Source organism: Cervus elaphus, chromosome 29 (assembly GCF_910594005.1).
Source record: "Cervus elaphus chromosome 29, mCerEla1.1, whole genome shotgun sequence".
Taxonomy (NCBI): domain Eukaryota; kingdom Metazoa; phylum Chordata; class Mammalia; order Artiodactyla; family Cervidae; genus Cervus; species Cervus elaphus.
In genome coordinates, this window is record NC_057843.1 from 58,028,657 (window position 1) to 58,172,835 (window position 144,179).

The window sequence follows — 144,179 nt, forward strand, 5'->3', positions numbered from 1 at the left end:
TATCTAATGGCTCCTGGGGATTTCATTCCTCGCGGCAACACAGTTGATAGTAAGATGTGGAGAGGGCAGAGGTACACTTGTCTTTCGCTGGATGAGCGAAGGGCCGTGAGGCTAGAGGAGGACGAAAATGAGAACCTTCACCACTAGTGACTTCTCTGCAGATTAATTTTAGGAAAGAGAACTTAAGAAAGCTTAAATATGTGGAAACTCTGTACGTCCACCCCACCAGGTAAGTCTTCCCGCGCCCTCAGTCACACTCCAGGCTGACCACAGAGACTTGAAGGCCCCTCTCCGCCGGCGAGCGACCCCGCCCCCTCCTCTCAGGGGCCGCCCCGCCCCCGATGAGCCCCGCCCCCGCCGCGCCCCCGCCCCTTCCGGCGCGCGAGGTTTGATTCCCTTGGCGGGCGGAAGCGGCCAGAACCTGACCATCCCAGAGGTTTTCCGGGATTGCGGCCCGGTGCGTCTGTCTTTCTGCCTGGTTCAGCCCCTCCCAGCCCTCCGCCCTCAGGTCAGTGCGTCCCGCGTGGGTGAGGGCCGAGGTCCCGGCAGTGCGCAGCGCGGGGGACAGCGGCTTGAGCCCACGGTGCTGCTGGCTCACCGGAGTTTTGGGGAACTTCCTGGAGCCCCCGCCTTACGAGTTCGGTTCCTTGGATGAGATAATTAGCCTTTCCGACCCCCGTTTTTCTCCGCTGTAAGTGGGGATAGTGATCGTACCCGCCTCCGGTTATCGATGAGGTATGCAGTGGAAGCGCTTGCCACCTAGGAGGCTGGGATAGATGTGAATTCCCATTCCACGTTTGCACGACCTTGACGGTCTCCGAGAACGACGTTCAAAGAAGGATTTCAAGTTGTTTCTGTTCCTACAACTCAGTTTACTGGGGCAGTTCAGTGAAAAAGGAAATGTGTTATGTCTTATCACCCCTCTTTCAGAGTCCAAAGGCTTCCTCTTCCTTCACCTTCTCAAAGTAGTGGCTTAAGAGACTTACACTAAAGGGGAGTATACACCGAATGTTATAGGAGTAAAAGAAGTGGCCCTCACCGAAAGACCAGGGAAAGGGAGACTGCCAAAGGAGGGCGTCCCAGGGGCGTGGTCCGGCCCCTCTCATTCCTAGGATGAGTAACTATTGAGCGTCACCATTGGTATTTCTCTTTGGTAATGCCAAGGTAAAGGGGGAAGGTGGGGCAGCATCACAGGTGCCTGGAGTTTTGCTCAGAGACTAGTGTTCCTCACTTTTTTGTTCATATTTTGGTTTCTATTTCTGTGCTGTGTGGGATAAATCAGAAACGCCCTCACTGCATCTTCATGGGCTTGTCTCACCAGTGGATCCATCCTTTCAGTATATCCACTGTGGACCAAGGAGATGATCAGATCAATCTCTTACTGCCTTTGGGAATGAATGCCTCTCTGTTGGTGCTCCCAGAAGCCTCTGCAAGGGAGCAGAACTGGATGTTAATTAAATGTATTACAAGGTCACATTGTAAGACATTCTATATTCTGCTTCTCATGTGAAATATCCTCAGCATCAATGTCTTACCAAGCTCACTAGATAACGTAAATGTACTACACAGCAGGTAATAGCATAGCCCAAATAAGACTATGTTGGTAAGAAAATACCCCCAATTTGTTGCTATCCTATAAAATTTACTCATAAACTTCCTCCCACTATCTAGGCAGTTCCTTGTTTCCTCAGAAAAGTTCAGGTCCACAGTTTTATATAGCTCCAGTTCTATTTAGTCACATTCAGAAGGACAATCAGGTGTCTGATTGGGGTCTAGTCCCCTTCTTTAACCACAGTTCGGAGGTTCCCTTCCACATTTAACTAATCATATACCTCCTTTAGCAGCAGCTGGATAACTCCAGTCACATGTCCTTATTCTGTATTTCCAGACTCTAGAGGATAAACAGCGAGGAGACTTAAGAATATTTAGAACCAATTCTACTTCCACAAGCCAAGTAAAATCTGCTATCCTTATAGCAGTTTGCGATATAAACACTAGTTTTCTTTTTTTTTTTTAACATTAGTTTTCTTATACAGTAGCAAAAATAATGTTAGCTGGATTAAATAGATATAATTTAGGCCCACATTAGTTTTACTTCTCTGAAGAAATGGTATGATTTGAGGGAAGGGAGTAGATAAGCAAATGGAAGGTAGAAAAAAAGAGGAGGTATGTGATTCAGTCTTAAACTGATGCAGTTCGATCTCTGCTAGTTGACTGAAGGCTATAACCTGAAAGTTCAAAACTCATTTGGGAAAAATCTGTCAATACATTGATTAAGATGCTCTTATGTCCTTTATCTGGGAAAATCAATTCCAACATCATACCAATTGCTTTCTTTTTCTGAGTGGCAATTTAAAATAGTCCAGTCTTTGGTATGGAATTTAGGCTTGTGCATGGTGGCAATTAGAATCTTATATTTCCTAAGACCTGTTTCTTTTCCTTTGTCTATTTTCATCTCATGATCTTTTGTTAGTTTGTTTTTTGGCTGTGCCATGCGGCTTGCAGGATCTCAGTTGCGCATCAGAGCTTGAACCTGGACCACAGCAGTGAAAGGCTGGAATCCTTATCACTAGGCCACTGGGGAACTTTTTCCATTTCATGGTTTTTAAGCTCCATAATGTCTGTTTGTGTTTCCTCTTTAACCCCTATGTTCTGAATACACCAATATTGCATTAGTTGGGGCTCTGCTCTCTAAGGAACATGATAGCCTACTTTTATATCAGACAATTTTCTAAACAGATTTATAGCCTAACATCCCTCCGTTTCCAATATCCTGGTCACTCTCTTCTCCCTCATTAGGATCCCAAAGATTTCTTAGCCTTGTATTGACCTCTGTATTTTACTGCTATTTTTACCTGTTTTAAAAGTTCTTAGTCCTGTAATTCCTGTCTTTGGGGGTGTGGTTCCACTTTATTCCCAATTTGCTCCAGTGACAAATGCGCTTTTAAAGGTTTCTGAATTAGTACTGCTGTTAAGGATATTTCTCATCCTGTATCTCAGGTGCCCAGGAAGAATAAATATGTCCTCTGTACTGTCTCCTTGCCTAGAACAACTTTTGCCACTCGAATGGAAGCAGAAATATTTCATTTTATGTCACCAGCTTTCTATTAGCATCAGGATCTGACTCTCCTTCTTTTGTTTGCCTACGCCATTCGTGCAGATTCAGCTAGATTAAAAGTTCAACCTGCTTATTAAGTTGGTCCAATGCCAGTTCTTCCTAGAAAATGACTAATATTGTTTACTGGATCTCGGTCTTTTTTCCATTATCTTTATCTTTCTTGCTATTTCAACTTTGACATTGCTACTAAAACCATTTTTTAAGCTGATTGTTTTCTTGAGTTTTGATATTTTTCCCTCCAAAACTTTCGCTCTAGGGTTTATTTCACTGACCAAATTTTTGAAGGTTTTTTACTTGCTAAATAACCTACCTTTTATCTCCAAGTAAAATGACTCATGGAATCAGAGTGCTTTAAGCATTTTAAGAGGATATTTAAAGAGATATTAAAAAAAGATCAGTGGCTCTTGGGCTTTTGATAATTTCATTCAGTGTTTTCTCCACCTCAGTTTAAGAAGATGGCCAATCTTCACCATAGTAAAAACCTTCCCTGTTACTCTGTCTTTTCCTTTATAAACTCACCATAGTCCTGAGGTCAAGACTAGACCATGCTCTAGGTCTTCCAAAGTCACCACCATTATTAAGATTTAATAACATGCTGGTCACTCAGCTCTGGAAGAACCAGGATGAAGGACAGAGAACTTAAAAGTTAGTGAGCATGATGCTGGCCACATAACTGATCCCAGAGCCTTCAGCAGATTTGCTAAAACTCTCCGTGTTGGTAAGGGAGGCTATCTGGCTCTAGAAAGGAGCACCAGCCCCAGGTTTCCACTACGGAGTGGTAGCAGTTACGATAGGCATGAGTTCTGTCCTCTCCAGGTGGAACTTTACCCGAGCCCCAGTTGGCTGTGCATATACTTACCTAAGTGGTGCAGAGAGGGGGGTCCTGGGGTCTTGAACCCTGTACTGCCATACCCAGTCCGCTGCTAGGTCGCAGGAAGCTCTGGGCTCAGGAGTCATACCAGCAAAGGAGGCGTTCATCACTAGCTAGGTCTTGGCTCAAAGCCCTTTGTGATCTCTAGATCCCTTGGTGTGCTGTGCTGGTTTACCTATGAGAAAGCTCCACTTCGCAGCACCTAAACTCAGGTCCCAGGACTTGACCTGTATAGGAGCGCTTCCAAATTTATTTAGAAATCGGCTTCCTAGAAGTTTTCTTTTACTAGTTTTGCTTTTTTCCCTTCCTTCTTGGCTTCCATGAAGCTATATTCTTCTTACTTTTCTAATTGTCATCTTCATGCTCTTCCTCTTGCCACTCCTAGCTATAGGTCTGGTATGAATAAAGCCTTATCTGTATATATTTTAAACGTTTGTCTTTAAAGTCTTTACTGTAATTGATTTTGTGTGTGGTGTGTGGTACAGTGTTCTTTTTCCCCACATGCCTAACCAATTGTCCCAGTACCACATCTGCATTTCTTTATGCTGGTACTTCTGAAAGCAGCTTCAGTTCGGTACACGTCAGCCTTTTCTTCCTCTGGGATCTTTGCATCTACATTCTTTTTTTCTGGAATTCTCTTCCTCTCATTCTTTTCAAGTTAGCAATTTTTCTTAAGGCCTATGAACTACAAACCATTAGGAACACATCTGTAATTTAAAAACATTAGGTGTCCTTAGCTTGCTGCAGCAAGAGGATCCCTGCTCCCTAGGATCTTGGACATCTCAATAAGAGTGAGTTGAAAGGGGCTTATATATAGGTTTGGGCTTGTGCTGGGGAAACGAGGACCAGTTTTGGAATAGATTCTATCAAAGAGCAGGAGCATTTCAGCTTTTGTCTATCTGAGGAAGAAGAAAGTGGGAGCAATGAGATAGTGCTAGGGGTGTCATTGGTGAGAAAGCAGCAGTCTGTCAAATAAAAGGACATTATCATTTTAACTGCTTCAGGGACTTCCCTGGTGGTCCAGTGGTTAAGACTGTGCTACCGATGCAGGGGGCCTGGGTTTGATCCCTGGTCAGGAAACTAGATCCCACATGCTACAACTAAGAATTGACATGCTGCAACAGCTAAAGATCCTGCAAGCAACTAAGACCCAGAGCAGGCAAATAAGTAAATAAAAATTAATGTTAAAAGAAAATAGTTTTAACTGCTTCACATAGGAACATTCTTTACATGGTCATGGATAAGTCCTGTGGGAAACATTGTTCAAATTTTGATGAGAACATCCCAGTCTGATTATTTTTATGATTAACCATTTCTCTGCCTACTTAAAGGACCCTTTTCTATCCTGAAATGATAACAATATTCTATTAAAAGTTTTTAAAGATTTACCTATCATATTTGTCTTTATTTGATCTGGAATTGATTTTTATGTATGGAGTGAGAGGAATCTAGTTTTATCTTGTTTTGTTTTTTCCTATGGCTAATCAGTTTTCTCAATATGGTTTATATGCCTGAGACTTATTTATATTTGTAGTTACAAGAGTAAGGAGATAATCTCTTAGTATTTCTCTTTTTGATTGTGTACTGTTTTGTCTTACAGGTTCTTTTTATAATTTTGAGTAAACTTCCAGGAGGACCATGAAAGATTATGATGAACTTCTCAAATACTATGAATTATATGAAACTATTGGGACAGGTAATTAATTTTTTCTTGAAGAGAATAGGTCATCCATTTGAGAGTAGAGTGAAATGGGACAGCCATGAGCTGTTTTTCTTTTTTTTTTAATTTACTTATTTTTAAGGAATCTCCATACCATCTTCCATAGTGGCTGTATCAATTTACATTCCCATCAACAGTGCAAGAGCATTCCTTTTTCTCCACACCCTCTCCGGCAAACAACAAAATTAGGTAAAGCAATTATCCTTCAATAAAAAATAAAAAAAACAAAACAGAAGCAATATTATAAAAAATTCAATAAAGACTCTAAAAATGAAAAAAAAAATTTTACTTATTTTTAGTTGAAGGATAATTGCTTTACAATATTATGTTGGTTTCTGCCAAACCATGAGCTTTTTAGCCTAACTTACATAGTTTAAAAATTTTTGAACTTATTTTAGTAAGAAAAAGTTGAGCAAGAGAGGTGAGTTGTAGGAAAGGTCTTGCAGTTCATTTTATTAAGAATAAAAGTCACTGGAGAGTTTTGAGCCAAGGAGTGATCTGACCTTTTGTTTTTAAGGATCACTCTGGCTACTTGATTGTGGAAAAAATGGATGGGAGGGGGCAAAGGCAGAAGCAGATAGATGTTAGGAAGTTACTGCAGTAATTTAGGTGAGTGATACTGGAGATGCTGGTGACATGGATGGTGATAGAACTGAAGGTCGTGGGATTCTGTGTATAGAAAGGGGTGGGCTTCTGCATACAGACACACATGTGTGTATATATAAATATAATTTATTGAGACATAACACACAGTAAAATAAGCAAAGTGTAATACATTTGGTGGTGTTTTGGCTCACATATGCCCATATGTTCAGATCAGGACATAGAATGTTTCCATTCAGTGCCTGCCCCCTCTCCCCCAAGATAAACATTAGTAAGTTTTTGAAGACAGAGCCAATGGGCTATGTTTTTGTTTTTTTTTTTTTTTGTTATAGTGCCTAGGTCAATGGGCTATGTTAATGGGTTGGGTATGGGGTGTGAGACAAAAGAGAAGGGCTAAAGATGACTTCCAGGCTTTTGGCCTGATCTGGGAAGATGAGTTTGCCATTTACTGAGATGGGGAACACCATGGGAGGGACTTTTGGGAACTTCTTTTTAGAGGTACTAAGTTTGTTTCTTTCAGATACCTGAATGTAGATATTTACCCAGCTTTTGAGCCAATTTTGAAACATAATTGCTTAGTTTTTCAGTTTTAAAACTGAATAGAAGTTTCATATTATTTGTCTTTTGTCTCTGCAACTTTATATGGTGTTTTGACAATGTTAATTAAAAAGCAGCATTAATTGCAATGTTAATTATAAAACAAATTTCTAAAGAATTATAAAACAAATCTCTACTTCTTCCTAATTGCAAAATTAAAGATGTCCTATAATGGCAAAAAGGAATCTTTAGCCAGTCATTGGATAAAGAGAGGTTAGGATCATGGCTAACGCTTTGGAAGCAATATGTAAAAAAGGGCCACAAACTTCAGGAAAATATAGCTCAAGAGAGCTTTATAAAGTCCATGGAAAGGTATTTGTGCTTGAGTTTTCAGTTTGCTCTGCTGATGATATTTAAGTTAGTTCGCTTATCTCTTCATAATACATTTTCCTTTACTTAGGTGGCTTTGCAAAGGTCAAACTTGCCTGCCATATCCTCACTGGAGAAATGGTAGCTATAAAAATCATGGATAAAAATGCACTAGGGGTAAGTTTAACATTATTTTAAAAATATTTATGGATCAGTTTTGTGCATTACAACCTGAATTTTCTCTAATGTTCTAGTTATTGCCCTTTTATTAAAATAACATTTCCACAGCCAGTTATGTATAAATCTGTGGTTTTAAAAGGGTTTCCCTGGTGGCTCCACTGAGATAAAGAATATCTCAGGTAAAGAATATTGGCAGGCAGATAAAGAATCTGCCTACCAATGCAGGAGACCCAGGAGATGCAAGTTCGATCCCTGGGTTGGGAAGATCCCCTGGAGAAGGAAATGGAAACCCACTCCAGTACTCTTGCCTGAAAAATTCCATGGACAGAGGAGCCTGGCAGAGTTTAATATGAATTGTTACTTTATTTTTAAGGATGTAAGTGCTGATTAACATATATAAATAAGTTGAAGAGAATGTCCTGTTATAGTAGTATCACTCAATTCTCTGAACTCCTTCTGAAATACATGCCAAAAATCACGAAGTGATCTATATCAGAATTATTTTAAATAACCTGTCAATTGACAATTCAGACTCTCCTTCAGTATTTTTGTTTTCAGTGCTCAATACTATGTTTATTAAACTAATAAAAAGATATTAAAAATCATTTGTCTTGATCATTTAAACGTTGGTTATAAAACTGATTAATTCCCTTAAGCAATTTAAACTTCGGTTATAACTTTGGTGTACCTTATTTACTTGACCCAGCAAACACCTTAATAGCAGATAAAATGTGAATTGTTATTATCAAATGTAACATACTAGTACTCAAAACTTATTCTAAAGCATCAATATGATGATATTAATTCATTAATTTTAAACTGGCTTTTATATTTCCTTTTGTTATTATGCTTATTTACTTCCTAGGACTTTAAAAATATTTTGATTACTTTCAGGGTTTTAGTCATCAGATTACCACATCCCCCCCAAAAAGAAGAAAAGATCATCATATCAGAATAGTTAAAGTTACAACTTCTTGGTTAAGAGCTAATATCAGGTTGCATGGCCCTACGTTAATTGGATCTTAAACCACTGATCATTAGACTGAGTCCCTTTTTTTAATAAAATATTACTTGTTTACTCCATGGATATCTGGATTCTTACCTTTACTATGGACTTTAAAATTTTTTCAACTTGGCTGTCCTCCTCCCAGCCAACTTATTTTGAAAGATTTCAAGCTCTTTGAAAAGTTGAAAGACTGAGATAGTGAATACCTTTTATCTACACTCACCAATTTTTAACTCAGCAGGCTTCTTTTTTTAAAAATTTATTTTTGATTGAAGGATAATTGCTTTACAGTATTGCACTGGTTTCTATCAAACATTAACATGGATCAGCCATAGGTTTCATCATGCTTCTTAACGGACATTGCGGAGACCGAAGGGGTAGCCTAGACACGCACACTGGATAGTGTTCCTGTCATTTTCCTTGTTTGGAATGCTAACCTTCTAAAGGGAGTGAGGTTATTTTATTTTTTCTGAATGTTGTATTCTTGCCTCAGATTGAACTTTTCTTTTGTAAAACCCTCAGGTCCTCTTGAAAATGTACACAGAAATAAGCCTTTGTTTTCTTTTTTTTTTTAGCCTTTGTTTTCTATTTCTGTATTGTTGAGCAAATTGTTTTGAGGCCATTGACTGCTTTTGCTACTTAGTATCAGTATTGTTGAGATTGAGGCTTGGAATATTTTCCAAATAAGTTTATTGCTCGTTTAATAAAATGTTTTGTCACAGAGTGATTTGCCTCGGGTCAAAACAGAAATTGATGCCTTGAAGAACCTGAGACATGAGCATATATGTCAACTCTACCATGTGATAGAGACAGCCAACAAAATATTCATGGTTCTCGAGGTCAGTAATAAGTTCCAGAGACCTGAAGTTATTTGTCTCTGTCTTAGTCTGTTTGGGCTGCTGTAACAAGTATCACAGACTGAGTAGCTTATGAGCAACAGCAACTTATTTCTCACAGTTCTGGAGGCTGGGAATCCCAAGATCAAGGCACCAGCGTGGTCGGGTGAGGGTCCTCTTTCTGGTTCGTAGCTGGTACCTTATTGCTGTGTGCTTACGTGATAGAAAAGGCTAGGGATCTCTCTGGAGCCTCTTTTATGAGAGCGCTGATTTCATTCACGAGGACTCTGCCCTCATGTCTTAATCATATCCCAAAGGTTCCACCTTCTAAAATCACCATCTTCAGGGATTAGAGTTTCCACACAGGAATTTTTTTGGGGACACAAATGTTTGTTCAGGTCATTCTCTTTCACTTTATGATAGTTATGAGAGAGGTATTAAATTCATTTCACTTGCAAGATTAAATGCTAAGTGGCTTACCTGTTTAAGTTCTATCTGTAACCATTTAGACCAAGTAGACATGTATGATAAATTGGAGATACATAGTAAATATATCCTTTGTGATATCCTCCTCATGTGATGGTGTACTTTAGTGGACAGAATAGGTTAGAATTTGTTCCTGGAGAAAACCTGCGTGAAGCATCAGAGACCCAGTGCAACTAAAAAATAATAAATAAGTTAATTTAAAAAAATAGCTCAAGACCAAACGTATTCCAAACGCTGAAATACTGAGAGTGTATTTTTGAATATACCTAAATTAGTTCATTCCTTTGCTTGTAAATTGAATTAACAACATCTCTGAGTTAAGTATGATTTTTTAATTTTAAATTCCTCTGATTTTTGCAAGTAATAATGATATTTATGTGACTCTGCTGCTCTTGCAGTATTGCCCTGGAGGAGAGCTGTTTGACTACATAATTTCCCACGATCGCCTGTCAGAGGAGGAGACCCGTATTGTCTTCCGTCAGATAGTATCTGCAGTCGCTTACGTGCACAGCCAAGGCTATGCTCACAGGGACCTCAAACCAGTAAGTGACTGCATCACAGATGCTCACCTGAGAATTTGACATCATTTACCTGTCATCACTGTTTCCAAATGTTCTTTCTGCTTAGAATTTATCTGGGCTTTGCTTATTTTTTTGTTCCATTCCTAATGTATCTTTCTTTTTCCTTTTTGACTTTTGACTCCTGCTAGGCTCTTCTGGATGGACTTACTGGCATTCTATTTCTTTGTCAATTTTGTGTGACATTATAAATGTCTTTGTGATCAGCTGCAGAATATAAACCTCAGGTTTTATTCCTAAGAAAGAAGAGTTTTGAGTATTTTCTTTGAGAATATTGTATTTGAGTATCTTCCTCTTGATACTCTTTTCCTGACATCATCTTCCTTTAATTTTAATTCCATTGTGCTTCAGAAATGAACAGTTCAGTGAAATGGGCAGACTCTGCTTTTCAAGGGCAGAATAAGAATTTGCTACCCTTAAGTGTGTAGGCTCTGACTAATATGCATGCTGGTGAACATGAATTTCAATGTAATTTGGTACTAGGGTTTGAGATCTAGAATTGCCCTAACAAGATATGGCAGTTTCTGTCCTTTTCCCTTTGTTTTTATCCAACTCTTTGATTTGAGTTCACCCTTTCTGTTCAAACTTGCTTTTGGCACATATTATGTTTTCTTGTAGTTGAACCTCAGAGTGCCAAGGAGAAAGTGGTTTATGCTAATGTGTCTTGAGGGGAAGCAGGATAGTTATCAACATTCCTGTCTTCTTCTCTTTCCTTCTATTCTTGTCACTTCATTGTTTTTTTTTTTTTTTTTTAATTAATTTTTTTACTCCGTACCCAACTTTAAAGTGCTTTTAGGAGCTAGAGGTAGGATGTTGGAGAAGGCAGTGGCACCCCACTCCAGTACTGTTGCCTGGAAAATCCCATGGACGGGGGAGCCTGGTGGGCTGCAGTCCATGGGGTCGCTAAGAGTCGGACACGACTGACCGACTTCACTTTCACTTTTCACTTCCATGCATTGGAGAAGGAAATGGCAACCCACTCCAGTGTTCTTGCCTGGAGAATCTCAGGGACAGGGGAGCCTGGTGGGCTGCCGTCTATGGGGTCACCCAGAGTCAGACACGACTGAAGCGGCTTAGCAGCAGCAGCAGAGGTAGGATGTGATATGAGGAAGACTGTATATAGTTATGAAAATGTCTTTTTTTTTTTTTTCAGGAAAATTTGTTGTTTGATGAATATCATAAATTAAAGCTGATTGACTTTGGTCTCTGTGCAAAACCTAAGGTAAGTGCAGAGATAAAAATGAGTTTATTTCCTTTGCCAGTGTACCTCTTACCTGTTATCTTATACTAACTTCCATTTAGTATTTAGTGAACCTGGTTGCATCCATTGAGAAGAATGCTAAATTTCACACTTTTTATAAGTTCTCTTGATGATTTTAACATGTAGCCAAGGTTGAAAACCACTGCTCTGGGTCCAGGGTTGGTCCTGCTGACAACCCCATGGGTATGCTGAGAGAGAATTTGCAGGACTGAGGTGTCAGGAAGCCATCACAGTATGAATGCTGAATTGACCACGTGTTTGCAGTTGGAGTATGTTCCTGTTAGGTGATGCCTTTCTTTGTTTAGATATGCATTTCAGGAAATCTAGTGAAAATCTGTTCTTTATTATCCAAATGGTTATATAACTAACCATTAGTTACATTTTGAGAGACAATCCCCTTTCCTTATAAAAGAAGAAGGAAAAAGTCCATATGTACTTTAAAATTTATACCGTAAAAAAAATAAAAAATGAATAAAATTTATACCGTGAATGGTTTCCTTAATTTGCACTCCACAGTTAAGCACTGGTGTTCTGCAGCATACCTTCTCTTTGAGGTGACTTTGAACCTTCTCCTTTGTGGCTGCTATTGCAGGCTTCCTCTTGAGTCCTCTAATGATGGTACTCACAGTCTCTAAAATGAACTGTCTACCCTCATTAAGAATGTTGAAATTTCAGACTTGACTCAGCCCCTTGGTTATTTCCTGCCCCAATCAGAATTAGCTGGGTGCAGAGGGAGGCAGATTTGCCCCTTTGGCTGAATGTCTGATTCTTTCTGATTTTCCTCTCCTTCCCTTGGCTCTTCAGAGATTGTCAGTCGAGTCTTGTGTCTGGGAACCAAATGCAAGAAGGCATTTTTCTGATCGACAAGCAATAAAGATAAAGCTTACTTTGAGCCGATAAGCTGGTTTAAGTCATGTTCATCACAGGAGGCGGTGGAGAATGTTTGTGACAGACTCCGGCAGCCTTTATTTATGGCTCCACAGATTCAACCCACACAGACTCCATCTCACAAAGCAAGACTTGACTGGGAGAAGGTGGCCTCAGCGTTCTGCTGAGGAGCTATCTTCTGGGTGTGCTGTTGCAGTTGTAAATGAAATCTTACAATTTCATAAGTCATTTGCCATTTGTGGAACTCTGTGGAAGTGTTGGGCAGTGGTATCATTTGCATTATGGCTCCACATTTGTGTGGGAGACCAGAGGGTCCTTATTTGAACAGATCTGGAGGCTGAGGTCATGATCTGTGTTATAACCAGGTCTAGAAAACCGGCTCCCAAGGCTTTCTTTTGTGTAGTGTTTGCTCTCTTCCCTCTTGGGGAAAAGAAACTTAACGTATTTGTAAAAATTTGCTATTAGAGATAGGCTCCTTTAGAGAAATAATCTTTTTCTTGAGTACTTGGGAGTGGGAGGACTTGGGTGCTTGGATGTATGCTAAACTGATTATTATGCAAATGGATGCCTAGGGAAGTAGAACTTGACTGAGCTAAGGGGAGAAGGATTTTTTTCCTGCCAGGTCTTGGTGGTATTGGAAATCCAGAGAAGAGGAAGCCACACATGCATGCATGCACATGGGCAGAGTATTGAGTTGGCGGCAGAAAGTCTCTTATCATTTGGGGTAACTCTTATCTAGCATCTCTTTGCTTATATTGGAAGAATGTTTATCAGGGTTTTAATTCTCTTAAGGGCTGTAGTTAATGAGTGTTTCATTTTTATCTTATTGGCAGGGTAACAAGGATCATCACCTGCAGACCTGCTGTGGGAGTCTTGCTTATGCAGCACCTGAATTAATACAAGGCAACTCCTATCTGGGATCAGAGGTAATTATTCAGTGATTAATTCAATATATAATCAGTATGTGTTTACTGGTGATCTGCAGTGAGTCAGGCACTGTGTGTTGAGGATGTAACGAGGTAAGAAATAAACTTGTTAAAGAGTTGTCTAGTCAGAGAGTGAGATATGTACGGTAATAAGGGAAATGAACAGCTTGCAATAAATATAATAATACATAGTATTCTTGTGAAACAGGGATATATTTCTGGTATTTTGTGTTTAACAGTGCCATAATTTAGACTGATTAGTCCAGCCAGGTAGTGTATGAGGCCAGGATTATAGGCTTAGTTTGCAGAGATGGTGTTTAGCACAGAGAAAACCTGTACTTCATCCGAGGCCTGCAGTCCCGTGTAAGAGGCCCAGGCTCAGAAAGCCCTGGGCATTGCTGCTTAACTGCTGGCTACCATGTGTGCTGGTCAGCCCCTTACACTCTTTGGAGTCCTGATTTTGCTGATACTGTCATAAAATGGAAAAGGTTTAGTTGTCAGAAGCTCTGAAAATACGGGGTTGCGCAGTTTTCTTCAGTTCAGGATGTTTCTGAATCTTAACGTGCTCCTGTGCAGTGTCCTCCGGGAGGAGACCGGGGCAGAGGGCAGCTGGTCTGCTTCAGGCGCCTGCAGAGTCCACTTCTTATGTGGAGCATCTTTTGGAACTGGTGTTAGTTATGTGGGAGAAACTTTGAGATATGCCAGTTTACTTAGTTTGTAACATGAGACGATGAAGACTAACTTGTTTTTGGTGACCTTTTATTTGGATATATTCTCAAACTTACAGAATAGTTACAAATATGGAATGAGAAGCTTCTGTATATATTTTGCCAAATGTACAGCTGTTTACATTTTTCCCTATTTGTTTTGGTGTTTTCTATACACATGTAAATTATGTTTTGAACCAATGGAGAGTAAGTTGGAGACATCATACCCCTTTATCATTAGATGCTATGTATATATTTCCTAAAAGCAAGGGCTCTCTTACTTATTTATTATTTTTTTGGCCATGCTGGTGGCTTGTGGGATGATCTCAGTTCACTCACCAGGGATTGATTGAACCTGGGCCTCAGTAGTGAAAGCGCTGAATCCTAACCATGGGACTGCTGGGAAATTCCCAAGGTGTCCTTCTTTTAGTTATCAAAATAAATTCACTTAGTTATCAAAATCAGAGAGTTTAACATTGATACAATTTATTTAACCCACAATTCATGTTCAGATGGTGTTAATTGTACCAATCGTGTCTTTTACAGCTCTATTTTCCCTCCAGTCCAGGATTCCATCCAGGATCATGTGTTGCACTGTTGCATTTCTTTGTTCTTTAATTTGGAAGACTTCCTTAGGCCTTCTTCATCTTCATGACCTTGAAATTTGGGGGGAAGCTGGTTATTTTATAAAATGGCCCTCAATTTGAATTTGTTTGATTAATTTTGGGTTATGCATTTTTGTCAGAAATACCACAGAGGTGATATTGTGGCCTTCTCAGGGCATCATAAGAAATGGACAGACTTTTACTGAATATGTATTATAGTCCTGGAATCATGCTAGATCTTTTTTTTTTTTCTTCCAATTGTGGTAAAATACACATGACATAATATTTGCCATCTTAACCATTTATAAGGATACAGTTCCTATTTGAACTATTTTTAAATGTGCAATTCAGTAGTGTACATTCATATTATTGTACATTGTACATTCATATTATTGTGCAGTCAATCTCTGGAGCTCTTTTAACCTTGCACAACTGAGACTATACCTATTAAATAGTAACTCCATTCCCCACTCCCTGCTCCCCTGGTAGCTATCCTTCTACTGTCTATCCGTGTGAGTTTGACTAAGCTAGGTACCTTGTATTGTGGACTCATACAATATTTGTTTTTTGTGTTTTTTGTGTGACTGCTTTATTTTATTAGTGTAATATCATCAAGGTTCATCCATATTGTGGAGCATGTGTCAGAATTTCCCTCCTTTTTAAGTCTGAGTAATATACCATTGCATGTATATACCATATTTTATTTATGCATTTATCATGGGCGCTAGGATTACTATTATCTTTTGGTTATTGTGAATAATGCTGGTAGACACACATATCTCTTTGAGACCTTGCTTTCAGTTCTCTCGGATATATACCCAAATGTGGAATTGCTAGATCATATGGTAGTTCTATTTTTAATTTTCTGAGAAACTGCCATACTGTTTTCCATAGTGGCAGCAGCATTTTACATTCCTGTAATAATGCACAAGGATTCCACATGGTAGATCCTTTTTATAATTTTCATTTAATCTGCACAAAAATCCCGTGGAGTGGATACTGTTACTCTGTTTCATAAGCTAAAGATGATGAAGATACTGGGGCTCAGAAATTAAGTGCCTTTGCAGGATCACAACTAGCAACTGTGTGTCAAGATTTGAACTGAGTGAAGCTTTACCGCCCACCTGTACGCTTTCTAGTCTCCTAGAAGGAGTGGTAATCACATGCCTGATGCTCACAAGATTCCTAGAGGTCTGGTGATGAGGCTCTGCTGGTTTGAATGCATCAAGGTTTTCCCATAGGATCTTGTTTTCTTATCCATTTTAGTTCAGTTTTCCATCCTTCTAGGATAATTTCTTAAGGACAGTGTACCAAGGCATTGTCTGGGGGCACTTGTTAAAATATGCAGAACTCAGGGCAGTATATTTAGAGATTTTGGTTTTGTTTTCTAAGGTGGGGCTTTAGGAATCTTCTTTTTTAAATAAGTAATTTAGATTATTCTGTTGCTCATGGTTCAGATCATGCTTTATGGAATGTTCCATAGTAAACATCTCTAATTCCTTTTGTAATTTCTCAGAGGAAGTCTCTCTGTTGACCTCTTATGGCATTTGACGAGGCCATATTAGCCCACTCTTTCCTGTGTAGCCTCTTTCTTTGTGTTTAGTCTTTGTTAGTTTCATTAGTATGTGTCTTGGTGTGTTTCTCCTTGGATTTATCCTGTATGGGACTCTTTGCACCTCTTGGACTTGATTGACTATTTCCTTTTCCATGCTGGGGAAATTTTCAACTATAATCTAGTCAAAAATTTTCTCATACCCTTTCTTTTTCTCTTCTTCTTCTGGGACCCCTACAATTCAAATGTTGGTGTGTTTGATATTGTCACAGAGGTCTCTGAGGCCATCCTCAGTTCTTTTCATTCTTTTTACTTTTTTCTGCTCTTCAGAAGTTATTTTCACCATTTTGTCCTCTAGTTCATGGATTCGTTCTTAGGCTTCAGATATTCTGCTATTGATTCCTTCTAGAGTGTTTTTAATTTCAGTAATTGTGTTGTTTGTCTCTGTATGTTTATTCTTTAATTCTTCTAGGTCTTTGTTAATTGAGTCTTGCATTTTCTCCATTTTGTTTTCAAGGTTTTTGATCATCTTTACTATCATTCTGAATTGTTTCTTAGGGAATTTATATAGTTCCTCTTCATTTATTTGGACTTAATGTGTTTCTGGTATGTTCCTTCATTTGTATAGTATTTCTCTGCCTTTTCATTATTTATTTAAACTTACTGTGTTTGAGGTCTCTTTTCCCCAGGCTTCAAGATTGAATTCTTTGTTCCTTTTGGTTTCTGCCCTCCTAAGGTTGGTCCACTGGTTTGTGCAAGCTTCGTTTAGGGTGAGATTTGTGCTGAGTTTGTTTGTTTTTTCTCTGATGGGCAAGGCTGAGTGAGGTGGTAATCCTGTCTGCTGATGACTGGGTTTGTATTTTTGTTTTGTTTGTTGTTTAGATGTGCTGCTGGTGGTTGGGTGATGCCGGGTCTTGTATTCTTGTATGCCAGTGGTTTCCTCTGTGTGAGTTCTCACTGTCTGATACTCCCTAGGGTCAGTTCTCTGGTAGTCTAGGGTCTTGGGGTCAGTGCTCCCACTCCAGAGGCTCAGGGCGTGATCTCTTCTTCTTCCTGGTCACTCTGCTCCAGCCCCCCTGGCCTCTGCTGTTCCACCTCTATGCCTGTTGCCCCCTCTGCCACGAATCTCCTTTCCTGTCCTCTTAGCCTGCTTGATTTCTCTCCTTAGCTGTGTTACCACCTGGCAGAACAGCTCTCTGTCTCCCCCTCCCCCACCCGGTAGAGCATCAGCACTTTCTCCACTTCCGCTCAGAGTGTGGTACCCAATACAGTTTTCCCACCCGTGCCTCTGCTGTGTGGCCTCTTTACCGTAACTGTAACACCCCGGTCAGGAGTGCCATGCCACCACGACTCAATTTACAGATGAAGCATTTGACATCTTTCAGGCATAAGTGGTTAATTTCTGACCTCCTGCAACTTGGAAGAAAAATCAGTTGTTCACTTGAAAGTACACTGTTCATCCAGGGGTTCCTTGTAGAGTCCTAATAATAGGGTGTGATTTGGTAGGCAGGACTAGGTGTGAGGTTGGTGTTATTTAGTATAGAAATTAAATTAAATTCTATTTAGTATAGAAAATCCCAAGGCTCAAATGAGGGGGGGACTGTGACTTCTCAGCCAGTGGTCAAATGGCTATCTTACGGAAAGGTTAACTCCTTCCTGGGATTTTGAGATTTGTAGGTCTATTTGTACTGGCAGGCTACTTTCTAGCCTTGATCCTTGAAAAGTCATTTGTTGAACTTTATTAAGGTTTCTCTACATAGAGAGGACTTTACAGTGCAGCTTAGTCACGTTTGCAGATTATCAGCAGTAAATTTTAAAACTTGTTTTGATTTTCTCATGCATGTTTGCATAAGCCTCATATGTAGTAAACCCTCAGTAGCACTATAGTTTTCTCTTTCAGAATCAGAGACTTAGCCTCATCTTCTTCTGTATCATGCCCAATCCAGCCAACTGGAAAAGATTTTCTATTAAGCATTGGAGGGGGGTGCACTGAACTGGAAGTCAATAGACCTGCCTGGGTGGCCTGCTGTTGGCTGGGTGACTTTGGATGAGCCTTCCTTTTCTGGGCTTCACATTGTAGAATGAGCTGGTTTGAATTGGATGATCTCTGAGTTCTTTTCCAGCCCGGTAAAGATTCTGTGTGCTGCTATTTTGAAATGTGTTCTAATTTTTTGTCTTTTGATTTTTTTCCCTCAGGCAGATGTTTGGAGCATGGGCATACTCTTATATGTACTCATGTGTGGCTTTCTACCATTTGATGACGATAATGTCATGGCTTTGTACAAAAAGATTATGGTGAGTATTACAAGGCATAGAATTTCATTGTGAGAGTTCATTATACTGCAAACTATAAGCTTCTATTTATAAACATACAGAAACAGGCGGAAGTAATCTATGCTGTTAGAAGTAAGGATGGTGGTTACTCTTTGGAGGTGGGTAGTGACTGAGAGATGTGGTGGACGCTTCTGTTTGGCTTTTGATCTGAATGCTGATTATACTTATGGATTCAGTTTTTGAAAACTTATCAAGATATACCCTATGATAGGTGTCCTTTTCTATATGTATATTATACTTCTTCAATAAGAAGCTTAACAAAACAAAAACAAATGAGAAAGTAAACATGTAGGCTGATTTTTCTGGTAAGAATTTTTATTTTGTATCCTGAAGTGATGCCTTAGTAAGTTGCTGTATTAAATCACATTTTTCTTTTGAGTTATGTTAAAACGAGAGAAGCTTTTTTTTGAAGGTAAAATTGACCTTAAGGTATAATAAAACCACAATGAAGAGTGTTGTAAGTTTTGTTAAAATCATATATATTAGAGATAGTAGATTGAGATTATGGGGCAGTGGCAGGGTGACTACTTAAGGGTAAAGGGTTTCTTTACCCTTTGATGAAATGTTGATGAACGTTGGTAATGTTGATGAAAACATTATAGAATTAGACAGTGGTGATGATTACACAACTTGGTGAATATATTAAGGAGCACTAAAGTGTATACTTTAAAAGTGAATTTTATGTTATATGAACTATATTCAATTAAAAAAATAAGAAATCATATGGGCAGGAAAGTAGTAAAATTCTTTTTAACGAGTTATATTCAAAGCACGCTAACAAAAGAAGACTTGTAAAGAGGAAGAGCTCCACGTTGTGTCCATAGCAAACCAAGGTCAGACCAGCAGAGCAGCTTCTCAATGCAGCTGGAATTCCGTTCTGTTAAACAAATACTTCCTGAAGGTCTTCTTTGAGATACTGAAAAGCATGAACAAAGATCTATGAAACTTGGTCATTTTCCCCCAGGGCCAGATTTCTTGCTGGAGACAGATATATGGCTATCTAAAAAGGGGAAAAGCTACATATACGTGTATCCACTTTTATTCAAACCCCTTCCATCCAAGCTGCCACATCATTGAGCACAATTCCCTGTGCTGTACGGTAGGCCCTTGTTGGTTATCCATCTTAAATATAGCAGGGTGTGCATGGCCTCCCAGACTCCTTAACATGTGTATATGTGGCTGAGTCCCTTCGCTGCTCACCTGAAACTGTCACGACATTGTTAATCGGCTATACCGCAGTGCAAGATAAAAAATTCAAAAGGAAAAAGTGAAAATAAAAAGGGGAAAGGGTGAGGGATGCCATTTTTATAACAGAGGTATAAGTGAAGTTAATGCAGGAGTGAATGTGGGATTTGGGAGAACATCTTACAGGAAGTGAGGTTTGAGCTGGGCTTTGAAAAGTTAGAAGCACTTGAGAAAGGGATGTGGGAGAGAGCGTGTCTGGTGGACAGTATCAGCAAAGGCACAATGGGAGTAGCATGGGGAGAAATGACCAGAAGTTTTCTGTGTCTGGACCATTAGGTCTCTAACTCCCTTTTGTAGGGAGGCTGCCTACACCAGCTCCTATTTCTGGGAAGTAGCACACAGGGTTGAAAGTGGCAGAGGCGGTTGGCTCATTGCCTGCTCTATAGAACAACCAAGGCTAAGGGCCCAGAGTTCAGTCTGCAGTTATTTATTTGACTTAATAGTTTTTCCTGTATCCCACCCTGGAAAACGCTTTAAAAATCAGTGCCAAAACTACAAGAGTAGTTTGGGGAAGTGATGGAGTTGTAGTAGTTCCATTTTCTTGAAGGCTGAGGAGCTCTGATTCTGCAGGATCAGGGAGAAGTGGTGTTAGCAGCAGCTGCTGCTCATGGTCTGGGGAGCTGCGAGCGTGTGTGCTTCTCCTCGGAGAGGGGCCTGGATGGGGCAGCGGGCTGGAGCCTGCCAGGGTAGCCGAGACAGCACGTTCTTCTCCCCAGCCCTTCTCACAAAGCCTCCTCTAGACTTTGCGGGGTAGCAGTTGGTGCCTTGGCTCTACTAGCGGCCTGGGACAGCAGTTCTGGCCTCACAGCAGGATACGGGGAGAACAGTGTTGAGATCCCTTTGTAGCTTCGGCTTTAGTTAACATGTGGGGGAAGGAGGCTTGGTCTTTGGGCAGCTCAGGGACAATTTTCCAGTTATACTTTTGAAAAATATTTGGCTTACCTTTTGAGTTATTCCTGCTTTTTGCTACTCTTTCTTTAAAGTAGCACTCTGTTTTTTGTTCTGAAAATAACTTTAGTATTATAAGCTGCTAGTATGTTTTACCAAACTCTTTTGGGGGTCGGGGGTACTCTGCGCTAAAGAAATAAACTGACAGACAAATTTCTCCAAAGATGGAGAAGAATGGATCTGTTAGGTGTTAATAGCATGAAATCTTAAACCTTCTAGAATTCTAGAAAGACAATGTGGGGACACACGGTCATAGAGTTACCCTGTTTTCTCCTCTCTGTTTCTTGTTTCATATTTAAATTTTCACTAAAATATCTCTCGCCCTGGCTGTGTCCATGTATCACTCTCAGGGTGGGGGAAGCCTTAGCTATGGACTTTGTGCCCTGGTTTACAACCCTGGCAGCATAACAGCATCACTTGGGGTGCTTTAAAAACATCAGGTCCAACCCCCAGAGAAGTTAAGTCAGAATCTCATTGATATTTTAAAAATCCAGGATCTCTACTTTGTGCCTATGGACTTCGGCAGATTACTTAGCCTCTGTGTGTGTGTCGGCTTCTTCATCTGTAAAATAGGTGATAGATTCACAACACAGGGTTGTCAGGATTAAATGCGTTAGTCCATTTAGTGTAATGCTCAGTAAATGTTAGCTATTATGACTGACATACATTTCTAAATTTGGTTTGCCAACATTTTGTCCAGGACTTAACATTTGTTCAGAGATTTATATGTAGTTTTCCTTTCTAGAACTCTTTTGGATTTTTTTGGCTTCAAGATTTTACTAGCCACATAAAGTTAATTGGGGACTATTCTTCCTTTTACTGTTTATTTTGTGTGTGTGTGTGTGGAGAGGTGGTTTAAGCTTGGAATTTTGGGGTGTTATGGAATATGCTTGAAAATCCATCTCCGACAGTGACTTCTTTATGGGAAGATTTTAAAATAGGAAGATCCCGTTACTTTACTGAAAGCTCTCCACTTTACTCAAGACAGAGTGTAAGCGGTAGGCATCATCCTAGGTGAACTGGCTTCCCAGTGTCTCAGCGTCCTCATTGCGTACTCATCTTAGGATGAAGTTCTTAAATCTTAAACAGTTTCTGAACACCTATCTGTGCCAGGCACTTTTCTAGATGCTTGGAATATGTCATGATCTGTGAGTAAAACAGATGGAAGGTCCCTGCCTCCATGGAGTTTATATTACAGTGGCAGGGAAAAAAATACTGATAGTGGTAGAAAGAGATAATAGGTATAATAAATAAACTATATTAAAAGATGATCGACTTCCCTGGTGGTTCAGACAGTAAAAGTGTCTGCCTACAATGTGAGAGACCCGGGTTCAATCCCTGGGTCGAGAAGATCCCCTGGAGAAGGAAATAGCAACCCACTCCAGTATTCTTGCCTGGAAAATCCCATGGACGGAGAAACCTGGTAGGCTACAGTCCATGGGGTCGCAAAGAGTCGAACACGACTGAATGACTTCACTTTCACTTTCATGTGCTTTAGAAAAAAGAGAAAAATTGAGCAGGGTAAAGAGGAATCAGAATAGATGAAGGGGTGTAAAGGGGAAAAGAAGGGCATTCAGTTCAGTTCAGTCGCTCAGTTGTGCCTGACTCTTTGCGACCCCATGAACCACAGCACGCCTGGCTTCCCTGTCCATCACCAACTGCTGGAGTCCACCCAAACTCATGTCCATCGAGTTGGTGATGCCATCCAACCATCTCATCCTCTGTCGTCCCCTTCTCCTCCTGCCCTCAATCTTTCCAAGCATCAGGGTCTTTTCAAATGACCTTTTCAAATGAGTCAGCTCTTCGCATCAGGTGGCCAAAGTATTGGCGTTTCAGCTTCAGCATCAGTCCTTCCAATGAACACCCAGGACTGATCTCCTTTAGGATGGACTGGTTGGAGCTCCTTGCAGTCCAAGGGACTCTCAAGAGTCTTCTCCAACACCACAGTTCAAAAGCATCAATTCTTTGGTGCTCAGCTTTCTTTATAGTCCAACTCTCACATCTATACATGACCACTAGAAAAACCATAGCCTTGACTAGACGGACCTTTGTTGGCAAAGTAATATCTCTGCTTTTTAATATGCTGTCTAGGTTGGTCATAACTTTCCTTCCAAGGAGTAAGCGTCTTTTAATTTCATGGCTGCAATCACCATCTGTAGTGATTTTGGAGCCCAGAAAAATAAAGTCAGCCACTGTTTCCACTGTTTGCCCATCTATTTGCCATGAAGTGATGGAACCGGATGCCATGATCCTGGTTGCATTTTTAGATATTAAATAAGGTAGTCGGAGGTGAGATTTGAGCAAGATTTGGTGAGAAGGAGGTGAGAATGTTAGTCAAGTGGTCATTGAGGCAGAGATATTTCAGGCAAGAAAGCAGAGCAAAGGCTAGTAGGTAGAAGCATGCCTGGTGTGGTCAAGGGAGAGCAGACGGCCCGTGCCCCTGGAGTGGAGTGAAGTAGCAGAGCCGTAGAAACCAAGTCTCAGGGGCTCGGAGCTCCAGCTGCCTTGGGCTCTGTAGCTGTCAAAGATTCTGGCTTTTTCTCTAAGTGACATAGGGTACCACCAGAGGGTTCTGAGCAGAAAACAGACTTGGTCTTGTTCAGATTTTATCAAGACCACAGTGGCTACTGTGTGGAGATAGGCTATAAGAAGCAAAGAGGAGAACCAGGGCGATGGGTGAGGGGATGTGGTGGTCGTTCTCAGACAAGAGTTGGTAGCCATTGAAGTAGTGAGAAGTGGTTGGATTCTAGGTGTCTTTTTTTTTTTAATTATTTAAAAATGAACACAGAGTAAAATAAAAATTTTGTGTGTAACAGTTCTACAGATTTTAAGAGTCTCATGCTCTACCGACTGAGCTAGCCAGGCTACAGATAGTTCTACAGATTTTAACACACAGAGATTCGTGTAGCCACCTCCATAGTCAGGATATATGTTTAGGCTAATCTGTTGTCTTTTGAAGGTATTGCTAGTGTAATTTGCTGATGGAGGGGATGAGGGGAGTGACCTGAGCAACTAGAAAGTTGGAACTGCCGTCAACTGAGATGGAGAAGATTCTTGGTGGAGCACGGATGATAAGGAGTTCAGTTTTGAGCATAATGAATGTGTCTGTTTTGTCTAAATTTTTGTGGCATAATGTTGTTTACTTAACCCCTTACAAAGTGCATATCAGATTTTTATGTATTTTTTTTCCAGATTAATCTGTACTATGTAAGGAATCTTTTATTTTATCTCTTTATGCTACCCCTTTCCCAGTTTCGTCATACAGATGGTAGCATGCCACAAACACTGTTCTGTATCTTGTCTTCTAACGGTAGGTGTTGGAAATCGTACCATTTCATACCCAGCTCAGAACTTTTCATAGATTTCTTTTTCTTTTTTTAAATTTTAATTGGAGGCTAATTACTTTACAATATTGTGGTGATTTTTACATACAGTCACATGAAGCAGCCATGGGTGTACATGTGTTCCCCATCCTGAACCCCCTCCCACCTCCCTCTCCATCCCATCCCTCTGGGTCATCCCAATGCACCAGCCCTGAGCACCCTGCCTCATGCATCGAACCTGGACTGGCGATCTGTTTCATATATGATAATATACATGTTTCAGTGTCATTCTCCCAAATCATCCCACCCTCGCCTTCTCCCACAGAGTCCAAAAGGCTGTTCTTTACATCTGTGTCTCTTTTGCTGTCTTGCATATAGGGTCATCGTTACCATCTTTCTAAATTCCATATATTCATAGAATTCACTTTATAGAATTGCAGTGTATTGTAATTTAATTTATCTAAACCAGCCTTAATTTATGTACCTTAATTTATCTAAAATATAAATTTAAAAATTTTAAATGATAAATTATGTACCTTAATTTATCTAAACAGTCCTAGGTTAATGGGTATTTAAGTAGTTTCTAAGTAGTCATTTTGTACATTGTGCATATATCTATAGGAAAATTCCTGGAAGACTTATGGGTCAGTTGTTGTTCAGTCATACCTCACTCTTTGCGACCGCATGAACTGCAGCACACCAGGCTTCTCTGTCCTTTACCAACTCCTAAAGTTTGCTCAAACTCACGTCCATTGAAGTCGGTGATGTCATCCAACCATCTCATCCTCTGTCATCCCCTTCTCCTCCTGCCCTCAATCTTTCCCAGCATCAGGGTCTTTTCCAGTGAGTCAGCTCTTTGCATCAGGTGGTCAAAGTATTGCAATTTCAACTTCAACATCAGTCCTTCCAGTGACTATTCAGGGTTGATTTCCTTTAGGATGGACTGGTTTAATCTCCTTGCTGTCCAAGGGACTCTCCAGAGTCTTCTCCAGCACTACAGTTTGAAGGTATCAATTCTTTGGTGCTAAACCTTTTTATTGTCCAGCTCTCACATCCGTACATGAGTACTGGAAAAACCATAGCTTTGACTATACAGATCTTTGTTGGCATAGTAATGTCTCTGTTTTTTAATACTCTGTCTAGGTTTGTCATAGCTTTTCTTCCAAGGAGCAGGCATCTTTTAATTTCATACCTGCAGTCACCATCCACAGTGATTTTGGAGCCCAAGAAAATAAAAGTCCATCACTGTTTCCATTGTTTCCCCATCTATTTGCCATGAAGTGATGGGACCAGATGTCATGATCTTAGTTTTTTGAAGATTGAGTTTTATTTTAAGCCAGCATTTTTGCTCTCCTCTTTCACCTTCATCAAGAAGCTCTTTAGTTCCTTTGCTTTCTACCATAAGTGTGGTGTCATCTGCATATCTGAGGTTATTGAAATTTCTCTCTTGATTCCAGCTTGTGCTTCATCCAGCCTGGCATTTCACATGATGCAATCTGCATATAAGTTAAATAAATAAGGTGACAATATACACCCTTCACGTACTCCTTTCCCAGTTTTGAACCAGTCTGTTGTTCCATGTCCAATTCTAACTGTTGCTTCTTGACCTGCAAACAGGTTTCACAGGAGGCAGGTCAGGTGGTCTGATATTCCCATCTCTTTAAGAATTTTCCACAGTTTTTTGTGATCCACACAGTCAAAGGCTTTAGCGCAGTCAATGAAGCAGAAGTAGGTGTTTTTCTGGAATTCTCTAGCTTTTCCTATGATCCAATGGATGATGGCAATTTGGTCTCTGGTTCCTCTGCCTTTTCTAAATCCAGCTTGTATATCTGGAAGTTCTTGGTTCACATACTGTTGAAGCCTGGCTTGGAGATTTTGAGCATTACTTTGCTAACATTTGAAATAAGTGCAATTGTGCAGTAGTTTGAACATTCTTTGGCATTGCCCTTCTTTGGGATTGGAATGAAAACTGACCTTTTCCAGTCCTGTGGCCACTGCTGAGTTTTCCAAATTTGCTGGCATATTGAGTGCAGCACTTTAACAGCATCATCCTTTAGGATTTGAAATAGCTCAACTGGAATTCCATCACCTCCACTAGCTTTGTTTGTAGTGATGCTTCCCAAGGCCCACTTGACATCATAAGATATCTGGCTCTAGGTGAGTGATATACTGTCGTGGTTATCTGGGTCGTTGGGATCTTTTTTGTTTAGTTCTTCTGTGTATTCTTGCCACCTCTTCTTAATATCTCTGCTTCTCTTAGGTCCATACTGTTTCTGTCCTTTGTTGTGCCTGTCTTTGCATGAAATATCCTCTTATATATGGGACAGAGGTATGTGAATTAGTAAGTTTATTTGATATTGCCAAAGTATTTCCCAGCAAAGTTCTATCAATTTATACAGTCACAAGCAATAGCATGAAGATGTGTATTTCTTCATAATCCCATCAGTATATTATATCACCTTTTTCTGTGTTTAAGATTTTTTTTGGCTATGCAGGAATTGTTTTTTTTTTTTTTGTTCAGTCAGTTTTTTTCTTTTTTGCTGCTCCATGCTGCTGGAGGAAACTTAGTCTCTTGACCAGGGATCAATCCCATGCTCCCTGCAGTGGAATCGAGGACTCCTAATCACTAGACTGCCAGGGAATTTCCAATGTTCCTGATTATTAATGTATTGTTTTACCAATACACATACTAACATACAAATTTAGTACTAACATACAAATTTCAGTGTTCTGTACTTTTTTTCATTTATTGATGCATTAGTGGATTTTGGATGAATCCTTTGGGAGAGAGGACTTACCCTCAGAGAACATAAAAGTGTTATACCCTAATAGTAGGTGTTAGATCCAAGTTTTGATATTTGGGGTAAATCAAATATTTCTGCCATGCAATGAGTAGAAAATGTCTAATTCTTGTTCAATAGAGATTTAGCCTTCCTAATTAATATTATTTACTAAAACTGTATACTCTTTGTTTCTGTTACTCTGAATTTCATTTTTTAGTTTTTCATGTATTTGCAAGTTGAAAATTGATTCAAATTAGGGCTCTTATGCATTATTGTGGAATTTAATTTCACACATTATAGATTTTGAAATTTATTGTAATCTTGGCTCAGAACTATTGTTCCGATTCCCAGTGTAACGCAGTCTGCTGGGTGAATCTAATTAAGGTGTCGTCTCACTTGCATGCAGTATGTATCTTTGCCTAGAATGTTCTAAACTTCCTCAGTTGGGAATAACGCTTCCCTCAGTTCTTGGTTTGATTGAAAAACCCAGCAGTATTTGACATACTGTATGTAACTCTTGTTTAAAAGGCAGACTTTGTTTAGCTTTTGTGTTCTTTGACTATTTTAACCAAAATGCTAAACTGCAGTTTCCAGCAGGGTTGCTAATAGACTGAGTATTCATCTTATTAATGTCACCTATATTCATTCACTATCACCGCATTCAAAGACAAGCATGACTGTACTCCAGTTCTGGGTACACAAACATTAAGGAAATATAACTAATTTAGTAAATGAAAGTTGAGTAGCTTGAAAGTAAAATTGCTTTCTAACAAGTATGGTTTATAATTTTAAAGAAGATGAGCAAGTTGTTTCTTTATGAGATAATACTTTACAGTTATGGAGCTGACTCCAGTACTGTTATGTGTTGGAGAGATCACCTGCCTTTCTTAGTACTGTGTGAAAAATGAACAATTCCAAGCTCACCAGTATTCCCAGGATTATCTTGCTTATTAGCACACAGATCTTTTTTCCTTCCTCCCAATTGGTTTCACCCTCTAATACCTATTTCTTGCTCTCATTTGCAAGGTAGTCAGCTCTTAAATAAACAAGAGTTCTCCAAAGACTGGACATAAACCAGGGTTGAGGGGCGCAGGCGTGGTTGACACAGGGCCTTTTGTTGGAGGTGCTCTTCCCCAGCGAAACTGTTCCTTTAAGGCCTTTTCTGTTTGACCATTTATAGATACATACTTTGAATATTTAAAGATGGAACCTTTCTCCCTACTTCTGGGTACCCTTAGACTTTCTAGCCCAGTACAGTACAGTAAGTATTATATCTTTCTTTACTGTCTCTGCCCCTTTATCACTCTCTAACAGCGTTTCTCAACTTTGGCGCCACTGACATTTTGAACTGGATGATTCTTTGTGGTGGGGGACGGTCGGGTGCATCTCAGGGTGTTCAGCACTATCCCTGGCCTTCACCCACTAGATGCCACTAGCAGCCTCCAAATCACAGCAATCAGAAATGTCTCCTGACACTGCCAGATGTCCCCCCAGGGACAAAGTCACCCTCGGTGGAGAACCGGTGCCTTATAACATTGAATGGGTATTTGATTTCCTGGCTGAGACATAGTTTCCTCACCTGTGTGATGGGTTAGTAATCCCTGCCCACCGCACAAGGTAAAATATGTGTACAAGTGCTTTGTGTGTTTTTGAGTACTGTGTACACATAAGTGGGTGGGGTGAGCCTGGCTGCAGAGCTCAGCTCTGGACTCTGTTTCAGTGTAGAGATGGAGCTGAGGATGTTAGGTCATGGTGCTGGGGCACAGGCTTCATGCTTCCTGTGTCGCTGGTGCTCTACAGAGCTGTTCTGTCCAAACTGGGCAAGTGGGTGGGTGGTGTGAGCAGGACTTGACTAGTTGGTTTGTTCTCACCAGGTAATCCTGAGATCCTGAGGCAGCTGCGATGGGGTAGAGCACTCCTGAGGGGGCAGGTGCATCCTCAGAGTGACTCGCCGTTTTTACTGTACTGAACGTTGAGCGCCCTGGCGTGTGTGGCTTTGGCCGCCGTGCCATCTTTGGTCTGTCTTATCTCTCTGCCCTTTGAGCAGCTCCCACTTCTTTTTATTTCCGTTGAACAAACATTTATTGCCTCTTGTGCAAGCCACTTTACCAAGCGCTTTCCCATACCTTCTGTTTTACTCCTTTTAGTGGACTAATCCCACATACAGTAATGCCCTGTGAGGAGCGTCACTGTATTTGGTTCACAGACAGTAATAGCAGTAGCAGGAATAGTAGTGAAGGCAGCCTTAATAGTACAAACTAGCAGATACTGAGTTCTTAATTCTGCACCGAGCCCCGTGCTAAGTGCTTTATGTGTATTAAGTCATTGAATGCTACCAGCCGTTTGCGGAGTTGATACTATTATTGTGTTTCTTTTTCAGATGAGGAAACTGAGGCACAGCGAGGTTCCATAGCCCATCCACACAGCTAGTAAGTGGTAGGTCCTCCATCTGGATACAGACAGTTTGTCTCCAGAGCCTACTCTTAGGAAACAGGGTCAGAAAGATGACCTAAGTTGTACAGGTTCAAGGAGCAGATGAGAGGCAGACGGGCTCAGATACAGAGCATGGCTCCAGGCCCTGCCTGTTTGCGGTGCGCCGAGCACCGTACGTCTCGTCACTTGTCCTCCCTGCCTCCCTGCGGGCGGTGTTGCTTCTCTAAGCACTAACTTATAGCTCAGCACAGGGGATCTGTGAAGAGAGACTTCATGAATTCAGGTTAGGGTGATCAAAGGGGTGAGAAATAAGAGGCGAAGGGAAACTTGGAATCAGCCCGGTGGCTCTTGTCATTCAGTTCTTTGGTCTGAAAACCCATTTTTATATCTGATTTCTGTAGAATTCTGCTATTTTTAGTTGAGAGTACTTGTGTTTTGGATGATAGTTTTGGGATTTAATGGCATAACATTCATTATCGTAGTTCTGGTTAGGAACTGTTACTTGTGTGTTGGAACAGACCAGAAAGGGCTGGAATCTGGAACCAGAATTCTCCTTGGGTGGGTAGGTGATGGCAGGAGAGAGGTAGTGCAAGTAGATTAGACCCTTAGAGATGGCCTGTTCGTTTTCTGCGGTGGCTTTCAGAGTACTACAGGGTGGTGGCTTAACATGGCAGATATTTATTCTTTCAGTTCTGGAGACTAGAAGTCTAAAGCCAAGGTGTCAGCAGGCCATGGTCCCTCTGACGGGTCTGGAGAGACTCCTCTTTTTCCTCTCGCTAGCGTCTTGTGTTTGCCTGAAGTCCTCGGCGGTCCTTGGTCTATAGGTGTCTCACTCCGGCCTCTGCCTCTGTGTTCGTGTGGCCTTCTCACCTGTGTGTTTGTGTGTCTGCGTCTAAGTGCCCCCCTTCTTATAAGAATACCCCCCAGTTATTTTGGATTTAGGGCCCAGCCTAACCCAGGACATCTTAACTTGATTACTTCTGCAAAAGCCCCTATTTCCAAATAAGGGTGTGTTCACAGGTTTCAGGTGGACTTAAGTCTTGGGGGGACACTATTCAACCCTGTGCAGTTGGTGTCCAGAGAGCAAGCAGTAGATGGCTCTGCCTCCAGTCAGCATGAGCAGAGACCCACTGGAGTCCATGGAGGTTCTGACCCGTGAGCAAGACAGAGGACACTTCAGGCCGTGCAGGCTGTGATTGCAGACTCAGATCATGACCCTCTGATCAGTGTAAGTAGGTAGTAGAGACAACCCCAGGCTGTCTCTGTTTTCTACAGGACCCTGGTAAGAGCAGGCTACGGTATTTGAGGTACCAGGCAAACGATTGGTTTGCCAGGAAAAAGAACATGTCAGGTACCGAGGGTTTGAATCATGAGAGACATCTGGATGCAGGAATAAGGAAAAGCTGAGATAAGAGAGTGGGGCCAGCCAAGTCACGGCCTGTCCTGCATGTGACTTGGTGCTGAGTCCCAGCAAGGTGGCTGAAGCATCTGAAAGTCCCCCTTCTCAGGGGTAAGCCTGAGCCTAGGCAGCACTGAGGCTCAGTGCTTGGTGGATGAGGGGTAGTAAGGAAGAGTGAATTAGAGGCTTCTCATTACGGTCAGAAACAGACGTCAGCACCTGACGTTGGCGTGTGTGTAGGTGCCCTGGCAAGGCATAAATAGGCGTGGGATCTCCGGGTAGCAGTGAGTGCTTTAGCTAAAGGAGAATGAAAAACTTAATAACATTAAATGTCATTTGTAAAATGAAAGCTCTTGCCCTTCCTAGGAAACACTTTGTAGGTCAACCTGTCTGCTCTCATGAGAGAGTCTGAGTAAGAGGTTGAGTTGCTTTAACATTAGCACCTTTTCTTTTTAAATAAATTGCTTGATAGCGTTTCTTTGGAACTTTGACTGTTTCTTTAACACAATCAAAGTCCAGCCTGTCATGTAGGTCTCAGATTCTGAGTGATCTGTACTGTCCATTCCTCGCCTCACCTTTAAGCTGGACTGGTTCCTGTGAGAACTGTGTCCTAGACAGTTCATGAGGACAGAGAAGGAAATGCAGCTGCTAGCCGATGGCTTCTCCACCTGCCCGCCTCTGCCGTCCCAGCCTAGTTCAGTCATTGCTGGGTGTGGGTGTGTGTGTGTGTGTGCACGCGCATGTACCTGCGTGCATGCGCATGTGTGCGCTTGCCGTGGTCAGGGGAGTCTGTAATTTCCTTGGTTCTGTCTCACCACAGCAAACATTTGAAGCAACGGAGGGACCAGTGTTACAGCCTTTTTATTTGGCAAGCAAAGGAAAATACATCCTCGAGGCATGAGGGCGGGCTGACCCAGAAGATGCTAAGAGAAGAGAGGCCAGGGGCTCGATTTTGGCGCCTCTTTTTCTATGTTTTTTCTCCTCCCCCTGAGCCTGCCCTGTGTAAATTGGGCTGGCCAGGAGGGCTGTTTGTTCCACCTGCAGTCCTCACACCCGTCCTTGGACCTTCCTCTGTTCTATTTTCCAGGGCTTTTCCCGTCTTTGTCCTTTAGCCACCGCCATTCTGGACTACTCTTTCCTATTCTAACTACCTAACACCCTTGTCTCCCTGGACCTGTAATAGATTTCTAACTCAGGATCCTTATTCAGGTAATTTTGTCTTTGATTAGTTTTGGGGACCCTCTGGATTCTCCCAGACCATGTTCCTTAGTCCCCATAGTTGTATCACAAACAATTGTGTGATGAATATTACTATTCATAACAGTAATAACTTTTTTATGCCAATTTATTTGCTTAGGATAAATTGCTAGAAGTGTAATTGCTGGATCAAGGATATTTGATCTTGAATGCTTTTTAAACATATTTCCACAGTACTCTTCAGAAACGTTTATACCCTCTCGTTGTATATATAAGTGCTCTTGCCCCTGAACTCGAACACTGGATAATTTTTTTGAAGTTTATCAATTTAGATCATATTTTTGTTTAAATTAATTACTTTTTTATTACTAGATTAGTTGAACATGTTATCATGTTTATTGACCATTTAAAAGCTCTTGTTTTTGGAATTGTGAATATTCTTTGTCCATTTTCTTTTGGAGTATATGCTTTTATCCTATTTCTTCATTTATTCAACAAATATTAATTGAGCACCTTTTATGTTAGGGCCAGATAGTGTTCTAGGTGAACAGTACAGACAAAATCCCTGTGATTTTTTTAAAGAGTTTATATTCTAATGTAAATAGAATACGTTAGAATATTTTCTAATGTATAAACAAATATGTGGCATGACATATTTATAAACAAATTTGTGTTTATAAATAAACATGTAGTATGACATATTTAAACAAAATAAATATGCTGGGTGTGTGTGTGTGCACAAAATAAACAAATAAATATGTACTATGACATATAAACAAATAAATATAGAGAAAATAAACAAATAAATATGTAGTATGACAAGTGGAGATAAGGACTGTACAGAAGGTGCCTTGGAAGGGTGGTAAGGATGATGGTGCATGAGGATGCCATTTATAATGGTGGTTTGGGGAGACCTCATTGATACCACTGGTCTTTAAGGGGAGACCTGAAGCAGGTAAAGGTACAAGCTCTGCTGATATTGAGGAAAGCACGATGGTGGCGGGAACAAAGTGTGCACAGGACCTAAGGCAGGCCTTGTGTTTGACTTGTGATCATAGTTTGGTGAGTGAGGGAGAGAGTGAGCAGGTGAGTTTGGGAGGTAGCAAGGAGTTGGTGGATGTGGGGCACAGACCACGCTGGGCCTGAAGCCAGATCTTCACTGTGGCATTGAAGTTCTTTACTTGAGAGCCAGCAGGATCTTTAGTAGTGGCGTGCAAACTCTTAATTGCAGCATGTGGGATCTAGTTCCCTGATGGGGATTGAACCCAGGCCTCTTGCGTTGGGAGTGTGAAGTCTTAGCCACTGGACCCCCAAGGAAGCCCATGATCCAAGGTTTCTGACCTGAGGAGTGGGTAAGGCAATCGCCATTTGCTGTGAAGGGAAATGTTGGGAGAGCAGGATCGGTGGTGACCTGTGAGAGCTCTGTACATGATAAAGTAGGTTAGTCTTTTGTCATCTAGGTGGAAAGGCTTTCCCCCTTCTCACTGTGTTGTTAATTAACTTTGTTAGTTGTGTTTTGCTCTACAGAAATGTCAGTTTTTAATTTTGTCATCTGTTAATCTTTATAGTTTTTGGTATTGCTGTCATGTCTAGACAGGTTCTAAAAACTAATCACCGATGCTTTCCGTATTCTCATGGTTTTGTATTTGCATTTAACTCTTTAATCTGGGTAGAAATAATTTTGATGTAGATTTTGAATTACAGTTCAATCTTAATTTTCTCATACAATTAACCTGTTATCCTAGCATCATTAAACAATTTGTTCTCTGCTAAGAAAAATGATTCTGTCATTTCCTTTGAATTGGGAAAGAAGGGTGTGTGACAGGCTGCGTGAAGAGGTACTATTCTGTCACGTGTTAGTGTTCAGCAAGCCCCTAGTCTTGTTTTGGTTGATGACTCAGTGACTGTAATGTCTAACAGGTTGTAAGCATTTGTCTCCTGAGTCTCTTCCATTCCCCAAAGGGGTGGCTTTCTTCAGTGCCAGTTCTTCAGTGATAGTGAATTCTGCCTTGTAGATGACACGTGACCCGTGGGTAACCACAGCCTGTGTCCAGTTACCAAATACGCTTTTATGTGACCTAACTTTGTCAACTGACAGTTCTTCTGGGATTATAAACTAAAATTTGCTTTAGCAATATGAACATTGTCTACAGTGTATACTTCTGTCCACTAATAATACTATAGATTCCAAAGGCCTGTAAGATATATGTTTGCCATGTCTTAAAGTTGGGCGAAGTCTTCAAGCTTGGAAGTAAATCTCTAGCATGTTGTTAACTGTAGAAATTTTTGTTAAGGCTGGTTGAACCTAAATCTCTTTAATGCTTTTCTTGTTTTTTGTAGAGAGGGAAATATGACGTTCCTAAGTGGCTCTCGCCCAGTAGTGTTCTACTTCTTCAGCAAATGCTACAGGTAATCTTTGTTATTTATTTTTAAATAATAGAAGTCTATTGCAGTTATTTGATATTAAGATGTCTGTGCTACTACATTTATACATCACCTTTAAAAAATTCTATTCATTATATCTATTCTGCAAATATTCTTTACTAGTGCTTTCTTTGCAAACGCAGCTTTCTTTTTTTGGCCATACCACATGGCATGTGGGATCTTCCCTGATCAGGGGTCGAACCTGCGTCCCCTGTAGTAGAAGTGTGAAGTTTTAACCACTGGACCTCCAGGAAAGACCTGCATTTTTTTTTTAAAGACAGCTAATATATGTCTGGTGATTTGGTTTTTCTTCCCTTTTCTTGAGAATTGTCAGTTTAATCATCTCTTGCTCCACTGTTTTCTGGTTTCTTGCTCCCACTCTTTGTATGCTAGACATATAGTAGATATGGAATAAACGCTTGAATGAGCTGATGTACAGCTGAGTGGGCCCTTGATCTAGTGCTATGGTTCTCAAACTTTAGCATCTACCAGAGTTGCCAGATGGGCTTAGTAAAACCCAGATTGCTGGGCTTCAAACGGAGAGGGTCTGATTCTATAGATCTGGGGCAGGACTAAGAGTTTGCATTTCTAACAAGCTCCCAGATGACACTGATGCTGCTGGTCTGGTGGGGGCCACATTTAAGAATCACTGATTTGGTGTATTGACCTCTGAAGGTGAAAGATGGGAGTGCTGAAGGCTAGTTATCCTCCCTACAGATCAATAGGCATGCCACCTAACTTGGTTCTGACCTGAAAATGGGGATTCTGAGCTTGGCCTCACTGCTGCATCGTGTTATGTGGATAAAATGAGATTAATAGGAAGCACTTTGAAAATATGAGTACCTTATTAGTGCAGTATGTTTTTCATTATTATGTATTTCAGTTTTCCATCTATTAAGCCATCTCTACTTTTTATTCAAAATTTACTTCAAGCTCACCCACCTTGATTAAGTAGGCCAGACCACCAAATCTCCATAATGAGATTGAAAACACCTCATCCTTTCTTCTAAACTCCCCAAAACTTAATCTGTGTTGATTAATTTTCCTTTCCTCACATTTGAAAATTACAAATGGGAAAGAAAGGTATGCTTTTCAACTTGTTCTATGTGATTGTAAGCTCACCGGAGGTAGAGATTGCATATTCAGTGTGAATGCCCTGCATTGTGGCTGCTTGAATATTAAATTGGTGAATATTTCCTGTGAATAGGTTTTCCAGCAAAAGACTATTACATCATACAATAGATTGACTGAACTTCATGAATAATGTCCATACCAATGAAGTTCATGTTTGTTAAACATTTATCTTCTAAGCCATGTTGGTTGCTATAGTTCTCTTGCTTCTATTCCCCTTTTAAAAGAATTTATTTCAAGGCCATTTTAAGGTCTTTGACAGCATTTTTGTGATGATAAAAGTTTACATCTGTTCTGATGAATTTTGAGTTCTGAGGAGAAAAAGGTGTTCTATGCTCTCCATTTGAAATGTTAATCTCCAGCTACCTCTCAATGGCCACTAGGTGGACCCAAAGAAACGGATTTCTATGAAAAATCTCTTGAACCACCCCTGGATCATGCACGATTACAACTGTCCTGTTGAGTGGCAAAGCAAGGCTCCTGTAAGTAGAATTAAAAAGCAAACAAACAAAAAACTTTGTGTGGATTCAGGATGTACAGTGATGTGGTCTAAGTATAAAAGAAAATATATTTTGTAGACTTATTCATCAGATTGCTGTTTGGGAGACTGTAACTGAATTTTACATTCACCTGTTAACCTCCCAGACAGTGGTGCCTAACCAGGCCGGCACATGAGAATCACAAGGACCCTAAAAAGTGCCTGTGCTCCCTCCCACAACAATTAATGGATATTTAAAAAGCTCCCAGGTGTCTCTGACATAGTCAGATTGTGAACAGTGCTCTGAGAATCTCGGGCAGGTTACTTAACTTTTCCAAACCTGTACATTCGTCTGTAAAAATTAGGTTAAACCTGTTATTTGTCTACTTTCCCGAGTAGTTACAGTGTTGCAGTGGTTCTCGTACTTTTAAGTCTGAGGCCCCCTTTAATGCTGTTAATATTAATTTATTAAAATATTTATTAATTGATTCACTTAAAAGTAACAGTACTATACCTGTTAACAGTTTATCACAAATGAATATTTTTATGAAAAATGAATATTTTAAAAAATAAATGTGGGAAGAATAGCGTTGTTTTACATCTTTGCAAGTTTCTTTAAAGCCTAGCTTAAAGGAGGGCACTTGGATCTCACCGGCTTCTGCATTGTCTCTTTTGTTATATTGTTTTGATTGGAGATTCTTCGGGGTCTGCAGACCACACTACACCCTGAGAGTTGGTTTAATATATATATATAGGAAGGAACTTTAATACAGGGTGCTATGCAAGTTTAAGCAATTATATTAACAAGTATTCCTACATTACTGTTTTAAAAATATTTTTTAACAATTGGCAGTTTGAACTTGATAAAAATGTGAGCGTTACTAAAGAATATGTGTAATTAAAAAAATTATAGTTAATTAAAAATATTGTGTTAGTTTTAGATGTACAGCAAAGTGATTCAGTTATGCATGTATATATATATTTTTTCAAATTATTTCCCATTATAGGTTGTTATAAGATATTGACTGATAGTTCCCTGTGTTACACAGTAAATCTTTACAGTTTATTTTATGTAAGGGGTAGCCACATTTTGCATATTAATGAACTATTGCTACATTGAAAAAAAACAAATTTAGTGATTTAAAACAATAATTTACAGTTTCCGTGGATCAGTAATTTGGGGCTCAGCTGGGCTGCTCTTGTGTGGGTCTTACCTGAGGTCACTCGTGTGGCCGCAGTCAACTGGGGACTCTAACGTGGCTGGATTGTATGAGATTCACTCAAAAGACCAGCTCCTGGGACTCCCCGGTGGTTCAGTGGTTAAGACTCCATGCCTCTATTGCAGGAGGCTCGGTTTTGATCCCCGGTCAAAGAACTAAGATCCTACATGTGACATAGCATGGCCAAAAAAACCCCAGCTGTTTATGCTGGTTATTTGTTGGGTCACATTGCGTCCAGCAGGCTACTGTGGGCTTCCTGATATGGTGGCTGGATTCCAAAAGAAGCAAGAAAGCAGGCAAGCCCTAACGCTCAAGCATTTTTCAAGCCTCTGCTTTCATTGTACTTACTAATGTCTGGCCAAAGCAAGCCACAAGGCAAAACCCAGAGCCAGTATGGAAGGCGTAGGCATCAAAGTTGGTACAATTCTTATCCCCTTTTCATAGACAAGGAAATCAAGAAGTTAAACATAACTATTTAAGAAATAAATATAGTGAGAAGAGTGGCACTGCTTTACGTCTTTGCAAATTTCTTTAAAGTCTAGCTTAATAGAAGACACTTGGGTACTCATCTCCTTCTACACTCTTTTGATACATTGTTTTTGGTTAAAGCATATGAAGAAAATGTAGCCTCACACAGGTATGTAGTTAGAAAAACATTTTAATGCTTTAAAGGAGCAGTATTTTAATAGCCTTATCAGATAATTGGGGATGTTTTCTGATAATCTAAAACGTCTACAGTGAAGTGGAGTTTGTGCATGGGTCAACAGAACAGTTTGGAGACACGCCACATTGTAGACCTGATACAACTGTAGGATATTTGCTTTCTGGAAGAATCACACCAATAAATATAGATACCTGGAAAAATAGGCTGTTTGTTTTTAACCCCTTCTCACTGGTCTGTCCCCTGTGAGGACCACACAGCCTGACCTCAAATCCCTCCTGATTCTCCTGTGATTGTCAGTCTCTGAAATTTCTCTTCTCCCTGTTTTCTTTCACCTTTTAAGACATCTTCAAGCAGCAGCTTAATGCTAATAGCTGAGAGCCTACAGACAGCAGAACGTTTGCTGGCTGAGCAGCGTGGCCTCCGGGCCAGGGAGCTATGCTGTGCCCCTTGCGGGATGGTGACCATGCGTGCTGCCAATGCCTGTTTTCAGCCATTGGGGGTCATCGTTTCTCCACGCGTGGGAGGGCTTTGCATGTCTTCTCAGCCGTGATCCTTAACAGGGGAGGATATGCTACTGTTTGCAACAGAGTAGATGCCAAAATGAAGACCGTCTCTGATTTCATCAGCACGAAGATTATTTTAAACTGTGGCATTGTGTAAAGTAGGATACATAGTTTTGAGTGTTCTGAAAAGGTATATGATTTCCCTTACATATTAGTATAATAATTGCTCATGTATATTGAATGCTCACTATAATAGAGAGGTGTGCAGCCATAGCGCTATAGTATAACAATAGAGCCCTTAGGATAGAACCCTTCAGGGCTTTTTGTCTTTAACTCTCTTAATTCCTTTAACCCTCATATAAACCCTCTGAACTGGGTACTGTTGTCCCCATTTGCAGATGAAGCAGTTGAACACAGAATCATGAGAAAACTTGCCCAAGGTCAAATAGCTAGTAAGTGTAGAACCAGGATCTTAACCCAAGCAGAAGGGCTCCAGAACATAATGGATCTGACAGGTCAGAAGTTGAAACTCAGGTCCTGTATACTGTGTAGCGGTAGCCTTTGTGATGAGCATTGCTTGTCTGGTCTCTGTTGGAATAGCTATTGGGACAGAGTCTCGGAGAGGTGGCGCTGTGGTGTGGTAGGAAGAACCCTAAGCTAGGGTGAAAAATGCCCATCTTGGGCAAATGGCATAAATTTTTCTGAGTCTTTCTCACCTCTAATGTGGGTGGGTATTCTAATGTCAGTCTCTTCTGTATGTTTGGATTATGTTTTGTCGTTTATAAAGTGCTTTAAATGCAATGTCATTCATCTGTTATATCTGCCTTACTGAGCTATTGCAGGGATCAAATGAGTTATATACAGAAGAGCTCTAAGGGATTATTGCTTTTTGAAGTATTTGCTTGTCTGCCTCAGTATTGTCTTTCATCAAGGGTGAACTATAAAAAATAATTCAGATTTACTTGGATATTTAAGGTGGAGATGCTATTCTGTAACTGTATGCATGATCTTCTATCATTTTCACACGTAGCTGTAGTGCTCAAGTATTGTATAAAATAGAAGTTATATTCCGTTCCATTTTCTGCCCTACTGAACAGGGAATGTCGTAGGCACGGATAATCCACAATAATTGGCTAGCTTTTGGCGCACATTTTTGATTTAACTGGAGTGTGTATGGCTGAGAATTCAGAGTACTTAAAGTATTGAACCTCTTTGAAAAACCCAGTTTGAGAAACCGTATTTTTCAGACTTTGGTGTTTTGTCCCACTCTTTTCATTCTTTCCAGTTCAAGAGCCCAGCAAAGAAGATCGCATCGAGTCCCTTCCTCCACATACCGTGTGATAAAAGTACAGAGCAAGAGGCTGTGGGGGAGAGGTTTTTGTTTTTATGAGAGTAACTTAAGGTCATGGTGGGAACCCCAGAAATCCCGTCTTTCATGCTTGAGCAGTGATATCAACAAGAAGATACCCAGCTGAGTTGTAAAATGTCTGGGCTTCTGAGTCTGAGTTCTCCTGAAGTGGGAATCTACAGTTCGGGGAACTGCTGAGGTCAAAGAATCACGAGGAAAACTTACTTGTGGCATTGGTGACTTTCCTGGAACCATCAGTATAAACCTCTGTGGTCTCCACATTCTCCATAGCCCGTGAGGAACCAGCCGGTCATGCAGGTCATTGTTTGTACCGTCCCCGCGGTTTCATGGTGGCGCATGGTTTTCCCTTGAGTCTGTTGAGACAACTATGGTGTCCAGAACAAGGGAAGGTCATGGTAGTGCTCTGCCTTCTGCTGGGCAAACCTCTCTTGGATCTTGAGGGTCAGTGACAACCTGAACTATGATCTAAAGAAAGGACCAGATGGTTGGGAGGAGTTAATCATTGAAATGGTGGTTAAAGGGACTGGAAAAGAGAATGCTTGGAGAAGAAAGGTTGCTGATAATAGGAATATTCAAATTTATGAAAGGCTCTTATACCAAAGAGGAAACAGAATTAAGACTGTTAGTAAAAATAGTTCACCATTGTTTGAGGGCCTCTTCGTTTAGGTACTCCACATAGCTTGCATATGTTACATGGCAGGTGCCATCTCTATTTTACAGGACGGTGTAATAACATGCTCAAGATCACACAGTTCTTTTGTGATAAAATGATGAAAACCAAGGTCGTCTACTTCTAAAGCCTGTCAGCTGTCGGACTGTACCGGTTCACAGTGGGTAGGAATCAGAAGGAGACAAGTTTTAGGGGAGGAGGACGAAGCTAGCCATCCCAGCTGTTCTGGAGATGAAGACTAAGTAGAAAGTGAAACCTTACTTACTGGGGCTGTTGTGAAGTGAATTCTTACATTGGAAATATGACTTTATAATTACATTCCTTATAATTCTCTTCCTATGTGATTTTCTGAGCTCCTGTTGGAGGGACAGGCCAGACCCTGCCTGCCTTTTCATTCTCAGTGATCCTTGTTTGGTTCTGAGAACCTATTTCTGGTCCCATCTCTGGTGAGGTCTCATCCTGCAGGGATGCTTTGGATCATTTCTGTCCTTAATCAAAATAATGTTTGTGTAGAGGCAGTATTACTTCTTCCTTTAATACTTGTGCTTTGCCAGGACCTTCATCATAATGATGATTGTGCAGCATCTGTGGCACCATCAGAAGGGCTCCTTGGCTTGTGCTAAACCCAGACATAACCTGGGAGACTATGTGCTGCAAGTCTGACCCACTCTTTACGCGGTCTCTTGTGCAGACACTAGTTTTTGATGCCTAGATATCTGTTCTTTGGTGCAAATGCCGGTCCCTGTGTTGCAGGAGGAGAAGAGAATAGAGTCCCTGGGCTGCACCGCAGAATTGTAGCAGTCGGTCAGATGATGATGGGGACGTGAAGAGCTAGGAAAGAGAGCTCATCACCTTCTTGAACTGCTTATTGTTATCTGCTTATATCTCTAAAAATTGTGGAGGATGTTTATTCTTACCTAAGAGTTTGACAAACTCATGTTGTTTTTACATGTTGGTGTTTGATTTTACAAGGTAATTATCATAATTTAAAGGTTTCAAAGCCATAAATATTTTATTAATGTTAATAAAATCAATAAAAATTTTTTTCTAGCTTATTCACCTTGATGAAGATTGTGTAACGGAACTTTCTGTACATCACAGAAACAACAGGCAAACTATGGAGGATTTAATTTCACTGGTAAGAAATACAGCATGAATTTGAAAGTATTATCTTTTGTTTCATCTTTTTTTTTTGTTTTATCAGTACATTAAAAATAGTATAGCATTTTTCAGGCCTAAGATTTTATTCCAGGTGAAAATACTGTATTGCACTTAGTTTATGTTTGTGTATATTTTCAACTCTTTTCTGATGTCTGCTAGATATCCTCTTTAGAAATGAGGTTGAACAAAGAGAATTACAGTGGAAGAAAAATTAAGAAAGAGATCAGATGAGTCCAGAGAATTTTCAGAGTTCCAATTCTGACAACTTTAAATTCTTTAACACAGAAGTGTGATTCTGCCGTAGCAATGAGCTTTCTTTCATTTTACCTGAAAGCATCCCATTAGCATCACATCACCCCCAGCGTTCTGAACCAAATACATGAGATGATTATCATGATTTCTGGTGTTGGGTCATTTTTAGCTGTTTCAGATGCTTAAAAACTGGACCCTATATGTAGTTCCTGCTGGAAACAGGCTGTCTCCGGGTACAGTCTGGTGTGATGGGCGGGGCCGCGTCCACCTTACCTCCTGGTTCAGTGCCGTGTCTTTCATCACCTATGAACTGTGTTTGCTTTTTCCTCTTTTCTAACTTGAAAGGTAAAGGCCTTGAGCAGATTTTTTTTTTTTAAAGAACTAACCAAAGCTTTGCTAAGCCACAAGTTTTCTCAGTGAGGAGACACGAAAGAATTCTTTTGAATGACACAGTAAGTCTTTTGAAAGACAATTTCAGACAAATGGAACATATCTGGAAACCAGAGTGATAATTTACTTTTTCAGTGGAATGAAAGGAAACGGCAAAAACTGGGAACTGCTGCTAGAGGTGTCAGGTCCTTCTTTTTTTTTTTTCCTAAGTATTTATTTATTTGGCTACACCAGGTCTTAGCTGCAGCCTGAGAACACCTAGTTATGGCATGTGGGATCCAGTTCCCTGACCAGGGATTGGATCCAGGCCCCTTGCATTAGGAGAGGGAGCCCCAGCCACTGGACCACCAGGGAAGTCCCAGGTCCTTCGTCTTTTACAGTGAAAATTTGAAGTTTTCACATAGACAAGTTTCATATGAACATGAATTTTTCTTTGGGATGATCTTTAATAGAAAGCTATATTTTGGATTCAAGAAATTGCTTTTCAATTGTTATTATAGAAATTTTCAAATATCTATAGAGGGACTAGTGTAATAACAATGATTTTCCATGTACTCATCTTTTAGCTTTAATGAATAGGTGTTAACATTTTGCCAGTTTTATGTATATCCCAGCACTGTCCTCCATCTGCCCTTTTTAGCTAAGACATTTCAAAGCAAATCCCATGTATCATGTTGTTTTATGCAGAAAAACTTTGGCAGGAGATTCACAAACTTTTAAAATCTGAATCTGAAAAATAACATACTCAAAACGTCAAGAATCTTTGGGTAAAAAGTCTTTAAAATAGTGTCCTTTATGTGGTCTCTACATATAATTTTCAAACTTGAAACTGAAATGGAAATAGGAATTATAAAGCAATATAATAAAGCATCATAGAGACGGTTTTCTGGTATTACATCTCTCTAAACATCTCGGTTGTCTTGAAAGCTGGGCGTGACCAACGTCAGGAATGTGTGAGGAGAGCAATCGTTTTCCTCTTGTGTACTTCCCCTTCATTCTTAAATGCCTGTTTGTACTTACTTTCCAGTCCTGGGGATGAGTAGACAACCTCTTCAAACCCTTGGCCGAACATTAGAATCACCTAGGAACTTTAATCCTGATGCCTAAACCCCAACCCCAGAGATTATTATTTCATTGATCTGGGGTGTGGCCTAAGCATCAGAATTTTTAAAAAGCTTTGCAAATGATTGCAGTATGTAGACGGGTTGGGGGGTACTACTCTAGATTCCTCTCTTCAAAGTGTGATCTGTGACCGGCAGCATCAAGCATCCCTTTGTGCTTGTTAGAGATGCAGCTCACTTTGTGCACCTCAGACCTACTGAATCAGAACCTGCATCTTCGCAGGACCCAAGTGATTCATCGTGAAGCACTGGTCTGAGTCGGTGGTTCTCAGCTGGGAGGGTTTTGCTCTCCAGGGACATCTTCACTTGTCACAACTAGGGTGTGTGTGTGAGCTAACATCTACCTGGTGTTAACCTCTACCTGGTGGGTAGAGGCCAGGGATGCTGCTGAATATCCTATAGTACACAGAATAGGCCCTGGCCACAAATTACCCAGGTCAGTTATCAACAGTGTTGAATTTGAGAAATCCTGGTCTGGGACGTCTCAGAGAATTCACATTGGTTTTGGGTACTTTCCAGTTTAAAGAGCCTTGGGAAAACCAGTTTTGAGATCAGCCATGGTTTGTTAATTTTTTTTTTTTCTGATGTCTTGGGCACTCTGCTGTTACTTTTCAGGCTGGCTAGACAGGACAGAGATCAGTTTAATGTGATCCATGCTGGGTATGGAGCTGCTGATACTTTGTGTAAAGAGAGAGGATATTATTCACAAACATTCAGCTTTCGGAACTACCACTTACATATTATATACCTGAGCGTTCTTAAACTGCTTTTTGTATTGGAAGTGAGAATCTCTCATGTGTCGTGATTTTGAGCCATCTTGTTTTAACCCTCTTGAGATTTCCTCCAGTGGTTCTAGAGCTTCCACTTCATTGCTTTCCTCCCTTTCTCCCTCGTCTTCCAGCTGTGAGATGCTCTGGATTGTGGAGCAGCCAGTCATCTGGGTGGGGAACTTCACTGAAGGTCCCATGTGCACACGAGGACCTGCAGACCAAGACAGATCCTTTCCCCTCACCCCTGTGGTGTAAACTCTTATGTATTCTGGTGACGGAGGTTTAAAGATTGAGGGCCCCATTGTAGGCATATAAATGTTGTTCCTTTCTCAAGACCCTGTTTTCTGGAGACTGTTCTGTCTGACTCTTTCCTTACGTGCTGTTTCTCATGCGCTTAAGACAGATGTCTTGGCTGACACGTCAGCCTCAGCAGGTGTTGTTCTGCACGTGGAACAAACTTGCTTACCTTCAAAGCCTTGCTGCCTGACTTCCTTGTCCAAGAAGGAGACTCAGTAAATATGCACTCAGGATTTTCTCGGCAGTTGCTCTTTCGTGAGCAGTCCTTCACTGTCTGTCATAATCCTGTGTGGTTGTGAGAATTAATTCAGGACAACACCGCTACACCCCAGGCGCAAGGTCAGGGGAAGGAGACTGAGCCGTCCCTCAGTTTATCAAGCCCTGTGATCCAGTGGCTGCCTGTCCTTAGCCCAGGCGCCCAGGCTGTCTTTTAACAGTTGGTTTGCGTGAACAATAACTGGGAATTTTAACATGTTTTTCATTTCCTGGAAGTAGAACCTTCTTTATAACAGGTAAACCTTTTGCTTTACTCTCAGACATTTGACTTTCTAAAGAGGGAGCTGCTTAAAAGATAAGAGAGACATTGGTTGTGTTAGACTTGAGGATTGACATCACCTGGAAAGCGTAACTAATGCATTGATTTATCTGTTATTAAACACAGAACTCCCCTGTGCATATTATCATAATAAGTAGTATGCAATGGCTATGGCAAAAAAAGTTATTAAAAGGATGTTTTTTTGCCTAGGGGAATAGAGAGTTTCCAGGATGATTATTAAGCTCTGAGGTATGTTTAGAAAACTCCACCTGAAACTCAGCATTTTCCCAGTATTGTTTACAATGCCTGGGTTACCCCATTGTTAACAGGCAAGTGGCAACTTATTTCTGAGACATTGTCTCTAACCAGTTTATGGCATCCTTTTCAAAAAGGCATTTATCTAATAGGTTTTATTTATCCTCCCCCATGTAAATGAAAACTCAGTAACATATATTATAATAAAATACTTGCCATTTCATGCAGAGAAAATACTGGACAAATGGAAACATACAGAAATAGTAGAAAGACCTTTGAAAGACTCAGCAGTATTTGGAGAATGATGATACAAGTCTTAGGGTATATTGTGTATAAGTCTGAGGGCACAGGGAGACACAGGTTCTTTGTGTCTGAAGAATATTTGAAGAATGCTGATGCAGAAAAGTATTAGATTTGCTCAATAAGGTACACATTAGGAACCAAGGGATTCAAGAAGATATGTGTTTTAGTTGCTAAAAAGAAAACTTTCTAATACAATTCTTTAAAAATGGAAAAAAAAAAAAGCATTTATCACACAGGAGACCATAAATGTGGAAGGTGCGAAAAAAACCTTTAACATGGAAATTATCTGGTGATCCAGTGATTATGACTTGGTGCTTCATTCCTGGGGTGTAGAATTCAGTACCTGGTCGGGGAACTAAGATCCTACAAGCTATGCTGCTGCTGCTGCTAAGTCATTTCAGTCGTGTCTGACTCTGTATGACCCCATAGACGGCAGCCCACCAGGCTCCCCCATCCTTGGGATTCTCCAGGCAAGGACATTGGAGTGGGTTGCCATTTCCTTCTCCAGTGCATGAAAGTGAAAAGTGAAAGGGAAGTCGCTCAGTCGTGTCCGACTCTTAGCGACCCCAAGGACTGCAGCCCACCAGGACCCTCTGTCCATGGGATTTTCCAGGCAAGAGCACTGGAGTGGGGTGCCATTGCCTTCTCCCCTACAAGTTATGCCACACGGCCAAATAAATAAATGAATAAACAGTTAAATAAATAAAATCTTTAACATAACTTTTGGAGAGTAGAGAGTTAGTTGTCACCTAGTTTCCAAGTACCTTCTCCACGAAACCTTTCCCATCCTTCCTTCTCCCCAACCTACCTGAATGAAAGGTAACATTCCATGATAATTTATCACAGTGTTACACTTTTTCCACTAGATTGATTTGTCCATTATGTAAATTTCAAACTATATACTACAATTGTGGCTATCTAAAATGCTAACAGATAAAACTTATTAATAAAATCAGAGGTGATAGTAGACCTCTTTGGGTCATATGAGAGATGACATGTGAGACATAACCTCTTTGTGAGAGATGCACAGCATAAAATACTATTTAATTTTAAATTTTAACACTTTTACAGGGCAGAGAGTCTCTTAGTCTTGAGTACATTATTTAGAAACTTTTAGTTTTTCATGAGGATTGAACAGACATGTTTATATTCAACACCTCCTAAAACCTCACTAAAATAGTAATAAAGGAATAAAAAGGCAAACATTTCACAATGAAAAGATTGAAAGAGGAGAAAAAAGAAATGTCAGTAAAATTTTAGAAGTTATAAAATAGCTAAGTGGCAGCTGACATAGCATTTTGGAGAAAACTGAAAGCAGAGTGCATGGAGTGGGAAAAGGCAGTAAGCAAATTGTTAGAGCCCTGGACCTCCAGAAAGGCTCAGGAGCCAGAGGTCCTAGGAACCTCTGGAGTCAGGTTGGTTGGAGTCTCTGTTAGGAGCAGTTAGGCTGCTGGGTCCCGTTCTTTACCTTGTGCTGTATGATAACCTTCCCCCCCCCCAGCAGAAGACTGGAGAGACAGTGAACAAGACATGCTCTTGTACCAGATGCCGCTCAGGTGGGGGGGGTGATGAGCCATTCTGAAATGGATGCATTGACACATACAATCCCCTTACTGAACAGTGAACCGCCATCTCTTACTCCCTTCCCTACTCAACTCTGAGAATGCTGGGATCAGGATTTTATCCTACTGCAGTGGGGTTGAGGAAATTACTGGGAGACTCATCTTTAGGGAAAAGCCAAGAGAAAAGACCTACTATACCAATGGTTGGGAGTTCAACTTCCTGCCTGTTAACCTTACAGCAGGGCTTCCCAACGCCTGGGCACAGACTGGTGTAGTCCACCGCCTGTCAGCAGCCAGCCCACACAGCGGGAGGTGAGCAGCAGGCTGGAGAGTGAGCACGTGAAGCTTCGTCTGTATTTGCAGCTGCTCCCCATTGCTTGCATTACTGCCTGAGCTCCTCCTGTCAGATCAGCAGCAGCAGCATTAGATTCTCATGGGAGTGTGAACTCTACCATGAACTGCATATGTGAGGAATCTAGGTTGCATACCTATTAGAGTCTAATACCTGATAATCTGATCCTGCATTATGGTGAGTTGTATAATTATTTCATTATGTATCACAATGTAATAATAATAGAAATAAAGTGCACAATAAATGTGCTTGAATCATCCAGAAACCATCCTCCCCTCACCCCTATCTGTGGAAAAATTGCCTTCCACAAAACCAGTCCCTGGTGTGAAAAAGGTTGGGGACTGCTGTGTTAGAGAGAAGCCCCCAAGGTAGTGAACTGCCCCAAACTACACATAGAGTCTTTTAGCTGTGTAGTATGCTCTTTGCTTCTAGAGACAATCAGCCAGAGATCACCAGACCTTTGAGGACATCCTCTAACATGAAAGTCAAAGATCAAAACAATGGGGTCGGGGAGAGAGTGAAGCAAAAGTATAGATACTCAGAAAAAAATCAGATAATGCAGGGAGTGGAAGAAAATGGCTAAGAAACAATAATTACTATTCTTTGAGATAAGAGAAGCTATTTCTTTTTCGAAATAGGAATAAGATGACTTAAAAAGAACATTTTAAGAGATAGCTCTTGAAGATTTAAAATATGACCAGAGAAATGAAAAGCTCAGTAGACATATTTCAAAATGAAGTTAATGTGAAATCTTTCAAAGGTAGAACCTGAAGACAAATAGATGCACAAAGAGAAGAGAAGGTAAGAAAGGTCCAACATACACATAATAGAAGCTGCAGGAAAATAACAAACAGAGGAGGGGAAGGAAACCAAAGAAACAGTATGAGAAAAAATATCCCAGAAGTGAAAGTGTAAGTAACTAGGGCTTGGCAAAATGGATGAAAATAAATCTGCACAAAAGCCTATTTTAGTAAACTTCCAGAAAACTAGGGGTGAAAAAGGAGATCCAGATTTTCTAGAGACAGGAAGCAAAAGGTCACACCCAAAGGTTTGGGAATCAGAAAGACTTGATTTTTCGGTAACTGTACTAATGTGAGAAGACCATGGGACAGTCAGTGCCTTCAAAGCTGTGAAAGTTATTGTCAGCCTGGAATTCCATACCCAGCCAAGCCAGAATCAAGTGTGTGAGCAACACGCAGTCATTTATCAGACATGCAGAATCTCAAAAAGCTTACCTCCCATTCATCCAGTAATTAAAAAGTTTAGTAATTGGCATGGCAGGGGTTCCCCTGGACTCTACTCACCCTCTGGCCTCTGTTCTGATTGATGTAGGGTACCAATTAAATATTTTGGACATTACCTTTACTTAGTCGTAAGGACTATTTACATGATTATAATAACATAAATGTGATTTAACTAAAAATTATGATAAAATTGTAGTAGGAGGGTACAGGAAGGAGATATGTTGGGGGAAAAGGAAGGAGTTGAAATAGAGCTAAATAGAGCTTTTTTCCATAGCAAGAAAGCTAGAGACAATATCTGACACTAAACCAAAATTTAAAGCTGTATAATCAATTGATTTAGAAATACAGAGAAAATAACTGAAAGTGTTAAAAAGTCGTACCTTTTAGGGAGTGGAAATTGTGTGTGGGGTATGGTGTAGGGGATTGCTGTTTCTCATTGTATGCTTTGTAAAGCTTAAAAAAAAGTTCTAAACTCTGAATGTCATGACATTGGGGAAAAATATTAATTTAAAATAAAGATGATGTCAAGAGCAAGTTTAGTCTTCTAAACAACTGGATTTTCTTTTCTCCAGTGGCAGTATGATCACCTCACGGCTACTTACCTTCTGCTCCTAGCCAAGAAGGCTCGGGGAAAACCGGTTCGTTTAAGGCTTCTTTCTTCCTGTGGCCAGGCCAGCTCAACGCCAGTCACGAACCTGAAGGTGAGTGTTGGAACCTCTGTGTGCGTGCCATCCACTCTTGCCATTTGCTCACTGTTTGTGAGTGGATACACGCCAGGAAGGTGAACGTTGCTGATGTCAAGGACCCAGAGGCAAGGCATTTTATGATTTAAATATTTTTGTTAAGGGAAATGAGAAATTCTGAGCTTGAGTGCTAAAATTTTGAATGTCTGCATGGCATTAAAAGAAAAATTTCTCCCTTCCTCCTTTTTTCCCATGAAAGTAACTCCTGATTGTTGTAGAATAATTTTAAGCCACAGATAAGCTAAAGGAGAATATAATTTATCTATAAAGTTACTAGCACCTATAGATAAAATAGTTTATATTTTACTGTCTTCCCAGTCTTTTTTAGTATGCTTGTTTATATCTAATGTAAATTATAAGACAAATTATATATGCTTTATGTAAATGAAGTGTTTCAGTGAATATTTTTATACTCTTTTATGTTAGGGGTTTAGGGTGTTTTGAATGGTAGATGTTGCTCATGCAGCTCAGATCTCTGGTATGACTTGTAACCAGTTTACTTTTTTCTGTTCTGTGGTCTCGGTCTCATTTTCCTTCGTCGTGAAGGTGTAGAATGGCGGAGAAGCCTCACCTGTGTGGAAGCACTGCGTCATTCCTAAGTGCTCACATCTGTCTGTTTTCTGTGTGATTCTCTGTATTTCCCACGGCTTAAAATTCTGCCTTCTAAATACTCTGCCGCATGGATGTGGAGCTTTGTAATATAATCTTCCTTCCATGAGTTCAGGTTGCAGTGTAAATGATTTTAGCACTGGAAAACCGTACTTTTGTTCTCAGAGAGGGGGAGTGTGCCCTCTCTGTGGAATCCAGGATGTGTGCTCAGTTTCCCAGCTGTGTCTGACTCTTTGCGACCCCATGGACTGTAGCCCGCCAGGCTCCTCCGTCCGTGGGGTTTCCCCGGGCGAGAATACTGGAGTGGGCTGCCATTCCCTCCTCCAGGGGAGCTTCTCCTCCCCGGGACTGAACCTGCGTCTCCCTCATCTCCTGCGTTGGCAGGCGAGTTCTCAATCACTGTGCCACCTGGGAAGCCTGGAATCCAGGATAGCCCAAATGGTTGTGTGAGTGCAGTGATTTTTTTTTAAAATTGGAGGATAATTGCCTTACAAGGTTGTGTTGGTTTCTGCCATACAACAATGTGAATCAGCCGTAAGCGTACATATGTTCCCCGCCTCTTGAATCTCCCTCCTACCTCCCAGATATTTTTTTCTTTAGATCTCAAAACTGTGTTTTAAAAATCTTCAAATGCTACCCCTCTCATAAGCTTTTGTGGAATCCGCCCGTACCTGGCGGCTCTTTAACAACTCACGCAGGCCTCTCTTTGGCACTTGTCAATCATGTACTGCACGTCCAGTGGTTCTTTTGTCCCTGCGAGACCTAACCTGTCTCCCTTTTCTCCCTAGTTGGTCTTTTGACCAAATTAAAAACTGAAAGTGTTAGTATAAGGGGCTGTTGTGTGAAGAAATCTCTAAAGTGAGATAATCTTACTGCTGGGCTGTTTTTCTTTTACAAAAATGTTTAGCTTTGTATTGGAGCATGGCTGATTTACAGTGTTGTGATAGTTTCGGGTGGACAGCAAAGGGTGAGCTGTTTTTCTGGTCTGTTCTCAGTTATACTGGGTTGGTGAATATCCCACGCCCAGGAAGATCTTTTATCTACCAACTCCATGAATCATCCCATCCCTCATCCTGCTTACAGAGCAAACTCTTTAAAGCCTGATACTCAAGTCGTTACCTTTGGGTTCAGGAGGACGCAAAAACATAAACTTTGCTTCTGATCAAGGTAATTTCAGAGAGATGTTAGATACCTCCATGCTTAGAATAAACCTCAGTTTAATTTAATTTTATTTATTTTTTATTTTTTGGCTGCACTGTGTGGCACGTGGGATCCTAGCTCCCTGACCAGGGATTGAACCCAGGCCCTCAGCAGTGAACGTGCAGAATCCTAACCACACTGGACTGCCAGGGAGCTCCCTAAGTTTTTGAGTTTATGACACCCTAGTTAAAAGATCTTAGACATTTTCCTGAGCCATTAGATTTTCTTATATCTGGATTGGCCTGGTCTCAATTGATATGCTTATATGAGGCATAGAGTATCCAAGTAAAAATGATCTGGGAAGGTATTTAATCTTTCATCTAATGAGCATTTACCCAATAATTTAATTATTTGGGCATTTATATTATTGAGTCAATTTTTATGGCCAATAAAGAGAGTTTTTAATGACAAGAAATGAAGTAGAAATCAAAATTTTTTTTTTCTCCCTGATCTTTATGCAACTCACTAAGGCTTGAAGCAAGCTATATAGTCTCTTCCTGCTATTCTGCTCCTTGATGGAGTCACTCTTTTTTTCTCTAGAGTGTTCTTTATAAAAAAAGTAAGTAATTCTGAACTATTAATCAATGGATGACACTTTCAGTGAAATGATAATACAGTCTGATCTGAGAATCACAAAAAGACCACATATTTTCAACTTCATTAGCATTTTCACGCCCTGTGCTAGCTCTTGGGAAACAGTCTATATGAAGGAGAGCGCTTGCTGTCTAACAGATAAGATGAGGCAAGTCACATATAAGTAACACAACATCATAGTAGATGGTGGGTACCAGGTAAGTGCTAGAGATGTATGGTGGGGGCTTTATAGAGCATGGGAATGATCACTATGGGTGATTCAAACTGGATCCATTGTTACGTTTAGGAAAGCAGAGAAGAAGGAGCACAGAATTTAGGGCAAGATAAATGGAATTAGCAAAAACTCAGTCTCCTAAATGTGCTTGATGTATTCTTTTGACAATGATTAGATTTGTTTGGTTAAAATAGAGTTCAAGGGGGAAAAGTAAGAGAGGGAGAGAGAATGGGTGATCTGGAAGGGTAGCTGAAAGCTAGATTGTAGAGAACCTTGAAATGCCAGATCAGAGGGTTAGCCTTTATGCTGTAGGTAGTGGGAAACTGGGTTTTTGAGCAAGCCATGACAATGGCAAATCACCAGCTTGACTGATTTTCAGAATTCACCCATCTGTGTACAGGATTGTTCAGTCAGGGACGTGTATGTGCCTTTACTCCCTAACGTAGCCCTCGTTCACACAACGCTGCTTCTCGCCACTAAGCCCAGACTTAGTTTTTTATTGTTCTCAGCCTGGCACTCCGTGTAACTAGTTCTAGTTGATGGTAATTGACAGCCCTGGAGAACTCTGTCATCCCTGGTTGAGAGGGTGGAAAGACTAGTGGTGGGGATTGTATTGTCTGCTTGAATAGTTTAGATATGAGAAGATTTGTCCTTGAATTAGAAAATTAGAAAAGAAGGGATTTTGGGGGTGTAAGAAATTCAAGTACAGTTGCCTGACCAGGTTAAATAGATGTTGAAGGAAAGAGAAATAAAAAATCCAACTATACTGCCTAGTCTTAGAATCTAGGGTGAATCTAGTGTGTTCCTAGTTTATTTAGCTTCCCAGGTGGCTCAGTGGTAAAGAATCTGCCTACCTGTTCTTGCCTGGGGAATGCCATGGACAGAGGAACCGGGCAGGCTACAGTCCATGGGGTTGCAAAGAGTCAGACATGCCTGAGCAACTGAGCAGTTTATTGAGGAGGAAGAATGAAGGAAAATAAGTGACTCTGGTGGCATTATTAGCATAGGATCCCAATATCTTGTCTCCAGGAGATGTTTCATAAGGCTAACTTATTCCTAGTAGAAATTGCTAACTACTCAGTATGTTCTTGCAACCAAGAGACCTTTATTTCAGAGTCCCTTCCATTTTCTACTTTGTCAGAGAGCTGCTTATTTGTGGATTTGCAAAGGAGTCGTTTGTCTGGTGTTGTAGTGATTATCTGATAATGATAAGCTACTTAGCCATATAACATAAGAACATTCCGAGGCATCTTGTTTGAGAGTCAGAGATTCTCCTATCTAATAATTTGAATTAAAGACTTTTGACTTCTTGTTTTCAGTTTTGGATGTGAGCTCCTTCTATATACTGTCTCTCATTTGTTTCTGCTTCCAGGGCCTTGCCCTGTGCCTGTAACATACCCTTTTAAAACTGAATCATGGTGGCATTGTTTTCTGAGTTCTTCTGTTTTTGAATAGTCAAAGAATCTGAGTCTAGAAGATATGATCACCAGTGATGAAAATTATGTGGCTGGATTAATAAACTATGAATGGTGTGAAGACATTTCATCAAGAGGTGTGGCTACTCCACAAACACCACAGGTTGGTTATTTTTATTATTTAAAGTAGAATATGTTGTCTCAATTATAAAAAATATCTAGGCTATATAACATGAGATCTAATTTGTGCTTGCAAATTTCATGAATTCCTAAACCACTGAAAATATTAACAGGAGATTGTTGGGATATAAATGAAAGGAAGCCAATTATTTCCAAGTTGAATTCTTTTCATTTTGGAGCACTTTACTGTTCTTTTTTTTTTCCTTTCCTCCCCTCCCCTCCTCTTTACAAAATGAGGTATAATTTAAATGTCCCTGTTCCACAAACTTGTCAATACTTGATATTTTTTGTATTTAATATTTTCTAATCTGATGAATAAGAACTGATATCTCAGTGTGGTTTTAATTTGTACTTTTTTGATTATGTTTGTATCTTTTCATATGTTGATCAGCCAGTCTTTTTTTCTGCTTTATGAAATGTCTTTTTGTGTCTTTTGCCTATTTCCTATTGGATTGTTTCTTCTCTCTGGTGGTATTGAGGGAATTCTAGGTTTAATTCTCGCCCTTCGTTGGTTGTGTATTGCTGGTGAACAGGTATCTCATCTGAGTTTGTCACTTGTCTTTTTACTTTGATGGCAGGAGTCGTTAATTTTAATGAGTTGTCAGCATTTTTCTTTATGGTTTGTAGCTTTTGTATCTTTTAAAAGAAATCATTCTCCAAAAGTTATGAATGCATTCACACATATTGCTTCTCGAGTTTTAAGGTTTTTTCTTTCATATTTACGTCTTTGATCTATGGAGAATTAATTCTCTTGTGTGGTGTGAGGTAGGGAATCAGTTCTTCCTCTTATAACCAGTTATGCCAGCACCATTACAAAGCCCAGTCTTTCTGCATTGATCTACGGTGGCACTTTTGTCAGATATCAAGTTGTTCTATGTATGTCTGCTTCTGAGAAATATTTTGTTTCATTGGTTTATTTGCACCAATACCATCTGTCCTACCTCTTCAGTTTATAATATTTCTTTAATCTGGATGGCCAGTTTCCTCCCATCTTAGGCTTCTGTAGGGATATCTTGGCTATTTCTTGTTCCTTTGCATTTCCTTGTACATTTTAGAGTCATTTTGACAAATTTTTGATAAATTGATATATTTACATACACTTAAAAATTGAAATTACATTGGTTCTAAGATTCAATTTGGGAAAAAAATGAGGGCTGTACTCTCAAACCCCCTCATCTGTAGACATAGTGTACCTTGCTATTTATTAGGTTTTAGTTAATTGCTTTCAATAAAATTTTATAAATTTCTCCCAAAAGATCTTATATATCTTTTACTAGATTTATTCCTGAGTACTTTTATTTTTTGTTGCTATTGGAATATTAGGCTTTTTAAAGTCACATTTCCTAACTGTCTAATACTGGTCTATAGATATGAAATTGATTTTTGTGTATTGATCTTATGTTCAACAGCTTTCATAAACTCTTAAATTCTTATACTTTATATGTTCTTTCACGCATTATGAGAAATTAGCTGTGAATGATAGTTTTGTTACTTCCTTTCAATTCTCATGCCTTCAGTGTCGTTTTATTACTGTACTAACAACATAGTGGTCCTAACAACATAGCGGACATTCTTGTGTTCTTCCCAACTGTAGAATGATGCTACTAAGATTTTATCATTCAGTATGCTGCTTGTTTTTCCTTTGTCACTCCCCTTCCCCCTCCCTTTCTCTGTTCTTCTTTCCCTTTTCCCGTTACCCTCCTTTTCCCTCTCTGTGCCTCCCACCCCATATTTTTCAGACTAAGAAAATTTTCTCATCTATCCTGGTTTGCTTAAAAATTATGGATCTCAGTTGCAGGATAAAAAGATTAGATAGAATTCATCTGTTGATATAATCATCTGGCTTTGTTCTTTCCATTTGTTGATGTGGTATATGTTACATTAATAGATCTTATTTTAAAACAATTTTGCATTCTTTAGATAAGCCCAGTTTGTCATGATGCATTGCTGTCTTTTTTACACGTTGATGGGTTTAGTTTACTAATAATTTTCATTTAGAATTTTTGCTTCTATGTTCTTAAGTGAGATTGGCCAATTCTTTCTTAAATGACTTTTTTTCTTTTGAAAATTTTAGTTTTGTTATGCATAAGTAATACATAGGTATATTCATCTTGTAAAAAAATTCAAACATTACAGAACTATGTTAAATAAAGAATGAAAGGCTTTCTTCCCCTGTTCTTGCATCCCATCCCATCTTATATTAATTGTATCTGATTGATATTAAGATTATAATTTGTCTTTTATTTTATTTTTTTTTAATTTGTCTTTTAAAATGATTTGGAACATAGTCTCTCTTTTTTATTCCCTGAAATGGTATTTAAGAGCTATTAATTATATTTTCCTTGAATGTATGATGGAGCTTATGTAACTATCTGGGCCTGGAATTTTTCTGTGAGAAGCTAGTCAACTACTGATTCAGTTTCTTTTGTGTTTATAGGACTACACAGTATTTCAATTTCTTCCTGTCAGTTTGGTGAATTTTTTTTTTCTAGTGTCCACTTCATTTAAGTTTTAAAATGTTTTGGCATAAAATCGCTGGATACTATGGTCCCATGGACCTTTCACTCATTTTCCTCCAGTAGTTAATTTTGCATAACTGTGGTACAATTTTTTTTGGCCCTATACATTTTTAATTTCATAAATTACATTTTTAGAATGTAATGCTATTGATATTTGTTTTGATTGACTCACATTTTCCTTCATTTACTTACCCTTCTTATCTCTCAAATCCTCATTCTAGAATTATTTTTTTTCTTCCTGAAGTGTATCCTTTAAAATTTCCTTTAGTGGAAGTCGCAATTGATAGCAAACACTTTCTAAATTGTCTTTTTTTCACTTTCATTTTTGGAATGCAGTTTCTCTGTATATTGATTTCTAGTTTATCAGTTATTTTACACTCTTCATTTTGAACATATTATTCCACTCTCTTTTTTCCCCCCTCTGTTCTCCTAGAGATCTGTTTATTTTTTAATTAATCAAGAATTGTTTAATTGCTAAGTCATGTCCAACCCCATGAACTGTAGCCCACCAGGCTCCTCTGTCCTTGGGATTTCCCAGGCAAGAATATTGGAGTGGGTTGCTATTTCCTTCTCTACCACTGTCTTCTTCCTTCTGCAGTTACCATTGAGTAATCAATGTCAGCAAATTTACCAGCAAATTTGGAAAACTCAGCAGTGGCCACAGAATTGGAAAAGGTCAGTTTTCATTCCAATCCCAAAGAAAGGCAATGCCAAAGAATACTCAAAACTATTGCACAATTGCACTCATCTCACACGCTAGCAAAATAATGCTCAAAATTCTCCAAGCCAGGCTTGGAGAACCATAAACTTCCAGATGTTCAAACTGGATTTAGAAAAGGCAGAGGAACCAGAGATCAAATTGTTAACATCTGCTGGATCATTGAAAAAGCAAGAGAGTTCCAGAAAAACATCTACTTCTCCGTTATTGACTATGCCAAAGCCTTTGACTATGTGGATCACAACAAACTGGAAAATTCTTCAAGAGATGGGAATACCAGACCACCTTACGTGCCTCCTGAGAAATCTGTATGCAGGTCAAGAAGCAACTGTTAGAACTGGACTTGGAACAACAGACTGGTTCCAAATAGGGAAAGGAGTACGTCAAGGCTGTATATTGTCACCCTGCTTATTTAAGTTATATGCAGAGTGCATCATGAGAAATGCTGGACTGGATTAAGCCCAAGTTAGAATCAGGATTGCCAGGAGAAATATCAGTAACCTCAGATATGCAGACACCACCCTTACGGCAGAAAGTGAAGAACTAAAGAGCCTCTTGATGAAAGTAAAAGAGGAGAGTGAAAAAGTTGGCTTACAACTCAACATTCAGAAAACTGAGATCATGGCATCTGATCCCATCACTTCATGGCAAATAGATGGGGAAACAATGGAAACAGTGAGAGACTTTATTTTTGGGGACTCCAAAATCACTGCAGATTGTGACTGCAGCCATGAAATTAAAAGACGCTTGCTCCTTGGAAGAAAAGCTATGACCAACCTAGACAGCATGTTAAAAAGCAGAGACATTACTTTGCCAACAAAGGTCCGTCTAGTCAAAGCTGTGGTTTTTTCCAGTAGTCATGGATGGATGTGAGAGTTTGGACTATAAAGAAAGCTGAGCGCTGAAGAATTGATGCTTTTAAACTGTGGTGTTGGAGAAGACTCTTGAGAGTCTCTTGGAGTGCAAGGAGATCCAACCAATCTGTCCTAAAGGAAATCAGTCCTGAGTGTTCATCAGAAGGACTGATGTTGAAGCTGAAACTCCAAAACTTTGGCCACCTGATGCAAAGAACTGACTCATTTGAAAAGACCCTGATGCTGGGAAAGATTGAGGGTGGGAGGAGAAGGGGACGACAGAGGATGGGGTGGTTGGATGGGATCACCGACTGGCATGCCATCGCATGGCATTCATGAGTTTGGGTGGACTCCGGGAGTTGCTGATGGGCAGGGAAACCTGGCGTGCTGCAGTCCATGGGGTCTCAAAGAGTCGGACACGACTGAGTGACTGAACTGAATCAGTGTCAGTCAGGTTGCGTTCTAGTTAGTCTTTTCTCCCTGGCTCTTTTTAGGATTTTCTCTTTGCTTTTGGTGTTCTGCAGTTTCATTGTTAGGTGTACTGTCTGGGTGAGTAGTGTCTTCTAGAGTTGTACAACCTGGTAAATATAGATAGGGATTTCTTTTTGTTTGCTATTCATTGTGTTTCCTATATTTGAGGATTTGTATTTTTAATTAGTTTTATAATATACCTTGAGTAATTACTGCTTTTTCATTGTCTCTTTTACCTATCTCTGGAACGTATAATAGATACATGTTAGGCCATAGAGCTTCGTCTTCCGTTTATTTTAAATTCTCTTTCATATATCCCATATCTTTCTCTCTAAGCTGTATTCTAGATCACTTCAGATTTATTTCACATTCACTTTCTTTTTTCATTTCTATCTATCTGCTATTTGACATGTCCATTGAATTTTTCATTTTGATCATTGCATTATTTCTAGAGATTTTTATTCTTTTTTCAAAATTGCTTTAACATTTCTCTTTTCATGTTTTTAATTTTTTATTATTTTGAACATATGAACATATTTATGTTCTGTACTTGATAATTTTAATACCTTACATCTTTTTGGGTCTGTTTCTTTTGTTTCTTTTTTCTCCTGACTTTTGCTCATGGTGTTTGTATCATTTGTGGTTTTTTTTAATAGGCTCATTTTTCTGGAACTCTTTGGGAATGCTTTGAGGCTTGGATTAAGGGTTGAGGTCTTAGGTTGTGCTGGATTGAAGCTTTTCTTTCAGATAGGAATTGTGTTTCCTTTTGTCATGTTCCTGGAATACAACCATTTAGGACTAGAACTATTTTAAATTAAATTCTAAGGCTGAAATTTCTGGGATATGAATTTGAGCTCCAAACCAGTGTGAAGACTGTCCTGTGGTTACTTAGCAATTGTTAAAGGAAACTCTCTTTTCTTCCTCAGAGCCATAACCAGGACAGACAGGTTTTTTTGCCAACTCCTTTACAGGGCAGGTCTGAATTTATCCACCCTTTCATTTTCGTTCTGGCCCCTCCTGGCTTACCTGGAAGCTTGGCTCTAACTCAGCACCTTGCATAGGTCTCATCTCCTGCTGTAGGTTATGCGAGAGAGTGGGTAGGTGCCCTTAGGGCAGCAGACAGTTTCAGCCTTGATTACGTTTCTGCATTCATGTTCCTGTTTTTCGTTTGACCTCTGAGGATTTTCCTATGTTTTTTGCAAGCTCAACCATAAATTTGAAAGGATTAAGACATATTTTCTATGCAACATTTCTGTTAGAACATTTTAACATAGTTTTTCTGTGCTGGTCATTGACTGAACTTTTATTTCTTGGTACAAATTAAAAACAAACTGGCAGTCTAGATATGGGAAGCAATTCTTAGGGATTTATTTGTGGCCATCCTCAATTGCCTAGAATCTGGGTGTGTTTGATTAAATACATCTTGAAACATGTTGAAAATTACCTGTCAATAGACCAGCCTAAAGCGATCTACATGTACTAACTAAAGGGAACTGAATATACATTTTCAAATTTCCTGGTATCCCCAATAATATCCTTTTGATAGCGTTTTATTTTAATAAAAATGGTGCAAGATAATTTGCAAATGAGTAAGGCATGTTGTAAAGAAATTGACTTTTCTTCTTCAATGTGCTTTATCCAGTAACTTTTTTTTTTTCAGTTTGCCAAGCATTGGACAGAATCAAATGGCCTGGAATCTACATCATTAACTCCAGTATTATGCAGGGCATCTGCCAATAAATTAAAGAACAAAGAAAATGTATATACTCCTAAGTCCACTGTAAAGAATGAAGAGTGCTTTGTATTTCCTGAGCCAAAGACTCCAGTTAATAAGAACCAGTATAAAAGAGAAATACTCACTACACCCAATCATTACAGTACACCCTCAAAAGGTATTTGCTGTTTAGATTCAACAGTAGCAAAATATCTCAAAATTCCTTCTTCTTACCTTGCTAAATAAACATATAGCAGATCAGAAATGGCTAGCATTGCCCTCAGGAATTATAGGAGAAGCCAGGCTGTTTTTTAAGCGTATGTTATTTGCATTAGTTGGAATGAAAGCATATTAATCAACTTCAGATTTTTCTCAAATGTTATTAAGTTTTTCTCTTTCCCACATTTATAGAGTTGAATCATAGCATCATAGAATATCAAAGGTGAAAGGCAAGTTATTGCTGATTTAATCCCCTTACCCTTTTCACAGCTGAGGAACCTGAGGCTCGGATGAGTGAAGGGGTTTGCCCAAGGTCGTACATGTAGGCTGAGACCTTGCTTGCCCCTCTGCCCCCTCATAGAAGGACTCCATTCAAGTCTTTGCTGAGCCCTTCTTACTCGTCTGGAGCTCCAGTTCTGGTGTCTGATCCTGTTCTGCCTGTTCTATCACTGATGCCCTTCTGGATACCTAGAGCTCCGTCCATATTACAGATCTCTCATTTACCTTGATTTCCTCTTCATTTTAATCATCACCAGTTATTCAAGCTGTTTCCTTGGTGACATCTCCGTGTTTTGATTGCTGGTCTTGTCTGGGCACATTCTGTTTTGTCGCTCTGTTTAAAACACAGTGCCTAGAACTGAGTCCAGTGTCTAGTACGTGGTCTCACCAGGATGAGAGGGCTCTGCCTCCCCATGGCGTGGCGTGGTACGTAGCTGGAGCCACGCTTGGTATCTGTACCCACTCGGTGCCTGCGTGCATGCCAGGTTGCCTCAGTCTGTCTCCTCTCTGCAACCCCATGGTCTGCAGCCCTCCAGGCTCCTCTGTCCATGGGATGCTCCAGGCAAGAACACTGGAGTGGGTTGCCATGCCCTCCTCCAGGGGATCTTCCCAACTCAGGGATCAAACCTGTGTCTTTCATGTCTCCGCATTGGCAGGCGGGTTCTTTACCACTAGTGCCAGCTGGGAAACCTACTGCCTGGTATATAATGGGGGTCATTTCTGTTGAATGAAGAAATGAATAAAGTAGAGAGAGCCTGAAGGGATTTTATTTACTGTGATCTAGCCTTTGTCACTTTAAAGAAATGACACCTAAACGTTACAGTTTTCTTTCCAGCAACTGTGACCTACTTGCGTGTTAAGTTAAAACCTTAATGAATCCACACTGTGAAACATTGCCTTGTGAATGGCTGCCCACATCCTGCCATTGTGTTTCCAGTTTGCTAACTGACTGATAGCCAGTTCTAGAGTCTACTTCTTATACATAAAGATATTATGAAACACTTGGTGAGAATATTTGCTGGAAGTTCTGTTGATAGCATTATCCAGTTGAATATCCACTTTCCCTAAAATCATGAGACTGGTTTGGTGTGATGTGTGGAAGCCTGTGGTTATTTATGAGTGTTAATGAGATAATATTTGCACATAGTAGGACCTCAGTAATTGCTGCTATTGCATCGTATCGCTTTCTCTTATTTCTCTTAACATACCTACAAGGTCCTTTGTGAGTCATGAGGTTGGGCAGGGAACTAGAATGGATCTTTTACTCATCTTAACCCATTCAGGGCTTTTTTTAAAAAAATTATTAAAAAAAAATAGTCCCTTCTATTATTGACTTTAAATAAAAAATTTATATAATTCTGAAAGTTTTGAAAATATAGGTAGTTTGGAATTTATAATCTTAAAGTGTCATTACTTTACATATCTTGTCCTTGTGAGAGATTACATTGGTCAGAAGCTGTTTTTGGCCATTTTTCTTTAAACATAAGGGCTGTCAAGAAAAGCAGTGGCTGAAGCCCCAATTGATAGCCTCCATTAGCACTTTGCATTTTACTTTTGCTCTGAGTCATTTTCTTAATATTTATTTTTTATTATTATTTTGCTGCTCTGGGTCCTCATTGCAGCATGTGGGATCTAACTCCCTGACCAGGGGTTGAACCTGAGCCATCTGCCCTGGAAGCATGGAGTCTTAGCCACTGGATCACCAGGGCAGCCCCTCTGAGTCATTTTTTGACCTAAGAATTAGTTTTATTTTTCTGAATCCTGTCTAATCCATTTAATGAGAGTTTGTTGAAGGGTAACTATGTATGGTAGTAGATACCCTCAGTACACAAAGATGAAAACTCTTTTCATAGGTATTGCTGATTAATCTTATTTTCTTGTTCTTGGGGAACCAGTGAGAGTAATGCTATATAGTCATAAATAAAACAAAACCCCTGATCTCTGTTTAAAACCATGGTATCTTATATTTCTAAGCAGTATACAACTTTTAGATTATGAACAAAAAGTTAGCTAATTAGCAGTAACCAGATTGTTAATGCAGATTGGTCACAAACTATATCAGTTGGAAATACACTGCTAGAGTAAAACCCCAAATTCTGGAATGTGGAGTATAAAAATAACTAAAGCTTACAACCTCTGTAATAACTTTTGTCAGCTTTCACAGGGGACTGTTCTCTTTGCCTGACAGGAGTTGAAATGGCTATGAATTGAGTTAACACCTCTCAGTAATATATCAATTAAAGGTATAAATACAGACTGACTTTTATTTATAGAAAGGAGAATCAGTAATCATGAAGTATTATTTATATGTTCTATTTAGATTTGTTATGTGATATTTATAACAAAATCATAAGCATGGTTTTACAGTGAAGAAAAAGCAGAGTCACACTTGTAAAGCAAGATGATTTTGTTTTTATTATAAATCACATGGAAACATTTCTTTAAAGAATTAGAGTGTTAACATCACTGGGCAAGTGATTACAATATTTCTGAGCCAGTGATTGAGGTGATACATGCATTATTGATAAAAATTTTGAAACCATAGCATGTAAGCTACATATGGTTTGTATTTGTTGTTTTTCTAATAGCTGGAAACCAGTTCCTGAAAGAAACCCCAATTAAAATGCCGGTCAATTCGACAGGAACAGAGAAGTTAATAACAGGAGTCATTAGCCCTGAGAGGCGGTAAGTGTTCAGTTTTTAAGACTCTTTTGCTCTTAAGTATCTGTAACCAGATTTCCTTTTTTCACATATGATAAATCCAACTAAGGTAAAGCAGCATGTGAATTCTGTCGAGGACTGCAGGAATGTCTGTGTAAACGTCATCTGCGGTCCTTACTGAGTCTGTTGACCCTGCCTCCCTCGGGGCACTTGTGAGACTCGGCAGCAGGAGGATTGACACCTTGACTTAAAATACAGCAGGGGCTTCCTTGGTGACTCGGTGGGAGAGCACCCCCTGCCAGTGCAGGAGACATTGGTTTGACCCCGGTCTGGGATGATCCCACAGGCTGCAAGGCCGCCAAGCCTGTGAACCACAACTACTGAGATTGTGCTGTAGATCCCGGGAACTGCAGCTGCGGAAGCCTGTGTGCCCGAGAGCTGTGCTCCCCGACAGGAGAAGCCACGTTCAGTGAGAAGACCATACACTGCCGCTGGAGAGTAGGCCCTGCTCGCCACAACGAGGGAGAAGCCCGCGTCGCAGTGCGGCCCCGGCACAGCCAAAAATAAATAGATAAAAAAATACAGCCGGCTGGGAGGCTGGGGCCAGGCCTCCTGTGCCGAGGCCCGTCTTTCCCTACACTTCTGCCAGTGGGGTGTAGATGTCTACTAACAGAAGCAAAGGATCAGACCCGATGGAGCAGGCACGCATGGCATTGTTACTCATTTTCTTGATCTCATAATGAGATTGTGGTTATGTAGGAAAATATTGATACGTTGATGATGTGTACTGAAGTGTTTTAGCATAAAGGGTTGTGATATCTTCAGATGGGTTACTTTCATGGCTTATTTTTAATATATTTATTATATATACTTAAAGCAAATGTGACAAAATATTAATATAATATTAATCTAGGACTGGTTATTATGTGAGTGGTTGTTATGTATTTTCCTCAACTCTTTTACAGATTTGACATTAAAAATAAAAAAGGTAGGGGAAAAAATAATCTTGGCATTTGACTCGGGGGACAGGTGATGACTGCCCTCGGGTGGGAGATGGCTTTCGTGCTGCCTGCAGAATAAGATGGCCTGGCCTGGGCATACCTGCACCCGTCAGGCTGGACAAAAGCACCTCTGTGAGGGGCCAACAGGTGGAAGTCCAGCTCCTACTCATGAGGTTTTTGGTTTTTTTTTTCCCTCAGGTGTCGCTCAGTAGAACTCAATCTCAACCAAGTACATGTAGAGGAAACTCCGAAAAGAAAAGGAACCAAAGTGTTTGGGAGCCTTGAGAAGGGGTTGGATAAGGTTATCACAGTGCTTACCAGGAGCAAAAGGAAAGGCTCTGTCAAAGATGGGCCAAGAAGACTAAAGGTAGGTGGGCTGAAATTCTTTAGTATGGATTTTAGAAGCTGACTGCTAATTGTACTATTTTTTTTTCCCCAAAGAAAAACTGAATGCATGCATTGATTAGTATTTTTAATGTACTTATTCATCTGTTTAGCTAATATGTACATATTTTTTGAGCACCTAAAGTATACATGTTACTATGCAGTGGGCTTAATGCAGAGGTAAATTACATACAGTTGGTCTTTTGGGGGGACAAATAACTGAAATTGAAATATTCAGGTTCAGGTAGGGGGACTAATCTCAGAGGCAACGTGGAGATGAGGAAGCACAGGGCGTATGTGAGGAATTGTCTTAACGGTGGGAGCTTGTGCTAAGTTGTCCTGTTTCTGGTACACAGAAGAGTCCCTGACACATGGGTGTGTTTGTAGGCCCTCACAAAATATTTGAACGCAGGGGAAGTTAATTTGAACTTTGAGTGTGGTGTGTGTGAGGAGAATAGCAACAGGCCCAGAAGGGAGGCTGGGTGCCTCAGGGGAGAATGTTCTGAGATCCCATTTATGTTCTGTCTTAAAGTGAGAGAAGATAGGACTTCTCCATTAGTGTCTGTTACCTTGTAGAACTTACATAATTCACTGTAGTTTTATGTTTCATATGACTGTTTATTAGGCATATTTTATCCTTTTATTCTGAGATTTCTCTAGTTGGAGACAGTTGTGAGGTATTTCAAACCCTGACACTGGGATTATGAAGATCATATGTCATTTCTATGAGAATAGTAAATAAAGAAGATTAAGGAAACTTGTCCAATTATATATGTTATTGAGATGCTAAGCAGTTATCAAATACTAATGGATAACATCCTTGAAATGTTCATTCATCTATGTAAACTGTTTGGAACTTGAATGCATTTTTCAGTAGGAACTGCTGTGGTATTAGTTGGTTTTCTAGGCATTTCCCAGTGCTTCCAGAATGTAGGAGAAAAGTGACAAGATAGGAATGAGAAGCCTGGGTTGCAGCCTCAGCTTCATACAGTGTAGCTTGGTTAAGTCATTTGATCTCTGACTTTCTCAATGTCTTTATTTGTAAAAACTGGAGAGAATGTCTACTCTGGCAGCTTCACAGAGCTGGGATATGTAAACAAGACTGTATGAAATGCTACATTGCATATGAAATGCTTTATTGATATAAGGTGTTCCAGTGTCAAGTATTGTTGTTTTTGTCAGTGTTGAGCATTTTAACCCCAGTGTAGCAGAATCACAGTTCTAATTAGCACATGCTGAGCTTCTAAAACTTTATATAACTTTGGATCTTTAACTCTTTCTAATGTTTAAAGATTTTCAGAACTGAAGGACTTGCTTTAGGAGATTAGCCTCATTTTTCCACCTGGTTGTTAAGTTAAAAATTATAAACTACAGAAAATTAAAAGGATGGTACAAAGGGATTTTCCTGGTGGTCCAGTGCTCCCACTGCAGGGAACATAGGTTTGCTCCCTTGGAGAACTAAGATCCCACAAGCTTGTGAGATGGGGCAAAAAAAAGGTAAAAGATGGTATGAAGAACACCTTAGTTTTTTAAGATAGCAAACCGTATGTAGTTAAGCCCTCTTTTAGAAAGCAGTCTTTACAAATCTGAATTTTAAATAGATAAAATAAGATCACTTCTTTATTTTACAAAAAGAATCACTTGAATTGTGATTTGAAAGTGTGTAGTTTGTTATTATCTTGAAAAGACCGAGTTAATTTGGTGAAAAAAGTCCTGAGTTGGAAGCCAAGAGACAGAGGAGCTTGTCCCAGCTGTGCCTCTTGTTCCTTTTATAACCTGAAACTGAGGTTCCTGAATGCCAGTCATTTGACACTCACCTTTATATTGGCATATCAGTGTATAATCTGCACTGTTATTTTTCTGATACTTTATATGATGCATTTTAGTATATGTGCTGCCAAAGTAAGCATTATGTGATGCAGAATTAAAATAGATTTAGAGGTATAAAATGACATGCAATGATCTGCATATATTAAAAATGTAAAATTCATATACTTTGGCATACACAATGTACTTGTGAAACCACCACAATCAAGATGACTAACTTTTTAAAAGCTTGTATTTATTTAAAAGGAAACCATATATTATTAGTTTTTGCTAATTATATTTTTCTAAATCAGATTGGAACAAATACATAAAAATGTTTATCTGGGGACTTCCCTGGTGGTCTAGTGGTTCAGGCCCCATACTTCTGCTGCGCTGGGTACAGGCTTGGCCTCTTGTCAGGGAACTAAGATCCCGCATGCTATGCAGTGTGACCCAAAAAGAGTATACATGTACCACTTACAGGTATAAGTCCAGTTATAATTTTTTATCACATTTTGGGAAACCCCATCTTAAGAAACTTGTATTTCTTCTTTGGGTCATAGGTTCTTCATTTGAAAAGTAAGGTAGTGGGGTCTTTTCCACCTCAGCATTTTGTTATTTATGAAAAGAACTTAAATCTTAAAGACACAGAAGGTATAATTTTGTTTGACAGTAAAGGTAGTACTAGGAAGGCAGGGATTCTTGTCTCTGGGACCTTTTAAAACAGTGCCTGGCACCTAGTAAGCCTTCAATAAATAGTTGTTGAATGAATGGATGGACAGTTACCAATTAGGAATGAAATTATTTCTGAGAAATATGCTGTGAGTGAATGAGAAAAACCTGTTATATTCATTCCTTCATGGAATTGTCATAGAATCAGCTCCTGGGATTCTATAAAATTCCTTAAGTAATCAAGAAAGAATTAAGGAAACACATCCAACTATATACAAGTGAAATTTTCTAGGGCATTTGTTTTCTCACAGTTTATACTGCAGGACTCTATCACAGTGTAGGAAGGGGGAAATAGGCAGAGCTCAGAGAGATAGACATTATTTAATATTTATTTACTTATTTAAAAAGCTGGTAGGAGAGGAAGATGCAAGTATAAAAATAATGATATGGAGGTTATTACTAATAAACATGATTTCTCTAGGCTCTCCCAATACCATCTCAGTCCAACGTACTGAGAGTTGGTTGTAAATTCTGTTTGTCTTGAAATACTTCCATTGAAATGGTACTATACTGAGGAGTTTGGGATCTCTAAATCAGATAGGATGGTCTTTGTGTTGATGTAAGGATTTACTTCTCACCCTTCCTTTTTCTTTTTTAAGCCTCACTATAATGTGACTACAACCAGATTAGTGAATCCAGATCAACTCTTGAATGAAATAATGTCTGTTCTTCCAAAGAAGCACGTTGACTTTGTCCAGAAGGGGTAAGAAGCATGTTTGCATCTATTACTTGATGTCTTTTGAACTCTGAGAAAATATAGTTTGAGTCCCCTCTCCCCTTATTAAAAATATGTATTTCTTCCATCTCATTTTTTCCAAAAAAGCTTTTTTGATAGTGTCTGTGTTAATAATTTATTCTCTTTTGTTTTATATGGACTTTAGAAGTTTTTTAAGTGACCATATTGTCACCATGTTCAAACTTAGACTTTTCAAAATAGAAAAATCTGAATTTCTTCCAGTTTTCTTTTGCATCTTCTATTTTTCTTTAATGTTCTGCTTAACAATAATATTTATAAGTTGTAATCTAAATTTATGAGATACCTCAAACAAATCAAGGTGATATATATATATATACACACACACACACACACACACACACATGTGCACACACACACACTCCTCTTTTTTTTTTTCCCATTTATTTTTATTAGTTGGAGGCTAATTACTTTACAATATTGTAGTGGTTTTTGTCATACATTGACATGAATCAGCTATGGATTTACATGTATTCCCCATCCCGATCCCCCCTCCCACCTCCCTCTCCACCCGATTCCTCTGGGTCTTCCCAGTGCACCAGGCCCGAGCACTTGTCTCATGCATCCAACCTGGGCTGGTGATCTGTTTCACCCTAGATAATATACACATTTCGATGCTGTTCTCTCGAAACATCCCACCCTTGTCTTCTCCCACAGAGTCCAAAATTCTGTTCTGTACATCTGTGTCTCTTTTTCTGTTTTGCATATAGGGTTATCATTACCATCTTTCTAAATTCCATATATATGCGTTAGTATACTGTATTGGTCTTTATCTTTCTGGCTTACTTCACTCTGTATAATGGGCTCCAGCTTCATCCATCTCATTAGAACTGATTCAAATGAATTCTTTTTAATGGCTGAGTAATATTCCATGGTGTATATGTACCACAGCTTCCTTATCCATTCGTCTGCTGATGAGCATCTAGGTTGCTTCCATGTCCTGGCTATTATAAACAGTGCTGCGATGAACATTGGGGTGCAGGTGTCTCTTTCAGATCTGGTTTCCTTGGTATGTATGCCCAGGAGTGGGATTGCTGGGTCATATGGCAGTTCTAATTCCAGGTTTTTAAGAAATCTCCACACTGTTCTCCATAGCGGCTGTACTAGTTTGCATTCCCACCAGTGTAAGAGGGTTCCCTTTTCTCCACACCCTCTCCAGCATTTATTGCTTGTAGACTTTTGGATAGCAGCCATCCTGACTGGCGTGTAATGATACCTCACTGTGGTTTTGATTTGCATTTCTCTGATAATGAGTGATGTTGAGCATCTTTTCATGTGTTTGTTAGCCATCTGTATGTCTTCTTTGGAGAAATGTCTGTTTAGATCTTTGGCCCATTTTTCGATTGGGTCATTTATTTTTCTGGAATTGAGCTGCAGGAGTTGCTTGTATATTTTTGAGATTAATCCTTTGTTGCTTCATTTGGTATTATTTTCTCCCAATCTGAGGGCTGTCTTTTCACCTTGCTTATAGTTTCCTTTGTTGTGCAAAAGCTTTTAAGTTTAGTTAGGTCCCATTTGTTTATTTTTGCTTTTATTTCCAATATTTTGGGAGGTGGGTCATAGAGGATCCTGCTGTGATTTATGTCGGAGAGTGTTTTGCCTATGTTCTCCTCTAGGAGTTTTATAGTTTCTGGTCTTACATTTAGATCTTTAATCCATTTTGAGTTTATTTTTGTGTATGGTGTTAGAAAGTGTTCTAGTTTCATTCTTTTACAAGTGGTTGACCAGTTTTCCCAGCACCACTTGTTAAAGAGGTTGTCTTTTTTCCATTGTATATTCTTGCCTCCTTTGTCGGAGATAAGGTGTCCATAGCTTCGTGGGTTTATCTCTGGGCTTTCTATTCTGTTCCATTGGTCTATATTTCTGTCTTTGTGCCAGTACCATACTGTCTTGATGACTGTGGCTTTGTAGTATAGTCTGAAGTCAGGCAGGTTGATTCGTCCAGTTCCATTCTTCTTTCTCAAAATTACTTTGGCTATTCGAGGTTTTTTGTATTTCCATACAAATTGTGAAATTATTTGTTCTAGTTCTGTGAAAAATACCGTTGGTAGCTTGATAGGGATTGCATTGAATCTATAGATTGCTTTGGGTAGTATAGCCATTTTGACAATATTGATTCTTCCAATCCATGAACACGGTATGTTTCTCCATCTGTTTGTGTCCTCTTTGATTTCTTTCATCAGTGTTTTATAGTTTTCTATGTATAGGTCTTTTGTTTCTTTAGGTAGATATATTCCTAAGTATTTTATTCTTTTTGTTGCAATGTTGAATGGTATTGTTTCCTTAATTTCTTTCTGTTTTCTCATTGTTAGTGTATAGGAATGCAAGGGGTTTCTGCGTGTTAACTTTATATCCTGCAACTTTACTATATTCGTTGATTTGCTGTAGTAATTTTCTGGTAGAGTCTTTAGGGTTTTACACACACTCCTCTTTATGATGTCTATGTGATAGGATTGGTTTTCAGTACTTTAGAAAATATGTCACTTTCTCTCTTTCCCACTGTTGAATGAACTGCCATCAAAACCTCCTGGGTCATGATCTCATGGTTTGGACAGCCAGAACTCTTCTGGTTACTTAAGATGTTCATATTTCTAAACATTTCCACTTAGTTATGTCTCTCTAAAATTGCATTATTAAAGCACTAATAGAAGAATGAAAGCAATAAACTAGAAGGATGAAAAAACTGACTTAAAACTCAGCATTCAGAATACTAAAATCATGGCGTCCAGTCCCATCACTTCATGGCAAATAGAAGGGGGAAAAAAATGGAAACAGTGACAGATTTTATTCTTGAGCTCCAGAATCACTGTGGACATGACTGCCACCATGAAATTAAAAGACTCTTGCTCCTTGGAAGGAAAGCCATGATAAACCTAGACAGCGTATTAAAAAGCCGAGATATCACTTTGCCAACAGAGGTCTGTATAGTCAGAGCTATGGTTTTTCCAGTAGTCATGTACAGATGTGAGAATTGGACCATAAAGAAGGCTGGGTGCCAAAGAATTGATGCATTCGAATTGTGGTGCTAGAGAAGACTCTTGAGAGTCCCTTGGGCTGCAAGGAGATCAAACCAGTCAATCCTAAAGGAAATCAACCCTGAATATTCATTGGAAGAACTGATGCTGAAGCTCCAATACTTCGGCTACCTGATGCGAAGAACTGACTATTGGAAAAGTCCCCAGTGCTGGGAAAGATTGAAGGCAAAAGGAGAAGGGGGCAACAGAGGATGAGATGGTTGGATGGCATCACTGACTCAATGGACATGAATTTTAGCAAACTCTGGGAGATAGTGATGGACAGGGAAACCTGGTGTGCTATAGCCCAAGGTTGCAAAGAGGTGGACTTGACTTAGTGACTGAACAAGGACAAAGAAGAGCCACTAATAAATTAACAAAAATATTTAAATGGAACAGTCAGTAGAGAGATTTTAAGAAAGAATCTTTTGCAACAGTAATTTTACTTTTCATTATCTCTTAAGTGTTGGCAAGCACTCCTTATGTGAACCCTGGCTTTCTTCTTCAGATGTCATTAGAACACATCTAACCCTGACTTGCTCTTCATGCTTGGGGTTTATTCACAGTTGCAGAACCTCTCACTGCATCTATATGAGAAAGCTTTCAATTATTTTTCCTTTAGCATATAATCTGTCAGATCATTAACTGGCTACTAACCAATAATCTGTTCCTTGAACTTCCTGATCCACCCAAAGGTCTGCCTTGATCCCTTATTTTTCTTTTTGTCTTACCTGTTTTTACTTTCTTTGTGACAAAACAGAATAACGAACTTTTCAGTGGTGTGGTGTCACTAGTCTCTGTTATATTCCATTACTGTCTTTTTCCAATGAGGAAGAATCACTTTTTATCTTTGATGTGACTACATCGCTCTGTGCTTCCTCTTCCCATCAGGAACCTTAACTGCAGGGTATACCTTATGGCATTTCTGGTATCAACTGCTTATTTTTAATAGATCAAGCCCCAAAGGACGCAAGTAAGAAAAAGAGCGATATATTTTATAACTCTGCCCTAAAGTGTTGTAATGATCATAACCTCTTATTACTATTAGAAAATAGGGCTTCCCTTGTGGCTCAGCTGGTAAAGAATCTGCCTGCAAAGTGGGAGACCTGGGTTTGATCCCTGGGTTGGGAAGGTCCCCTGGAGAAGGGAAAGGCTACGCACTCCAGTATTCTGGCCTGGAGAATTCCATGGACTGTATAGTCCATGGGGTTGCAAAGAGTGGGACACAACTGAACGACTTTCGCTTCACTATTAGAAAAACCTCAAAAACGTGTTTCTTACTAACCAGTTGGTGGCTTCAGCTTAATTTGTATGAAAGACAGAAGTTTCTGATGAAGTGCACAAAATAAAATATTCTTCATATTCCCTCTGCTTTCTTTTGTTGTCAGCATTGTGGAAATGGCCTAACGTTTACAGGTTACCATTGAGAGTTGCATAAAGGATGCCAAAAGATTTCTTAAGCATAAATGGCTTGTGTAGCTATGAATAAAGCACTTTATTTGGAGCGAGGGAGAATTCTGATATAAGCCTTTTCAGCTTTTTTTTTTTTTTTTTTTTTAAAGATTCTGGTTCGGCTTTTGGGAAAACACTAGTCATACTCCATCACTAATGCATAGCTAGGTCATCTGGAAACTCTAAGCAGTACTACATTGCTTAATATGAAATCATGGTTCATTTTCCCCACTGGCCTCCTAGAGGCTTAGAAATCTCTTGTATTATACAGAATATTCATGATCCTCCTGCTAACTGGCTCCTTATCTTGTTTTTCACAGCTATACACTGAAGTGTCAAACACAGTCGGATTTTGGCAAAGTGACGATGCAGTTTGAGCTAGAAGTGTGCCAGCTTCAGAAACCTGACGTGGTGGGCATCCGGAGGCAGCGGCTTAAGGGTGATGCCTGGGTCTACAAGAGATTAGTGGAAGACATCCTGTCTAGCTGCAAGGTTTAATTGATGGATGGTCTCCTTCCTGCTTGATGAGTGTGGGTGTGATACAGCCTATGTGGAGCCTGGTGTGACTGGTTTGATTTTTCAAGTCCACTGGAAGTACAAACTCATGTCTAAAGAGCTGTCTCAAAGACCAATATCTTTGTTTTTAGACAGAAGATACTATTTTGTGGGTGAACCTAAGGCAAGCCCGTCTGTCATTATCTATTACTGTCTTTTTAAATCATGCGCTTTATATATTAATAACTGTTTACTTTCTTAGAGTCACTTTCATACATGAATGTAAGCTCTTAACTATGTCTTCTTTTTAATGTGTAATTTCTTTCTGAAATAAAATCATTTGTGAACATAGCAGGCTTCTCCTCTTCTTTGATTTTGATCCAAATAAAACCTCAAATGGCTTCTTGACTATTAAATAGAGACTATTTGGAGTATGTTTTATCTGTTATCAAATATGCCTTGGGCAGAAAAACAGATAAGAATTCATTTGCATAATTTTTTCCTGTCTCTGATTTAAGTAGGATTTATTGAGATCGTTAACTAAGTCACAGCTGTGGTTACCAGAGTTAAACAACACATTTAATATGTTGAATAAAAGAGTGTTGACTTCAGTAAGTGTGTTCAGTCAACAATGATAAGTATCTGAACTATGAACCCCAATGAAATGTTACTTTATAGTAATTTTCCATAAGTCTCAAGATTGGCCTCAAATTTGTCTTTTTATTTCATTTTACTGGTCTCTAAAGGTCAGCGCTAAAGTTATATTTGTATGGATTTTACGAGTTAAACTAGTTGGAGAAAAAAATAGGAGTGTTTCTAGTCAGTAGTGAGGAAATGTTTTATCATTCATTTGTTCAGTAAACATTTACTAAGTATTTATAAGCATTAGGTTCTAGTTCTGAATATCAAACTGTCTAATAAACTCAAGTTCAGTCTGTTAGCAGGTTGTGTATGTGTGAGTCACTTCAGTCATGTTCATCTCTTTGTGACCCTGTGGACCGTAACTCGGCAGGTTTCTCTGTCCATGGAATTCTCTAGGCAAGAACACTAGAGTGGGTTGCCCTTCCCTTCTCCAGGGGATCTTCCTGACCCAGGATTGAACCCCCATCTCTTACATCCCTACATCCTAGCGCCACCTGGGAAGCCCATTAAAAGGGCAGATGCATATAAATCAACCAGTACTTACAGTATAGAGGGCATGATCAACTTTGTCTGGAGGAGTAAGGGGTGACTTCTTGAAGGAAATTGTATTTGGTCTTGAAAGATAGATGAGTTCAATAGAAAGAGAAGACCGTATGACATTCTTGGCAGCATGAATGTGCAAAGGCATGGGATGATAAAATGGCTCGTGTGTTTAGGGTACAGGCAGAAGGTGCCACAGGGAGGATAGCGGGAGATGAGGATTCAAAAGTTTAGCTGGAAATAAGTGATAAAAACTTGAACGAACTTGAAGCCTCCACTAAACTGTTTTGATAAAGGAGTGCTGTCAAAGAGTTTAAAAATTTTTTATAGCAGCTTTACTGAAATACAGTTCACATCCTATAAAGTTACCCCTTTAAAGTATACAGTTCAGTGGTTCTTAGTATATTCCCATTTGTGCAACCATCACCACAATCTAATTTTAGTTTTCACCACCTGAAAGAGAACCCTTGTACCCATTAGTGTTGACTCCCAATTCTCGACACACCCCGCCAACCCCACAGCCCCTGGCAACCACTAATCTACTTTCTGCCTCTATGGACTTGACTATTATGGACATTTGATATAAATGAAATCTTATATGTGTTCTTTGGGGTCTAGCTTCCTTCAGCTTAGCATAGTATTTTTAAGATTCATCATGTTGTAGCATATTTTAGGACTTCTTTCTGTTTTACTGCTGAAAGATATTCCATTGTATGGATATATCACATATTTATCCATTTATCAGTTGATGGATATTTGGGTTGTTTCTGCTTCATGGCTATTATAAATAATGCTGCTCTGGATATTTGTGTACAAGTTTTTGTGTGGACATAGGTGTTCAATTCTCTCGTGTGTATACCTAGGATTGGAATTGCTGAGTCATCTAACATTTTGAGAAAGTGACAAATTGCTTATCATTTTATGATTCCACCAGCAATGTATGAGGGTTCTAATTTTTTCACATTTATATTCTAGCATTTCTTATTGTCTTTTATTTTAGCCCTGCAAAGTGGTACAAAGTGGTATCTCAGTATGATTTTCATTTGCTTTTCCCTAATGACTAATGATATTGAGCATTTTTTCATGTGCCTGTTGGCCATTTATACATTTTTTTTTTTTTTTTTTTTGAGAAATATCTGTTTACATCCTTTGCCCATTTTTACTTGGGCTGTTTTTCTTTTTACTGTTGAGTTGTAAGAATTCTATGGTTCTAGATATAAGTCTCTTTTCAAATACATGATTTGTAATTTTTTAATTATTGTGTAGGTTGTCTTTGTACTTCTTGATGGTGTCTTTTGAAGAACAGAAGTTTTAATTTTCTAAAGCCCAATTTATCTATTTTTATAAGACATAAGAGAAGGATCACTCTTCTGTTTCTATAGCAGATGGCATGGTCTAGAACAGTGATTCTCAATAACTTTTGACCATGAACCATAGTAAGAAGCACATTTTGCTTTAGGATCCATCACATAAACACATTTTAAAAACACTGCTTAACCTTAATATAAGAAATACTATTTTATATTTTATTTTCTTTTTTGAACATCTGGTCTACAATTGCAATCCTTAAATTGGAGTTTTTAGTATATTTACCTTTAAAATTTTTTAAAAATTAAAAATCTTTTTTGGGGGATCAATTCAGTCTAGAAATGCTGTTATTAGTTCTGCTCCCCATCAGACTGGATCAAGTTAAAATAGGTCCCCTGATTGCTATTTGGGCTAAAATCTTCCTTTTCTTTAAGAAAAAATGTTAATAGTTGCCGTATCATCTAAAAATCTGTCACTTAGTTCTAATTCTGTAGAACCATTTGGAGAATTAAAGGGATATAGGTGTAGTTAAGTAAATGAGGCTGGGTTAGTTCTCAAGAGGCAAATACGGTTTAGATTTTTGACACTAAATCTACAAAGTTGTAAGTTGGCTTTGTTCTCCATCATCCAGCCATAGTTGGGCTTCTTTGTAGGGCCTGTGTGATTTTATGTCCAGAGGAAGGCAGTGTAAAGGAGAATGAGGGAATTTGTAAAGGATTGTTGAAGGAATTGGGAGTTTGAAAACTGGAGGACTCAGAAGGGGAGAGAGTATGTGTCTTGTTTTAGTGAGAATAACAGGCAAAGAAAGTCCAGTGAAGAGTTGGAGGTAGAGGTCATATCTTATTCATCTTTGTGTGTGCAGCATGTAGTAGTCTCTGGAATATAGTAGGGGCTCAGTACATGCTTATCAAGTTTAACCGCATTGAACTCCGTTTTTGGCCACACTGCGTGGCATGTGGGATCTTAGTTCCTGGACCAATGATTGAACCCAGTCCCTGTTCAGCGGAAGTGTGAGTCTTCACCACTGAACCAGCGGGAAAGTCCCTGAGCCATATTGAACTTAAACTCACAATAAAGAGCTTTCAGAAAAACTCCAAGCTACCAGACAAAAGACACTTAGACTACTGCCCTACTGTCCAACTTAGACATGTTGGACAGCTATTTGTGAGATGGGTCATAGAAGGGATTTAAGTATGAGCTGAACCAACAGTCCTGAAGTTCCTGTCTGCCTTAGCATCTGCGGTCCAGTAACATCATGGAATACCAAACAACATCCAGTTGTTTGGATGTTGGCAGCAGAGAGAGAGCCCCAGAAGCTTTTGCGGCATCATTATAGGTAGTTTTGAATATTTTGGAAGTTAGGAATGATAGAATGGTGACTGAATCTCAGGAGCCATAAAAGATTGTGTTTGTTGACTGTGATAGGGAGAAACAAAGCGAAGATTACAGAGCTGTCAGCTACCGAGGGCCCACTGTGTGCCGGATACTGTGCTGGATGGTCTGTATCAGGGGTCAGCAAACAGGCTGGTGGGCCACCCTGCAGTCTTTCTGGCACAGTTTTATGGGAGCATGGCCAATGTAAAATAGCTCGTATTGTCTATTTTTGTTTCTTAGTGGCAGGGTTGATTGGTTTTTATAATGTATGACCAAGAAAACAGAAAGTATTTACTATCATAAAGTATTTACAGAAAAAGTTTGCTGACCCCTGACTTAGTGTTTTCAAATCATCATAACATGTATTACACACATTAACTCATTTAGCTTTACATTAACTCTGCAAGGCCGGTGGTATCCCTTTTCACAGAAGGGAACACCGAGGCTCAGAAAGACAAATTAATAACTCTCTTCAGGTTGTATAAAGCTTAAAAGTGCATTGGATTTGAACCAGGCATGATGGGCTCCAAAGTATAGAGGTAATACCTCTCCTGAAATTGTACCATGTAGGAAAGCATGGTTGTATTATAAATGTAATATATAATAGAATTATAAATATAAAGCATTTATTATATAAGCTATGTATTAAAATATTGCTTTCTTATAGCAGCAATTTTACACAAAATGGTTAAGACATAGGAAAACATCACTCTTTCAGACTTCTTTACAGTGTAATAAGTGTATTACAGTTGAGTGTGTTATGTGATTCTCTTTAGTAAAAGTAACGAGTTCAAAGTCTTCCTGAGTAAGGAGAATACAGTCTATTAAGGGAATAAGAATTGAATGATTTTCAGCTTCTGGATTCCACAGTGATTTCATGTATTTTTAAAGAGCTTAGTTTTATAATTATGATTATTGTGTAATACAGGCCTGTAGAATTATATATTTAAAAGCCTTTCTTATAAAGTAGGATCCACTTCCTTTCCTTTTCCAGTTTCTAGAGACTGCTTGCAATTCTCAGCTTGTGGCCATCAGCCTCCATCTTCAAAGATGATTCCATTGGGTCTACCCAGACGATGCAGGATTATTTTCCTATTATAGGGCCAGCTGTTTGGCAACTTTATCTGAAAGCTTTATTCTCCTTTGACATGTAATATATCATCTTCATATATTCTAGAAATTAGATTGCAGTGTCTTTGATTGGAGGGCATTCTTCTGCCTATCACAATGGTCAACTGATTTTTGACAAAGAGGTCAAGACAATTTGATGAGGAAAGGATAGCATTTTCAACAAATGGTGCTCAGATACTTTGATATCCACATGTAAAGATGAAGTTGGACTCCTACCTCAGTTCACTTCAGTTCAGTTGCTCAGTCGTGTCCGACTCTGTGCGACCCCATGAACCACAGCACACACCAGGCTTCCCTGTCCATCACCAACTCCAGGAGTCTACCCAAACTCATGTCCATCGAGTCGGTGATGCCATCCAACCATCTCATCCTCTGTCGTCCCCTCCTCCTCCTGCCCTCAATCTTTCCAAGCATCAGGGTCTTTTCAAATGAGTCAGCTCTTCGCATGAGGTGGCCAAAGTATTGAAGTTTCAGTATCAGCATCAGTCCTTCCAATGAACACCCAAGACTGATCTTGAGGATGGACTGGTTGGATCTCCTTGCAGCCCAAGGGACTCTCAAGAGTCTTCTCCAACACCATAGTTCAAAAGCATCAATTCTTTAGTGCTCAGCTTTCTTTATAGTCCAACTCTCACATCCATACATTACCACTGGAAAAACCATAGCCTTGACCAGATGGACCTTTGTTGGCAAAGTAATGTCTCTGCTTTTTAATGTGCTATCTAGGTTGGTCATCACTTTCCTTCCAAGGAGTAAGCATCTTTTAATTTCATGGCTGCAATCACCATCTGCAGTGATTTTGTAGCCCAAAAAATTAAGTCTGACACTGTTTCCACTGTTTCCCCATCTATTTGCCATGAAGTGATGGGACCAGATGCCATGATCTTAGTTTTCTGAATGTTGAGCTTTAAGCCAACTTTTTCAGTCTCCTCTTTCACTTTCATCAAGAGGCTCTTTAGTTCTTCGGACTCCTACCTCACACCATATAAAAAATAAAGTGTATCAGTGACTTAAATGTGAAAGCTAAAATGATAAAAATACTTTAAAAATACAGGATTAAATATGACGTTGGATTTGTTTTGTTGCCGTTCAGTCGTTCTGTCATGTCCGCCTCTCTGCGACCCCATGGACTATAGAGTGCCAGGCTCCTCTGTCTTCCACTGTCTGCCGGAGTTTGTTCCAATTCATGTCCGTTGAGCCGGGGATGCTATTAATATCTAACTATCTCATCCTCTGCTGACCCCTTCTTTTGTCTTCAATCTTGGATTAGGCAATGGTTACTTAGATATGACATGAAATGCACAAGCAACAAGAGGAAAAGTTGATACTTTGTCAAAAAAACTTGTTTCAAAGGACACCACCAACAAAGTGAGACAACAACCTACAGAATGGGAGAAAACATTTGCTAAACACTTTTCTGGTAAAAGACTTGCACCCAAAAAATAAAAGAATTCTTATAAGTCAACCCTAAGAAAATAACACAACTTAAAAAATGAATGAAAGATCTGAATTGATGCTTCATCAAAGATAAACAAATGGCAAATAAATACACGACAAGGTGCTTAACATCATTTGTCACTGGAGAATTTCTAATTAAAGTGAGATACTATTGGCATGGCTGAAATCCAGAAAAGATGTGGAGCAGCAGGAACTCTTATTCATTGCTGGTAGAAATGCAAAATGGTGCATGCACTCAGGAAGACGTTTTGATAGTTTCTTACAATGCTAAATGTTATCTCATTATATAACCCAGTAATTGTGCTCTGAAGTCTTTACCCAATTGATTTGAAAACTTAGGTTCACAAAAAGATCTGCATGTGAATGTTTATAATAACTTCATTCATAATTGCCCAAAATTGGAAGCCACAAAAATGTCCTTCAATATTTGACTGGATAAACAAACTGTGGTACACTCATACAGTGGAAAATTATTCAGCAATAAAAAGAAATGAGCTATCAAGTCATGAAAAGACATGGAAGAACATTAAACAGATTGCTGTGTGAAAGAAATCAATCTGAAGAGACTATCTACTGTGTGGTTGCAGTCGTTCTGGAAAAGGCTAAACTGGAGACATTAAAACGATCAATGTGATGGCAAGGAGTGTTGAATAGGCGAAGTGCAGGGAATTTTTAGGGTGGTAAAGCTACTGTATGATACTTTAGTGGTGGGTACATAATATGCATTTGTCAAAATCTATCGAACTTTCAGCACAGTGAGTAAATATTTGTTGTAATCTATTCAGGCTGCTGTAGCCATGAACCATAGGCTTAAACATTTATTTCTCACAGTTCTGGAGGCTGGAAAGTCCAAGCTCAAGGCACTGGCAGATGCTTGCTTCCTGGTTCAGAGACAAATGTCTTCTCGTTGTGACCTCACATGAAGGAAGGAGTGAGTGAGTTCTCTGGGGTCTTTTGTAAAGGCACTAATTCCATTCACAAGGGCCTCATCCTCATGACATAATCACCTTCTAAAGGTCCCACCCCCACATAGCGTCGCATTGGGGATTAGGTTTCAACATATGAATTAGGGAGTAAGGGACAGACACAAGCCTTCATTCTATAGCATGACTGTAATATGAATTTGCAAAAAATCGTTTAGAAGGTGGGATAACCCAGGAAGAAATGTACACTGTGACAAGAGGATCTAACTGTATTACAGATATATGAAACAACCTCTTTAAAGGGAATGGAGGAAAAGGCGCTGACCTAAGTAACTTTGGAAATGAGGGATGTGTGTAAGACTCAGTGCAAAAGGAACCACACAGAAGCACTCTACTCTCAGTGATAAAGTTGTTTCTCATGGGAACACAGGTTAACACTTTCGGTACTTGTCAAATTCTGATACTTCTGATATTGGAACTGAAGTAAATGGATTTTGGGTGGTGGAAGCCAGATTTCTCACCATTGGAGTAAGAATTTACAGATAAACAAGGGAAGGAAACTAGAATGATCTATGCAGTGTTTACCTTAGTATAGATACAGATGGTTACATATAGAAATACATAAACCTATATATAAACACACAAGTTCATATTCCTATGTGTATTTCTTCTGTCAGCTGAGAAAGTTTCAAAGACATTTGGGAGCAGCAAGCAGACTTAAGGCTCAGATCTCAGCTCCTAATATTATTCTCTAAAGAAGGAACTAGGGCTCCTTGGAGAACTGGCTGATTCTGGGGCTGCGGCTGGAAATGTGGAAGATGAGTCTGGATCATCTGTTAGTGCCAGAAAGTGGGGAAGTGCTAACAACAACAGTGACACCCACATTGATAAGGGTGTGTCATTAAGTGGAAGCATTGGAGTTGTTGGCAAGTTTAAATATTTAAGATGTTTAAAATGGCCATTACTATAACAGCTCTGTTTATGGCCTAGCTGGGAGACTGAGCAATTGCTTGGCCTCTGAGAGATTCTGGTTCTCAATTGTAAAACGGAAGAAATAATGCCCTCCATGAAGAGGGATTACAAGAATTGTTAGACTATGAGTACAACTCGGCACAGGGTCCCCCGAAAAGGTCCACAGACAAGCTTCACAATGTCCTCCTCACTGGAATCTGTGGAGTGGCCTTGCCAAAACAGATCTGATACACACGGCCAGCCCTAGTCCTTCCTCTACCAAATTTAACACCCCCAAATGATTAGCCAGTTAACCTCATGCCATTTGTTGAATATTCGTTATTGACTCACTTTAAGAAATTTTTGATCAGCCGTGGGTGTTCATCAGAAGGACTGATGTTGAAGCTGAAACTCCAATACTTTGGCCACCTGATGCGAAGAGCTGAGTCATTTGGAAAGACCCTGATGCTGGGAAAGATTGAGGGCAGGAGGAGAAGGGGACGACAGGATGAGATGATTGGATGGCATCACTGACTCAATGGACATGAGTTTGGCTAAACTCCGTGAGTTGGTGATGGACAGGGAGGCCTGGCCTGCTGCGGTCCATTGGGTCGCAAAGAGTCGGACATGACTGAACAACTGAACTGAATTTATTTTAATTGGAGGATAATTGCTTTACAATATTATGGTTTTTGTCATACATCAGCATAAATCTGCCACAGGTATTCATATGTCCCCCTATATTGACTCACTTTTAACTTCATTTGGTTCAGCTACTCAGTCAACATTGAATTTGAACTTGGACTAGGTGGGATGTGGGAAAGAATTCATGTATTATCTTGCCATCAAGGTGCTACGGGTCTCAATGAAATATACACTGGGCAGCACCCAGATGCACAGAAGTTCACAATGGCTTCTGGTGTCTCCTTCCTGCCCAGTCCTCGTCTAAGTCAGTGTTACAGAAGGCACCTGTTCCTCATGGCATATTAGAAGGGCCCGGCTGTGACCTCTTATTTGAAATTTGAGGCATTGCGAAGACTTCTCTACGCCCAGCTGTGGTGTTTGTACCACTGTCTATGAGACTGGGCACTTTAGCAGGAAGAGCACTGGATGCTAGGACTCAGGCCCCGGGAGAACTCTGCAGACCTGAGACGGTTGTGTGACCTTGGGTAAGTCACTGTTTGTCTCCAGGTTTGATTCTATAAACATGACATGTACATGGAAACACAGACCACAAAGATGTACAGACCTCTTTCAGGATCCCTCTTAGCTGACACCAAGGTTTGCTGTGTAATTTGGAATGATGGATTAAAATTTAGCCAAGAAAAGTAGCTCTGATGGAGTGGCTACAAACACCTCAACAGGTGATATAAACATAAGGATACTCTGACTCGGACAACATGCTGACTCTGTATTCAGATGTCCATTCTGCTGATCTGCTTATTTTTCTGAATTCCCATTCTGGCTTATACACTCTAAAAAGCCTCAGGCATTTGCTTGATGGAGAGAAATAGCTTCCACAGAAAAGTGTTTTGAATTACCAAACACAGAGTTATAGAGCAGAAAGGTGTAATTACATAGGAGACTGAGAAAAGTTTGGTGGTTAATGGGAAATTTCCTTTTTTTTTTTTTTTCTGGCTGTGTCACACAGCATTTGGGATCTTGGTTCCCTGACCAGGGAACCCCCTGCAGTGGAAGCCTGGAGTCTTAACCACTGGCCCACCAGGGAAGTCCAGTGGGAAATTTCTGACATGTTTCCTGAGACATGTAAACCATACAGAAGGCCAGGGTGAGAGTGGAATACTTTGAGTCAAGGGTGCAAAAAAAAGGCAAGGGAGTGTCCCTCAGGATTTAATCTTTTCATTTTATTTTTATATTTTACTGTGTTTTAAATGTTAAATTTGATTCTGTTTGGGGCTCAACATTAGAATTAGGAAACATTGATTTGTAGAGTTTCGGGGACCCTTAGATAAGTCTACTGCCTTCTCTCCACCCTTGCCCTGTCCCTGCCGTGTCCTTAGCTGAGAGGAGGCTCTTTTTAGAGAGAGAGATGGAAAGAAATCATAGGGGACAAGTCCAGGGTGACAAGATCCACCATCCATCATGACTCCTGACCACGAACAGTTGGAGCCTTTCTCTTTACTCTGTGGGTTTTTTTTTTTAATTAACCTTTTTTCATTTTTCCTACTTTAGAATTTCACATTACAGTCCTTTGTTCATTCTCCTCTTTTCTCTCGATAATGAAAATGGATATAATATGAACTTAAACTCACTTGCCCTGGGTCATTGCCAGTGCTTAATAAAAGTGTATTAGTATTTGTAGTAATGGTAATAACCCACAGATAATGATGTCGCTAAAGACCAAAGGGTCCCCTTGCGTGAGAAGCCCCCCCTTTCCAGTCGTCTAGCTTTGCAGAATTTAATGGAGACCTTGACTGCTTCAGATAGTCATTGTCCCTTTTAAATTATCAAGGTTTCATGGAGACAAGCGTTCTTCACTTAAGGGTTTTCCAGACTGTCTGATGTGCTGGGCTCTGGGTAACCTTGTTCCTATGTCATCATATGTCATGCTGCCTCTCGGAAATTGTTCCCTGATGTTTGCAAAAATGAACTACTTAAAGGAAAACTAAAAAAAATTCCTTTTACTCACTTACACACACACACACACACACACACACACACACACACGCACACTTTACTATTGGAAATGGTTACTTTCAGATAAGTGGTCAGGGTCATGAGGGGAATTGAAGCTGTGTGATGTGAGGAATGGTGGAAGGAAAGGCCAGGCTTCATGGAGACAAGAATGAGATGTGACACGCATCTTCAGAAATCTGAAGATTTATGGAAGAGAGATTTGAACTTTTATGGATGGGCCCGTTAGGTATAGAGAAGAATACCACCAAATGCACAGGTATAAGAAGCAGCTGGTCTTGATTTGCCATGTGCTGTGCTGGGTTGCTCAGGCATGTCTGACTCTTTGCAACCCCATGGACTGTAGACCACCAGGCTTCTCCATCCATGGGATTTCCCAGGCAAGAACACTAGAGTGGGTTGCCATTTCCTTCTCCAGGGGTATCTTCCTGATCCAGGAATCGAACCTGGGTCCTCTGCATTGCAGGCAGATTCCTTACCAACTGAACTACAGGGGAACCCTTGGAGGTTTGCTATGAGGGAGGCCTTTCTCCTTAGCCATTTGGGAAGAAAGATGCTTGCCTAGAAGTGGCCAGTTCCCTATCCCTGGGGTGCTGCAGCAGAAACAAGCAGCCCCTCAGCTGGGACCGTGTGCTGTTCAGTTGCTGACTGAACTCTTTGCAGGCAAGAATACTGGAGTGGGTTGTGCCCTCCTCCAGGGGATCTTCCCAACCCAGGAATCAAACCCATATCTCCAGCATCTCCTGCATTGCAGGCAAGTTCTTTACCCACTGAGCCCTCAGCTGGGACTATGAAGGAAGGATTATAAGCATTTGGTGACTTTTGCATTAAATCATTTGAGAATCCCTTGTAACCCTGAGAAGCAATAGTTCTATGTGGTTCTTGACATGAGAATCTAGGATCTGATTTTTATGTTGCAGAATGGGAGCCCCAGGGCTTTCTTGATAGAGAGTTCAAGTCTAGGATCTGGCTTTAGGAAGGAAGAAATGGCCCTTTCAATGGCCCAGCATATCCCCAGGCCCCAGGGTGATACTGTCTCACCTCAGGCAAACTGTAGCTGGATCTAGCCAGTGTCAACTACTTCTCTGAAAAACAGGTAATGGAATTGAAAAGAGATGGGAAAAGAAACAATAAGCCATTCTAGTCAAGAGAGAAGACCTTTGAAAGAGGGATAAACAGTGGTGCTTGATGCTACAGAGAGGACAAGGACGCTAAGGAATGAGAAGAGGGCGTTAGATTTGTCAAGGAGGAACCAGGGGCAGCTTCAAGAGTGTGGTGGGGCAGAAGCTTGACCTCAGGGCCACAGGAACACTGATGAGAAGTAAAGGCAAGAAATTCAGACCACATGCTCATGGATTTGATGGCAAGAACAATTGGAGCCTAGACAGGTAAGACCTATGAAGATTGAAGTCACAAGGGAAGGAGAATGAAGATGAGGACAAGTAGTGAATCTTGGAGGCAGAAAGGATGTTGGATAGGAGAAAAAGAGAACCTCAGTATGATATTTCTGGTTTGCAAGGTGCTTTACAAGTAGCAATTCTTGATGCAATTTGATCTTTTAAGTAATAGTATTCTACAGTCTTCAGATATCATCTCCATTTTTTCAGGTCCACAAATAGACTCCAAGCAGATGGGATGAGCTTTAAGGAGAAATCCTATGGTCAGAAGGGGATATTAGAGTGTGGCTATGGAGGAAACTGCCCAGAGGTAGAGTCCCCAAGGACACCACCCCTGAACACCACTGCTGAATTCAATGACCACCTTATTCCTGTTCCCTGACCCTGTTGACCACTTCCTCCATCTGGAACCCCCTTCTGCTTTTGATTATCTTCTCCTCTGGTTTTCCTCCCACTCCTCAGTCTTCTTTCCAGCCTCTTCCTCTGTCCCTTAGATGTTAATTCTAGGCTTCTGGCTTGGCCATTTCTCTTCCTGCTCTTCACACTTTTCCAGATGCTCTCATCTGTCCTGTGGCTCATGATGCTTCTCACATCTAAATCTCTGGCCCAGTCCTCTTTCCTCAGCTCCCAGCCCCTGAGTCCAACTTCCCATTGTCCTCCATTTGGATGTCCCATAGGCACTTAAAAGGAAACATTTCTAGACCTAAACTTATTATGTCCACAAACTCTATTTTCTCCTATAATCCCCGTCTTTAGAGTGACCATACATCCCAGGTTGCCTGGGATAGTCTCAGTTTAAATCTGTTGTCCCAGCATATTAATAATATTTAATAATATTAATTATTAGATAATAATAATAATATTTCCACATTATTTATTGTTCATCTCACTCCAGTAGACTGAGACTCTGGAGAATGGAGATGGTGTGTCTTTTTCACTTTGATATTCCCACTGTCAAACAAGAGTCTAGGCTATAGAACACACTCAATAAATGTCAAGTAAAGACCATGAGGGCTTCCCAGGTGGTGCTACTGGTGAAGAATCTACCTGCCAATGCAGGAAATGCAAGAGACTTGGGTTTGATCCCTGGGTTGGGATGATCCCCTGGAGTAGGTAGGAAATGGCAACCTACTCCAATATTCTTGCCTGGAAAATTCCGGAGACATAGGAGCCTGACGGATTACAGTCCATGGAGTCACAAAGAGTTAGACACGACTGAATGACTAAACACAGAAAGACCATGAAGATGAAACTAAGGGATAGAATTGGAACCATAGAATATTAGAGCTGAACAGATAGGCCTTTAGACTTGTCTTCTCATTTTATATAAGTCAATTGAGGCCCAGTGTGGTCAATGAACTTGACCAAAGTCACATGGCCAATTAGTAGCAGGGTCAGTGTTAGACCCCATATCTGTCAGAATTTATCTAAGGCTCTTGTCTAGGTGGTTTACATGTTCTTCATTAAATAGAGGGACAACTCAGCAATCAACCTTCAGTAGGTTTTCGGGTGTGTCCTAGGGATTTGGGGTGTGGCATGGAGGGGCAAGGGCTTCTCTGGTGGCTCAGTGGCAAGAAATCTGCCTGCAATGTAGGAGATGCAGGAGATACGGGTGTGATTCCTGAGTGGGGAAGATCCCCTGGAGGAGGGCGTGGTAACCCACTCCAGTACTCTTGCCTGGAGAGTCCTATGGACAGAGGAGCCTGGCGGGCAACATACAGCCCGTGGGGTTGCAGAGTCGGACACGACCGAAACAGCTAATCACGCATGCATGCACAGAGGGACCAGTGTAGATATTCTTACTCCCAGTAATGTTCAAAACGGCTGAGCAGACCTTTCAAGACCTATTTGAGAGGCATTACCCGGTTTTCTCTTGGAGACATTTTTACCTTCTTAGCATTGCCAGACCAAGTGAAAATAAAATCTGATCTGACAGGAGCACAGGTGTTGTCTTTTGTTCGCGTTTTTAAACTGAGAATCAGATGCTGTGAGATATCCTCAGCACAGCAAGTGGGAGGCTATGATATCCTTTATTGCTCTGACTCTTGTGTTGGTGGATGTGGGGATTCTAGAAAAGAGGCTATCTGACTGCCTTTAGTAGAATTCTTACCCCCTTTTTAGTTCACTTCTGATTCTTCTGTTACCCTGGTCTTGCTAAGACATCATTTGATTTTGAAAAAAAAAAAAAAAATCATTCCCTTTTCTACAACTTTAAGGCTCCTCTGTCCAATCCTTGGAGCAGATTTGGACATTCATATCATATATATGAGATGTATATATATATACACACATATATATATGTATATATATCTACATATATATATATATATACACATATATATGTATATATATCTGTCCCTAGTGGCTCAGATGGTAAAGAATCTGCCTGCAATGCAGGAGACCCAGGTTCAATCCCTGGGTCGAAAAGATCCTCTAGAGAAGGGAATGGCAACCCACTCCAGTATTCTTGCCTGGAGAATCCCATGGACAGAGGAGCCTGGCAGGCTATAGTCCATGGGGTTGCAAGAGTCATATATATATATATATAAGATGTATATATATTTGTCAGAGAAGGCAATGGCACCCCACTCCAGTATTCTTGCCTGGAAAAATCCCATGGACAGAGGAGCCTGATGGGCTTCAGTCTATGGGGTCGCTAAGAGTTGGACATGACTGAGCAACTTCACTTTCACTTTTCACTTTCATGTATTGGAGAAGGAAATGGCAACCCACTCCAGTGTTCTTGCCTGGAGAATCCCAGGGACGGGGGAGCCTGGGGGGCTGCCGTCTATGGGGTCGCACAGTTGGACACAAATGAAGTGACTTAGCAGCAGCAACATATATATTTGTATGATGTATATATGTATACATACACCCCCCCCAAAAAAAATTCTATGTCTCTGCTTTGTTCTTGGCCAGACTGAATTTCTCTCCTCTTCTTATACTTTATACTTAAATTCATCATTCCTTAAATGTCTAATCCTCTCTCTTTTCTAAACACTCTAATAAGCTTATTATTTCAACCATTTATATTTAACATTAAAGTTTAATCGTGAAGTTGTTAACCATAGAAAATTATTAAATAAGTGAGTTTGGAATGAGCATGGAACAGCTGAAAAAAAAATGAGTGAGTATTTCAAAATGAACACTTTGGAAAAGAAATTTATGCATAGAAAACAATGGAGAATTATAATTAAGAGCTCTGGGGATCTCAAACTGATTTGTCCAGCTATTACATAGTCATTTCAATTTAAATTAAAATTGTAACTATTTTCTAGTCTACTAAAAATATGAGGTGTCACATTAAGAGTTTTAATGGTGCATTCTCTGGGGAATGCAAAAATGCGAGATTGTAGCACATAAATAACTATATAGTGAAGAGTGAATAAATTCTCTGCCAAAAAAATGAATATGATAAAAACAGAAATGACAGTGGATTATTTTATTCCCTCTAGTGAAGCGCAGCTCACACATTAGAGCAAAGAAACAGTTCACAGGGTGTCTAATTCCATATCATTTTGTCAGAGCTGATGAAAAGAACAACACAAAAAATTTTAACTGGTTGATGAACTCAAGCATAAATGAGGCCATATATTTTGTTCCCAAAGTAAAATATTTTTTAAGTCACAGAAAGTAGGTTGATATTAATATTTGATAACCCTGATTCGTAGAAAATTGAATTAGTCAAGGTTTTAACCCCTGTAGAACATGTTTAAGGCAATCTAACTTCTCTCTAGAGAGGGAAAAAAGATTAAGTCAAAAGCAAGAGGTGTGGCTTCCTGGAGTAGGCTAAGCCCTGCTCTGGGTGTGTGTGTGTTCATGTATGGTCATATGCTAGAATGATTGGTCAGAGTGGGTGGGTTCTGATGATAGAGCACAGAAGATTTTGGATTTTATTGTAATACAAGTGACTTAAAAGAATCAGCCTCTGAACATCTGGAGGAAGGAGAGAATTAACTGAAGTAAGAACCAGGGACAAGAGATTTACTCTAATTGTTTGAGCTTCCTGGTAGCCAAGATAAAAAGGAACCTAGTAGGTTTTATAAGTCTTGTTATATCAGTGTTTTCCTGTTTCTAAGTTCTTGGAAGAATTTGTTATTTAGAGCAATGGTTCTCAGACTGAGTATACTTAATAATGATCCAGGATGTTAAAAAAAAAATACTGATGCATGAACCCTACCCCTAGAGATTCTGTTTAACCCAACTGGGGTGGGACATGTGCACCTGTGTTTTTTAGAAGATCCCCAGGTGCGTCTAAGGCACAGCTAGGCCTGGGGCTCTGTGGTGCAGAAACTTAAGGAGAACAAATGAGTAATCACTGTTCTGCAGAAGATGCAGAAACACTTAATACAACCAATTATCATATTGATTTTTAATACAAGAGGGGTATTGATTTGTAGTTCAGTGAAGGCATTTATAAAGCAATTCAGATTCAGTTTTCTTACCACATCTGTGCTTTCAGGAATTCATTCCTGAAAATCAGACATTTTACACACAAACACCACTGGGATTTGATTTTCCATCATTTTATTTTATTTTATTTTATTTTTTCTTTCTTTTTTTTTGATTTTCCATCATTTTAAATGGGAAAAAAATTCAGTGTGTTATACGCAACTCAAACATCTCAACCGAATTTTACTAAAACAGAAGTAAAACACAGTCAACTGCCTGTTTAAATTTAAGTTACAAATGATTGTATTAGGATGTAAAAATGCTCACAACATTATATGATAAATCAGCTTGTTAATAGTTGGGCACAGTGACAAGGCTTCTATTAGGGCCACTCCATCTGAGACACACCTCCTTTTTCTTGTCTCCTGGTCTGCTTTTTAAAATTTTGTATGGGATTCTGATGATCTACCAATTATATTAAAAAAAAACAACTGGAGACTTCTCATTTATCCTTTTGTTAATAATGTCATGATGAATTTTTGTGATTAATTTTTAATTAAATTTTTTCCTTTATGAATACTGACTGAAATATATTGAAAGATATGAATGCTTTATGAAATTTGCGTATTTTTTTTCCAGTCCTATGCAATGGCATCAGCAACTCTTAAAAAAAAAACACTGTATGAAATTTGCGTATTTTTACTCTAAGAGGCATTCTACCAGAATAACGTTAGGTAACAAGACATTGTATATTTTAAAAGTCCAAATTGGATGAGCAGGGATGAGAATTGAATTGATAAGAATTTTTTTTCGGCAGCAAGTAACATAACGTTCTCCCTCATTAAAGTAGGTATTCATGGCAAGAAGTGGAGTGGTGGATGGTCATAGCAACTTATTGTGATCAAGGGCTATGGCTATTCCCACCTGCCTTATGCTTTTCTACACTCATGGTGTTGGTAATAGCTCCCCTCAACGTCACAAGATGGCCACAGCAGCCCAGAGCTGCTGCGTTCTATCAACAGAACACAAAATTAGGAAGGGAAGCCAGTGAGAGGACTCATCCTATTAAGTTTCTCTTACATCAGGAGCAAAATCTTTCTCACTAGTCTTCAAGCAGAATTCTTCTATCATCTTATTAGCAGAAATGGGTTATGTGGCCATCCACAGCTAAGAAGAAGGCTGAGGAAGTGGTTATCTTGCCTTTGCAGCCTCTATCATGCAAGAAAGATAGGGGAGAGGAAGGCCCAGTGGGAAGGTCAGTAGAATCCAAATTCTATCATTAATGAGCTGTGTGTCCTTGGGCAGGTCTCTTACCCTCCATAAATTGACAGAGTTTTCTGACAGAGCACTTTTGCTTGAATTTGAAGATGTTACTTATAAAGGTTTGTCTTAATTGGAAAAGAGAATCTCTTTGGAGATTCTCAGGGTACCTTGGCATATAAAAATCTCTAACAAGTTCTGCGCTAAAGACAACAGTTTAACTGTCCAACCCAGCATTTCCAAAATATATTTGAGCAGAGAACCTTTTCTTATAAATCAGACAGTTGTTAATATGCAACCAGTATCCTGTGGGGCTTTTCAGGAAACACTGCCCTGCGAGACTGAAGTTTCTTGAAGGTAGGATCTTCATCTTTAAATTTCCCAGAGTACTTAGTAGACTATCCAGACAATGGCCATTCATCCTTCATAACTTCAGTCTCACCTCCCCAGGGAAGACGTCTCATCCATCAAACTAGGTTGGAAGATATATATATATATATATATAATTTTATCTATCTGTATTTCCTAATCTATTTTGGTATGTGTCCTGTATGAATATATCCTGTCCTCCTTTATACCCCCTAGTTGCAATAAATTATCAGGTATGATTATGTATGATCGACCTTACCAAAGAGCCCGTGAGCTCCCCGAGAACAGGGGTAGTTTCTTGTTCCCTGCTTTGTCTCCAGTGCCGACCACCGTGGCTAGCACCTAGCAGACGCTTAGTACTTATTTTTGGATGAATGAATGCTTCCCACATGGTGGACCATAGAAGTCTTTGGTAATGGAAACCTTGTGTTTTCTTTCCTAGCACTAATCCCCCAACCTTTTCTTCTAGGATTGCTCCCGGCCCCCTATTCTATTCACATAGTGGTTCCTGCTGACAGTTGGTCCAGGAGTGGGTGCCTAAGCCAGTAAGCCTCCTCCTGGGGCTTTTACACTTTGGGAAGGAAGAAGGGCCAGATTTCTCCCTTCTAGTGGTTAAACACAAAAGAGGTGAAGGTCAGGAACTGTTGGCAACCATATTTCCTTCTCTTTGAACCTGAGAGTTATGGGAAACTGATATGGAAATTGAGAGAGAGAGAGAGAGAAAATCATAGATAACCAACCAGAGAAGGGAGATGAAAAGTGTGGTGACCAAGGCTGAGCTTCTGGGGTCTTTTTCCTGGGTCTTAGGCACATTCCTGTTCCTGGGCTTCATGAGAATCTCTTTAATCCTTACACTAACTTCCTCTTCCTTGTTTAAGTTCGTTTGAGTTGATTTTCTGCTTCTTGTGAATCCTAAATATTAATAGTATAATTTGCTAAATAAATTACTAATAATTATTGAACATGGGTCAGGTGTAAAAAGAAAGGGGATATAGGGCTTCTGGGTTCATGAGTGTATATAAAACAGTGAGCAGAGGGACTGAGTTGAATTCAGACTTGGTGAACTAGGACACAAGCAGAGCATGCTCAGTTTCAGGAGAAGGAAATATTCAATCTATTTCTGCACACAGTGGTTTCAAGGATCAAATGAGTTAAAAGGTGTAAAGGTGCTTTAAAAGTGACATAGCAGGAATCTTTTCAATAAAACCAAAATTTGCATTCTGGCGGTAGAGGGTGGCAAAAAGACAGCGGAAACCCCTAGCACAAGCGTCTCCGTGATACCTGATGGCCGTCCTTCTGCAGCCGTCACCGTCCCTCTAATGCCCAGACCTCTCCTGCTTCCCTGCGAAGAGCCCTCAGCCCCACGCTGCCACACCACCTGGCTCGTCTGCTCCCTGCAGGTGTGTTCACAGCCGTTCTGCTTTTCGTTACTCATCTGCCCTGCCTGGAGACACTCTCAGACTTTGTGAAGGACACCGTCAGGGCCACCGTAGGCTGACTCTGGTGACTGAATAATGCATGAAACCAGCAGTGGGCAAGGGGGAGCCTCCCCAGGTGGGTGGTGGGTTGAGGACAGGGTTTGGGCTCCATCTGTGGGGATCTGCCTTTCTCCTCCATGGGATTTTTCAGACTGATGGATCAGTCCATGTGGATGAAGTACCCTTAGTAGGCTTCCTGAAGTGTTTCTTAGCTGTACTGGTCCAAACTAGACAGCAGCACGTAACAGTTTACAAACAACGCTCATGTCTCGTTCATCTCATTTGACGTCACAATAGCTCTGGGGAGTAAGGGGTCAAGGGTTGTTATCTATTATCTATTGACAAGGAAACTGAGACCCCCCCCAAGAAAACACGATTTGCCAAGTGAAGACCAATCTTCTAGGGTGACTTTAAAAGATACTCCTAGGTTAATGGAATTCACAAGATCTTTCTGTTCTTTAAGTGAACTGGAATGTTTCTCCTGCTCTGCCTTTCCTATTTGAAATTAGAAAAAATTGTGGTGAAATATACATAACATATAAGTTATTATTTTAACCATTTTGGTGTATAATTCGTGACATTAAGTACATTCAATGTTGTATTAATACAATGATCACCTCTATCTAGTTCAGAAGCTTTTTGGTCATTGCTCACTGAAACTCTGTACGTTAATCAACAACTCCTCATTCCTGGCTCTCTCTGGCCCCTGACAGCCACCAGTTTGCCTCCTATCTCTGTGAATTTGCTTATTCTAGGTACTTGATATAAAAGAAATCATGCAATATTTGCCCTTTCGTATCTGCTTTTCTTCATTTATCATAATGTCTTCAAGGTTTATCCAAGTTGGAGCAGGTGTTAGGATTTCCATCCTTTTTAAGGCTGAATAATATTCCATTGTATGTATACACTACATTTTATTTATCCATCCATCCATTGTTGGACCCTTGGTTGCTTTCACCTTTTGGCTATTGTAAATACGGTGTTGGTAGCATTGTTGTGCAAGTATATGTTAGAGTCCCTGCGTTCACTTCTTTTGGGTATAAACCCAGGAGTGGAATTGCTGGATCATGTGGGAATTCTACGTTTAACTTTCCGAGGAACTGCCATGCTGTTTTCAACAAGGGTGCATCACTTTGCAGTCCCACCATTCTTTCGGTTTTTCAGCCGAAATTCATGCTCTGCCACAGCTCTCCAGCATCTTCTATTCATCTCCACTCCCCAAACAGCCACCCTGTATACAAACTGGTTGTGCCTGTCCCACTTATTAGAGAAAAAAAAAAAAAGTAGCATTAATAGTTAAAAGTGTGGTATTACAGCGGGGTCTGGCAGTAGGTGATTGATGGCCTCCATTACACCCCATTAGATATTTTATTCTTGTTAAATGAAGAGCAGCCAACTTTGTCAAGTATTTTTAGTTCCCTCTGGTCTTATTGGTCCGATCTATTCTTCAGGACGGCCTGTAAATGGCCACATATGGCTGAGTGTCTGCAGGACGGATGGCCCGGCAGCTGGCGTTCATTGGCCACCAATTTACCCCGGCCCCCTTCATTGTGAGGCTGACAGCACCGGGGAGCCTTGTAGATCTAACCAAATATATCTATTTTCTAATTGTCTATTTATCACCTTCTGGGGATTTGTGGGCCTCCTATCTGAAGGGAAAGGGGGGATGGCCTTGAACAATGATCCTTGTCAAGGCTCTCGCTCGCTCTAAATTAGGGCCTAGTTGCTAAATAACTAATTTAGTCCTGCTATCAAGCTGAAAAAGTGGGTATTCAGCGCAAAGTGCCAGCTGGGGAATTGATTATGTCTTCTCTCAGCGAGTGTGATAAACCTGCGGCCGAGCCACCGCGGAAGGCTGGAGACGGCTCCCCGGGGGCGGCGGCAGAGGAGCAGGGCCAGGCCCGGCCTGGCAGCGGAAGTCTGGGGCACCGGCTCTGTCCCGCCAAGGCGCCTGCGGGGAGTCTGGCTCTCTCCTCGTCCTCCTGGCCAATGGCTTCTGCTTGGAGCCACAGGGACCTTTGCATCTGTGAGCAAGGTGGGAAGTGGGGAGGGGAGAGGAGGGGCATCCTGACAGCCCCAATGTCCAATTAGAGTGAGATTATTGAAGGTAGTGCAGGCCTGCGGTGGAGGTGGGAGGGGGTGAATAGCAAGAGGAGGTTCTTAGGAAAATATATTAATAACAACTACCGGATTTTGAACAGAGAAGGATGCCAGGTAGCTGAGAATAGAGAATTATGGTTTACTGTTTGGGAAATCCAACAACAAAAACAACACCAGCAACCAATTACTCAGTCCTCTCCTGTGCCAGGAGGCTGCAAATCCATGATCTCTTTGAATCTTCTCAACATCCAGGCAGATTAGGGTTCCTGCCCCGATTGGTTCTTGGAGAAAAAGAATTTCAGAAATGTTACCAAATCAACTTGTCACAGGCTGACCTGTGCCCATAAATATCTTCCCCACCCCAAATTTTGATAATGCCTGGAATGTTTCCATTGTTCATTCAGCTGGTCTTTATTGAGTACCCTTCTCTTCTGGATGCCAGGAGTCAGTGTGGGGATTCAGTCAGACCAGGCCCTGCCTTCATGCAGCTGATTTTCTAGTCGGGGAGACAGACCACACCAGTGGTTCTCAACACAATCAGACCTAAAGACTTCTTTGGAACTCAAATCCCTTGAATGACTCCTTTATCATCCTGAAATTAAATTCACAGAAAACACATTCTACTTATTCACATAATTTTAAAAATCAATATAGCACTTCACTGTAATGTAATAGAGAAATAAAAGGAAAGGAATTTTAATCAAACTAAAGTGAAAGTGAAAGTGTTAAGTTGCTCAGTTGTGTCTGACTCTTTGCAATCCCATGGACTGTAGCCCACCAGGCTCCTCTGTCCATGGGATTCTCCAGGCAAGAATACTGGAATGGACTGCCATTTCCTTCTCCAGGGAATCTTCCTGACCCAGGGATCAAACCCAGGTCTCCCTGGGTGCAGGCAGATTCTTTACCATCTGAGCCACTAGGGAAGCAAACTAATATGTATTTCAATATGTAAATGTTTGATCATAGGGACATACCAGAAAGCACCATGAAGCTCACTTACTTATAATGAATGTTTGAATTTAAGAATAAAAAAAAGAGATAATGTCTAACTGAGTGTTGACATTTTCTCTTTGACAATTTGAAATAAGGACTAAAAAAAGATACTGGTAAATATACTTAGAATTGCTTTGAATGTGACAGCTACAAATGCAGACTGATACAGGTATAGTAACTGTGACTCAAATATCATGAATGCCACTGATGACATGATTTTCTGAACTGAGGAAACTCCAAGTTGAAGAAAGGCAAGTAATAATCTCTTGCTTTCCATGGGGGTTCTGTTCCTGGAAAAGTCAGTATCAGTTAAACCAAGCATACAAGCCTTTGTGTGTAAGATGGAGCCTGAGTCTAGATTTAGACAATCCTGAGTGGTTTTTGACTCACATGGGTATCTAGTTAAAGTTCAGATGCTATAATGGTGTGAGACAACCCATTCCTTGTTTTGCACACACTGAGGGTTAGCTCTGTCCTACTGAAAATCGCTGAACTATATAAAAGACAAGTAAATAAACAAGAAAATAATGAGGAGTGATAAATACAATGATCAAAATAAAACTGGGTAAAGCACTTCGCTGGTGATCCAGTGCCTAAGACTCCGTGCTCCCAATGCAGGGGACCTGGGTTTGATCTGTGGTCAGGGAAGTAGATCCACATGCTGCAACTAAGACTCAGGACAGACAAATGAATAAATTTTTTTTTTTAAAAAAAAAGAAAGCTGGGTAAGAGGCTGGAGAGTATTTGAGGAGCTCCTTTGGATTAGGGGGTCAAGGTCTCTGGTCTGGGTTAAGTGGTGCCTCTAAACCCACTGCTCCTGGAGAGGAGGAGGCGGAAGATGCATGGCCTCTTTTGGCGGATTCATTACTCGGTGCAGGGAGGAGGGGCAGGGAGGAGGGGCAGGGAGGAGGGTCAGGAGGTTGGCCAGGTTGGAGATCCAGAAGACCCAGGCTGGACGCTACTTTACCAGTTATTGGGTGACCTTGGGCAAGCCATTTTTTTTTTTTTCTTTGTGAGCTTCAGTTTTCTCACCTGTCAAGTGGAGAGAATTATGATCACATTGTTTTCTTTTCGAGTTAATGAGAAGATTCAAAGTGATGGGAGTAAGTGCTTTACGAATTGTAAAATTCTAAGAGGACTTCTTAGTGATGGGAAAAATTACAAACAACTCAAAAGCTTCCTAAAATTTTTGGTTTTTTTTTTTTAGAGCATGTTAGTTAGTAGGTTATGTATCATTAAAATGATGTGCATGCCTGTTAAGTCACATCTGTGCGACCCTATGGACTGTAGTCCGCCAGGCTCTTCTGTCCATGGGATTCTCCAGACAAGAATACTGAAGTGGGATATCATGCCCTCCTTCAGGGGATCTTCCCAAACCAGAGATCCAACCTGTGTCTCTAGCGTCCCCTGCATTGGCAGGCAAGTTCTTTACCACTAGCGCCACCTATAGGAAGCTGTTCACAGGGTGTTAAGTGAGAAAAGTAAGTTACAAAATAATATGGAGGGTATGATGCACTGTTTGCAATTAAGAGAGGAAAAGCAAGCAAGCAAACAAAAAACCACCAACAAACAAAAAAGAATTGGAAGGATACCAAAATAATAACTAATGTTATCTCCGGGAATTAGAGGTGATTGTAATTTTCTTTTCGTTCCTCTGTATAATTGTATAATGAACTGTATCGTTTTTGTAATAAGAGAATCAAGTTGCAAACATGATTTTTAACATAGTTGGCACACACCAAGTCCCCTGCTAGAATCGCTGTGTGTCTGGGCAGGTGGCCAGTTTGCTATCTTCTTTTTTGCATTTCATACATGCAGAGGTAAGCAGTGTGGCCACTTGTCGCCCGGGGAAAACTTGTGTTGTCCCAAGGAGCATCTGGTTCATTTTATGTTATGTTCTCTGCCCTCAGAGCTTGAGTCTTGAAGCTTGAGGTTCTTACAGATGTACAAGGTTCTGGGCTAGGTACCATTATTTTAATCCTCATGACAGCCCTTTGAGGCAGACATTATTATCCTCATTTTATAGTTAAGAAAAGCAAAGCCTTGAAGGATTAAGTGTTTCATTACTGGTCATATGTCTCTTGAGTGGAAGAACAGGATTTAAATCTGGGGTGTCTAACTCTGAGCCACCGGGCTGTTTGTAACCACTTGGGAGATTAATTATTGGCCAAGTTTTCATGTCTCTATGCATGTAGTTTAAAAAGGCTAGAGCTTCAGTGTCCTCATGACTAAACAGCCACCTCTCAGCCTGGCTGGAAGACTTAACGGGGTCGCAGAGGAGAAGGCTCCAAGGCACAGTTTATACCAAGGAATCATGTGATAAACATAGCTTCCTTTCTTGGGCTTGGGTCTGAATTAAAATGAGGCTGTTGTCAGCCTCTCTGCCTAAATGGAACCCATTGTACTGGTGGGTCAGTCTTGGGCGAGATTCCAATTAAGGACTCTAGGGACTGGGGGGGGGGGCAGCCCCTGTGAAGCCCAAACCTGGGAGAGAGGGTACTGAATTTAGCCCAAGACTCCAACACCCAGTTATTCATCCACCACTCAGTCACTCACCCATTACCTCTCAGAAAAGAGAGGTTTACCTTCTATTCAAGTCCTTACTAAGTCTCTTTTGTTACAGGGCTCACTCTCAAACACTTAATTTTAACCCACAAAGCACTACTTGGGGATGACATGTTAGCTCCTGATAACTTCAACCAATGCTGTGCTTCAAATGCTTAGGAAGGTCACTCGCGCAGAAATGGAGACAAAAACACTAAGTGTAGATTTAGTCATTTTTCCTTATAATTGCAAGTGTTGAGTGTTGTAAACAAGCCTTTTAAGGATTGCTTTAAAAGACAATATACTCTAAGTGGTTACTCTTCAGAGCTCATGAATAGAGAATGGGTACTTGGGGTTGGGAGTATAATTTCCAGTGACAGCATCATCCTAAGATGCAAACTGGCCTGTATCCTAAATGACTTGAATGGAAGTGAATATGATGTTCTCTGGTAAGCTGTGTCAGATGACTTGGGAAGTGGTTCTAGTGGTGACAAAGATACCAATGTCAAAGATGTATGTGAAGAGAATGAATATAACTGTTTCATGAATTAAATGTAAATATGGAAAAACAATATTTCTAAATATACTTGTAACTTGTAAGACTTTATATTAATGTGCTAATTTTCAATTAATATATTAATTTATAATCAACATATTGGTATAGTAATACGTCTTGTATAAGTTACTTTACATGTATGTGAAATTAAATTTTAAAATGTATTAAATAAGTGGCACTCTAGCTCATCTATATTCCTAAAAGTTTATACATACAAATAGGTCAAAAGCTTTGTTTTGGCAGAAAGAGACTCACAGACTTACAGACTTTGGGAATGAACTATGGTTGTGGTGGGGGTGTTGGTGTGGGTTGGGGTAGAGGATGGATGCAGGGAAGGGATAGTTAGGGAGTTTGGGATGGACATGTACACACTGTTATATTTAAAATGGATAACAAGGACCTACTGTATAGCACATGGAACTCTGCTCAATGTTATGTGTCAGCCTTGAGTGGGAGGGGAGTTGGGGGGTTAATGGATTCATATATATGTATAAATATGGCTGCAGTCCCTTTGCTGTTCAACTGAAACTATCACAACATTGTTAATTGGCTATACCCCAATACGAAATAAAAAGTTTTTTTTTTTAAGTTTTTAATAAAAGCTTTGTTTTGGAACTTTCTACTGGGAAAAGGCAGATCTCTCCATATTTGAGGCTGTCACATGGGTAGACATATTAACTGTAAGCCTGCAATGTACCAGGTATGGTATCAGGCTCTTAGTGAGGGAGCATTGGAGGAAGAGAACCCAGAATCCCGAACCAAATGAGTCTTGAGAGTCTGATTGGCCCCTTCCTGACAGCCAGATTGCTGGAACTCAAAGGAAGGTGAACACTTGCCTAGAATCACAGAAGAAAACCCAAGTTCTGTGATGAGGAAAGAAATGATAGCAGACATCCAGGCAAACCTGGTCTGGTAGCCAAAGACCATCCTTTTCACATAGTAATGTCCCAGCCCCTGAACCAGAGCTTGGCCTAAAGAAAAGCAAAGAACTAGTGCTTCCAATATGGGATACCTGTTCTGCTTTGCAGAGGAGGCATCCACTTGCCGGGACAGGCCAGTGTCTAAAATAGGGTTAATATCAGTGGAATTAGCCATTTTTTCCTCAGTACTCCCTAAAATGATTTTAAAAATCTATATCCCTTCTTGAGCATTTAAAAGTTGACATCTAGACTATCTGAAGCAATTTTAAATGCTTTTAAATAAACAATTAAAAATAATTACAAAAGATGTAATATATGGTATACTTTAAATATAGAGATTTTAAGATAAAACTCTCACATTGCAATTTTGAATGTATCCAATAAAATACAAATATCATAGCAATTTGAGACCCACGACCATCTTTTTAAAAAATACACGAATGAGCTCTTATTTAACAGTAGGAAATTATATTTCCAATCCACTTCCCCCACAGAATTTTATTCTAATGTAATGTATTTTTATGCTTGAAAGTCTTTTATTGATTTTCCTATCATAGTTCTCTGCTACAAAAAGATGTATATAAATTGAATTCTTTTATTTTTTGTGACCATAAGCTTCTAAGAATTAAAAAATCCTTCTGAACTATCCCTTCAAGTATTAGTAATACAAATAATAAAAATAACATGAACGTACTGCAAATTTTGATAATTATTAAACAGTTAAATTTTACTGGAAGTGTTTCTGTTAATGAGATGGATCGGGGAAGACCACCTCATACGGCCACTCAATCTGTGTCTCCAGGGAGAGTCATCTACATAGACTATGGTGTGGATGGCAACCCCAGAAATTATGCAGTGGACAACCTGCACAACTTTATATGGTGGCCCTGGTGAGGGATCTTTGTAGAGCCTTGATTAAAGGTGACATTGAGAACACCATTTGTTGGCTTATCCCTTTATTCGATGCCTCAGAAGCTGGGATTCAATGGACAGTGCATCCTAATAAGATTCAGGGTGAAAAGATGCCTGAGTCTGTACCGTAGAAGGGGTTTTATAGAAAAGGGAAGATGGAAATGGAAAACTGGCATGATGCTTCCACCACAGGCAGATCAGTTTTAGGAAATGTTTCCTATGGAAGCTGATGAGCAGGAAATAGATTCCCTTAAAGTTATCTGTTCTTGGTATCCCCTGGAAAGACATACCGTCAGGAACTGTGAACCTCTGGGGCGCCTCCACAGTCCAGCCTGCAGCGCCTGTGGAGCTGTCCGTGGTCCTGACCAGATCGGAGGTTTTCCTGCCATACCCTGGATCCTTTGCCTTTCGGCAGGCCCTCTCAGCCAGGACCACCAAATCCACAGAGCCCAACACAAAGTCTGGCTCTGACTGTGGGCCTGATAAATGCCTTGAACCAGCCTAAGGAAGAACATAATAGTACCCACTAGTTTAGGACTGAATAAGTTCCAGGCACTAATCTCAGCATTTAAGTAATCTCATTTAACCTTCCCTCAAACCCATAAAATACATACTGGGTTTCTCAGATGAGAAAACAGAGGCTTGCATAAGGTAAACAACTTGCTCAAAGTCACACAAGTACATGTGGGGAAGGGAGGTTTCAAACCTAGTCCAGGGCAGTGAAGCTCTGAAGACTGCATCCTTTTCTATCCCACCATGTCTCTTTAAAACATGAACAGTGAAGGGGACTATGGTGCTTATGGCCTCCTGTGAGCTAAGTGCTTTGCACATTATCACATTTAAGTCTCACTACATCCTACAAGGCAAACACTGTTATCTATTAGCTACAGAGGAGGAAAATGAAGCCCAAGCTAGTAAGCAGTAGAGTCAGAGTTTGACCCTGGGTCCATCCATTACCAAAGAACAGTCTTATCCACCCTCCCTTAGGCAACCCACTGAGCTAGGATGTCAACTCTCCAGCCATAACTGAATGCAGAATCCATTACCTCTTACTATAAGTCCCTTGGTATAAACTACCTTGAATTTCCCTACCAAGAATAAGGGAAATAAAAACAATAAAGTCACTGTTGAAAAATTTGGCTTCTGAGTCCTTTTGGCCCAGCCTTACGTTTTCCACAATCATTTCACTTAATTCTTAGAATGCTTCTTAGGCCTGACCATGTGCCAGGTACCTACCTAGATGCTGCTAAAGGCATTGGGGATGAAGGAAAAGATGGTTCCTGACCTCAGTTGCTGTCATTTGACATGTCTTCTTAAATTCCAGAAAGATAGTGGTCAACACAGAGCCCCAGGATCTAGAGGAAGAAGCTGATTCTGATGGGGGAATCTGGGAAGCTTTATGAATATGGTGGAATTTGAACTGGATGTCATTGCTGTTGAGTTAATTCAGTCACAACAGGCAGCTTATTCTGAAGGATCTAGAGAACTATGGCCATATGGTCTTAGCTTGGAGTGCCTGAGTCTGTCTGTCCTGCGGATTGCAAGTTCTTAGTTCACATCTGCACAGAGCTAAAGCATGATAGTTTACTGGGCATTAAGCTGTTAAAGTCATTATAGCAGCATTTTGTGAAAATAATTCCAGCTAAATACACCTTGGTTTCTCATAGGAATAGATCAGTAGTTAGTTCTTAGCCAGGCACATATTTCCCTTGCAAATAGGGCTGCTGAATGGAGTCCCCTAAAGGCAAGGCTCTGCAGACCTCAGGAGCTCTGTGGGTATTTTTCATAGTTGATCTCTGCAAAATCCTGTGCCCTAGCCAGATAGCCCCTTCCTGACTGCGCCTGAGACAGCTCTGGGAGGACAGTGCCCCCCTGGTGCTCTCCTGTGATAGTAAGTGGAGTCTCTTCATCAGGGCCCATCCTGGCCTTTTTCCCTGAGTTGCACCCGTGATGGGGGTGGAGGGCCTGACAGAGGACCCTACTCCCCTGCAGACCGGGCACCACTAGTTATAGGGGCACTGTTCTGCAGAGGGACCCCCAGGGTATGAGCTGGGATAGGGCAGTCCAAATCCTCAAGAGTGTCTCAAGAACCAAACTATAAAGAGATGCTAGCATTTCCCCAGGTGGTGCACACTGACTGAGTGTATTTTTTCTGCAATCCTGGGCCATTTGGTTTCTCTGAAGAAAGTTGGCAAGTTTTTGAGACACACTCCATTTCTCATTTTTTGCGGGGGTGGGGATCAGACAATCTGTCATGATGCTTTACTTTCCTTCTATTGCCGTTAAAAGGTTCCCCCTCCCCCCTTTTGTTGAACTTTTGAATCTTAAGACAATGAATTCTGGTCACATCTATAACACCAGCACTGTTTATTGTGTTCCTACCAAGTACTAGGTGCTTTTCCTGGGATATTTCATTTCATTCTGCAAAGTAGGCAGTGTTGGCCCCATTTTACTGAAGAGGAGAGTGAGGTTCGGAAAGGTAGAATGACTTGCAAGGTCATAACTGTTGGGTGGTAAAGTCGGGATTTGAACCCAGGTTTCTCTGACTCTAGAGAGCATGTTCTCTGCATGGAGACCCTTGGGCCAGCTCCTCTAGGCCTGTCGCATGCCTGCCAGCATCTCTGAAGTGTAGTTTCAGTTGCTAAATTGCAGTTTCCAGTAAATGGAAGCATGACTTTCTTTGATCCACATGTAGCATCAGTGTAGCGTAAAGGACTGGTACCCTCATTGCTGTGTGGCTTTGGACAAGTCATTAACCTCTCTGGACCTGAGGTCCTTATGTAAAGAAAAAGCATGGAATGGATGATTTTCTCTGGGACTTTGAACTTCCAAAGCCCTGTGCTTCAAAGGCCACAGTAAATTCAGGGTCTTTGTGCAATTGCAGCCCATCCAATATTCTCCCCAACTTGACCTTTTCTTAAATTCATTTCATTAATTCTCTTATTCATAAGAATGAGTTTTCATTTCATGGTTCCTATGTTTAGTGCCTTCTCCTGATGATGCTTCTCTTCCCCGGTATAATTTTTTGTTCCATTAATTTCCAAGGACCATTTTGCCAGATCAGAGTGTTAAGAATCATTCACACCTCTTCCATTTGTCTAACCAACCGCTCATCCATTTCTCTCCAGAAATAATTGTATATGGTTCAATAAGTTTATTGTTCAAATCTGTTTACACTTCAGGATGCATCTCATCAGGATTCGTTTTAAAGGGTGGAAGCCAGTTTCCAATTATCATTATTATATCTGTTTCTCTAAGTTTCCCAAATACTCTTTTTCTTCATCTTCAGGAGCTTTTTTTTTTTTTTTTTTAATTTATTTTTCTTTCATGTTGAGGACAGACTTTAAACCAAAACAGCACTAGTTCTTTTCAATATTTATTTACCTCTGTTTCTCCAACTCACTGTGGCTAGTGAATCACCTGAGCCTGATGGTGGGCTTTCTCAGTATTCAGCATGACTCTGCCTTTATTTTGAGAAGTTCCCCATTAAGAGGGACTTCCCTAGTGGTCCAGTGGCTAAGACTTTGCGCCCCTAATGCAGGGAGCCTGGGTTCAATCCCTGGTCTGGGGTCCCATGTGCCACAACTAAAAAAGACCCCAAATGTCACAACTAAGACCCAGTGCAGCCAAATAAATAAAGAAATATTAAAAAAAAAAAAGAAGTCCCTCATTAAGAGATCACTGGGTCTTTGTGACTCTATCAGGCTGTGGACACAGTGGGCAGGTGAGATCTGAGAAGGGAGAGAGGGGAGAAAGAGAAGCAGAAGCTGAAATCTAGGAGAAAGAAGAGGGGAGATTTTTAAATGACATTGCCAGGTTTCAGGACAGACAGCAAACCAGTTGCCAAACTAGCCCAGGTCTGTCTCCCCCTGAGCCCTCTCAGAAGTAGAGGTAGAACTTGGGGATCTGGGACCCAAAACATGGGTTTCAGCTCTGTTCTGCCAGATAGTCAATGGGCAGTACATCTCTTCATCTCTGCCTCAGTTCCTTAGTTGTGAAACTGGGGATAAAAGTAGTTCTTGCTTCATCGGGACATGTGGGGATTTATTCATAGTCCATTTATCCAGTTACTTACTGGTTCCTACAACGTGCCAGGCTGAGCCCCGAGGATATAGCCTAGGGCAAAGCCCAGACCCAATGGCCCCATGGATGGAGTTGTGATCAGGGTGGGATGACCTAGGGTGATATGTTCATTTCTCATGTAAGATCCACCAGTACCGCCACAGAGTCCCTGCAGGGCGCTGGGGAGCCCTGGGAGTCAGCAGGTCAGGGGAGGGGAGAAAGTGGTGAGCAGAGGCAGGGGCGGCTGGGACAGAGAGGGCGGGGAGCCCGGTTCCCTGTGGAGCTGGTTGGGAGAAGGACCAGAGATGCCAAAGAAGCGCTCGGCTCTGGCCAGCTGCGCCCATGAGTACCTGATCTGTGGCTTCCGTCTTCCCAGGTCCCGCAGGCTTCGCCCCCTGAGGGGGAACAGAGCTGTTTAATACCTCCAGGCCAACTGTGGGGACAGCAGGGACAGACCCAGAAGGAAGGATCTGGGGTCAAGGGTCAGGTCAGGGGTCCCCGTGGTTGGGGCACCAGTGTCTGGACCCACCTGAATGGGGGTCCAACTGCATGAGAATCTGAGTAAGGTGACATGAGGTCACAAGATTTTCTGATACTGTCTTCTACGGTGGTTCATAAACTTTGGCATGTATCAGAACCACTGTGGGAGCTTGTTTCAGATATAGATATCTGGCCTCCATCCCTCGAGGCTGATTTATCAAGCCTGGGCCAAGGCCTAGAGTCTGCATTGTATTGGGTTGGCCCAAAAGTTCATTCTGGTTTTTCTGTAAGAGTGTATGGAAAACCCTGAACAAACTCTTTGGCCAATTCAATAACAAGCGCCTCAGGTTGGGGTCCCCCCACCAATGAGAAGTTCTGCCCATGGGCAACTTGACCTTCTAAACAAACTTGGGCCTTACGTGGGTTCCAGCAACCTTGGTCAGCAAGGCTAGGAGGCTTTTCAAGGGAATGGACCCTTTTTCTCGGATCTGAATGTGCTAATATTATCACCGTCTCAGAGCCTGAAAACATTGAGCTTCTTGTCAAAATTCATATAGCAGCATGATATAGGAATTAAGGAGATATAGCCTGGTGCTTGATTTCAGTGAAGCTTCAAGAACCCAGTCAGATGTGCCGTCATCAGCTGTGGGAACAGCCCAGCCAGTCCAGTGAACATCTGGATCTTCTGCCTGTTGACAGCAGACACTAAGGGAAGCGGGGACATAGGTGGCTTCCCTAGTACCGAACAGTGGAGGGGCGGCTGATTCAGAGGGGACTCAGCTGTGGGAATCCTGCCGGCTCTAGGGGCCTATTTGGGGTCAGGCCCTGGAGGAGATGGAGGCGGAGGGGTGGGGGACTCTTGGACTTGGTGGCAAGGTGATCAAGCATCCTGGTTTGTCAATGACTTTGCTAGTTTTAGCTCTGAAATTCTCATGTTCCAGGCAACCCCTCAGACCGGGGCCAGCCCAGCTGCTTGGTCACCCTACTTGTTGACAAGGGAACTGCATTCTTCTGGGGTGATTACAGGTCCACCATCACTGTGTGACCTTGGGCAAGTGTCTTAACTGCGCTAGGGTTTAGTTTTCTGACCTGTTAACTGAGAATAATATTGCTTCCTTCATAGGAGGATTTTTGAGGAGAAGTAAATGAAATAGGTGTAGACCCTTAGCATAGCACTTGGTACATTTATTCATTTGACAAATATGTTTTGGCCACGATTGTCATATTTACCATATTTCTTTGAATCTAAGATGCATCAATTGTCTGGTGCACAATGATGGATCTATGAAGGAAAAAAAAGGCTGCCAATTAAACTTTCTACCTGTGGTTGGTTGATTGCAAGTTGTAACCCCCTTTCAGAGATGTGAAAATATGAGCAAAGGTCCATCTAGTTTCAGCGAACCAGGTAGCATGCTGGAACCCCCTGAGGCCACTGTGGTGAATTAGGCACTGTAGTCTCTGCCTTTGCTCAATTTGTAGCTCAGGGCAAGCATCCCGCTGGAGATAATTTTCTAAAAAACCCTGAAGTGTAAACATATCTTCTTGAAGAATGTGGCAGGTATTCTATTTATGTATTTGCTTGGCCATGCTGTGTGGCATGCGAGGTCTTAGTTCCCCGATCAGGGATTGATCAATCAGGGATTGATCGTGTCCTCTGCTTTGCAGCACAGAATCTGAACCACTGGGTGGCCAGGGAAGTCCCCAGGGTTCAAATGTTACAATGTGAAGGAAAGTTTTAGGCTGTCCAGTGTGCCGGAAGAGAAAATTCGTGGGTTCCCCTTGGGACATGATTGCTTTGTGACCTAGGGCCAGTGTTTGGTGGAAATCTGAGCCTCATGTATGCAAAGAGGGGTTAATTCAGCTCTGAGGTCCTCCCAGCTTTGCCCTTTGGGGCCCCTGTAGGTGTAAACGCTTCCTCTCCCAATTCTGGGAAGCATTTCCTCAAAGTGAGATGGCCTGACAAGGGAACATAGCCTCACTTAAGTTCCCTGGGAGTGGGGGTGGGGTGCGCTGGGGTGGGGGTGGTGGTGAAGGTGCCCGGGGGGTGGGCAAGGGAAATTGCAGGTGCCAGAGACTGGGATTGGATGGGAACCAGGGAGAACATCCCACTGCTGTTTTCTCTGAAGAAACATGTTTCCCCCGTTATTGTTAATTCCCTCTATGGGAAATTCCGTCTGTTGGGGAATTGAGAATAGACCCATCATAGCATCTCCCCTCACCCCCAGTCTGCTTGATCATCTTCCAGAGGAGAATCCTGTAAGGTCAGAGGAGAATTCTGGAAGGTCAGTGTGGGGGTTTTAGCCCTGAGTGGGGGAGGTGTGGTCACTGCACGCTCTGGGGAGGGTGCTGGTTCCTACTTAGGGCCCAGAAGTAGCGCTGAGTTAACTGCTCTGGAAAACCTTGGGCTGAGAATGCCGTGCCAGGATCGTGGTCCTGGGCATCCAGGAGCTCCTTTATGGATCTCATTACCAGACTGCGACGTTGGCTGAGGGGGAGAATGCTGAGTGGTCTGGGGTAGAGCTACCCTGGGGTCCCTCCTTCGGGAAGTCTGGTGTGGTCATGGGAGTAGAGGGGTACAATCAGAAACCTGTTCCAGGGTCCTGGTTGAGGGTAGAAATTCTGTGTTGAGGTGGGGTTGGAGAGCTGATCTGGCAAATATGCATCACTTGAAAATATACTGTGTTTTTTCCAACTTTGTCATTGTTTAGTCGCTAAGTCATGTTCCACACTTTTGTGACCCCCATGGACTGTAGCATGCCAAGCTCCTCTGTCCATGGGGTTTCACAGGCAAGAATATGGGAATAGGTTGCCATTTCGTTTTCCAGGGGATCTTCCCAACCAGGGATCAAACCCACATCTCCTGCATTGGCAGGTGGATTCTCTACTGCTGAGCCACCAGCGAAGCCCCTTTTCCGACAAGTAATATTTTTTTTTGTTGTGGAAAACTTGGGAAAATACAAATAAAAGATGAAAGAAGGAAATAAAAATCATGGCAGTCTTGCAATCTATATTCAACCTCCTTTAAAATTCTGAAATATTTTTTCTCAGGATCTTTTTCTAAACACAGGCCTAATCTGTACACTTGAGGGACAAGGGCAAGCATACTGTTGGAGTCCCATAAACCACATGTTTAAATCATTTTCCTAAAGAAGTTGTTTTTCTTCTAAAAGATTCAAAATTATTAAGATGAGAAGGCAAACTTCAAATTATAATTAGTAAATGTTGAAAATTTAGATAAAATTATTCCCATAAAGCTGAGAACTTTAATTAATTTTCAGATGTTTGAGTAAATTAAACTCAATATTCAAAATAGTAAAATTTGATGCTATTTTTAATGGCCAAGTTCCATTTAGTTGTCAATATAAAGAACTGGCATCATGCTTCATGCATATTATATTTAGGCCTACATGCATACAAATTTAAGAGTAAAATGAATTATTTGCTATTGTAGAACATTCCTCAGCTGTTATGTGCAGCTGTTGCAAATGTGTTAATTAGTGAGTAGTCCTGGAACCACGAATTACAAGAAGAAGAACAGCAAGGAAATGGACACTTCCCACTACTAGGAGATGATACTTTGTTATGCAAGAAAAGATTGCACTTCATGCTATCTGAGAGGAAGTATCTGACAAATTAATTTGTCTTTTCTTTAAGCATATCCACTGCTCAAATCTTGCCTCCACGCTGAGGCAGTGTCCGTCTCTGGAGTCAGCAGCAACTCACCCCACACAGCATTGTGGCTCTGGGACTCAGTCCCTTTTTGTTTCACAAATGGAGGGCCGGAAATGGAGATGTATTTCCTAGGGCTTAAATGATGTTAATTGCAAGTTGGTGTTTAAGGTGAAGCTTTGAAGCACCAAGCATCAGATCCTAGGAAACAGAAACACCCATGTCTTCTGGGATAACTATTCATGTGTGAGTGTGTTTATGAAACTTAGGGTGTAGAATGCCCTAAATTGTGACTCCAAACAAGGACCATCTTTGCTTAGGTATCAGGATATGTGTGTGTGTGTGTGTGTGTGTGTGTGTGTGTGTGTGTGTGTGTGTATAATATTGGAATATTAGGAACAAACTATAGGTATTACTTCCCCAGTTTTATATATCATAAGCATTTTCTTTGTGTCTTCTTAAAATTTATTTTTAATGATTGCACAATATTCCAAAATCAATTATGCCATCAGTGATTAAACTGCGTGTGCTTAGTCACTCAGCTGTGTCTGACTCTTTGCAACCCTTTGGACTGTAGCCCACCAGGCTCCTCTGAGACCTGTACTGTTGAAATGTATGTTGTTTCCAATTTTTCTCTCTTATAAACAACACCACAGTGAACATCCTTATGCATATCTGAGGTCCATTTCTGGAAGAGCTATCATTAGGTCAAAGAGGATATACATTGTGTACATCAAATTCAATGAAGGAGGGATCCCTTTAAAAGCTCATTGTTGAATTAACTTGTTAAGGATTGATTCCAGGCAGACCAATAAGGCAGGCAGCACTAGACTGACCCACGGAGTGGAGTCTGGAGTCCTGGATCCCAACTGTGTGTGAGCTTGGGCAAGGCCCTTCCTATCTGGGTGCTAGTTTCTCCATCGACACAAAGAAGAGTTGGACTAGATATTTCCTCAGCCCTTGCAGTCAGAAACGCTCTGATTCTGGGAGTCTGCTGGATGAGTGGAGCCAAACTCAGTCCTCAGGGGCTTCAGCCATAAGACCCGCTCTGACCCCTGCTGGCTGGTTGCCGGATGCCAGCCTTGTTCCTGCCTCCTTCAGGCAGAGCCCCTGAATCCTGGGGACTCTCAGCATCTCAGCTGCCTGCTGTGACACCAGCAAGCTAGAAGTGGCTGCCCCTCCATCTCCAGGAAAGGCATTCTTCAGCTGTGTCCTGGATGTCTTATCCATTTGTGCAACAAATGCTCCCAGCGTCCTCCTTTGTGCCAGGGCTATGTGAGGGGACTGGGAACTCATTTTTCACCCTTGAATGCGCAATCTAGAAAGAGTAGAATGGGCCTCCTTTTACTACCATACAGAGCAGAAGGAGAGGTACAGAGAAAATCCTTCAGATGTTTAAGAATTTGGCTAAGACTAGGCTCTCAAGCCTCTGCTATTCATTTGTTTGGATAAAGAGCCCAAATGGCTGTGCTGGGTTGAATAATGTCCCTCTAAGATTCATGTCTGCCTAGACCTGTCATGTGATAGAGGGCCCTTGGAGATGTAGTCAGGTCAAGATGGCATCACACTGGTGGACCCTAATCCAATGACGGATGTCCTCACGAGAAAAGGAAACAGACACAGAGAGACGTAGAGGGGAGCGGGCCCTGTGATGACAAAGGCAGAGACGGAGTGATGCAGCCACACGTCGAGGAGTGCCAGGGATTGTCAGAAGAACCTGAACGCCTGGAGCCTTCAGAGAGAGCATGACCCTGCCGGCACCTTGGTTCTGGGCTTTTGGCCTCTGGAACCACGAAGGAATCCATTTCGTTGTTTTAGGCCTCCCAGTTTCTGGTGATGTGTTATAGAAACCCCAGGAAACTAGCCCAGTGATGACTTCCTGAGGATGAAAGTTGGCACACCGCGGAGTGCTAGGAAATCTGTGTGTGAGCGTTATGAGAGTGTGTGAGTGTGGGGAGCCGGAAGGACTGAGCTGTACCCCTAGTCCAGCTGCTGACTGTGCCGGAAGCACAGCCTAAATAATGTGATTCTAGAAATGAGACAATAGCCACTGCTCCACCTCTCCTAGCTTGCTGGCACGACCCTGGGTGAGACCCTGTCTCCTCTCTGGGCATTGGGTTTCTTGATCCAATGGGATCAAGGGGAAGGATTGGACTAGACTGGTGGTTTTAATCATTCATTCTTCTGCTGTTTCGCTTCCTAAAACTACATTCTTAGGGACTATGCCAAGATTTCTTTCTTTACTTTTTGTTTCTTTGAGAGATAGAACTCTTTCTCTCAAACAAAAGTAACCGTAGTGCCCTTGACATAGAAGAGTACACGGTTTATAACTGGGCCGGGTGGAGGGTCTTGGGGCCGGGTGCAGGGTCTCGGGGCCGGGTGCAGGGTCTGGGGGCCGGGTGCAGGGTCTCGGGGCCGAGTGGAGGGTCTCGGGGCCGGGTGGAGGGTCTCGGGGCCGGGTGCAGGGTCTCCGGGCCGGGTGGAGGGTCTCCGGGCTGGGTGGAGGATCTCCGGGCTGGGTGGAGCACTCCTGAGGACTGCTGCCCCACTGCAGAGGATCAGGTTGTTCTCAATCCTCTGGCATTGACAAGGGTGACCTTTGACATCAGATGATTGCAGATCGCACCCCAGAAGTGAGTCACTCTCCTCATTATTTAACTGAAAGCTTCGTTTGACCTGACCTAATAAACCCTGAGAGTTTATTTATACACGCATGTCATCACATAACTTTTCCATGGGCTCAGAGAGGGTAAGTGCATTTGGTTTTTCATGTCTGCTGTAACAAATTGACCACAAACTTGACGGCCTCAAACAAAAATGTATTCTCTCACAGTTCTTGAGACTAGTAAGTCCAAAATCAGATTCACTGGGCCAAAATCAAGGTGTCCACAAGGCCACACTTCCTGCTCTAAAGGAGAATCCATTGTTTGCCTCTTCCAGCTCCCGGTGGCTGCTAGCACTCCTCGGCTCATGGCCACATGACTCCAATCTCTGCCTCCATGTTCACATTACCTTATAATCTGTGTCAGATTCCCTCTGCCTCTCTCATACAAGGATCTTTGTGACTGCATTTAGGACACACACACATTTATTGAGGGTAATCTCTCCATCTCGAGGTCTGCAATTTAATCATGTCTACAAAGTCTACTTTGCCATGTAAGGTAAGATTTACACCTGGCATCAGGCTCTGATATTTTAGGAGGGATATGACTCATTCCACTCCAGAAGTGATGTGTTCACAGTGAGTCAGTGGCAGAAATGTATTCTTTCAGCCTCCCACTCTCTTTCTCTTGTTATTGCCACCCCCTACCTCTGCCCAGTAAAGAAGCTGTTGATGGAATTTGGAGCCCTTTTGGGGGTGAGAGGTAGGGGAGGAGACATTGCCATCAGCCTCCTGGGCAGTGCCTTCTGATCTCAGGGCACATGAAGAGCAAAGTTATCCCCATGGAGAAGCACAGAAGAAAGCCCACCTGGGCAGCCATGTCTGAAGGCAGCCCTCCGGGAAAGGCTCACCTGACCAGGGAGGCCTCTTGTATACACTGCGCTGGATCCTTGTGAGGAGCCTCCCCCTCTGATGTGATCCCCTCAACAGCCCTGAGACAGAGATTATTAATTAGCACCGCTTTACAAATGAGAAAACAGGCTCTGAGAGGGAAAGGGCCCTGCCTAAAGCTACATGGATAGTGAAGGATAGTGTTGGATCTGAATCTGTCACTATGTGAAGACTTTAGAGTACCCATTTGGGTCTGGGTTTCTGTTACCCTGAGCACAGGGCTATAGCATGGGATGCGAGTCTGGAAGCATAGGCTCCTCTTCTAAATAGTTCTATGAGCAACTCACTCTAAGTCTCAGAGCCTGTGCTTCCTTGTCTGTAAAATGGGATTGAGAGCCCTTGATCTCCCTCCTGAGTTGTTATGAGGTCCCAAGGAACTCGTGTCTGGGGTGGCCTGGTACCTCTGCTGCCCACAGAGGAGGTGCTATAGGTAGGGTTTCCCTGGGTCAGCAAGCTGTGAACAGTCTTCCAGGAAGAAGGTTGGTGACATGGAAGGTGTTGCATATGGGCTTGGCTGGGGCTGGCACAGACAAGGGCAGCTGACCCCTCTGGGAGGCAGCAAGCAGGATGTGCATCCAAGGTGACCCAGCTCCAGCTGACAGCCATTTTATCTGACTCAACAGACATCCACTGGGCAGTAAATCTAGGACAAGCCCTGAGCGGGAGACAAACTCAAAACATGGTGGATTCTGCACCAGTGACCTCTCAGGTCACAAGGAGAAATGGGTGTGTAAATAATCTAAGAGAAGACAGCATGTGGTCAGTACCAAGAGAAGAACACAAATAAGTGAATGGAGGCCCGAGAAGGGCATGACCAACTCTGACCCAGGGCAGGGGTTTCATGAAGGGCAGTGGAATCACGATCCTCTCTGTGGTCCTAGTGCCTTGGTATCGCCAGCTTGATCCTCATGCCATCCCTCGGGAGATAGAGTAAGGATAGTTCCTAAATAACTTTTATTACTGTAAAATTAAGAGTGTAAAGACCACTGTAGAATATGTAGGTAATGCAAACAAATAAAGAGAAGAAAATAAAAATCTCTTAGAAGCCCATTGCCAGTGACTCGCCATTGTCCATATTTTGGTGTATTTTCTTCTAGTATTTTTTCCTCCATAGATTTCACTCTAGATTCTCTCTTATAGCATGCTTTAAAAAAAAAAAAAAAAAAAACCTTAACAAGGAATAATTTTGTGTCACTAATTGTTTTGACAGCTAAATTGGATACATAATGTTCCATTAGATGGTTGGAACATCCTTTACCCAATCCCTAAAGATCAGATATTTAGATAATTTATCCCCTAACCCCCACTATTATAAGCAGATTCCTATAATTGGGATAAAATTATAGGGAAAAAATTCCTAAAGTTCTTACATCTTTGTTCACACAGTTATTATTTCCTTCAGAGAAATGCCTGGGTTTGAAGTTACAGTATCAGAGGGTAAGCTCCTTTTAACAGCCAAGTTTGCCCTCCACAAAGGTTGTTCTGATTTATATTCTTAGCAACAGTGTTTGAAAGTGCCTGTATCTCTCCAGAGTCACTGATGCTGGCTTTTATCACATTTTAATATTTGTCAGTTTGATAATCAAAAATGTCCTCTAGCTGGTTTAACCTATATTTCTAAGTTGATTAGAAATTTTGAACATTCCTTCAGTATTTACCAGCCATGTATATGTGTACATGTACTTCCTGGTAAAATGTCCAGTTTGTGTTTCCCTGATGTATTTGTAAGACCATTTTATGCACCAGGATGGGGAACAGTGTTCCCCACTTTGTTGATGAGGAAGCTGAGGTTTGGTGAGGGTAAGTGACTTGCCCAAGGTCACTTTGACAAATCAGTGCTGGAACGGAGTCCTCCACCCTGAGATTTGCAGTCACTCTTTAGTACTGTGCCCACTACGTCGCGCTGATAGATGACCCTCTGCTATGGTCCTGGAGGAAGAAAATCAAGCCTGCCTTGTTTCAATTTAGTCTTGATTCTTAAAATAATCTATCCTCTAACATATAGTCATGTTAGCAGAGAAAATATGTTTAGCCACTTAGCGCTAAAGGAGTGGAGATCCGCAGTGGGCTATGACCCTTTAAGAGTGTGCCCTCCATCCTGATAAATCAGGTCCTGGAAGGCTGTGTGGGATATTAGTGCTGACGTGTGTGGGGACAGTTAGCACAGTTATTAACAGGATACCATGGCTGGAGGCAGCTGGCTCAGCGTGCACCTGAGCTCCTGGAAACCCGTTACGGGCTGTCTTCTGAGAGTTGCCTGGAGTGGGAGACTGTCTGCCCACCCAGCCATGTCCCCCAAGATGGCTCTACAGTTCCCAACCATCCACCCCGTTCTGCTCTGTTCGTCTTGCGGCCACTTGCAACGCCTGGGGTTAGAAAGAGCTGAGTCCCAAGCCTGGCTCTGCCATGAGGTTATGTGGTGCCCTAAGCACCGCCTTGCTTCACTTTGTCTCTCTCCAGCCAACGGCTTCTCTGGGCCTTGGTTAGCCTGCTCTCTCCATCTCTCCACTCCTGTCCACCCTGGCCTTTTCTGCTGGCCACCTGAACACCCCAGAAAGTGCAGATCCATAGGACATGGTGCTCAGTGGGACCTTATTGTCCTCTCACCAGTCTCAGGCCACACACTTGGGTTTTCAAGAAAGGAGACTTTGTCTTTCTTCACAGGGCATGCTTTCTCTTTTGAGCTGTCACTCAGCTGCAAGGCGAGAAGGTAGTCTCAGTGAATTCCAAGTGATCTCATTACTTTGGGGTTTCTCTCCCTACTCTTCAGCTGCTGAACTGTCTAAATTTTGGGTGGAAGTTCACTTAGGGTCTTTGCAAAATGATCTGGGGGCTGTCTGTGCTCTGGGAGACACCCACCCTAGCTGTCAACCCTTGAGACAATCAGTGCTGCCAGCCCTTGTGGCTGATGCCTTCAGCCTTTGGTTCCACCATCCCTCCCTCCCGAGGCAGACCTTTCCAGAAGTGTTGCAATGTCAGCTACATGAGAGGCTGCTAAGGAACATGGGAAAATCCTGCTGTTCTCTCCCGCGATAGGAAGCTCCTTGACGCTCCCCAAGGCCCTCTCTGCTCAGGCACACCACCCACAGCCTTCTCTCTCTGTCCCTCCTGCCCACACATGAACATGGCTTCTCTCCCAGGTTTGTGCCTCTCTGGCCTTCCCCAGGGAAGAGGCCCAGGTCTCCCCAACTTTCAGATCTCTCCAAACTCACCTGAGATTTCTGTTATCCCTGTAACCATGGGCTCAGCCAGGGGAGAGGCAGGCTTCTGGGCCCTTCTCAAAGACCCCTCCGGTATCTAATCTTTGATCTTCTCTCGCAGTACAGGGAGTTTTTAATGTCCTTTGGGGTAGGAAAAAATGACTGACAAAGAAGACATCAGTCCCAATCCTTTTGTTTTAAACATTTCCCCCTTGCTCTCCACCCCCCGCCCCAATATTTACTTATTTGGCTGCATCAGATCTTAGTGGGAGCATTGCAGCATGGCAGGATCTTTAGGTGCAGCATGTGGGATCTCGTCCTCTGACTAGGGATTGAACCCAGGCCCTCTGCATTGGGAGCATGGAGTCTTCGCCACTGGACCACTAGGGAAGTCCCCACCTTGTTCTCACCTGTTATTTTTAATTGCTCTCTGCTTCTACTGAAATCACCTCTGCCTCTTCTGTAATGTGAGCGAGGCAAAAACAAATGTTATTAGGGAACATGGAAGCAAACACCCTAGCAAATGGCCAGAATGCTATCTGGCCTCATTGAGACAGAGCACTTGGTGAATCTAGGGTGGACCTGGCTTTGTCCACTCTGCCTTTTTTGGAGCCAAGCTCAGACGCTAGAAATTCAGTTTTTGTTCTAGTAGAACACATCCTTGTACATATGGTTCCTACTCCTCTTCTGCCCTAAGGCCAGGCCCGAGACAGCCAGGGAGTGCCCATGGTGCTGGCAGCTGTCCAGATCACTTGACCTAAGAGTGCAATAGGGCACCACCCCAGTCCACCGCCCCTTCTCCAACATCCTGTTCTGCCTCCTCTGCCTGCCTCCAGCCTGCAACAAAGAGCAGAGGCCCACCCTCAGGTCCCATTTGCAGCAGGGCACAACCTCCCTCCATAGCCAGACCTGGGTCCTGGCTTCAGCTTTGGTCAGCATCTCAGATTCAAATCTGAGACACACAATTTATTTTATTATTGTGTGTATGTGTGAGTGTGTTAAACCCTTTGTTTCCTTTTATTGTTATTATTATACAACCAATGCACATTTGTTATAAAAGTCAGAAAATATGGATAAACAAGAAGAAGAAAATAAAAATCATGTACAATCCCAATACCAAGGGAAAACCCTTCTTAACATCTTGGAGTCTATCCTTATCTCTGCATATTTATTTTTTTCATTTTTATGGAAGAGGAACCAGACAATATGCAACTATTTTTTATCAAAAATAATTCTGAAATCTTTCTGTTCTACCAAGTATAGTTCTGTGATATCATTTCAGACAGCTAAGGAGTTTTCCAGTGGGCCTTGAAATGCAGCCAAGCATCTCTATTAATGGGCATTTAAGTGTTTCTAATTTTGTTACATTATTAAAGTAAACAATATGAAATTTCTGACATTTGGCTGTTCTTGACCTAAGAGATGGCAGTTTCATAGGGTTTAACCAAACATAAATAACACCATGATGAGTGTCGTTAAGACTGATCTTCACATAATTTTTTTGGTGACTTGCTTGTGTTTCTAGACATTCCTAGAATAATCCATTTGCTGAGTCAAAAGAGATGCATGCTTTTAAGGCATTCCCTGTGCCTAAGATGGTAAAGAATCTGCCTGCAATGCAGGAGACTCAAATTCAATCCCTAGGTCAAGAAGATCCCCTGGAGAAGGAAATGGCAACCCACTCCAGTATTCTTGCCTAGGGATTCCCACGAACAGAGGAGCCTGGTGGGCTACAATCTATGGTGTCGCAGAGTCAAACACGACTGAGTGACTAATGCGCTTTAATATACTGACCTCTGGCCTGTGCTGGAAGCAGAACAAGAACCCAAGGGACAGGGCTGAGGGAGAATTTCTGGAGCTGGCTATTGGGTGTCCTGGAGAGAAGCCTGGATTTTGCCTCAAATGAGCGGGTAGAAGTCGCAGCTGCATCCCTCACTAGGATGTGACCCTGGACCAGTAACAGCAGAGGTCAGATGTAATCTGGAAAGCTGGCAGCAGGGTTTTCTTAATGGGACAACTGGTGCTTTGTTGCAAAGATAAAGGTGTTTTGGGCATTCTGAACCTTGTCTATCCTCTGTCATCCTTGAAATTCCTTTGCCTGAGCTTCGGATCCGCTGAACTGTGAGATCGGAGACCCCCTTCTCCTGGAAAGGTGCCTCAGAGATGAGGGCTTTTTATGTGACTCTCAATTGCCTCCGTGGTTTTGACTGTTTAAGGACGGGACTTGGCCTGGAGAACGGACCCAGGCCTGGCTGTGGAGGGAGGTTCTGATGGATTTCTTGGTGGCAGGCCTCCCGAACCATTGAAGCATGCAGGCTGAATTTTTAAAATAATTGTCTTTTTTAATGATGTAAAATATGTCATCTAGATTAAAAAATAAACACACTTTATTACTTTCCCAGTCCCTTCTTTCCTCCCAGGGCCAGATGGGGATTGCGTGAATATTTCTAGCGTACTTCACATATCTAATAACGCCCTTAGAGGTTCTTCCAGATCTGATGAAAATGTGGAATTGAACTCTGTCCATTGACACTATTCACAGAAAAGAAAGCTAGTGGTAGCGGTGTGTGTGTGTGTGTGTGTGTGTGTGTGTGTCTGTGTGTGTGTGTGTCTGTGTGTGTTGGGGGTGGGGACCCATCCTATTTTGGAAGCAGCTGGGTCTACAAGTCCAAAGGCTTGGATTTTTTATCTTGAGTAAGAAAGGAAATTGTTTCTGAGCCCCCCTGATACCTTCTGGCGGGTAGGGGAAAGAAAGGAAAAAAGAAATGACTGCAGCTAAGCAAAACTAGAGCGGCTTCTGGAAAGAGCCAGGCCTTCCCCGACAGCTTTCTGTTAGCCCTCTTGAGCTGCGGCGAATCCAAGAAAATAATTAAAGCTTTAATTTATTTATACGTCTTCTCTATAGATATTACGGATCCGACAGTTGCCACCTCCTAAGTTATGCACGCGGACCCCTCCAGGGGCCCCGGCGGCTCGCAGAGGCAGAGCGCGGGGTCCGGGCCGCCGCCCGCGGGAAGGAGCGGAGGCCCCGCGGCCCCGAGCGGGCTGTCAGCCCCGCGGCGGCGGAACAATGGCTCGTGTGGCCGCGGGCCGCGCGGTCCCGGCGGCCGTCTCGGAGCGGGCGCACCTGGGTGATGGGCACCTCCCGAGACTCCCCGGGACGGCGGGCCTGACAGGCGCGAGGCGGCCCCTTAATAGACTGCGCGAGCGTTCTCCGGGAGAAGTCTGCGGCGGTCCCCGAGGAGAGATCATCAGGCAGAGTGGTCCCCGGAGCAGGATTTATTAGCAGACAGGATGGGGAAGTTGATTAGCCTCCGCGGCTGAACGGACATCCTGTCAGACCGGCCTCTTAATCCAATCACTTACCTGTCGAAGGGGAGCCTCCCGCCCGCCGCCCCGCACCGGCCTCCCCCGCTGCCCGCGGGGTCCCTGCTACCTGCCCGCTCCAGCGCTGGGTGCTGCGGCCGGCCCTGGGGCGAGGACCCCCACCGCGCGCTGCCCATGCCCGGGCCTGGGGTCAGGCGACCGGCGTGCCAGTCTCTCCTTTTTTTCCTTGGCCCGCCCGGTCCGCTCTCTGAGTCTGTCTTGCTGTGGCATTCACCTCCAGGTTGCTTGTCTGGATTCACAGTCCTGATGGTGACCCTCTCCTGCGTGGAAGACTTGCCTTCTGTGGCTCCCTGTTCCGTACTCAGGAAATAACCGCTCCTGGGTCTTGCGTCATTTGACCCTGAACCACCTTCCTAGCATCATCCTGCTGTGGTCCCTCTCCCTGGAGTCTCTGCTCTTTGCAAACCCAGCTACTTGCCTCATTTCCTGAAATGTGCTCCTGCCTGTTGTACCTGCCCTTGCTCCAGTTTGGGGTCTGGCTAGAATGCTCTTTTTCTTTTTTTCAAATCCAATTTGTCCTTGGAGTTCTGGCTCACAAACCTCATCTTCCCTCGTTACATCCTTTCTCCTTCCACAGTCAGGTCATCTCTCCCTCCTGTGAAACTTTATATGTGCCAGGATGCGGACTCTAGCCTGGGATCATGCCTCCAACAACTGCCTAGCTTGGACCTTGGGCAAGAGACCTCCCCTGGGCTTCCCCTTTCTGTAAAACAAGATGATAACTCTAAGTTCCTCATTGGGTTGCCGTGAGGACCATGAGAGAGGATGCATTTAAGAGCCGGGAGTGGTGCCTGGCACCCAGCAGAGCTTAGCACAGGCTTTTACAGACAAGATGGTTAAGTACTTGTTGAATGAATGGAGGAACTGCGGCCACACTGTGGACGTGGCATGATGTGCCATCTCTCTGGGTGGCCCCATGAGGCTCCATTTCTCGTTGATCTGACCGTGGAAGGAATAAGAGGTGAAGGACGGGGCCCCCTTCTGCTTTTGTGTGGCAGGCATTGAGATGTGTGTTCTCTCCAGCACTTGTCAAGAGTTTAGGAATTCAGACCCTATTGATCCACTGCATCTTCAAAGCCATCAATCATCATTAAGAAACAGGACCTGAGTCCCTGGATGGGACTGCTGGTACTAGGTAATTTAGAGGATTTTACACACACACACACGGATGTGGCTAAGAGAAATCAGCTAAGACAAGCCCTGAACACTCAGCAAGCAGTTGGGAAAAGAACCCAGGGAACTTGTAGAGACCAAAGGTTGTTGGCCAGGAAATATATCGAATTCTGCTTCCTGGTAGAATTGTAGATTTTTGTGGTTGATTGTAATTGACTTTGAGCACTTCACTTTGGTAAATGTGGATGCTGAGGTCTCACCCAGCCCCTCACCCCCTACTGATGCCTGTCCTTTCTGGCTGCTTACAACCCACCAATCTCACCTAGGTCAATGTCAAGGTCACTGGTTTCTGATTTGGGCCATCTTCCTTATTTCTCTTTCAAAAACCCAGAATAACATTTTCCAAGCCACAGTCATCAGGCAACATTCCTATGCCTTGGTGTTTTTCAGGGATTTCTAACCATGCCTAGGAAATGTTGGCATGGCAGAACATACCAGTGGAATGGGATTCAGAGATTCAGGCCCCGATACTGATTAGTCATGTGATCTCAGGGGGAATATTTAACCTCGCTGAACTTCAGTTTCCTCATCCATCAAATGGGAATAATATTTGGTTTCCCATCTGCGGAGGAGAAATTGAAGGGTAAAATGAAGTAATTGATAGAACATACTTTTACAAGTATAGCACTGTACAAGATTAAGGCAGAATTACTCTCATGATATTTTCCCTAAAATATTGATTGCCCTCGATGCTAGCTGGTGCGGAAGTAGAGGTGGCCAAGCCTCAGGCTGGGTTCACAGGCTAACGGGGGGCGGTGCGGGGGACAGATGTGGTGACACTGGCCAAGGCACCAGGCCAGAGGAAGTCAGTGCTGGGGAAAGGTGTGACTGATGTGCTAGGAGAAAGGACCGAGGCAGCCCCCGTCCCAGCCCTGGGGACCAGCTGGGCTCCAGGAGGCAGGGGACTGGAATAGTGGGGGAAGAGGGTGACAGAGGGGACAGCAAGGGCAACAGCCTAGGGACAGGAAGGTGGTCGTGTGGCAGAGAGGGGGGCAGATGAGGTGGGAAAGCCGGTGGGAGCCAGATATGCCGGGCCCTGTGATCAATGAGTGCAGCCCATGTGGAAGGGTTCTCAGTAGGGAAATGACAAGATCGGGGCAGTCTGGAACTTTGGGAAGAGGGCAGGCTGTGTGTGGAGCAGGGGCTGGAGGGGAGGCAGGAGGTGGGCAGGAAGTTACTGCCACGTCCAGATGAGAGGTGGTGAGGCCTGAGGACCTGGGAGCTGTGGGACCTACTTCTGACCACTTGGCTGGACTAGAATGCTTCTAGAGGCTGAGAGCTCATTCTTCTCTTGACATGGCTTTGTGTCTTAGAATATCTCTGATTGAAAAAAATGAATTCCTTGTTAATGAAGTCTTAAAATAAGTGGGCACTGATTCTTTTAGGGGCCCCTACTGCTCCTCAAACTGTCTGCTTCTTTGGTACCTTGAGTGCCAGGCCCAGGGGTGTGGTTTTTATTCCCCAGGCAGAGGAAGCCCTGAAGGCCTCCAAGTCAAGAGGACGGTGAAGAGGCAAAGCTTTGCTTCAGAAAGACGACTCTGGCTGGGCTGGGGCCGAGGCAGGGCAACGTGCTATCAGCCTCTGCACCTATTCATACCCACTGCGCTCATTAGCAGACTTGAGGGCAGATAACCAGTGATAACCATTTCTCTTACCAGGCAAACAGGTCCAAGGCCAGTGGTCATGGGTATGGACTGAGTGGAGACACATGCAAAAGTTGGTATCTTAGGGTCATCCTGGGTCTAGGGGTCATGGAAGGCAGTGCCAAACTCTGTGGGCCCACTGGAGTCTGCAGAACTAGAGATGGCAGGCAAATGCAGCAACTTGGGGTCTTGGGGTGAAGAGAATCTCCAGCTCTCCTCTCAACCTGATATGGGGAGGCAGCCAGAAGGCTATAGCAGATGGCCATGGTGAGGACTGGTGTTCCGTGGGAGAGGCGGTCAGCTCTCTACCCTGAGATCAAGGCTTCACCCGCCCCAGGACCCCTTCTGACCTTTGCGTTCTCCAAAAAAAAGTCAAGGTGATGACAAGACACATCTATCGCATCTGAGCCATCATTGCAGTTGAAAGATGGGCCCGGAGCAGGTGGACTGCTTCAATTATGATGGATGAGGACAGTGACAGCTCTCGGGAGAGCTGCGGGAACCTGGCAAGTGCTCACTCAGCTATGACTCCTCTGGTAGCAATTTGACAAGATCAGAGCACTTTATGGAAGTGGAAAGTTTGGGGACCTCGGGGTTTGCTTGGCCCGGGGACTCTGTCTGCTGAAGCCTTCTGCTAGCAACACGGGGTGGGCATCTCTCCTAGGAGGGCCAACGTGGGGAGGAGGGAGGGGCTCAGCCTCTGAGGCCTCCTGGCCTGGGCTCCACCTGGGCCTTGCCTGCTTCAGTCTCCCCCAGCTGCTGACCAGGGGACACCCCACGAGCCAACTGGGCATCTCCCTTGAGCCAGGCTGGAGATTCAGACCTTCCTCACGGCACTCTCCATGGAGATTCTGGGTGAAGGGAGGCCTGGGACCAGACGGCCCCACCTGTCGCTGGCTATGAAGCTTCACTTGAACTTCGTCTGTTGGATCATCTTGTTTGGGGCTTGGTGGCTGGGGGTTAAATGAGGTAATCTACAAGGAGCATCAGCTTGTCCCAGGTGTTCAACTGATTTTGCTTTTCTCCCTCACTGATTCTGTTGTCCTTTGGTGCATTTCTGTATTCATTCTGCAAATGTGATGGAGCTCTTCCTGTGTGCCAGGTGCTGGGCTTGGGGCCAGGAATTAGGTGTGGTCCTCAAGACGAGGTGCTCACAGATGTATCCCAGATTGGATCAGGCAGTCCTCTAGCCTCACTGCCCCTGGTGGCTGCTGAGTGGAGGCGTTCACCCTGCAGAATGATGGTGGGTATGGCTGTGGCCCTAGTGCCCCCAGCCTCTGTGCCTCCTGGGCATCCGTGGCTTCTGTACATCAAGTCTGCTCTGAAGCCAGGATTCGGGGGTTCTTCACTTTAGAGGGTCACCTTCCTAGATCCGGGAGCGAACCCCCAGCATGGGCAGCTCAGCTCAGACTAGTGGAGCTAATCAGCGTCTGTCCTTGGGATTTTATACTCTAGTTGAAAGAAGACCTCTTCCTTCCTGTTGTAAAGACATGAAATGTAAGCTAGAAGTTCCCTGCAGGTGTGGTTCTGGCCTTGGGGGAACAGCTGACTCATCAGAAAAAACCTACTTGGAGAGAAGCAGAGAAGTGGAGAGAGAGAGCCCTGATTGAACTTGAATCCTTGGCTCCAATTATCTCTTAGTCCGGCATCTTTATTTTAATCTCACTTTTTGAGTGAATGCCCACATTTCCCTTTTGGGTTAAGCTGTTTGGAACTGGGCTTCTGCCACTTGCAGCAAAGGATTCTAACTCTTATTAATACATGTAGCACAGCCCCTGGCTGATGGCAAGGGCTCGGTGAGCGGTAGCTCTCAGGGTTCAGTCAGGCTCTCTGCAGCTTGACCTCGGTGCAGGATTTCCATCTACGTTTACATGTGGCCTCTTGTCATGAGGACTTCTCTCTCTGCCACCCAGTCCAGCATCTAGGGTTCCCTCCCCGAAGCACAAAGCTGGTGGGCAGCCTGAGGCCTGAGCCTGCCTGGAAACGGAGGCAGCAGCACCAGCCCATGTAACACAGCACCGTGAGCAGCGGCAGCCCGGACTGCAGCCGCCTGCCACAGGACGCAAACACAATCAAGCTGCCGACGTCCCTCCCCATGTCGGGGCCTGATAATGAACAAGTAATTTATGTCCAGGAGTCAGTGGAGCCTGTCGCAGGCCAGGGCTGCAATGTTACTACGAGGGATTCCTATGAAGGTCACCGCCCTGCTCTTGTCGCTGCTCGGGGTTGTCTGGAAATGGCATCCCCTTGGAGACGGCCCCTTGTTCTGGCTTCTTTAGGGGGAGAAAGATGCACCTTTGAGAAGCTGGGTGGGGAAGAGCCCCAGGCTGCTTCCGAGCCACTCCCTCCCAGTGGCTCTGGAATCTGCGAAGTCTGACCTCAGGTCACTCGGAGATGAAAAAGGGAGATCCAGGTAGACCAGTGCTTGAATGGGATCTGTGAGTAGGGAGGACAGGAACTAAGCATCTGTCTCTGGGAACAAAAAAATGCCTCCCAAGACTTTCTGTGTGAATTAACTTGAATATCCAGAGTCAGGTATGACTGGAATAGTGTTCTGGGGATAAAGTAACAGAGTGTTTCTTTTAAAAGCATGGGAAGAGGAGAGAGAAAGGAGAAGGTGCTGGCTAGTGAGTAGATGGATCAGTCACCCCTTCCTATGGGCCATAGTTTCCCTACCTCTTAGTGGGTTATTGAACACCCCCCATTCTGGGTTACAAAACATGCTTTAACAGCTCCATTTCTTGGATGATGAAACTGAGGCTCAGAGGTCATGCAACTTCTGTGTTCTAGCGTTGGGTCTTTGGATAGCCCAATGCTCTGTCCATTACCCAGCCTTGCGTGCTCTTTAATTGTGGGAAGAGCAGTCACATGCAGTCCTCCGCCAGCAGAGCCCCTGAGCCCCTTTTGTTCCTCCATCATTTCAGAGCAAGGGTTCCTCCGGAAGTTGTCAGTCTTCTTCTTTGGGGGCAAAAAGAAGTGGGGAAGGCACCCCTTGCGAAAGGTTCTGTTGCCTCAAGATTTGTCTGCTGTGTACTGCCTCTAACCTTTGGCCAGGTTCTGTGGAGGGTCTGCAAGTGGGATCACCCTGGCCCCCACTTCTACACTGTGGGGTTCCTCGTCAGCGGCTTCCTGTCAGCTCCATTTCCACTTTCCATGCTCAGTCTGGGGTCCCTGACCTGAGCCGTGGTCAGTACACCCTGGGCTGGGGTCCCTGACCTGAGCCTGGTCAGTACACCCTGGGCTGGGGTCCCTGACCTGAGCTGTGGTCAGTACGCCCTGGGCCGGGGTCCCTGATCCGATCTGTGGTCAGTACGCCCTGGGCCGGGGTCCCTGACCTGAACCGTGGTCAGTACGCCCTGGGCCGGGGTCCCTGATCCGATCTGTGGTCAGTACGCCCTGGGCCGGGGTCCCTGATCCGATCTGTGGTCAGTACGCCCTGGGCCGGGGTCCCTGACCCGAGCCGCGGTCAGTACGCCCTGGGCCGGGGTCCCTGACCCGAGCCGCGGTCAGTACGCCCTGGGCCGGGGTCCCTGACCCGAGCCGCGGTCAGTACACCCTGGGCTGAGCGCTGCAGTTTCCTTTTCTTCCCAGAGAGGACCACATCTCAGTTTACTTGAAAGTCCTATGAGGGGATGAAAAATAAAGGATGGGGTGGGGAATTTCCACCCAAACAGGACCCCTCAGCTGTGGGCTGAGCCTGCCCTGGGCCTGGAGCCCCATGACCACATCCCAGGAGTTGGGCACTGTTCACTGGGTGGATGGATGCTGACAGCCTGTCTGGCCTCTGTGCCCTGGGCCCCAGCTTGTCCCCTCAGATTCCCTTGGCAGTACTCTGGGAAGAAGATAGGACCTGGATTATCATACCCATTTTACAGATGAGAAGATGTGGCTCAGAAAGGAAGAATGGAGGGGACCAGAAGCTGGCCTGTGGGGCCCGTTCTCCTACATCTCTGCCCACCCCACCCCCAACAGCAGGTGCAGAAGGGGCTGCCCAGATCCACAGGCCTCTGGGGCTCCCGGCCAGACACTCCCTGGGCAGGGCGGGGGGAGGCAGTGTCCTTCTAATGAGCACTCTCCTTTTCTGCAAGAACATCCTCATCACAAACTGTGTAGGCTTTGATTTTTATGGGGAGATTTGTAAAAGGGATATATATCTATTCTGAAGTGTTGGAAAAATAAAGCAGAAAGGGGGGTGATTGCACCTGTCTTTCCCATCTGGCTGGTGATCCTTTCCCTGACTGTTTCTCCCGACCACGTCCTTCTCTAGCTCACTAATAACCTGCACCCTCCAGAGTCAGATAGACTGGGCCCCACTGTGTTCTAGCTGTGTGACCTGGGGGAAGTTAGCTCATTTCTCTGAGCCTCTCTACCTTCATCTGTAAAAGGGGAGATAATAATCAGGGGGACTGTTGAGGTCATCTGGACTGGGACACAGGTATAAACCAGGACTGTCCTGGAATACCAGGATGTACAGGCACTTGGTGGTAAGAGGGGTAGCTATGCATGGGTTGTTGGAAATGATAAAATGCACGGAGTACCTAGCACAGAGCTGAGTCCAAGTTCTCAGTATAGGAGCTTTACTATCATTATTGCGCAGTCTCTTCATCTTAGGACCCACTGAGGCCTTCTTTTGAGACAGAGGGAGAATAAACATGATCAGAGCTGAGATTCCTCACCTTTCACACATGCATATTCTACTTAGAGTTGGTATTTGACTTCTCTCCTAAGGTTGGGCTTTGAGAATGATTCTGATGAAGGCCTCTGACCGTGATGGAATGAGGTGATATGTGATCACATAAGGTTACCAGCCAAGATCCTGGAAAACCAACATTTCTGAATCAGGGATGAAGGTCACATTTGTGGGTTTACTCCTCCAGCTTCCCCTGCTAATACCTCCCATCGCTTACTCTAAGATGTGGGTTATTAGGGTGGCGGGTGGGTGGTAGGAGAGATGGTATTGCTTAGAGAGAGGTGAAGCCTAGACAACGTTTCTGGAAAACTCATTCCTGGGAGTTGACCTTGGGGGTGACCACACTTGCTCCTGGGGGCTGGGATTGGACAACCAGGCTGGTCTCTCCTGACATCATACTCTGGAGAATTCCAGGGAAGCTACTGAGGGGGGGTCTCAGTAATTCAGAAAAAATCACAGAACATCAAGACAATTGGGCACCCCACCACCCCAGGTGTTGTTAATAGCATTTAGACTTCAGGCCAGGTCTTCTAGCCTGATGGGAGTGTGCATGTGTTCTGCGGGAAGAAATTTACACATTTCAAGGTAGATGTACCCAGAAGTACTTTTATTTTCCCTCTAAGTGGGATTTTTTTTCTTATGCCCCTGTTCTGCCTGGTGCAGAAAAATCAGTCTCGTGATTTCTTACTGAAGTTATTATTATTCAGGGGCTTCTCAGTGACTTTAGGTTTCAGAGTTCTGTCACACTCAGGATTGCTCCCCCGTCGGGGTTTCCTCTCTGTCCCACATTCCAGACTGACTCTAAGTGGCGGGGGAGGTGCTGATACATTGCCTTGATCGCCACGGTCCAGACGCCCCGTGTCCTTCTGGCACAGATGTGTGGGTGCCTTTAGACTGTAACCTAATGCACTCACCCCCAAGGGCCATCCTGGCCGTGAAATTCTGACCCAACACCTTTCAGACAAGCGGAGTGCCCTACTTGGAAGCTGAATTTTCTGGATGCCCTGCTGTGCTGTCAGGGGCTGCAGGAACCCGCATGGGGCTGGGGGGGTTGGGGTTGGTGCAGAACTGGCCTGTCATGTCTGGGCACACTACCTCTGGGTTCTGTTTCTCCAGCAGGTGCCTCCTCCGCAGCACTGGTGGAGGCTCAGGGGCTCTCTGCTCAGGGGTCTCCACACTTATTTGGGGCTTTTAGCATTCCACCACCCCCCCCCCCCCCGTAAGATGTAGCCCAAAGCAAGGAGGTGGCAGGTCCAGGACTCTCCCACACCAGCAACTGATGGATCATGCCCACCACCTAACCTATCCATCCTATACCTAGACCACAGCTCCTGAACTTAAAACCTAAGGACTTGGGACTTTTTTGTTTTGGCTATGCCATGCAGGGATTGAGGGATCTTAATTCCCTGACCAGGGACTGGATCCGGGCACCCTGCTGTGGAAGCGCAGGGTCTTAACCACTAGACTGCCGGGGAGGTCCCTGGAACTTTGGGTGCTATTCTGACAACTACACTCTTAGGCAATGGGAATGGGTAAGTCATGATATATACTCTCATGGAGGGTGAAGGCATGGGGAGAAGTGGAGGAGAGACAATGAGAACAAACCAATTAATATTTCAAACTCATGTCTTATCACAGGGATATAAACATTAGGGCACTACTGTATCTGTTTTATTCACTTCTTTTGACATCATGAATACTTACCAACTGTCAGTATGTATTCCTTCATAACACCGTTTTTAATGATTGTACCACGTTTCATTGTATATGAGTTTCCTAATGGAACCATTTCTCTATTATTGAATGTTCAGGTTGTTAATTTTTTTTCTCTCAGAAAAAAAGAAAGCTGGGATGAGTTTCCTTGGCCATAAACCTGTGAAAGTCTCTATTTCTTCAGAGCCCATAAGAAGTTTGATTTTAACATGAACATTGGAGGAAATTCCCACCTCATCCCCACGCAAGCGTGTGTGTACGTTTCCACGGACACACACACACACACAGACACGCACACATCAGAGCCACACACTGTCCCAAGACTGTGTCCCACGTGGAGCTTGGCACAGGGCAGCTTCCCCAGTGGGGTGTTTATGGTCATAAGACAGTGGTTGTGGCAGTGGACTCTGGCTAAGGAGAGAGATGCCCCAAGCCCCCAGTTCTTGCCTGGCTGTGAAATTCTCTAGCTGGGCATGACCGTGGTGCATTAGGAGGCTGGGTGAGTGGAGCTGTCAGATAAAATACAGGACGCCATGTTAAACTTGAATTTCAGATAAAAATTAGTATTCTTTTTTTGTATATGTCCCAAATAAGCATATGTGCGTGTGTCTTGTTGTGTCTGACTCTTTGAGACCCCGTGAATTATAACCCAACCCTCTCAGCTCCTCTGTCCACGGATTTCCCAGGCAAGAATACTCTGGGATGGGTCGCCAGCGGATCTTCCCGACCCAGGGTTCGAACCCAAGTCTCCTGCTTTGGCAAGAGGACTCTTCACCATTAGCGCCACCTGGGAACTTAAGAAATTGTTTGTTGTTTTTCTGTAATTCAGGCTTACCTGGTCTTCCTTTGCTTTACCTGCTAACTCTAGCAACCCTCTATGTAAAGAAAGCAGTAATGCCGCAGCGTCAGAGGCGTCATTACCATTTTTTGGGCCATTGCTTCATGAGCAATGACAGATCGAAGTGTGCAAATCCCCACTGCACCTAAATGCAGATAAGCATGACAGACGGTAATGGCTCCAGAGGAGCCAACGGGAGCATTTCCAGAAGCAGGTGAGTGATGGGCGTGCTGGAAATGAGCATCTGGGCACTGGCGCTCCGGCCTTAGCTGCCGTCTCTGGAGTGTCAGATTCCCCAGGGGGTCTCCTTTGCAGGAGTGAGGCTCAGATCTCGAGGAATAAGCCTGGAGGTGGTGACTGCATTCCCAGTCTTGCCCACTTAAGTCCTTTCTGCCAGTGAGGGGCAGAGTTTCAGCAATATTATGAAAGGCTGGAGCGCGGGTTGGCTTGGAGCCCAACTTCTATTTGGAAGCCTATTTCTCTAGTGATGGAGACTCTGTGGTCCTACACTAGAAGGAAAGATGGAGGGATCAGAAACATTCCAGCCCTGGCTGCAGTGGTCTCTGGACCATGGGGAGTGGGGAAAAGAAGGATGGGGGAGGACATGCATATTAAAGGAAATTGGGGAGTGATAATGCGGGTGAGCTCCCCTCCCTCACATCTTTTCTCCAACTACCAGACCAGCAGGGGAGGAAGTATCATTTACTATGTACCAACTAGGAGCCAGACTCTTTGGATAGACTCTCTTGGGTAATTTTCCAACACTTGTTTGAGATTATTCCATTTTATAGAGGTGGAAACCGAGACTCAGAGAGATGAAATAACCTGCCTAAGCAAAGTCAGTCCCTGACTTACATCTTTGTAACTCTAAAATCTTGATTCTTTTTTCTGGGTCACATTGGAAATAACTCCCCGGGAGCTCCCATCAGGAGTCCCAGGACATGACTTCAAAATTCCATGTTCATGACTCTGAACTGCCCAAGGCTCCTGATACAGACTGTCCCAGTGAGGACTGGTTACTCACTTTTCTGCCAAAGCACTTGCTCCGTGGGTGCCAGTGCTGGTAGCTAATGTCATGTTCCCAGGAGGGGCCCAGGACTGCTGCTACTTTTCCCCAAAACTTGCCAGCACCCCTTTCACCCCAGATTTACTGTCTCTGAACTCTCTGAGCCTTGGTTTGCATCTGTTCATGTGCCTCCTGGAAATACTAGTGACCCCAAGTGGAGAGCTTCTGGAGTGCGCGGTGGGGCAAGAACTAAGTTTGGTCTCTTTTCCTCTCTGGCTCCAAATGTGTCCATGGAAGGGAGCAGGGAGAAAGCCCTACAGGCTCTACCGAGCTATAGCAGTCCAGGCAGGAAGAGTTGGTGACAAGACATCCATTTGCATCAATGCTGATTATTCTGGACTGAACTCATCCACCTGGACTATTTAATATCTGATGCCTCTAGGGAGTGATGGTGTAATGCTAGCTGCTGTAACAAACAAACCTCCAAATAAATAGTGGCTCAAACACAACAGACATTTATGTCTCATGCCTGTAAAATACCAGACAGGTGTTCTGATAGGTGTAGGGTTGCCAGATAAAATATAAGACACCTAATTAAATTTGAGTTTCAGATAAACAACAAAAAATGTTTTAGTCTAGGTCCCAAATGATAGCTATGTACCCAGTGATCTTAAGGGCCCCAGAGCTGATAAAACAGAAAGGTGACGGGGATTCCCGCTCTCCTCAGCTTGTTCCCAGTGCATTATACTAAAAATTACTCATTGATGCCGCTGCTGCTCACCCGAGTTCAGTTGTGTCCAACTCTGCGACGTTATGAACTGTAGTCCGCCAGGTTCCTCACTCCATGGGATTTTTCCAGGCAAGAATACTGGAGTGGGTTGTCATTTCCTCCTCCAGGGGATCTTCCTGACCCAGGGATCGAACACATCTCTCCTGCATCTCCAGCATTGGCAGGAGGATTCTTTATCATGGCCCCACCTGGGAAGCCCCCCAAATTATTCATTGCTTATTTGAAATTCATAAGTAACCGGGTGTCCATGTTTTTGTTTTTGTTAGTTCTGGCAAGTCTGAACAGGTGGGTGGTCCTCCCTCCAAGCTGGTTCAGGGACCCAGCCTCCCGTCACTTTCTGGACCTGCCACCTTCAACCTGTTGTTTCCAAGGTTCTGATACCTATTTGCATGAAGAAGGGAAAGAGCGTGGCGAGTTGGGTGGGGAGGTTCTTATGGGTCAGAGCTGTAACGAAACACAGCTCTGCTTTCATTCTATTGGCTAGAACCATGGACATGACCACGCCCAATTACAAGGATGTCTGGGAAACGTAGTCTAGCTTCATGCTCAGGAGAGAGGTGGAAGAAGGTTTTCTGAGCTGCTGGCCAGTCTCTATCATTAAAAAAAAAAAAAAGGCTTCTAAAATAACATGCCTTTTCTAGGGTCGTTAGTTTTAAGACTTCAGCTTTATTTCAGTAAACACACACTCCAGGAGGAAATAGACCTGGGCCTGAGTTTGTTGATGAGAGTCCTTTCCTCTGCTTCCTTTGCAGAAAACAAACAAAACATTTATTTCATCTGTGTTGAGAAGAGTTTTTCTCTAGACAACATCTTGGTAATGGAGTGTGAAGTTATATCTTCTTAAACAAGTAGCAGGAGGTTGAAGCTTGGCATCCGAGACCTGGGACAGATCCTGGGAGAGCCTGGTACCGCCTACCAGCCGTGGAACCTTGGGAAACATACTTGACCTCTTTGAGCTGCAGTTTCATCTTCTGTGAAATGGAGCTGTTGGCATTTGCCTGATAGATTTCTGTGATAGCACAGCCTGGTCGGACACAGGAGTGATCTCCCTAGGGTCCCTGCTCGGATCCCTGGGGACCTGGCCTGATCCTGAGATGAGCCCAGCTGGGTGACCGATTGGAAGGTCCTCCAGGAATCTGCCTCTGTACTTCAGAAAATGGGCTGACAGACTCGGCATAATGACAGGCCTGGAGTCATCAGCAAGGAGGAAAGTCTGTCTGAGAAATTTTCTCCTGGTCCAAACCCATCATGAACTCCTGTCTGGGGCCTGTGAGGAGGAAGTTACAGTGGGTAAACATCGAAAAGCCTGTTCTTAAAAAAAAAAAAGAACAAAAATTCCTGCAAACCATTGGAAGACAGGCCTCCTTGCAACACTAATCTGGGGGCAAGGCAGCCCCCAGAGGGACACAGACAGGCTGTGGACCACCGCGGATGTTCTGGCACACCCACAGGGCAGATGGCGCCTCCCAGTGGGAGGTGGCTTAGAGGCGGCCCCGAGGCGGTGGTGGACGTCCTCCCATGAGTTAGCAGGACTGAAGGAGATGAAGTGGTAGCTGATGGGACTTGCTGCTAAAAATACATGAGTTTTCCGGAACTTATCAAGGCAGCGCTGGGAAGCTGCTAGATATTTGGAGTGGGCATGCTGATTATCAGTAGTGATGTGACTCCATTTTAAACCCAGTGTTGGTGTGATTGAAATAACCCAAGGCACATCATTTTCTTCAAAACACCCTAAAAACATATATATATATATATATATACATATGCCCTATATAAAGAAGGGCATTGCTATTTGTGACAATATGGATGGATCTTGAAGGTACTAAGTCAAATAAGTCAGGAGAGAAAGAAAAATATCATAAACGGAATGTGAAAACAAAGCAAAACAGAAAGTGAAGTTGTAGAGACAGAGAATAGACCGGTGGTTGCCAGAGGAAGGGGTGGGTGCAGTGATGAAGGAATTTAAAATGTACAGACTTCCAGTTATGAAATAAGTCCTAAGGGTGTAATGTGCAGTGTGGTGACTATTGTTGATAACACTCTATTGTATATTTAAAAATTGCTAAGACAGTGTGCTGCGCTTAGTCCCTCAGTCATGTCTGATTCTTTGCCACCCCAAGAACTGGAGCTTGCCAGGCTCCTCTGTCCATGGGGTTTCTCCAGGCAAGAATCAGTTCAGTTCGGTTCAGTCACTCAGTCATGCCTGACTCTTTGTGACCCCATGGACTGCAGCACGCCAGGCCTCCCTGTCCTTCACCAACTCACGGAGTTTACTCAAACTCACATCCATTGAGTTGGTGATGCCATGCAACCATCTCATCCTCTGTCGTCCCCTTCCCCTCCCACCTTCAATCTTTGCCAGCATCAGGATCTTTTCAAATGAGTCAGTTCTTTGCATCAGGTGGCCGAAATATTGCAGTTTCAGCTTCAACATCAGTCCTTCCAATGAATATTCAGGACTGATCTCCTTTAGGATGGACTGGTTGGGTCTCCTTGCAGTCCAAGGGACTTTCAAGAGTCTTCTCCAACACCACAGTTCAAAAGCATCAATTCTTTGGCGCTCAGCTATCTTTATACCCCAACTCTCACATCCATACATGAGTACTGGAAAAACCATAGCCTTGACTAGATGGACCTTTGTTGGCAAAGTAATGTCTCTGTTTTTTAATATGCTGTCTAGGTTGGTCATAACTTTTCTTCCAAGGAGCAAGCATCTTTTAATTTCATGGCTGCAGCCACCATCTGCAGTGATTTTGGAGCCTGAAAAAATAAAGTCTGACACTGTTTCCTCATCATTTGCCATGAAGTGATGGGACCAGATGCCATGATCTTAGTTTTCTGAATGTTGAGTTTTAAGCCAACATTTTCACTCTCCTCTTTCATTTTCATCAAGAGGCTCTTTAGTTCTTCTTTGCTTTCTGCCATAAGGATGGTGTCATCTGCATATCTGAGGTTATTGATATTTCTCCCAGCAATCTTGATTGCAGCTTGTGCTTCCTCCAGCCCAGCGTTTCTCATGATGTACTCTGCATATAAGTTAAATAAGCAGGGTCACAATATACAGCCTTGACATACTCCTTTTCCTATTTGAAACCAGTCTGTTGTTCCATGTCCAGTTCTAACTGTTTCTTCCAGACCTGTATGCAGATTTCTCAAGAGGCAGGTCAGGTGGTCTGGTATTCCCATCTCTTTCAGAATTTTCCACAGTTTGTGGTGATCCACATAGTCAAAGGCTTTGGCATAGTCAATAAAGCAGAAATAGATGTTTTTCTGGAACTCTCTTGCTTTCTTGATGATCCAACAGATGTTGGCAATTTGATCTCTGGTTCCTCTGCCTTTTCTAAATCCAGCTTGAACATCTGGAAGTTCACAGTTCATGTATTGCTGAAGCATGGCTTGGAGAATTTTGAGCATTACTTTACTAGCATGTGAGATGAGTGCAATTGTGTGGTAGTTTGAGCATTCTTTGGCATCGCCTTTCTTTGGGATTGGAATGAAAACTGACCTTTTCCAGTCCTGTGGCCACTGCTGAGTTTTCCAAATTTGCTGGCATGTTGAGTGCAGCACTTTTACAGCATCATCTTTTAGGATTTGAAATAGCTCAACCGGAATTCCATCACCTCCACTAGCTTTGTTCATACTGATGCTTCCTAAGGCCCACTTGACTTCACATTCCAGGATGTCTGGCTCTAGGTGAGTGATCACACCATTGTGATTATCTGGGTCATGAAGATCTTTTTTGTACAGTTCTTCTGTGTATTCTTGCCACCTCTTCTTAATATCTTCTGCTTCTGTTAGGTCCATACCATTTCTGTCCTTTATTGAGCCCATCTTCACATGAAATGAATGTTCCCTTGGTATCTCTAATTTTCTTGAAGAGATTGCTAGTCTTTCCCATTCTATTGTTTTCCTCTATTTCTTTGCACTGATCACTGAGGAATGCTTTCTTATCTCTCCTTGCTATCCTTTGGAACTCTGCATTGAAATAGGTATATCTTTCCTTTTCTCCTTTGCTTTTCACATCTCTTCTTTTCATAGCTATTTGTAAGGTCTCCTCAGATAGCCATTTTGCTTTTTTTGCATTTGTTTTTCTTGGGGATGGTCTTGATCCCTGTCTCCTGTACAATGTCACCAACCTCTGTCCATAGTTCATCAGGCACTCTGTCTATCAGATCTAGTCCCTTACATCTATTTCTCACTTCCACTGTATAATAGTAAGGGATTTGATTTAGGTCATACCTGAATGGTCTAGTGGTTTTCCCTACTTTCTTCTATTTAGGTCTGAATTTGGCAATAAGGAGTTCATGATCTGAGCCACAGTCAGCTCCCAGTCTTGTTTTGCTGACTTTATAGAGCTTCTACTCCTTTGGCTGCAAAGAATATAGTCAATCTGATTTCGGTGTTGACCATCTGGTGATGTCCATGTGTAGAGTCTTCTCTTGTGTTATTGGAAGAGGGTGTTTGCTATGACCAGTGTGTTCTCTTGGCACAACTCTATTAGCCTTTGCCCTGCTTAATTCTGTACTCCAAGGCCAAATTTGCCTGTTACTCCAGTTGTTTCTTGACTTCCTACTTTTGCATTCCAGTCCCCTATAATGAAAAGGACATCTTTTTGTGTGTTAGTTCTAGAAGGTGTTGTAGGTCTTCATAGAACCGTTCAACTTCAGCTTCTTCAGCATTACTGGTCAGGGCACAGACTTGGATTACCGTGATATTGAATGGTTTGCCTTGGAAACGAACAGAGATCATTCTGTCATTTTTGAGATTGTATCCAAGTACTGCATTTTGGACTCTTTTGTCCAGGCAAAAATACTGGAGTGGATTGCCACGCCCTCCTCCAGAGGATCTTCCCAACCCAGGGATCAAACCCAGGTCTCCCACATTGCAGGCAGATTCTTTACCATCTGAGATCTTTTTAAAATTTTATTCATTTATTTATTTTTGGCTGTACTGGGACTTTGGCGCTGTGCATGAGGGCTTTCTCTAGTTGCGGTGCACAGACTTTTCGTTGCGGTGGCTTCTATTGTGGAATACAGGCTCTAGGGCAGGTGGGCTTCAGTAGTTGTGGCTCACAGGCTCTAGAGCCCAGACTCAGTAGTCATGGCACACGGGCTTATTTGTCCCAAGGCATATGGAATCTTCCCCGGGCCAGGGATCAAACCCATGTCCCCTGCATTAGCAGGTGGATTCTTAAGCATTGGACCATGAGGAAAGTCAGAGAGTAGATCTTAAAAGTTCTCCTCATAAGAAAAAAAAATTGTAACTATGTGAGGTGATGAATGTTAACTAGACTTATTGTGATGATCATTATTTCACAGTATATACAAATATCAAATCATTGTTATATACTTGAAGCTAACATAATGTTATATGTCAATTATACCTTAATTTAAAATTTATAAGTGTTTTAAAGAAAAAAAGAATAGCTCCAACTATATTTGATGGCATTTTGCATGGGTAACCTTGACTCCCACTCACCAGTTGATTTGCCCTCCCCTGCAGGGGTGGTCTGTGCCCTTCAGTGGGAAATGATTTTTCTGTCTTTGATTCAGACCCAACCTCTCTGTTCTTTTCCTGCCTGTGTCCCACACCCCTCTGATTATGGAAAGATTGTCTTCTGGTCTCTGAATCATTAATTTTGGTTGTATAGCTCTTGCCTGGCAGAGCTTTTCCTGCTCTGAGAAACTCTGATTATAAATAGTTCAATAATACATGTCCTCCTGAGTTTAAGACTTGGGCTTATGTAATTGGAAATCTGGATGTGAAGCAAGTTAAAGTTGATGCCATAAAGACAGTAAAATAATTAATCACTTTGCTCCGTTTAATAGATTCAAGGGCACGGGAACAGCCTTGCCGCCAGGGTGAGTCCTCAGGAGCCCCACTTGCTGTCATGGTGCTGAGGGGAAGGGTCCCAGAAGTCAGCATCGGGGCCAGAGGGTGGGGCCGCCCGAGGATGAACCCCCCAAAGCTTGCTGAAGCCCTGCTTGTAAAGGTGCCCAGCGTCTGTCCCCCTCTGCTCCACCCTCCCACTGCCAGTGGCTTCCTGTCCGGGATGCTGGTGTCCTCATGCACACACAGTCCTGGGCCAGTCCACCCAGCTGACCCCCGGATACAGTGCTCTGATTAGGAGACTGTCTCTGCAGCCCACAGAGGACTTTTCCACCCAAGCCCTTGTTCTATCCTCGTAAGGCCCTGTGGAGCAGGCAGAGCAGTTATTCTTTTCCTCTCCACTTGTCCTAAGGGAAGACGGATGTTCTGCCGGGTTCTGGGGGAAATGGTCCATTTCACACGTATCTTTCTCAGAGTCACACGGCTAGCGGGTGGAGCCGCGTCTTGCATTCCCACCGGGGTGACTCCTCAGCCTGTGCCGGCTTGGCTCGGCCTCCCTGGCTGCCTGAGGGGCCGGGAGCACAAGAGCGTGGGCTGAGGAGGGGCCGCTCCGAGGGCAGGGACCAGCAGCAAGCTGGAGAACTAACATTGTTCTTGTGTCTGTAATGGGCCAGGCACTATTCGCTATTCAGCCACTTTTTCACATGGCTTCATTTATTCCTCAAATCACCCTTTGAGGTAGCTGTTATTATTGTCTCCATTTTGTAGATAAAGAAACGGGGCATAGGGACTTCTGTGGTGGTCCAGCGGCTAAGACTCCAGGGGCTTGGGTTTGATCCCTGGTCAGGGAGCTAGATCCCACATACCCCCAACTAAGAGTTTGCTTGTCACAACTAGAGATACTGCATGCTGCAACTAAGGCTGAAGATCCTGCGTGGGGCCACTAAGCCCTGGCACAGCCAAACAAATAATAAAATAAATAAATAAATGTTTTTTTAGAAAGCAGTTCTTTAAAAAAAAAAAGAAATGAAGCGTAGACAGCGTGGGAAACTTGTGCAAGATCACACGGTTGGTAAGTAGTAGATGTGGGATTAGAACCTCTGTTAGTAACTGTTGTATGCTATGAGCTCCTTGGAAACTGGTGAGCAGCTTGAGGCTGAGTTGTTCTTACTTAACGTTTCAGCATCGGGCCCGGGCCTAGCACAGAGAAGGGGTTCACGAGGGCTGAAGAGCCTGGCTGGGTGGGGTACTTCGGGCTCTGGACTGTCCAGCTTCTCCCAGTCTCCATTCATTTATTCCCACCACGGTGCATTCTAGCACTGGCGGACAGTGGTGGATGAGCCAACCTGCTTCTGTGGAGGCAGGTGGAGTGTGGTGGGCAGATAAAGACAAAGCAGTGTGGACTGTGAGGAGATGGGTGCTTAAAGAGGCCATCTGACCCAGGTGAGGGCAGGTGGCAGGCTAGATACAATGAGGAGCAGACAGGCTTGTCTGGTGGAGGGGACATCGTCGGTGAAGGCCTGGAGGCAGGACATGTCGAGGGGCGAGTGAGAGGCACTTTCTGCTGGAGGAGAACGTTCAGGGCAGGGCTGGCCTGGGATGGGTGGGAGAGGGTTAGAGCCTTGGATGCCAGGCTGGATTCTCAGTTAGGGTCCTGACTCTGTGAGGTTTTGGGGGCTAGGTCTGGAGAGAGGCTGGAGCCAGCAAGGAGACTGCAGGCGGCAGTGGGAGCTTGGGCAGTGGCTGTGCGGGGGGCCATAGGGTGGTACTGAGCCTCACTTGACTTATAAACACGCTTGTCCCTCCCAAACCCCTACTGTCCAAGGGCCAGTTTTAAGCTTATTCTGCAGGTTGTAAGTGAGCTCTGGCAAGGAGGCTGAAGGGATGTGTTTGAGAACCACACCAGCGCCTGCCTTTCAGACCCTCATGCCCGATGAGAGGCACATCGGGCAAGATGTGCCACATCCCGCACCTACTACTAATCCCACACCTACTACTAATCCCACACCTACCACTTACCAAGCTCTTCCCTTGGGCTTCCTGGTACTTGGTGCCTGAGGCCATCCAAGGTGACTTCTGGCCTGAACCGTTTTGCAAGCAAAGGGCAGTTGGAGGTTGGAGATGTCCGCATGCAGCACAAAGAGTATGAGGGGGGCCCAGGGGCTAAAATGAGCTTGCCACATCCAGGGCTGAGCTGCAGGCCGCAGGCTGCAGGGGAAGGACCAGGCTAAAGGCAGAGCAGAGCGTGCAGGACTGTTTTTTGACTGTTGTTAGGAGTTTAGATGGTTCCTGAAGGATGCTGGGAAGCCACTGGAGATTTTTTACAGGGTAGGAAGGACCATATATTTCCAAAACAATCACTCTGACTTTGTGTGTAGATGGACTGGGGAGGAGCAGGAAGATCTTTATCAGTTGGCCTAGTTTTCTTCTTCCTGGTAACTGGTAACTGAAGGGGTTTGAGACGAAGCATCATTTAGAACCTCAAGCTGAAGAGCACCGCCGCATCAGGGAGGCACAGATCAGGCCCAGTCCTCTCCAGGGATACACTCACCTGTGGCCCTGGGCGGGCAACCTTCAGGACTCAGATCAGGAGTGGAGGGAGGAGAGAAAGGACATGGAATGTGTCACAAGCTTTCTGCTCACGTGCCCCCCCGCTCCCCATGCATTCCTTATGTCCTGTCTGAGGCCTGTTTTCCTGCCTATCACAATCCTCCCACCCAATTTTCCCAGCTGGGCTCGTCTTCAGTCCTGGACACCTGTAGAGCAGAATTCAAATTCCCGATTTCTCCCTTCCATTGTTGTAAGTCCCCAGCCTCTTGCTTTGATGTTCTAGTCTCTAAGAGGCCTTATCTTACCAGAAATCTGGTTGCCTGGTCAAAACAGGGTCCAAAAAGTTCACAGCAAGTGAAAAATATCCTGTCCAGCTGTCCAGCTGTGGTTGGACAGGAGGCTAAGTTGATAATGACCCTCCAGATTGCGGAGACAATGGCAGTAGGGACTGGTCTGTTCCTACTCAGCACTGCATTCCCAGCACCCTGCCTGGGGTGTAGCAGGTCCTTGGGAAATAGTTGTTGTATGGAAGATGCTTTCACTATGTTTTCTCAACTCTAAGGAATATAAAAGTTCAGTTCAGTTCAGTTCAGTTGCTCAGTCGTGTCTGACTCCTTGTGACCCCACGAACTGCAGCATACCAGGCTTCCCTGTCCATCACCAACTCCCGGAGCTTACTTCAACTCATGTCCATCAAGTCGGTGATGTCTTCTAACCATCTCATTCCTTGTTGTCCCCTTCTCCCCCCACCTTCAATCTTTACCAGCATCAGGGTCTTTTCAAATGAGTCAGTTCTTCGCATCAGGTGGCCAAAGTATTGCAGTTTCAGCTTCAGCATCAGTCCTTCCGATAAATATTTAGGACAGGTTTCCTTTAGGATTGACTGGTTGGATCTCCTTGCAGTCCCAAGGGACTCTCAGGAGTCTTCTCCAACACCACAGTTCAAAAGCATCAGTTCTTCAGCGCCCAGCTTTCTTTATAGTCCAACTCTCACATCCACACATGACTACTGGAAAAACCATAGCTTTGACTAGATGGACCTTTGTTGGCAATGTCTCTGCTTTTTAATATGCTGTCTAGGTTGGTTATAACTTTTCTTCCAAGGAGCAAATGTCTTTTAATTTCATGGCTACAGTCACCATCTGCAGTGATTTTGGAGCCCCCCAAAATAAAGTCTGTCACTGTTTCCATTGTTTCCCAATCTATTTGCTATAAGAAACACTGTAAATTCATGGAAAACTTTTCAGGAAACACAAAAAGGTAGACATGACATTATTGATGCACATCCATTGTAAGGGACTTTCCTGGTGGCTCAGATGGTAAAGAATCTGCCCACAATGCAGCGGACCTTGTTTCTATCCCTGGGTCAGGAAGATCCCTTGAAGAAGGGAATGGCTACCCACTCCAGCATTCTTGCCTCGGATATCCCATGGACAGAGGAGCCCGGGGAGCTACAGTCCATGGGATTGTAGAATCAGACACGACTAAGTGACTAACACTTTACTTTTTTGTGTCCATTGTACGATGCATCCTGCTAATAGAAATGCTAAAATGTGAAAGAAGAAACAAACAAACAAACAAAATACATGCATCTGAGAGTCAGGAACTTGTGTGATGACAATCTTTGTTCCATGAACCAGTTTGGAAACTAACTCCTGTGGCTAATTCAGCTGTGCAGGGCCCATTGTTCTTCCTTCTCCTGGCAGGGCTTGCTTTCAGGGAGCCATGTTCCTAGGCCTCTGGATGGCTCCAGCCTGGGTTTCTTTCCTCCAGAAAGTAGCCACGGCCCCTGGTCATCGGCTGCGCATAGATGAGTTCCCCGGGCCAACTCGCCGTGACTTTGTAAATGACCAGCTCCACAACATATTTTCTTTGGAGTTTTATAGGAATAATGGAAGTGACATAAAACTGTGCAGCCAGATTCAAATGAAAGGGCAAATGTAGTTGGCCAAAATGAACAATTATAGGAAACAAAGGGAAAATAACGATTAAAGATCTTTCATTACAGCCGGCTAATTATCATGAGTTCTGGACTTAACTGTTCAGGCATAGAATTAAAAACCTTAATTATATTGTCACCTTTGTCTCTCAGCTCCCATTGCCACAAATGAATCCATTTACTGTAAGTGCCGCTGATGAGCAGAAATTGATGGCAGTCCCAGCGAGGTGGGAGGGGGGGCCCGGAGCCTGGGGGGTGCACCAGGCCCGCACAGCTGGGCGGCATCTGCATTCCAGGACATTATAAATTAGAAACACTTTTAATGAGACAAATACAGGTTTGATGGATTTTATGATTTCTTCTCCCCTTCAAATGGCTAACAAAGCTCCTCCTCTTTCTTCCTTTCTATTAGAGCTGGCCTCTTGTTAAGTGATTGTGTTAATGGTCTTTGGAGACAGGCTGCGGGTGGGAGGACAGGGGGACTTCCCCGGCGTGGGCGCTGGAAGGCTCTTCTCTGGAAAGGAAGACAATTCCCAGCTGTTGTTCCAAATGGGAGCCTTTTAAAGCCCAGAGCAATGAGTGGAAATGTGAGATTACTTTGAGAGCCAGGGAAATTGGAAAAGGAAGCTGCAGGAAGGTTGGGGACATGAAATCCTCCATCTACACAGCTGCTTGGTTTGAGCGGCCAGTTCACTGAGAGAAGTCAGGCACAGCTCCTGGAGTGGTCCCGGGGGTCACTTGCTTGACTTAAGGGTGGGGTGGGGTGCAATTAGGAGAGAAGAGCCCTAGAATTATAGTCAAGCATAGTACAGATCTTCCTCGACTTACAATGGGGTTGTATCCTGATACAACCATCGTAAGTTGAATATATCATTATGTCAAAAATGTATTTAATATTCCTAACCCAGTGAGCATCATAGCTTAGTCTGTGCTCAGTCGTTCAGTCATGTCCAACTTTTTGTGACCCCATGGGCTGTAACCTGCCAGGCTCCTCTGTCCATGGAACTTCCCAGGCAAGAACGCTGGAGTGGGCTGCCATTGCCTTCTCTGATAGCTTAGCCTAGCCTACCTTAAAGATGTTCAGAACACTTACATTAGTCTACTGTTGGGCAAAATTATCTAATACAAAGTCTATTTCATAATAAAGTGTTAAATATCTCATGTAATTTATTTAATACTGCACTGGAAGTGGAAAACAATGGTTCTCTGAGTACAGAATGGTTGTAAGTGTATCAGTAATTTACTCTTGTGATTGTGTGGCTGACTGGGAGCTGAGGCTGCCCGGCACCAGGAGAGAATATCATACCATATATGGCTAGCCTGGGAAAAGATCAAAAGCCAAACTACAGTTTGTATGGAGTCTCTATAGCTTTTGCACCATTGTATAATGTATAGGTCAAAACTTCATAAATTGGGGACCATCTGTATAGTGGTTATGGACACAATGTCAGGAGCCAGACTGCCTGGGCTTGAATCCAGGCTCCATCTCTTTCTGTATGACTCTGGGCAAGTGACTTAACCTCTCTCTGCCTTGGTATCCTTGTCTGTGAGGTGGAGCTATTGATAGTATCTACCCACAGGGTTGTTATGAGAATTAAAAGACTTAATATGCATAAAGCACAGAACAGGGTCTGGCATATTTTAAGAACTACATAAGCGTCACATATACCAAGTAAAAAACAGCCATGAATTTATTTATTTTTATTTTATTTATTTATTTTTATTTTTTAAATAGCAGATCCTTGTTGGTTATCTATTTTTTAGAAAAGTTTATTTATTTGGCTGCATCAGATCTTAGTTGTGGCACTCGGGTCATGCAGGATCTTTCCTCATGACATGCAGAGTTAGTTGCCCCGAGGCATGTGGGATCTTAGATCCCCGACCAGGGATCGAACTCACATCACCTGCACTGCAAGCTGGATTCTTAACCACTGGGCCACCAGGGAAGTCCCTATCTGTTTTAAATATGGCAGTGTGTACACGTCAGTTCCAAACTCCCAATCTATCCCTTCCCCCTACCTTTCCTCCCAGTAACCATATGTTCATTCTCTAAGTCTGTGGGTCTAAAGGCAGCTTTGAATTTAAATATTGTTTCCCTCTTAATGGCGGTGTTACCTTGGGCATGTTACTTAACCTTTCAGCTTCAATTTCTTCTATAAAATGGGAGGAAGCACTATGTGTACTTGCCTTTACATTGGGGAGTCAACGAGAAAGAGGATTATACAGCTGTTACATACTGTTACTGTGTCAGCATCAGCTCTGTTATGATGGGATTTCAGTGCTATGAGGGGAATAGGCAAGTACACAGTCATGGGGAAAACCTGAGATCATTTGAAAGTCATCTGCTAACACACTCGGTGGCTGGGTGGGGGGTGGCTCGGTCTCGAGTTGGGGTGCTTCTAGAGGCAGTGCTGGGTGCACAGTAGGAGCTCAGGCGGTGTGGCTGTCCTGATCGGAAATGAGTTGAGGTCTCTGGCCCTCCTGCATATCTGGGGAGGGGGTGCAGGCCGGCCTCTGAGACAGCACTCCTATCTCCTATCTTTGGGAGAGTCAGGAGCCTGTGTTGCCATGGTGACTAGAGAAGTTAATGGGATGGAACTCCTCACAGGGCTGGCGCTGGGATGGCAGCCGCCGCTGTACAGTGTTAAGATGCCCCAAACAAAAGGGTGTGCACCTCGGCTGCCCGGGGTCATGGCCAAACTCAGCTCGTGGGGTATTCAGGCTCTGCTGTCCAGAGGCCAGGAATGAGATTGACTGCTGGGGCCTTTCTTCCTGTGTTTGGCCGCCCCTCTGTCACCGCCTTCCCTTCTCCCCCAGGACAGAGAAAAGGACAGGGAGGAGATGTCAGGTAGATGCCAGATAGGCTGGGCCGAGGGGACGGGGGACCAAGCAGAGACAGGAAACAGGGGAAAGACGAAGGTGCCCACCTGGGGTGCGAGTGTGGAAGAGCCCCCAGCCCCCAATTCCTCAAGTGAAAATCCCAGACACCTAGGTCCTGTGGGTGACCAAGGGCTTTTATATCCCTTCTCAGACTTGTCTCACCTAAAACCCGGGGGTAACCAAAGCGAGGTTTATTATCCCCATTTTACTGCCGAGCAAGCTGAGACTCAGCAAGGTGAT

The 144,179-nt window shown here is 42.5% G+C and overlaps 1 protein-coding gene across 4 annotated transcripts; it reads left to right on the forward strand.

The window, feature by feature from the left end:
- The first annotated feature begins 386 nt into the window (after nt 1–386).
- Nucleotides 387–72,985, forward strand: MELK (maternal embryonic leucine zipper kinase). 4 transcript variants are annotated; one of them, XM_043891222.1, is made up of 18 exons: nt 387–508; nt 5,590–5,685; nt 7,310–7,395; nt 9,127–9,243; nt 10,125–10,268; nt 11,458–11,526; nt 13,287–13,379; nt 18,440–18,538; nt 34,246–34,314; nt 35,844–35,942; nt 41,416–41,502; nt 49,179–49,307; nt 53,422–53,544; nt 59,784–60,015; nt 62,924–63,020; nt 64,196–64,364; nt 67,519–67,622; nt 72,460–72,985. In XM_043891222.1, the coding sequence occupies exons 2-18, from the start codon at nt 5,628–5,630 to the stop codon at nt 72,635–72,637; spliced, it is 1,953 nt and encodes a 650-aa protein (XP_043747157.1). In that variant the 5' UTR covers nt 387–508; nt 5,590–5,627; the 3' UTR covers nt 72,638–72,985. The 4 variants fall into 4 exon arrangements, with proteins under 4 accessions (XP_043747157.1, XP_043747158.1, XP_043747160.1 ...); XM_043891223.1 differs by having other exon boundaries at nt 437–457; XM_043891224.1 differs by lacking the exon at nt 387–508 and adding an exon at nt 528–691.
- Nucleotides 72,986–144,179: the final 71,194 nt, after the last annotated feature.

Excerpts from the sequence above, each read along its gene's own strand:
- MELK (XM_043891222.1), top strand. The coding sequence starts at position 5,628 with ATGAAAGATTATGATGAACTTCTCAAATACTATGAATTATATGAAACT. Across the intron at positions 11,527-13,286 it reads GTCTCTGTGCAAAACCTAAG|GGTAACAAGGATCATCACCT; the intron begins GTAAGTGCAGAG and ends TCTTATTGGCAG. Across the intron at positions 49,308-53,421 it reads CGCCAGTCACGAACCTGAAG|TCAAAGAATCTGAGTCTAGA; the intron begins GTGAGTGTTGGA and ends GTTTTTGAATAG.